This window comes from Dermacentor silvarum, chromosome 3, assembly GCF_013339745.2.
Source record: "Dermacentor silvarum isolate Dsil-2018 chromosome 3, BIME_Dsil_1.4, whole genome shotgun sequence".
NCBI lineage: Eukaryota > Metazoa > Arthropoda > Arachnida > Ixodida > Ixodidae > Dermacentor > Dermacentor silvarum.
Genome location: NC_051156.1, coordinates 193,139,192 through 193,252,654, shown reverse-complemented (window position 1 = coordinate 193,252,654; position 113,463 = coordinate 193,139,192). Strand labels below are relative to the sequence as shown.

The window sequence follows — 113,463 nt, the reverse complement described above, 5'->3', positions numbered from 1 at the left end:
ATATGGACGGATACCACATTCAACAAGTCACCAACGTCCGATTTCTTGGCGTTACCTTGGACCACAGGCTAATCTGGCGCCGCGCTGTTGACCACGTTGTGGCGTCATCGTCACAGAGGCTACATGTGCTCAAGCGAGTCGCTGGCATACGCTGGGGCAACCACCCGACATCGATGCTACGGCTACATACAGCGTTGGTTACCAGTCGGATCCTGTACCAGCTACCCCTGATGTCACCCTCAGATAGCCAATACGAGCGCTTAGAAGCCATCCACAGAAAAGGTATTCGACTTTGCCTTGGAGTCCCTCAGCCAGCGTCGAACAAGAAAGTGCTCTACGAAGCTGAGTCACGCCCTCTGCGACTTCAGGCTTCCCAGAGTCTCATGATCCAGTTACTACGATTGAATGAGTCTACGCCCGGGAAAGCCCTGTTAAGACGTATAAGTAACAGGCCACGGTCACATTTTTATGCAGCACTGAACACACTTCGCGTCTTAGGATTGCACTGCTCGAGACAGAGGGAAAAGATAGAACCGCCCTGGACATTCGAGGACATCACATGCGACTTAAGTATACCACGATTGCAGTCAAAGAGCTGCATTCCATCTGCAGAAGCCAAGTCATTAGTCCTACAACATTTGCACACGACTTACCCGAACCACCTACAAGTATACACAGATGGCTCTGTCAAAGTAGACGAAGATCGCTGTGCAGCTGCATTCTGTATTCCCTCTCTGAGATATACATGGTCTGGCCGTCTAGACTGTATGGCCTCGTCGACAGTTGTAGAAGGCGTAGCAATAGCTTCTGCGCTGCGCAAACTAAAGTCTCTGCCTTCGCAGAAGGTGGTTGTCCTTACGGACTCAAAGGCCGCGTTACAACAGCTATACCGTGGTCTGCCATCCACCAAGTTCCCACGCCAATCACTAGCCCTTGTGAAAGAACTCAAGAACAAAGGCTTCACGGTAAAGTTTCAGTGGATTCCCTCCCACATTGGTATTACTGGCAACGAGAAAGCTGATGCGCTTGCATACGCAGCGCTCTATCATCCTCCCAAAATCAAGGCTCCAAAGAGTAATCAAGTGAAAAAATCGGACATTCGAAATCACTTTGGGTCGCTTTGGGTTCCACCACATATGCCCTGCGTAACCAAGAGATTTCATCGAGAGGAAGCATCACTTTTATATCGAATCAGGACAGGATCTGCTAGTACACCGGCCTGGTTATTTAAGACGGGACGAATCAATTCTCCGAACTGTACGGCATGTGACGAGACAGGAGATATTGAACACTTTCTGTGGTCATGCCAGCAATTCCAAATTGAAAGGGACGCTCTCCTGGAGAATCTACAAAAAAAGGACCTTCCGCATGCGTGCCTGCAACACCTTGTATTTCCCGAGGGATCAGTTATAGCCCGCACAGAAACTTCACGTCTCCTTATGGAATTCTTAAGAGAGACTGGTTTGATGGACATATGGTGAAACCATTCAGCGATATTGTAAGAGACGCTCAGGCGGAGCAATTGCAGGCCTTGATCGCCAGGCTAAACCCGCCTGTTGCTACAATCCACTACCACCACCACCACCACTAACTAGACCCTTTTAAAGACGATAGTCTTTCTTAAGGAATTTAAACGCTGAAAATTTGGCCTGTCTGTCTGTCTGTCTGTCTGTCACCCGATTCAGCCACCCGGCCAAAGTTGGACCACTTGCTTACCGCCCACACTACTTAAACTGGTACGGCTGTTCATACTTGTGAACGTTATCGATCACAAAGTAAATATTACGCATATCTGAGGCACAACATCACTAGGTAAGTATTAGGAGGTGTGTTCCTTTAATAGAAAATACATAGATACGTAACTCTAAAGACCCTAGTTTCTTAAGCTGCGCTGAAATTGCCATGCTATGCGCGCCGACGAACGACGTTCCCCGACTGCGCGCCGACGAGCGCCCTCTGCCATGGAGGAAGGAAACCCTCTGCAAAAGCTCATGTTTCCCGATGTATTGCCAGATGGCGTCCATGTCTCACGCAGCGCCTCCTCAATTTTATCAATGCCAGCCAGATGCGGCCGATTCAACATAAAGGAAGCGCTGTCTCAGGCAGGGCAAAACATAAATGGCCGCTTGACAAAATAATGCGGTAAAATGAAATCTGTTCAAACAAACCTTCATGCCAGGACGGAAATGGTACGAGAACAGCATCACGGGTGGCCGCGGATCAGACCAGCACTCATGTACTACGGCCGGCAGAAGACTATCGTCTTTCGACGACATTTGCAGCGAAGCACGCAGATACGCGGCAAATTTTTTTTAAAGCTTTGCTCACCTTCCTTACTCACTACTTCATTCTTTGGAAAGTACATTTTTGGGTCGAATCAGGCAGCCATAAGGAAATCGGAGACAAATAAAGGGCGCAAAGAATACTATTCCGTCTGTTATTTCATTGCATGCGTGCATGCATGCCAGATCCCGATAGGTGGGCTACACAGATTCTCACAAATGTCTGCTTATTTGCTGCATCCTGTGACCACAGTCTCGACAGACTTTCTGCAGACAGTGCTGCATCCTGCGGCTACACTGACTAAGCAGACTTTCTGCGGAATCGCTGTACCATTTGCCCGCTGGGAGGTGACAGGGGGTGACAGGAAAGTCTGTCACCTGTCTCCACGTATTCTACATCCCAGGTGACTCGTGGTCTGTAAGATTTCTGCAGCAAGACTGCAATTTTTTTTTGTAAGGGTTAGCGGTGAGCGCTGCAGCACGGACACATCTCGGAAGACTGTTCCCCTTACCAATATCTCTCGACGTGGTGCAACGCTACGTTAGTCGTATTTGGCGACTCATCACGTCCGAGTGAAATTATTAGCCTTTATTATTATTTTATAAGTTACGGACCCAGTGTTCTCGCTGGGCGTGCAGAATATCGCAGCGCACATACCTGCCACACCATGCAGCGCTCCGGTGGCTCGCGCTTCGGCGATTCAAGCTCTTTGCGATCCGATAATGAACGACCTTGCGAGATGTGGCGTAATAGAGCTTTCGCTCTAAAACGAAGCAAAATCGCCCAAACAAATCGCGGCTCTGACATGCAGAGAAGCCTTAAAGTAAACGTGTTCCGACTAGACCACTTGTTAAGGCCATTAAAACAAGCAACGGTTTCCGAACACTGGCACTACATCTCGCTTCGCAGCAATCTGCGCTCGATGGTCACGTAGCCTTGGCTCTGCTGCACGGAATTACTGAAATAGAGCATAATTGCGCCTCGGTAAGGCCAAATGAAAACGCGCCAAACGTCTCAGCGCGCTCGCTCGCCCGCGAGGAGTTCATAATTCGAAGGACCGCTCATTAGCGTTCAAGTGGGTAGTAATGCTTTTCAAGCGAAGCTTGTCATAAGGCACAGATTTCGGTGGCGTCCTGTACCAAAAAAAAAAAAAAAATTAGCAGTGGCTTAGCTCGGCTATGCCAGGATTTACGTAACGTGAGCTAAGCTGGCCACGTCGTTCAGAACCGGTAGACCTGGTAGCATGGGCGGGTAACGATACCCATTGGTAACGCTAAAGAGTGGAATCTTCTGCTTAACGAGAAAGTTCTTGCACGTTGTACAAACCCGCGCCACGGTTTCACCCCACTCAGGCGGCGCCGCTAAACTCAACGCTTCACGCATGTCACTACCAACGCCTCCTAAGTCTTTATAGGAGGCGTTGGTCACTACTTACCGGTGTCAAGTCTTTCATGTGCCACAGCCTTTCAGACACATCGCACACATATCCAAATTGATTGTTTACGAAGTCCGTCTCGAAGGTCCGAGTCGCACTGGCGCTTTCGCTAAGTTTCGCCGTATAGTCTGTCAATCGGTGAGCCTTGACGTCATCGACGGAGTCTTGTTGCTGCTGCTGAGATGGTCGGGCAAGTCATTCAGCCTCCTGACGACGCCGCTTTGCTAGACGTTCCTCCTTTGGCTCCGGTGTCTCCGCAGCACGTTTAGCCTTCTTCTGTTCGTTCTTCCTACACTCAACTGCTAATTGCCAGGCAACTACTTCGGGATCCGATGAGTTAAGCTTCTCCGCTCTTCTGCGCCGCTGAGCAGCAATTTCGCTCTCCTCCATGGCTATGCCACGCTGGCAAACGCCCAGCGCAAACGATCAAACGCCCAGCGCAAACGCCCAGCGCAAACACCGGGCAAACGCCCGGCGCGCCAGCTGTGCGCCGTGCGACGTCACTGTTCCTTGCGTATGCGCAGCACAGCTCTCCAGGAGCCACGCGAAACTGCTCAACCTCGGCCAGTGTAGCTCACGCTTCAGCCTTGGATCGAGCGTAGTCGCCTTCTTCCGCAGCTGGCTCGTTGGCGCCTCTCGGTTTGCGCTCGGTCATATTTATCTGAATTGTTGTTGCGCGGCCTGTGGTGAGGCTGCTACTTTGGCTCACATGCTCTGGGAGTGCGAGTCGTTGGGCCCGAAGTTCAGCAAGGAAGAGTGGGATGCGCTCTTGCGAAGTCCCCTCTTTGAAGACCAAATCCTGGCCGTCCAGCGCGCCCGTGATCGGGCTGGCAGGCTAGACCTGTCAGTCCCGTCGTGGGATTAGCCAGGTGCGCGTTTTATCGCATTTTGCTGGACCCAATAAAAGTTTATTCACTCACTCACTCGGTCACGTGCTCGGCACGCGCTCGTGCCACTGCTCCCGCGTTCGTCGTCGTCGTCTTCTTCCACAGCTGGCTGCGTCGCCGCTCATCATTAGGCCTGCATGCAATTTCACTTCTCTTCTGTCGTCGTAATGGGGAGGCCACGTTTACGGGCCTATGAGCCATATTGCTTAAGGGGGTATGAGCCATTCGTTGTCTTCCGTAACGGACAGATTTCATTTTAAAGCAATTTAATTTCGAAGAATCGCAAACGGCAATAGCCGCCGAGCAAACCCGAGACATCGGACACAAGCGACAACGGCGGACTGCGGGCACACCATCAGTGACCTCGTTGTCTCCGTTGGAGCCGAACGTGTGTGTGACATCATAATTAAGAAATACTGTAATGAACCCTGGGGATTAACCCAGTGATAAACAATCTGGCCGTGCGTTTCAGCTTCGCTGGTTAACCCTCTTCACGGAGTGGATGGGCCGACACACACACACACACACACACACACACACACACACACACACACACACACACACACACACACACACACACACACACACACACACACACACACACACACACACACACACACACACACACACACACACACACACACACACACACACACATATATATATATATATATATATATATATATATATATATATATATACTCATTTATTTCTTGCGAAGCATTTTGTCGAGTTCAACCCCGTTTTCCATAACGGGTATGTGGCTGCATCCGCGCGTTGTTGTGGGCAAATCCCGAAGCTCATGCATGCAGTCAAGTAAATGCGGGAGGATCTATGTTCAACAGGGTATGTGTGTTCCACTGGGTATGTATATCGCTGCAGTCACTGGGTGTGTTGTAGTGGGTGTATGTGCCGCTCTTCAGTGAACCTTTTTGACGTCAACTTGGGTCGCTGCTAAGTATCACAACAACCACATCGCATCTAAACGGAGACATTCACGCAATGCCATTTTTCTTGCAAATGAGGGTCTGCGTCGACGCTGTTTTTTCGGCTCTCAAAAAGCGCGTTCTTGCAAAATATGACCTTCAACACATCACGTTTTTGCCTTCTAAGGACTTTGCCTGGGCGATATTGAGCTAAAAGGCTTTCGTTGCTGCCGAAGCGGTTCACGAAGACCTTTCTCATTTTATCGTTAATAAGTTAATGACGAAGTATTTGTCGGAAGCCTACAAAGATTACCGGAGTGACTGCAGTGGTTATGAGTGATAAGACGTAGGCTTGCGCGTGTATTTGTCGGCTCCAGTAGCAGCGCACACAATGGTTCACCAGAATATTCCATAGGGACCAATCCCCTGACGCCGCAAGCGTAGAAGTCCGACGTTCAAACCGTGTACACTGGCTTCTCTCATTCCGACGCCAACTACACTCGAGAACCACTGCAACGAATGCCTCTGGAATGGAATGACCTGTATAACGAAGAAATAACTGTGTCTCGGTTCTTGTGTAAGCTATGCCGTGCCCGACCTTTACAACGAAGCGACCTGTATAACGAAGGAATTCGGAGACAGACAGACAGACAGATGAACTTTATTTGCGTCCTGGGAAGAGGGTTCCTAGGAACCCGCCGGCCCCATGCACTTCTTTCGTAAAGGCGTTCGACTGGCACGTGTACGTCACGTCCCGCATAGCACGACCTAGAGCCCTCGAGTGCGCGCTAGCTTCCATTTGTCCACTGTAGAGTCAATGACCTTCTTCCTTGCGCGTCACAAGCGCGAGCGTGTCAATTTGCCCCATTATCGCCTGGTGGCACCTAACGCTTTGGGACGCTGTGTTAAACTGAAACCCCGCCTTCGGGATCGGCCCTCATTCCCCCGTCCTTTCCTCGTAGCAGAACGCGACGAAAACGCTGCGAGAGAGCTTTAGAATATCGGCCTCAAAAGTGTGGGGCCCCAAAGAGCTTTGCGGGCGTAAGCGTTGGGGCATGCGGGAGTGAAGAGATTTAGAATAGGGCTTAGCATTTGCGAATAGCGTCTTGCGCTTGCAGCGCCACTACGGTGTCAAAGAAAAACTATTATAAATATTCAAATAAACTATACAATTTTGTGATAATTAAGAAGAGTAATTTCGACTTTCGCGTTCTTGCGTTTATTTACACTTTAGGGGTTATTCTATTAGCAGCAAGCGATTTCTGGCGCCTAATTTTGAGTAACCAACTTCACGTGCCTTGCACCAGCCGTGGCCTAGTGGTAGAGCGCCCGCCTCGGCTGCGGGATGTTGTGGGTTCGATTCCCACCACCGTCGGGCACCCACTGGTTCAAATGGGCACAAACGTAGCCCGCCTGGCGTTCGGCTTTCTTTAGTGGTGATGCGCTTGGGAAAGTTGATAACGCGAGCGGACCGTCGCTCTGACCACTAACAAAGCGCGATAAGCGCGAAAAGGCATTATTACTTTAAAGGCATCGCTACAAAATACCGGCCCTGGGGTTCTCTAACGTGCACCTAAATATAAGTACGCGGGTGTTTTCGCATTTCGCTGATTCGGTCCCGCGACCTCGTGCATAGCCGCCAAACACCATAGCCACTAAGCAACCATGCACGGTGGGTGCGCTGCTCGCTGCATAGCGGTCTGCTGAGTCCGACGTTGCCTGGTTGCAGCCTCGTGCGTAGCTCTACGATTCGCTTTTTCAGCAGCGGTTCGTACCTTGCGAGGAGGCGCAATAACGTGTACCGAAGACTAAATAAACACAGGTATCCAGACTATACGGCGCGCATGTCACATTCCTTGACCCGTGGCAGGATACGATGCTGTTGATTGATGATGGCTTATAGGCATTCCCATTGAACATGGGCGGTGACAAACAGTCACCTAGCCTGCTTGAGTTAACCGAGGTTCAGCTACATGCAGCATGCAACCGCTACATTTCGGGACACCTGGTGGATTATAACGCAAATGCAATGCAAAGTCAGCAAGCATCGACGCTACGCGGCGCGCCTGTCACGTCACGTGACAAATGACACGCTACGATTCTAGTGATGATGAGGCTAGATAACACACAGTCACCTAGCCTGCTTGATTTAGTCAGGTACGCCATTCCTGTTTTCTATTAATAAATTTTTATGTGTCTCCATTAAATTATTTTTCTTCCTCAAGCAAGGTCATGATACCGCCATGCATAAGAGAGTCCCTGAGCATCGACAAACTACCGCGCAACATGCATCCCGACTATCATGGGGACGCTGGCTCGCTCGAGTCGACGCCATCCGAAGACGGCACAAGCACAATCCAGATGCTCGCTACGTAGATGCGTCGAAATACCCGCGCAAAACCGCTTACGCCCTGAGTGTGGTTGACTCGAGAGGCAAAGAACTGGCATCCGCCACTGTCAGGGTGCGGAACTCGGAAACCGCGGAAGAAGCGGCGATCGCCCTCGCCACCACCACGAGCACGAATGTGGTCGCAGTCTTCACGGACTCCCAATCCGCAGTACGTAATTACACGAGAGGCCGAATATCGGTGGAAGCAGTCAAAATTCGGAAGAAAAGAAGCACTCCTCTCCCTTACACCTGCGTCACGTGGATACCAGGGCACGAGGGGCTCGAGGGAAACGAAGCGGCACACGCCGCGGCCCGCGATCACGTCAACCGGGCCTCTCTCGCCGCCTCGCGAGACCCCCGACCGCCTGGTGACGCAGCGGAAGCGGAGACAATAGCCCCCACGTATAACGCCATCCTCCAACACTACCGACTGGGACGCAGGGTGTACCCGCCACCTCACCCAAAACTGACCAAAGAGGAAAGCACCGCATTCCGAAGACTGCAGAGCAACACGTACACCCATGGGATCCTCATGCATCGCATCCACCCGACACTACACACCTACAACTGCCCGATCGGCGTCGTGCCAGACACTCTGGCTCATTTACTACTTGAGTGCCCGTGGCGCCCCGAAGACCCCGTTACCAAGCCTAAAACGACCGAAGACGTGAACCTCCTCGCCGAGACGTGGGAGGCCAAGATCTCCACCCCGGCCCTGGACGACCAACGACGTCTTGTCGCCAGAGCCCGGGATGCTATCGCGGCCAGAGGATTCCTGGAATGAGGGACCCTCCCACCTAGAGTGATCCACAGCTCAAACGCTCGGTAACACTGTCTCGAAAATTAAAGTTCATTTCATCATTATCATATCCTCAAGCCTTGTCCATCTACCTTGTACAACTACCTATGCAACTACTACATGGCGTGTTACCTAGTGTAATAATACGTAACTTAAATGGAGGTATGTACGTATCGCTTGTCTCCTCGAGTGCAAGGCCGCGTTATAGGGCATGTTTCCGCTGAAAGCTGTAGCAAGCGCTTGCGTGGCTCAGTATTGGAGTAGCTGTCTTCCGCGCAGCGGGTCCAGGGTCAATGTCGGCGGGAAAATGGTGTTTTCTTTTTAACGGCGGAGCCGTGCCGAGCGTTGGACAGCGCCAGTCACAGGTGGTCGAAGAGTGGGGAGAGAGAGAAAGAAAGAGAGACGGAGAGCGAGAGAAATAAATACATAAATGAAAACAGAATGAACTTTCCTGGCGAGGCGCGATTCGAACCCGGGTACCTACGGTCCGAAGGCGCCAATGCAATGCAACCATATGGTTGCATTGTATTGACGAGTGCGACACAACTTCCTTTGGGAGAGAGAAAGAGAAGATGAGAGTGAAAGCGAGAAAAAGAAATAGAAAGAAGGAGAGAGAGAAAGAAGGAGTGAGAGAGAAAGAAAGAGTGAGAGAGAAAAAACAATATAAACTTTCTTGGCGAGACAGGATTTCAACACGGGTACTCACGGTCCGAAGGCAAGCGTCATACACTGGGTGCGTGGCACTAGGTGTATGTGCCGCTCTTCAGTGAAACCTTTGACGTCATCTTGGGTCACTGCAAGTATCACAACCACTTCGCATCTACACCGAGACATTCACACAATGCCATTTCTCTCGCAAATGAGGGTCGGCGTCGACGCTGTTTTTTTTTTTCGGCCCTCAAAAAACGCGTCCTTGCCAAATATGACCTTCAACATCGCGTTTTTACCTTCTAAGGACTTTGCCTGGGTGATATTGAGCTAAAAGGCTTTCGTTGCTGCCGAAGTGGTTCACGAAGACCATTCGGATTTTCTCGTTAATAAGAAAACGACGAAGTACTTGTCGGAAGCCTACAAAGATTACCAGAGTGACTGCAGTGGTTATGATCGATAAGACGTGGGCTTGCGCGTAGGTTCATCGGCTTCAATGGGCGTATGATCGCAAAAGCGGCAACTATGAAACTACCAAACCAATCTTTGAACTTTAGGAAAAAAATGGAATTATGTGACCCCAACAACATTTCAAGAATACCAATTAGAAATAAAGGGCAGCCTAAACATTGTATAAAAATACAAGGCTGATCCATTGCAAGTGCATTTTCCAATGTATTGTGAGTCAAACTAAACATTGTATAACTGTGCAAGTTTGAACGAAAGTACAATATAATAGCCTAAACATTGTATAACTGTTCGCAACTAATCAAATTTTATGTTACAAATGCCTAGTGTATAATTGTGTGTAATAGTATGTAAACAGATACCAGTATATCAAGAAAATGAATGGTGTTACAGCTGTGAATTGTAAAAAATGTAGAGATGACAATGTTACAGCTGTGAATTGTAAAAAATGTAGAGATGACAATAAACTTCTCATTGTGTACCAAACCAAGGAGGTTAAAAAAAAAAAAAACTTGTGGAGTGGAAATGCGTCTTTGAAAGTGATGCCAGGCCGCCTCCATCTTACTTAAGGCACGAACAAACATCGGGGAATAGTAGAATATAGGAAACGCCTGCTTTTCGCTTCCTTCATGTTTCAGATGACTAATTTCGCTTCAAAAGATCCTATTAAATGTACACATTTGTTTCACAGGCTTTAGGAGCAAACCGGAATGCCGTAGTACATTTTTAAGAGTTTTTGATATCAACACTCAGCCAAATATGCAAGTGCGCTTCACCGCACGCCTAATTTGTCCTAACCACGATAACGGACCTCGGGTTAGAATCGTAATACGGGCTGCTGACACCTTTCCTGCTGTCTGTCCTCCCACGCTCGCACTATCGAAGCTTTGAAAACACGCGTCGATCAGTCGTAAACGTGATCCTAGCTGGAACGGCGGCCACCCTGCGGTTTTGGCAAGTCGACTGTGCGGGAATGCCTGCTCAAGGAATTTCGCGAATCGTCTGTTCCTTCGTTATACCCGACGCGTGTCCCTCCATGTTGCGCCACGTTTGGTGGCGCGTTCCGACGGCCTAGCCGGGCTGCGTTGCCGCCATTCCTCGTGGCACATTTTACTGGTTCCTTTACTGCGCTCCAACTCGATACGCAGCGGTGCCTCCGGGAGCACTCTCGAGAGGGGAGCCCCCAGAAAATCTGCCTCCGCAGAACGTTCCGCCGCTGTTCGCGAGAAGCAATCGAAAGAGTCACGTGATCAGGATTCTGCCGGATGGGTCGTGTGCTCCCAGCTCGAGATCAGCGCGCTGAGCTGGAGCACGGCGCCCCGAGTGCTGCGGGCGTTTGTGTTCCGAGCGCTCGATACCTAACCGCCGAATGTAAACCACAGCGCGTGAGAAACGCTCTGTAGAGCGCTCGAAATTGACCACTCGAATGTGCCATTTGTGATAGCTCGTCTGGCTTTGCGTTCTCCCCGATGCCCTGGTCACAGGACCGCTTCGCGGCTCGCGTTGCTGGCTGCTGTTTGATTGATACATGATACCGACCACGTGGTCGCACAGGTTTACCGCACCGGGGAAGTTGGCGTCAGCGTTGCCGAGACGTGCACCGCTGCTAACGGTTTCCTGGAGGGCTATAGACAGCGCTGACGTTTGTCCTCAACATCGCGCTCCTTCAAATCGGGTCGGTGGCTCTTCGCTAACGTTTTGCCTGGGCATCGGAAGCCCTTTACGCTATAGAATCGGCACGTCGACGACGAGCCCTTTCCAGAGCGCGTTCATTCTGGATGGATTTCCATAAAATTGCTTCAAAATTAAGCCTGTTCGTTACGTGAGACAATGAATCGCTCATACCCCGTAGACGCGGCCTGCTCATTACGACGACCAAGGTGGTTTTTTTCAACCTCCTTGACGACGACAGAAGTGAAATTCTACGCTGGAATGATTAGCGGCAATGCAGCCAGCTGTGAAAGCAGACGACGACAACGACGAACGCGGGGGCAGTGGCACGAGCGCGTGCCGAGCACGAGCCCGTGCAAGAGCGTAGGAAGACGACGATGCTCGAGCCGATGCTGATGATGATAGTTTTTTCGCTTCTAATTGGCTGGCATGGCGCGATCGCGCGTGCCAGCTGCTGGCGCCACGTCTACTTCTCTATGCACATAAAACGCGGCTGTAAAGGGCGCGTATATGATGAACCGACAGTTGCCGATTTGGTTAGATTTTCATTTTTATGTTCGCGCGGCTTGGGTTCTTTCGTACACCAGCATCACTAACACCGACACGAGTGAGGCAACACAAGCTTCGCTTGAAAAACCCAAGCTGCGCGAAAATAAAAATTGCTCGTCAGGCTGCGGATTCGAACTACCGACCTCCGGCTCACGAGACCATCAGGCTAACCGATTCAGTCACTGTCGTTATGTGTTTTTTATTTATATATTACCGGTGACAGTCCAACCAAGGAGGTTGAAAAAAAAAAAAAAAAACCGTCTGGAGTGGCAATGCTGCTTTGAAAGTGAAGCCAGGCCGCCGCCATCTTATTTAGGGCACGAAGAGAAATCAGGGAATAGTGGAATATAGGAAACGCCTGCTTTTCGCGTCCTTCATGTTTGAGATGGCTAATTTAGCTGTAAAGATCCTATTAAATGTGCACCATTGTTTCACAGGCTTTAGAAGCAGCGAAGAAAAACGTGATCTCCGGCTTATTGCAGATGAGATAGCGTGAGCCCCACGGAAAAAAAAAAAAAAAACGATTCCTTTAAAAATGTTATAACAGAAAATGTATTTGTATGTAGTTTAAAGAAAAAGCAAAGATTTTGCTCCTGGGCAAATTTGCATTTTTTCCCACTCGTATTAAAACATCCCTACTGTACGCATTCGTTATCGTTTTTGTCATTTGTAATAGTGTACTGTACGTTCATACCACAGCTGTACTTGTGCCTACCGGCGTTGAAATTTTATCTAGCTCGAACCGACACGCGTCAGTCCCTTTTAAAGTCTTTACAAGAGCGGTTGTGTTTGTATTTTATGCCTTGATGACACCTATGGTGCGATGTGAGGCTGTGTGGGGCCTTCAATTGTTGACGATACAAGGCGTTAGAATCTGGATGTTCAAGGGTATGATTTACCCCTATTAGAAAGAAGGTACTTAGCACAGTCTGTAATTAGCGGCCGCGTGTGGTACGTTTGTCACGTTGTACAGCCACCATTACGGGTTTCTAGGTAATTGCACTTCCTTCTGGTCGGGCAGTACAGAACTGGTCTGTCGCGCGGCGCTTGGGCAACCACGCTTTCGCGAGGTGGGTTCGCGTTCCCATCCGTGTCTGTCCGCTGCCGGCTGTTTGCTCTGCGATTTCTGCTTCGCCTAATACACGGTGGTCAGTGTCCCGCACGTGAACTCGCCTGTGATTTCCTTGGCACAAAAATTCGTTACACGTTACCGGGCGCACACTTACATCGCGGGTCACGAGTATTGAACGCAGCTGCATTTTACTCTACGGCCGTGGCATTTTATCGCCACGTACAACAGGTATGTCCGAATGCAGACGTCCTTGAAAAGCGTGTTGTGGATACAATGTCGGCCTTACTGCTTCATCTGGTTCCTCCAGCGCACGGCGCACGTTCCATTAATGGGGTCGTGGGGTGCGAGCGTCATTTCTGCCTGGCCCTCTACGCGACTTCATGTGGCGTCTAGGGTGGCAAGTGCTCCCAACGCGTGACAGAATAGAGCCGTGGGGCATGGTCCCACCTTCGCTTGGTCCCAATTGCCCCCTTCAAGAATCCAATTCGATTCTACGTTCCACCAACAAAGAGAATGGTTTCACTCTACGTTGTTGCACGCTGTACATTTTTATCAGATGGAGCGGCTGCATATACACGGTGCGCCATGTTATACCGTATATACATATATAACAGTTCGTTGGAGTCTCTTTAGTACGCGCGCTCAGCCCCATGGAATGTCGACCCTTTACAGAAACAAAAGATCCTCGGTACATGACCTCACCCATTCTCAACGCAGAAACCTATAAACGCGCTTCCTTAGATGACTTCAACCAAATGAGATTCTTGAAATCAATGATCCGGACTTGACAAAGCGCGGATAGACACAAGTATACTGTGCGCGTGAGCTGTCTCTCCGCTAGCCTCTTCTTTCTTTCTTTCAATCCATCATCTCCCTTTCGCGCGTGCAGGGTAGCTAACCGTACGTCCGTCTGGTTAACCTCCCTGCCCTTCGTTGTTTACTCTCTCATGGAGATCTTACAGTAGCTTGGATGATGGCTAGCTCGGTACGCTGCTCCATCTGTCGGGAGACTGGGCAAGCATACAACTAGGAATGCGCATTTTACGTTCTCTCTTGTGCCATGAGATTGATCGATCGATCGATTGATTTTATTCAGAATAAGCATTTTTACAAAAGATGCTTTGATGTGTCGATTTATCTGTATCCCTAGCCCGAGGCTAGTTGAGATTCACTCGAGTAGAGAAACTAGCACATTACGTAGTAAGACGACCAGTAGAGCACCCAGGATCTCTGCCAGGGGGCGGGGGGGAGTTGACAGTCTGCCTTAGTTTGTCAATACTATCTAAACGGCACTAATTTCAATTTCTTCATGGGAATTTGTCAAAAAATGCGCTTTTTGCGCAAGTTTGCGAGTGTGCAGACGATTGCGCGTCTTCCATCTTAGTTTCAGTACTCAAAGGCGCAAGGAAAGAAAAGGGGTTAAACAAAAAAAAAAAAAAAAAAGGGGGGGGGGTTACAACCCTCAACCACCCCTCGGTGCGCCACTGAAAACGACAATTATATACACAACGACTCTAATAATTGTATTTTTATTTCTTTTACCGGCGGCATTCTTCTGTTTTGTTTGCTGAATGAGTTAAGTTGCGTTTTGCTTTTTCACGGCTTTAATAAACAGCGTATGAAGGGGAAGGAAAGTGGTGAATGCATTGGGCAGTTAGTGTTAATACTAGCACTGACGAGTAGTGTCGTTATACACTCTAGTTGGTTATATACTGCGGCGCCAGGGATTTAATGTATACTTCGTCAGGCGGTCTGCCTTGCCGCTCGACTGGGGAGCCCCCCCCCCCCCCCCCCCCTTTCTTCTCTTCTTTTTATTCGCCTCACCTCCTCCCCATGTGAGGTGCTGTTGAGGCGTCCTCACAGCGAGAGACTGTTACTGTGCTGCACTTTTTCTCCCATCAATCTTCTTCCTTTAAAAGCCACATATCATACATTAGTGTACGATCACCCCCCGATCGACTCAACGCGATCGTAGCACAAATCACGCCCGCCATACCCGTGGGGCACGCGGCAAAATTCGCTTGCGTCATCGCATTCCGAGCACGCGTCTTAGTGACCGACCAGGGAGAGCTAACTGCGTCTCTCGCGGAGAGCGTAGCTCCGTGATTCATGGTCGTCGGCATGCGAGCGACGTCGTGTGTGGCGTGTGTGTGTGTATTCGACCAGTGGGAGAGGCTATACGTATGCACTACGTCGCGCGGATTCGCGGCGCGCTCTCGCGTGTGTCTGTTGACGGCGTGTGTGTGGGTTTTAGTGAGTCTCACCGGGCGAGAGCTGCTGCGGTGCCTCCCACCACAACTCAACCTTTCACCCTCCTTTCAACAAGAATCTCCTCACAACAATCGGGGCGCCGCGCCCCCCTTCGCTGAACCTCCGTGACCGCGAGTCTGTCTTGTTGGCACGCGCCTAGCTTAGTCAGCCGCGTCGACTCAACGCGTGTGTAACGACTCGCTGCGATGTTTTCTCGCTGTTGTTTGTACCTCGACAACGCAAAAAAAAAAAAAAAAAAATGAACGATTCACTCGCGTTCGTGCGAATCTCTCTCTCCTGGGAGGAAGTTCGAGAATAACGGGCGATATAGGGGTGTTTGTGCAGGAAAGAAAAAGTCGCTACTGCCGACAGCTTTATTCTACAGTAGATGGTGTCTGTCAGCCTCGTGCGACTTTCGAAGCTACACCGTTGTTGACAGAAAGCGAGAATGTTCGTTAAAGGGACTCCAAAAGATCTATACGTATGTACGCTATAAAGCGGTGTAAACAGGCGAAACATTTCGAAACTGCTTTACAATCATTTAGCGGGATAAAGGCTGATTATAACTGGAGAAAGCTAGAGCCAAACTTTCTTTTTCGCGACACGGAACCTCAGTCTTGGTAAGCCAGTGTCTCGACACTAATTCCAGTTCCTTTGCTTTTTTTTTTTTTTTTTTTCGTGTAGGGGTGTATGTGGACCATTATTGCGCAGTGAATGTTCTGTAAACATGCCGGGTTATTCAGTCTTTCGTTGCTTTCAACTGCAATGTGGTGCTTCTTCGACGATAAACAGTTCAACTGTGAACCAGGTCTACCAGCTGCTGTCAAGGTTCATGGCGTCATGGCCAGCTGGTTCACGAACTTCGAGGTGACGTCACGACGTGTCTTTCGTTATTACGCCTTTTCTAGCATATACCAAGCCTCTCACGATAAGAGTGGATGCTTTGCCGCTGCGTAAGCACAATTTCCTAATACAGTTAAATTCAGTTATTATTACTATTTAGAGTCACTTTTTAAAACCGAATCTCGTGAGCTAGGCCTTCAACGCGTGATATAAGTAAACTGATTCGAAAAGAAGCTGTGATTTGTTGCCGCGTTTATCGCACGCATTTTGTAGATATGGTTAGAGGTGAAATACATTATTCACCCCTTTTGTATACGAGGTTATTTAGGGTACATATTATAAGCCAGAAAACCATTAATGTTTCATTTAAACCTGCTTTACCCCACTTGAGGCCTGTCTAATAATAATAATAATAATAATAATAATAATAATAATAATAATAATAATAATAATAATAATAATAATAATAATAATAATAATAATAATGAAAATGTGTAGATTCGACGTACAAGTTGGAATCTACGTTAAGAGAAGCTTTATGGAAGCAGCTAGTTAATGACTAAATGCGATCGACTAAATGCGTACGACAAAATGCGATCGTGTCTCGAATCCTCTATATTTAATAAGAGACAGACAGCGCTGGAACTGACGACATAGCGCTAATATTGGAGTAAGACTTTTTGCAACACCATCGTAAGGCATTGTAACAATTTCACCTGTAAACTGATGTGTCACATTAGTCCGCACGAGTTGTTATAATTGATGCAGTTTGCAGAACTGACATCTCTGTTCTTGGTTGCAGAGTTACGGATTTGTAAACTTCGGGCTTGCATATTTCTTTTTCTTACCAAATTTTCGGCAATTTATGCAACAAAAAAAGTTCAGGTCGTAAATAAAAATTTTGTTTGCCACAGTTGGTAGTACTTGACTTTCTCTCTCCAAGAAAACAAACACTCATTCAAATCAGTCCAGCGGTTGGCACGTGCAAGCATTTATGCGTATTACTATTACTTTAGTAAAATTGGAGTTGGCCAGACCTTTCTGTTTACAGTCCCTTTAAAACAGAACCTGAATGAACATGTTTACCGCGTGCTTTATTTTAACGTTAAAGTATTTTATTCCCCTGTGTCAGGTAGCCCGATTTTAACGCTTGAGTTCGATTACTTCAATAGGGCAATACTACTTGCACGACAAATTTAGATGCACAACTGACAAATTAACAAAATTTCACTAATTAAACTGCATACTTTACGACGCATATTTCGAATTGAAGCCAGCGAGCTAGTTCTCAAGACACGTCCACTGACTCCACTCATAATGAAAATTGAAATCGGTGCTGGTTTTGAGGTAATGCGGCATCATACTTGATGTAAATGTCAATATTGTTGGACCGACTTAAAAAAAAAAAAATATGTCACCTCCTTGAGTATACCGCAGAGCAAATTGGAACACGAAGCACATTTCGTCGCAACATTCACGAACCCATATCTGGAAACTGCTGCCGTCCTCAGAACAAACTCTATGTGGATATGCCTTGCGGACTCGCTGGATCCGATTCGTAAATCGCAATCGGCCTGAAGATAATTAGTTAGAAAGTTATTTAGCGAAAATTTGTTCATCACTAGAATATACATTTTGATATCTCGTGGAACTAATGTCCGCGTCTGCGAGTAATAGCATTGGGATAGCTATTTTTTTTATTTCGTTAAATGAACTTTGAAAAGTGAAACACGCTACACGGGAGTATGTAAGACTTTGCTCCCACGTGAGATAACCCCGAGAGCTTGGCACGGAAGTATGCGACTCGTACGACGGGGGCAATCAGTTGTGGCGGTGACTTCCACTTTATACGCCGTGAAGTCATCGGGGAAGTCCGACGGCCACGCTATTCATTTAGAGGAAGTGAAACAAGCATTTGCCACAGGAAAATGGGAACGAAGTCCGGGAAATGAACTCGATGGCGCGGGGCCAGTGATGACGAAGCTCGTTATAATATGCAACTTGACGTGCTTGAGGGAGGAGAGGAGAGGGTGGGGGGGGGGGGGGGGGGCGAAGGAACGAATGGAGAATGCAGGCAGGCATCGTTGAGTGTTTTGGTATGCATAATCTGCCGCCGATTACCAACGCTAAGAAACAGTTGTTCGGGAGACAGTTTCTAACGCCAGGTGGGGCTTTCCATAAGATCGCCCGTCATTATAGTCTTTGGGACGTCTACGCTTGGCTTTACCTATACAGGGGCGAGTTTGCGTAATTTGCAGCTTTGTCCGAGACACAAAACGACTATCGCGTTAAAACTTCGACAGTGGTTCGTCGTATTTTTAATCGTTGTAGTGTGTGTGTGTGTGTGTGTGTGTGTGTGTATGTGTGCGTACCTACAATTATTTATTCTAAGTTTTCATTTCATTAGGATAAAATTAATTAAATAGAACTATAAAACTGCCGGCTTATTGGCTGATCACCGTAGTGGATAAGCGTCGTTGCTTGGTAACAATTACACGGGACATCCCCAAAGCAATAATGATCAAAAGTGGACTTTGCCACTGCGGCGCATTAGTAGCCACTACCTCCCCCCACGAAAACATAACTACAGCAACTAGTATAGATTAGAGATCAAACGCGAGCAAACGACATTCTGTTTTCAGCCAAAGAGAGAGAGAGAGAGAGAAACGAGGGAAATATAGGGAGGTTAACCAAGGACGTGCCCGGTTGGCTACCCTACGCTTGGGGAGAGGGAAGGGGGATCGAAGAATAGAGAAGGAGCGAGAATATAAATAATCATAAAGAGTCAGTCATTCACAGAGTCAGTCGCAGAGGAGGGTACGCTGTCACAAGCGTTCACACAGTCCAGTGTCCTTCAAGAACTGAAGAAGAGCTTTTGTGGCCTTTCGCATGCAAGAATGCGTAGGCCATGGTCCCAGAATCTTTTCCTTTGACAGCACTCTGCTATCTAACATGCTGAGTTGAGCTTGGAGAATACGTCGTTGGGCGTCAAAAGCTGGGCAATGACACAGAAGGTGCTCTAGTGTCTCATCGCACCCGCACAAATTGCATGCCGCACTGTTAGCCATTCCTATTAGTAATGAATAGGAATTTGTAAACGCGACGCCCAACCACATGCGACACAGTAAAGCCAAATTGTGCTTTCAGTTTGGCTGGTCGCGTAAAGGGTAACCCGTCATTAAAGAATTCAAGACCCGTTCTTCGATTCGATTGTGCTTTGTTCTCAGGCTCTCCAAATTAAAAAAAATGACAAGAATCGTTTGTTGTTGTTGTTTGAGAGGGCTCTGCGTCAATGTCTTGGGGTCCCTTTATGCTTGTTGCCAATCCTGTTCTACATGTCTAAACGAAGATGTTTTATCTATTGCATCAATATTTTATCTGCTAACTTTGAAGACTTCTCCTAGAGCACACGAAGATGTCTCTGAGCCCAGCTTATTCGGTGTTTATCTCCCAACTGGAAATGTTCACAACTACGTGACCTAGATTCAAAGCATCCTCAAGTTAATGTAGTAATAGTTGTAAGTTCCCTTATCCTCCTCCCAGTAATGCTCAAAGCTAACATCCAATCGGACGTTGGACGCACAAAATAATAACATTGGCGTCACTGGAGTGTCTACCGCGTTCAACACGGGCTGCTATACGGTGAGCGACCTTAGCGCCGCACTTCGGACGGGGAGCCTTTTAAGGAAATCAAAGCAGCGCCCGACGCCTCATAGATGACGCTGCCTGTCCCACCTATTGGATGTCCCGGCACATAAATATTCGTCCATTTTTACTTCCCATTAGCTTATCATTGCTACACTTCAATCAAAGCTACAAATAATTTCCCCTCTTTCATTCTCTCTCTCACACGTAACTCGCACACAGTTAATTCTGCGATTTGTAACACGAGCACTATTCGAAGGTCTGAATGATGCTAAGTTACCTATTTATTTACGTTACGCATTAGGTCACCTTTTCGAGGAACTTCTGCTGGCGTCCCGTGCAGTTCCTCTGTTTAGGTCTAAATATAATACCGTGTGAACGGCAGGGCAGGCAGGAATTCAGCCAGATATTACCTGACGAATCGAACCGTCGCTTGCATTAATAACGCGTAGTCTATGTATTCGATGGTATACACACACACACACACACACACACACACACACACACACACACACACACACACACACACACATATATATATATATATATATATATATATATATATATATATATATATATATATATATATGCATTAATTCACATATGTATTTTTATGTGACTGGGCATACTTTCACCCGTGTAATTGTGCTGTGTGCATTACTTCGTTTTGTAATTAGTATTATTTTTTACACTTTGTTTCTGACTAGCTAAACTCTGTTAGGATACTTTTTTTCTGTATTTTGCACTGCTTTTTTTTTCGACTACTACTTTGTAATCACTTTTACGTTTGTACTGCCCCCTCTTATGTTATACTGTGAATGAATAAAACAAATAAAATAGCTATAGCCACTTCGCAAGCTGATGAGAGGAGATCACCTAACGACATTTTTTTTTTTTTCATATTCTCATTGGCCTTATACCGGGAGCGCTTTCTTTGAGCCCCAACAACAATGATGTGATGTGCTTCGTCAGACCACGGCTCAGACCCCAGCAGTGTAACTCTGTGTAATCGAAATCTTGCGCGCAAGGCGTTCGTATGCTACAACGCCGCCCTTTCGTCAAGCGTAGACGTCGAGCGAGTTTTCAGTATCGCTGAAAGTGCCTGCCCATGAAAACAGATCGACAAAGAACTTTATCGTGCCCATGAAAACGAGGCAATTAATTAAGATGACCGACAAGAAATTTTGAATAGCATTTGGTAGTTAACGTAAACAACGTGTGAGGGGCTGGAGAGGACGCACGAAAAGGAGCTGCAGGCCTGCTCGTTCGGTTTGCTTGTATTTGTGCGATGTTAAGGAATGTTGGTTGTAATGTAACGTAAATGTAATCGCTTACTTTTTTTTAGTAATTTCGCGATTACTTACGTGAGGCAGTATAACTGGGCACTGCAATCAATTACATTTGTTTACTGAAGAAATTGTAACTGTAATCAATTACCTTACTTTTTTTTTCTGTAACATGTACGAGTCAGGACCACTTGTATGTCGTTAGTGCATTGCTTCTCCTGTTCAGTTTACAGTTAGTAGCCAGAGGAGAGCTCTTTGCTTTTACGAAACTATAGTTGTCATGTGTTTACCTTTTATCTCATTTTGAGGTGAGCGAATATATCGAAATTTGGCATGCGAGTGGAATATCTTTCGGTATTCGATTCGTATTCGGCTCGAGAATTCACTGTTCGAAATTGTGAAATATTTGTTACTGTTCGAACGGGATATCAACGCTTATCGGAGGCTCTGACGAGATAGGCCGATGCAATTAAGTTAGGACTGTTCCGAACGATTCTATAGCGCTGGATAGTCGCGGCTGTCACGCAGCTAGAGGCACCAGTTCTTGATCGAACGCACGGGACAGATAACAATTATCCTAAATAATTTCCAAATCATTACGAATATTCCTACGTTTAGGAAGATTATATACGAACTTGATGCCTCGAGTCAGGCGAATCAATTTCTTATGAGTTCGGTCTCACCATGCTTGCCTACAATGTGCTGGGCTGTAGTGTCTTGCTTATATAATTAAAGGAACACGATCTACTTGCATCTAGTGACTGCTGTTCGCTTAATTATTTACATTACTCGTCACTGTTGTAGAGTATAGCAAACAACTGTAAGCAGTTACGCATTTCACATTTTTAACACGAAAGTGTTTTATTCCGGGGTCCACCAAGACTTCACTGACGTATTTCCGTCACGGAAATACGTCATAGAACATAATACAAAGAAAGAAACCAGAAGAAAAAGTTCCACAAACATGCAAAATTTGGGAATCGAACCCACGACCTCTCGGTCCGCGACGATAGATCGCCGAGCGTTTAAACCCATTGCGCCACAAACGCATTCGCAGAGAGCTACACAGACGCGCCTTATATATCTAACACTCCTCCGTGTACCCGCGCTCTTGCTCGGGGCGGTGCCGCCGCCTACGAGCAGAAAAGAGAAGTACTGCATTATGACACTAAAGCCCGGGATACATGGAGCGAACTTTCTCGACGAACTTCACGCGTCAAGTAACGACGCGGCGACACGACGCAGGATGTTTGCTGTGTTGCAATACATGCGGCGAACGCCGCCGCGCGTTGGCCGCCGTGTTGGCGGCGGTCCCGGCCGCCCGCTTCGAACTGAATTTGGCGTTGTCCTTGTAGAATTCACTTAGTTGGAAGCAAATGACTGCGTAAACGGCTTTCGCTTAGTCTCAGGCCGCTTCGACGACAGAGTATTATGGATAACCTTGAGTAGTTTTCGAGATCGCTTCTCGTTTCGAACGCGTCTAAGCCTAGCGAAAGAAATATCCGATGCCAACGTCATCTATCGGGGAAGTCGGGAGATAGGCATGACGACAGCATGTGGCCTCTGAGATCAGAAGATTTCTGTTGAAGGTTGTTGTAGAGAGCTTGCACTGCTTGTCTGTTTCCTCGCAGATCAGCGGATATGGGATGTACAAATACAACGCGATTCCTGAGAGATCATACTAGGAACTTACTCAATCGGTGCAGAGACATGCAGACACGGCAACACCAACGCGATTGCAGACGACGCGAAAAGGCGCGCGCGCGCGAAACACCAGCATGCATTGCGACCGGAACTAGTGCCTCCTGATTGGCTGTCGTCCACCGCTGCGCGCTAGACGCTTCCGGCGGCGGCGTTCGCCCGACGAAAATGTTTGGACAGGCAGATCGGCTGCGGACGGCAAATTTCTTGACGCCGGCCGTCGGACGTTCGCCGCCCGACGAAGTTCTTCGCTCGGACGCCGGTTATTCGCTCCATGTATTCCGGCCTTAACGCGCACCGACAGTGAACGCTTCGGTGGTCTCAGCACTACGACGCCTCGATGCCAGCATTCGAAGGGACGCTGGCATCAAGAAGCACTACCAACGCCACCTAGGTGGCGTTCACCGTACTCAGCACAGCGGAGCGTGGCCTCCGCAATTAGCTCTGAAAATGTTTCTGAAGTTGATCGCGGAGGCTGCAATTACGACGCGCTGTACGCGCTGATTTGACTCGGTGACGATTCAGTTACGTGCTTTGTCTTGCGCGTTGTATTAGTGTGTCAGTTACGTGCTTCGTCTTTCGCGTTGTGCTAGCGTGTGCAGCGTAGTGCAGCTTCCATATGCACGACGGTTGCTCATGGTCATCGACGTTGGTAGTCGTGATGGAGGAGACGTGCCACCAGGCGTCAGCGTGGGTGCATCAACGCCTAAGGGCGCTTTAGCCACAAAACACCAATAGACATTATATATCAATGTGCAATAAACATTACACTACTTCTGTGAAGACACGTTTCACTTTCGTGTTCTATACCGATTCCTATATAAGAGGGATCAACCACATTTTTTTTCATATTTAACAGTTATTTCTCACTTCAGGGCCGCTCAGTTGACCGGAAGTTCACATGTTAGCGCCAATAAATGAATTTACCAGACAACTTAAACAGACCAAATTTTTAAAGCGCTTAGCTTTCTTTGGGAACCTTGTTGTTTCACCGTTTTCGTGGGCCGATCTTGAAGATAGTGCAATCTAATACGGCGGCTAAAACCACACGGTGGTACGGTACCACCGCATGTAGCAGCATGATGCCAGCGTGCGGTGGTATACCGGTGGCAATGTTCTCGCAATATTCCTTCGCGGCAGCTCGCGTTTTGAGACGCTGTCGTTGAGACGCTGCACCTCTGGTCGCAGAAGCTAGCCGGGGTTCCGAACTGGTTCTTGGGGAAGTGCCGCGATCGAAGTACCGATTGACTCCCGCGTATACGTACGTGTCACGGTAATATAAGGTCTCTATCCACCCTCACTTCCCACTCCCTTCTCCCCTGACGACGCTTCACCGTGCTCGCACAGGGATCGCAGAATCAATCGTCTTTTCCTTCTTTTTTTTTAGATCACTATCATCATCATTTTTATCATGAGTGGAATGCCTCCCGTAACTCACAGTGCCAACATAGTACCACAGATAACGACCTCCAAAAGCACGCTAAACTCATTCTAGGGTAGCAGAGCGGGGTTGGTTCTACATAGCTTTTTATCAGACAGACTCCACGCAAAGTATTCTTAGGATTTCTGCATCTAGCGTACAACGCAAGATAATGACAGAGTGAAAAACCGACGAAGACATACGCCAGACGCGAGCGCCTGTCTTCGTCGGTTTTTCACTCTGTCTAGCTTGTCTTGTGTTGTGCTCTAGATGCAGAAATGGAACATCAACATGCCCAAACTTACGTTCTTCTTAGGATTAAAAATCTATATATATTCGATATTCAACTGGATATGCAGACGTCGTTTTTCTCAAGCATTCGTATTCTATTTGATTCGGAAATTTCGCTATTCGAACAACCCTACTTTTATTTTTTTTCTCTTAATTTTTTTGACATTGAAAATGCAGCATCACAATTGACATCGCGAGTGAGAAGAATGCCCAGCATGCACATTCGACGAATGGTACGCACGTGGGTGAGTGCATTCAGTTTTTTTTTCCCGCACTGCCAGCTGCTGAAACGCCGGCATAATTTGCAGCCAGCATGCCGAAGACCTTGCTAGCTATAAAATCAACCAAGTGTTGTCGACGTAATCGCAGATGTCCTACGCTTCCTTCTACGTGATGGTCACTTCGAGTCGCTGTGCAGCTGAAGGAGCGTACTGTAAGTGTGCTTGAGAGATGGAGCACGTTCTGGTGTAAACCGTCGTGGCAAGTGCTGTTAGCTTCGGCTACGCTGAACGCTGTTTGGATGGCTTTGGATTAATTTTAAGGAAGGAAGGAAGGAAGGCGGGCGGGCGGGCCCACGTCGCAAAGTAAACACAGGGGCTATATAGAGACACTGCGATGGAGGGCTGTGGATATAAATATTAAAGCAGCTGGGGTTTTTTACGTGCAACTAAATCTAAGTGCGCACGCGCCCTTCGCGCGCCGTTCAATCAGACTGCAACCACCATGGCTGGTATTCGAACTTGCGACCTCGTGCTCAGCAGCAGAGCACCAGCGTCATTGAGTCACCGCTGTCTGTCGTAAGAGATTCGCAAGTACCGTAAGGGTATCCCGGTAACGTACACCAGTGTAAATTTGCAAAGCTTCCGTCACTATCTGAGTGCGGAAACCTCTCAAGAAAAGTCGCCGGGAGTCCTTCTGATATCTTTATCGTTCGCCGCACATGATGATGAAAGCACCCAGAGTGCTCCTAAGACGCACAGTATATAGTCTGAAAATGGGAACTCTAATAAGGACCACTTTGACAGAAGTTGCGGTGCTCTGATCCTGATGTTTTCGGCAATTTCGGTTGTGTCCACAGTTTGCATCGCCCGAATGTAATGGCTAATTTGTTACTGCGCAAGACATGGAAATATATGCACGTTCATGTAAAGGAGATACTACCTTTATGAGTGTGTGCCTGTCGTCAGCACACGACAGCGAGTAATTAATGCTAATAAGGCACTTTGCATGCCGTGGATTTCGAGTAATGGCGATAGTTGTGATGGTGATATTAATCGTTGTGCTTGTTACGCAACTCGAGCTCTTTTGCAAATCGAGAATCTCAGCCTATGGCCCAAACCTGCGCTTTCAGCGTCAGCAGCCTTATCGGTGGCCAACCACTCGCAACGTTCGAGGAGCGCGGACGTCCACCACTGGCTGACCAGCGAAAAGTTCATACGTAAGTCCGTCGTAGAATCCACCCCCGTCGAACCTCCTTCACCATATGGTCTTCCTCTACCGCGCGCTACGGCCATTTGAATTCACCACTCCAATGCGAGGCACACAACGGCCTCGTCTTAAGCCTGATGCGGCGGCATGTGTGATGGATGAGCGTTTTCAATGGCGTTCTGCACTATAAGCATTTGTGGCATATTTGGACACGATTAAAATCTGAATAACATGAAACTTCGGTGTAGTTCGTATAAAGCCTTCTTTGAAATGTGATGAGATGTGGTTTTTCTCAAGGGGAATGTAATCTCACTTTCAAGGTCACATGCAGACGGCAGTGTCCATTCTAAGGATCAATGAATTGTCTCTTCAAGTCAAACGCAGAGACTTGGAACGGTTAAATGCAATATGTTTATTACGCAATGTCATCATCTTATGCAATCGCCGAGTGGACGCTTCGAACTCCGGGGCGATTAGACAGAGAACACTTCTCTTTGAGAAAAATTTCGTATTTACGCCACTTTTCTTCCTTCAAAATAAGCTCTGCGTTGAGCGAGTTTTAGTGTTCGTCATATGTTACAGCTGTTTCCGTCGGAAAGCGACATGTAGCTGCTCGCTGCGTGCCATTGTTTCACTGCGGCGCTGTTCTACGCCGCGACAGAGCCTCCAGTGTATAGAGTATTTCAGCAAACACCGCAATACCATTCTCGCCCGAGTAGAACTCCTGAGCTATTCTACCACCGTGCTCCTGAGTAAGCCTTCCTTTTAAATGATTGCTTAGAATTTTCTTGTGAATTTATTACTAAGCGAACACTTCCTTTATCCGAATTTCCGCGTGTGACTCACTTTTCACGGGCAAATGCGGACGATAGCGGCAAAATCGCGACGTGTTTCGTCCGGGACCTATAAGGTGGCAGAACTGTGAACCAATATGGCGCCGGCGGAGACCATGCCCTAACCTGAAAGCCGCGTGCTTTGAATCGATGCGCTCTGGCACAATGTAGGATGTCTCGATATAGTACCGCTTCTCGCTGTTTAGGGTGACACATTCGCCGCAGTGGTACGTACCCTAGCTACACCCGCCGTATAGCCGTGCAGTTGCAGGTAATTGGAAGCGGCTGGAATTCCCTCTATACTTGACCCTTGAAAGATAACTGCGCTAACTTGGAAGTCGGTAACAGTTGACCTGATTTTGCTTTGTGAAATTAAATTCTAGGCTTATTGAAAAATGAGAACTCGTTGTTCCGGACTAAAATATTTTATCTGGTAGTTTACCGATACCATAATCTCTTAAACTATTTGCCAAGACGTCCAAGTTTCATCCTAAAACTATAGTGACACAAAAAGACACGTCGAGCAGTATCTGAGTCGCCATTGTGGTGCACAGCGGTGCGGGGCTGCGCAAAGGGTGTCACAACCCTGCCATGGCGCTCATGACCGGTGCTTCTAGAGGGGTGTGGTTATATATATATATATATATATATATATAGAGAGAGAGAGAGAGAGAGAGAGAGGTCTTAAGAAGTAGAGAAAAGATGGAGACGTACGCAAAATACTAGAATATGCATGTTTATAATACGTAATTAGCTTAGGCAAGATAGGTATACGTATATACATCACACTCAAAGAGGGTGCGACGTATTGCTAACGCATATCTCTCGCATTTAGCGCTAAATCGCCACTGAATATTTTTGGCAACCGCTTTGTAAGACCACTGCTTTGTCCGGTGTCGTGTGTATGATGGCGTCCCCTAGCGTAAACCCCTTTTCACGCCCAAGGGCGACTCCATCTGCGTGCCTTAACCTACTGAAAAATCCATATGCTCCATAAGTCCCATATCCAATAATCCGATATGAAACATATAGAATCCCATATAAAAATCAGTTTTTCCCATATGTCATATGATGTTATTGGATATAGCAGTTATGGGGAATACGGGGCTTTTTCAGTAGGGATTTCTTAACTTGCTCATGAACCGATCCTATTTTTTTACACTCCTAGAAACCTACCGGCGCTGCAGGGTCGTAAATTGGAGCTACGGGACGCTTCCACTCTGCCTGAAGTTCGACACCACTGGAATGCTCAGTAAGAGTGGTTCGGCTTTATCTTGCTTAAATGTAACAGCTACTATTAATGGGCGTCTTGCGCTGGAGTTTGAAGTATAGTAGCGGCGCCTGGTGGCGGCGAGAAAGGTTATCTGGCTAGTACCAGCTTGGTTAGTATTGAGCCCTGGATGTGGCGAAGCACGTTTCTAGCCCGAGTTTTGCGTCGATTCGCCCTTTTTTCTGCCCTGTTGCGAGTGCGAAAAGGCTCGTCACTTCTCCCAGACCACGCTGCGAGCTGGCCGTAGCCTATAGTTTAATGAAGACGGACTCTCTGTGTGCCGTGGGACGCGTAATGCTGGAAGCAGAAGTAATCGGCGACGCCGATTCGGAGAGACCTATCTCAGCCTCGAGAAAGCGTCACCGCCGTTACTGCTGCGTCGTGAGCTGCCACGAGCAAGAAGGCCTGAATCCCAACATCAGATTCTACCTTCTTCCTTCAAGGCCTCACGCAGCGGAGCACATCGATGTTCGAGCGCTGTCATTAAAAGCTACATCAAGCGAGCAGTGCACGAGCTCGCGCGATTCGCACGTAGTACGTTACTGCGAGCTCATATGCATTGCATCAGCTATTTATCAGTTGCTAAAGGGACAGATGGCCGCTACAGTCCAGGCATAACTACTTGTCTAGCGGCATGCAGTCAACAAATATTGCAGGAGGCCCGCCATTTCGCGGCATGCTGAAAGACCGCTGCCGGCGCGGCGCGTACCGTCGTGCGCGCGAGCAGTTCCGTACACATGATGTCTGCTTATCGCTGCTGTGAATTCATTTATCGCAAGCATTTCCTCGCGTTTGTGCGCCTGAATCTAGCAGCGTGCAAACCTTACCTCAAGTTCGACTTCGTACGCGACTCGCTTCACTTGCGATTGACACCGCGCTTAAATTTCGCCGCTTATTTCTTGAACGGCGTACCCGTACTTGGCGTTGCATAATTTTTTGCCTTGACGCAGCGTGACACCACTGAAAAAATATTCGGCGCCCGATATTCACTGCAGGCCCTAGTACAACACAACCGAAAATGGCGGGTCCATATTGTAAACGTGCTTTCCGAAGCAGAAGACCGAGCTTGATGCTACCCAGTTCAGGAGAGAGGTCGCTCTTTAGCACCATTTTCGCAGCGCCCCCTGGGCAAAGCAGGAGCCCCATAGAAAAAACAAAAACAATCCACCTAAACTTTAGTGAACTTATTTATTCCAAAGACAAAACTAGCTTGTAGGTTTTGGTGGGTCCAACTGTCTAGTTCAGACAGACAGACAGACACGACAGGACACGACAGGACACGGCAGGGCAGATAGATAGATAGATAGATAGATAGATAGATAGATAGATAGATAGATAGATAGATAGATAGATAGATAGATAGATAGATAGATAGATAGATAGATAGATAGATAGATAGATAGATAGATGTGCGCAGATTCCAGTACCTGGCACCGTCAGTACCCTTCATGCGGCGGCTCCCAGCAGTCGCCCATCATGGTGCTGTTCGCGCAGTCCGAGTACAAGTACTTCGATCCCATCCAGTTCTTCAACTACGACTCGTATCTGCAGCTCGACGTCGAGATGGTCGGCACGACACGTAAGCAAGCACCGTCTCATCACTCCAACGTCCTCGTTCGTGTAAAGGTGGTATAGTGTATAGTACAGCATACTGTTTACCTGAGCTTGTTGGGTGCACATTGTAAGAAAAGGTTACCAAGAGGAGAAAAAGAAAAGAAAAAAAATTATGCAGATCCCACGCAGTGTGGGAATCGATGTAAGTGAAGCTTTCTGTGCTGCTTGCGTTCATTGACGATATTCGGTGGTGATGTTGACGGCCTACTACAGTCGTGATGTAATGTTAAATGTTACCTTGCATGCACCACTTGTGTTTTGTCTCTGTAGTACACATAACACAGAGCGAGACATTGCTACTTCTGAGACATTGATATATACTTAAAGCGGGACGTGTTTTCTACAGGCGTTGTTGTGCGCTTGTTCCTAGCCTGCGAGCAAGTTAGCACTGTCACTCCCTCACACGAGCGCATCGTATCGTGGCCGTCCTGAGGGCATTGTGTCGATAACCAGGTAGTTCCAGAGGGCACTGTGACAATGACCAGAGAACTCCAGAGGGCATCGTGGTGACGCCCAAGAAGTTCTCGCTGGAAAGGGCTCACATAGGACTTTACCACGTCCCTACCATGTAGGTACGTGTAATACACGTTCTCAATCACCCCCCGACGCGGCTTGCAAGACAGCAGCAGCAGCAGAAGAAGTAGAAGAAGAAGAGGAGGAAGAGAAAGAAGAAGAAGAAGAAGAGAAAGAAGAAGAAGAAGAAGAAGAAATGTTGAGGGAAGACGCAAGGGAAGCTTCGCTTTGAAAAACTGACATGGACAAGCATGTCTTCTTCCCTCCCGTCCACGACGGTGTTTTTTTTTTTCTTCTGGAAACGTTTTCTTCTTCTATATCTTTTATCGGATCAAGCGCTGAGTTACAGTCGCGTTTAGCTTAAAGGGGCACTCACTGAAGCCATGTGACATGACAATACATGCCTCATATACCCACAATACTCTCTAAGCGCCCACTTAGATGTACAGCGCGGAAGCTCAAGGCGTGCATCGGGAGAGCAGACATTCACAGCGCTGACAACGGCAAGCGGATTCAATGAACCACCATATTGCGCATTCGACGGGTCGCTTTCAAGCGCTCTCCCATAGAGGTTTAAAAACATTCGGCTGGTCACAATGTTACAATCGAGCGCTCGAAACGCATTCGTCGTGTTCGTCCAGAGCACGGCCCACTAACCCAGAATGCCGTGAAAGGCGCTTTCTCCTTCGAGCAGGGAACGCGACCAAGATATGAGGGATTTCTCGTCACGTTGCTCCTCCGGTTGCTGTGAGAGTAGCTGAACGTTCGGCTCGGGCATGCTTTTATTGCGATAGCAATTATATAGGTACTCCGAGCAGATTTCTGCCGTCGCTGTCGCGTCGCCGTGAGGTTCTGTATAAAGTCCAAGGGCGATGAAATCGTCGCCACGCGCCTTATGCTGTTTGCGCGAATGAAAGCGCGCGAGGTACGAGCGCTTTCACGGAGAGCAAACTCGCAGCGGAGAGCAAACGCGACGTCTCTGTCGCGCAAAAGGTCGTGGGGGGATGGGAGGGAGGGAGGGGGACGCCGTTGTGCTACGGCACCAACTGCGCATTGAGCGACCGGTTGGTGCCGGAGAACTGGCGACTCAATCTCACGCGCGAAAGGAGGAAAGCGGGAAGGCAGCGCGGGAAGGAGCGGGTGCGGCTTCTTCTCTGCCAGAAACTGCGTACGTGTACTTTACGCGGCTGCGGGCGGTCGCGTGCCCCGTATCTCGAACGCGAACTGCAGATGGCTCCTATTTTTGTGCGCGCTGTGCTTTAGCCACTCAGTTTCTGTTGAAGCGATAGACCGCACGAAGGTCACTTCGCTCGCTGCTAAGCCGCGCTTGCTCAGGCCAGCGTTTTGAAAGCGAGTGTCCGCGGCCATCGAGTGTGATGTGTACATGTTTTATTGTGCGCGCTGACACCATGCTTGTTAATTCAGTTAGTAAGCGAATGTGTCCAAGTTCATACTGCCGATAAAACTACTATCCTTACTCCGTATCACCATCATCATCATCAAAATCATCATCAGCCTATATTTATGTCCACTGCAGGACGAAGGCCTCTCCCTGCGATCTCCAATTACCCCTTTCTCGCGCTAGCTGATTCCAACTTGCGCCTGCGAATTTGCTAACTTTATCACCCCACCTAGTTTTCTGCCGTCCGATATCTGACCAACGCAAAACACGATACACATACAGTGTATGCTTGATCAGTTCGCGGCGGTTCACGTATGTCATTTGCGGAACTGCAGTTAACAAAACACGCGCGTGGCAAATTTCCAACCGTTACCGAGCTCCTATACATTTACCTTGTGGGAAAACGAGTGTTTGCGCGAAAGATGTTTTTTAAGCGATGGATTTTGTTTAATCCTTTAAGAACGAGGCATAAAACTACTCCAGAACGAAAAAGATTATTTTCCACCTAAATGTACAAAGCACATCAAGAATGAGCTTATAATCAACGAAAAGAAATAAAATATTTTGTGGCACCGTTTTCAGCAATTGGTGGGATACACCAGGTCGAAAACTGCATGGACATGGGCGCTTCACACCGAGCCACCAGTGGCGTCGTTTGAAATTTGCACAGACAGTTTGCTCGATCCGTGTGCGAACCATAGGGACACATTTCGTTTGCTTCACGTCGCTCGTGTGACACCACTATACAGCCGGAGATATTGCATTGGCCTGTCACCCCCGACCGTGCGCTTTCCAAAGAAAGAGACTTTCGTGCGAAACTTCCTCTTCCTCATCCTGTGTCCCTGCTCCACACAGACAAATAACGCTTGCTGCCTGTCATTTTGCGTTGGCGTAAGACGTTTAGCAAGATATTTCGGGCAGACTACCGAGAAACTCCGCAATAATCTTTTATTATTTTTTTTTTAGAGCGAAGCTGTTAGCCTATAGTTGGGCGAGATTGTTCGGACCGCGTGCTCGCACGAAAAAAATTTGCCATGGTTGAACGCGGTTAAACCAAGTTTGTCGAGCGATAGCACGATTTTGCTTGCTTTGGGACAGGTCAAAGACGCTGCTCGGCGCCGTCAGCAACTATTGCAGCTACAATTCCACCACAAGACAACACACAGACGCTGCTCGGCGCGGCAGCAGCAGCGGGCGTTTTGACCTTCATGTTGCGTCTACGCTTCAACGCGAACTAAGCGTCGAAAGCATAGCCCATACGAAGCTACCAGCACTCGGCGCACTCCCACCAAAGGTCGTGGGTTCGAGTACCTATAATTAACTCTATATTAATTTTCTGTGCTTTAATTAACTTTGCCTTAACGCCAAAGGTGGTGTGTTCGACTCTCACATAAGCTCGAGGGTTCGACTCCCACCTAAGGTCATGGGTTCGAGTGTCTGAATTAACTCTATCTTAACACGATGACGATGGTGACCCGCGCACCATCAAAATTGCTGCGTGAACGCTCCGCCGGTAGTGGCAGGCTGATCAGTCTCAGTTTGACCTTGACTGAGCTTGAAGGTCATATTCACGAAACCAGGCGTTTTCTGGGATTGTACCAGGAGTTGTAGAGCTATCGCTCTAAAATATTGGCCGATCCCGGAGACTGTGCAAAGAAGCGGGACGCGCACAGTGTGCTGCTTCTCCAAGAGGCATCGCGTGGCGCCATCAGATGACGCCATCGCGTGACGTCACGTTTGACGTGGTGACACCATCACTTGATGTCATCAGGCGTTCTGCTTACTTCACCAAGCAGAGGGTAGCCAGCCAACAGCACCTAGATAGCACAAGGCTTGTTCACTCGGATCCATGACGTCATGCAACCTGGCCCGAAATTTCCATTGCCAAGGCTGGCGTGACGAAAGCGGTGACCTCAAAATCACCACGGCTTACTCGGGAGCATCCCTATTAGATGCTTTGGCAGTGCGCTAGGTCGCATTACGTCATGGATCGGAGTGAGCAGGCCTTGTGCTATCTAGGTGGTGTTATTGAGCCAGCGTGTGGGGCTCTGTGCTCCTTGCTGTGGCAGCGCGCTGGCTGACCGCTGCTGGGTGACGTAAGCACAACGTCGCTTCTAGGGGCGCGGCTTTGAGCTCGCTGCGGCCTTCCACTTTCGATTTCGCGCGCTATGATAGCCGAAATTCACCGCGCCACAGTTTCGCGGGGGTAATCGAACTTTACCAGATCCAAAATTTCATATGGCTTGTATAAAGAGCTCGCTTAAATTTCCCAATTACGATAAGCCCGCTTATTACCACACATTACCACTTATCACCCGTCATTTGGTCGGCACCACTGACGACATGTCTCCGAAGGAAACGTCCTTTTACGTCAAAACGGCTATTTTAAATATTACTGAAAGTTTCGTAGAAACACCCGGTATATGAAAACATATGGGTTAACAGGAACCTGTATCATTATATAGGAATATGTAAACAGGGCTAATAGGGCACGTGGGTTTCTTCCAAAGAGAGATCTATCTATCTATCTATCTATCTATCTATCTATCTATCTATCTATCTATCTATCTATCTATCTATCTATCTATCTATCTATCTATCTATCTATATATCTATCTATCTATCTATCTATCTATCTATCTATCTATCTATCTATCTATCTATCTATCTATCTATCTATCTATCTATCTATCTATCTATCTATCTATCTATCCGTGAAGCGGAACTTCAGACAACGTGCTACGCAGTGTTCTTCTACCCGTTCGGCCTGGACCTCGGCGTGTTCGGCGGGCCCCTGCAAGTGCAGTACAGCTTCTTCATGGGCACCATTCACTTCGGCAAGGGGCGAGACTCGGGGTCAGAGCACATCATCGAGAAACAGGGCTATGCCGCCGAGGTGTGTTCTGTACACTGCGCATGAATAGGGGGTTTCCTAATTTCACCACCGTTGTTATGATTAATCGAGAGAGGACGACGCGTCCCTCCTCTGAGCGGCTACGTCTTAACTCTGTACAGTCGAACCCGGATATACCGAACCTACATATAACGAATTATTGTGTATAACGAACGGAGTAAAATTCATTTGAACATTTTTGTATAAAATTTTAGTTTTTTTTTTATAGCGAATTACCTATATATCGAACTTTTTTGTGATCCCCTTCAGATTCGATATATCCGGTTTCGACTGTATGTAGCCTCCTTCCGAGCCCATTAAAACAAGAAAGATGGCGAATTCGAGATGCCATGGCGAAATGTACAAAATGCGCCCTGCGTGCACGAATGAAGACGACGTATGCCTGTGCCGTTGGTCCTGTGTGGTCGGTATCGCCACTCATTTTTGCATGCTCTTCTGAAAGGCCATCCCTCGTTTTCACCCGAGCTGATAACTATAGCGCTATAAAATATTATGTGCACGCATTTCCACTGCCAAGCGTGTTTTCGCCCTGCTTATCATTGAGCTTTCACGCTCAAATCAGAAGCATTTGTAGAGTGTACGTCATTCTGCTACTTTGCAGCACGAAGTTGCGGGTTGAAATTCCTGCTCGTGGTGACCACATTCTGACAAGGACGAATGCAAGAGCGCTCGTGTAACGAGGCATTTTTGGGGGGACATATTAAAACAAAACATGTTAAAACATGACAAAACATATTAAAACAAAACATGGGCGTCTCTTATATAGTCCCTCGGCTGCTCTGGAACTTTTGAAAACCGTTATTTTCCCCTCATTCTATCACTGTTTTCGTCTCTTTGTTTACTTTCCTCCCACGGTGCAGGATAGGAAACCGGACGTCGTTCTAATCAATCTCTCTGACTTTCATACTTTCTTCTTTTGCCTTCGCTTCAGTGGCCGTGCGCAGGGGTCTGGAACTAAAGTTCTAGGATCTTTGGTGCCAGGTCCCTGGTTAAGACGTCACGACGCGTTTAATTAGCGAGCTTCGCACCTACGTGACTTATAATATAAACGGGCACCTCCTTGAACAAGGGCACGAAAAGAAAACAAGCGTGCAGCTTTGTTTTATCTCGGTAGGAATCTAAATATATATATGGGGTTTTACGTGCCAAAACCACGATCTGATTATGAGGCACACCGTGTGGGGGACTCCGGAATAATTTGGACCACCTGGGGTTCTTTAACGAGCGCCTAAATCTAAGTACACGGATTTTTTCGCATTTCGCCCCCATCGCAATGCGGCCGCCGTGGCCGGGTTTGGATCCCGCGACCTCTTGCTTTGCAGCCCAACACCATTGCCACTAAGCAATCACGGCGGGTTTGAAATCCCCCGTTGAGCCGGAGTAAACAGATAGAAGGTGTAGAAAGAGACTGGTCTCTTTATTGCACAGTGGACAGAGAAGGGACTCAGAATTAGCCACGTTTTCTTTTTTATTCTTGCAGGTGCAGTTAATCCACACCACAGAGATAATGAGCGATAACGACTGTCTTAAGGAAGCCAACGGTCTGCTAGTGCTTGTCATACTTTTTGAGGTAAGCCCACAGGTCGTAAATAATCGAAGTGGTAACACAGAGAGAGATATAGGTAGATAAGATAGTAAATGAGTATATAGATGCCGTGATAGGAGGGTAATAAAGCTCAGTAGAGTGTTTTAGCGTAGTACAATGTGTGAAGTACAAGAGTACCGGGAGACACGTGGTGGAGCAGCAGAGATGGTGGCGATTTCGTGGGGCATTGTTGTTCAAACGCACACTGCGAACGTTGAGGTGTTGCATGGCACGTATGTCCGGTGAAAAAAAAACAAAACAATGTATACAGAAGTATAGTAACTTTGATGGTAATAGGTGCTAGCTGCGACGCATTTACGGTAGCAGATGAGTGAAACAGGGCATATTTTATGTTAGAAAAAGGTTGGCGTGCAGATACGGACACAAGCACACAGAAACGGACTACACAAACTTCCTAAAGTTTACGAACGTCGCTGTAAGTTTGACGCAGATCCGTTTTGTGTCTGAGCATACGCAGATCCGTTTTGTGTCTACCTTCTGCTCCGCCACTGCGCGACCTTTCAAGTTAATAGTCGGCCTACCCCTGCCGCCTATACCTCATTGTAACATGAATCCCTGCCAACTAGCTCAAGTTTCTGTCGTTCTAAACATGATATACTAGCTGAGTGCTAAGCGTTCTGCCTTATCGGGTTTAATATATCGATCAGCCTTCGTAGCCTTAAGGGGGATTTCCCAGAACAACAATCTTCATGCCCTTTGTGTGGTGGAGGAGCAAAATCTTTCGTCCTATTTGGGTTATCGCTTTATTTTCATTTTTTTGTCCAGAAAGATAAATAGATGCGATGTGTCGCGAAGTGAATTTTGTTCTGATACTTCTCAGAGGATATTTTCCAAATTGACCTCTTTCTCTAATGTCAAGGTGGGCATTTTTTTGACAAACTTTGACAACCTATAACATCACTTCAAAATGGCCTAAAACAATGACTTATAGCTCACGACATAATATTGTCGTGAGCTATTGCCCCGCACCTCCACCAGATATGTTACGTAGGAAGGCGCAGACGAAAAGCTATATACAAGTATATTTACAAGGAAATGCACCGCACTTGGCCTAGGCCGCACTCGCCCGCACTAGCCTCTAATCTTCGTCGTCGTCTTCACGCTGCTCGCCTCTTCGTCAAGGCAAATATACTGTTCCGTAGCACTATGAACATTCAGTGTTGATTCCGTGTGTTGTACTTTATCGTGCAAGTTGCTGTTAATTAGCTAATTAGGCCGTAAACAAAGCACACACTGTCGTGGATATGATAAAGAATATATATACTAGGGAAAAAATATTGCATTTTTGAAATCAGCTGTTAAAAATGCGTTGCCTGTCCAGATGTCATTCAAATTGTTTTAAAAAGGAATGAAGTTATTGTAAGTACCTTCTCCCCCACAAGGGGAATTCGGGGGGGGGGGGGGGGGGCTTTAGATGGAAAAACTGTCAAAAAACCCGATCTATTCTTTTCTTTATCTTCCAAGTTTTTTTTTATCGCGTGCATCGATATTTCAGCCGTAATCTTAATTTTCAAACATACAGGGTAGGTGATTTTTCACCTGCGTTGAAGTAGGAACGGCACGCACCATTTATAGTACAGCGCTGACATGGTGGTGGTGGTGGTGGTGGATTGTAGCAGCAGGCGGGTTTAGCCTGGCGATCAAGGCCGGCAGTTGCTCCGCCTGAGCGTCTCTTACAGAGACAAACATGGCGACACGCGAAGCCTTGGTTCTAGCCACCATAGCCCAGCGCTTACATTCCAGGGCTATGGTGGCTAGAACCAGGGCTTCGCGTGTCGCCATATGTTTGTCTCTGCTCCTGGAGCCAACTAAAGCTTTTTCTGTTGCGTACATGCACATATTTCTCCGCCTGTTCTTGATTCGATGCGGCATTTGTTTGCTTTCCTCATTTTCTCCAGATACATTTATTTTTCTCGCTCATAAAATCTGTGGCCGTGATATCCAAGCACGTTTTGCAGATTGAAGAATCATTCTTTTTTATAGCATGAATAAGCTATATGTTTGGAGCACGCAATGTCTTCAGCAGATTTACAAAAAATGCCTTGAAGTTTTTAAATTTTGTCTTTTGAATGACCACGGCAAGTTTATGTTCAGGACAGTGGATTTTAGTGCGTCAAAAAACAGGAAATGATGATCCAAATAAAAGTGCTTCCACCATTGTGTGCCTTATGCTTTCTTATATTTATCCACGTGCCATTTGTTTGTTTCTGTGCAGTAGTTATTTGTCCATCGTTTCAAAACAAAAGGGAAATAAAAGTTATCCCATGAAATGATAAATCTGTAAGAAAATAATTACACCTTATAATCAGAAGAAGACACTAAATAAACCTGTCGACTTTTGAATAGAACAGGAAAATTGGGCTAGTCGGTTTGCACTAAGCGTGATGGAATTATCATGCCGAAACGGTACCAACAAACGTTACAAGACGGATCGGTGTAATGCCGTCTCGCTCCACGGCGCTTGCGCGCAGGAGACAAGTGACGACAACGAGGACCTGGCTCCGTTCCTGGACGCCATACAGGAGCTACACGGCGACGAACAGGGCCTGCACACGACGACCGAAATCCTGATGTCGTCGCTTATACCGCGCAGCACGCTCGAGTACTACATCTACCCGGGCTCCCTGTCCTTCCCGCCGTGTACCGAGCGAACCATCAACGTCGTCTTCCAGAGGACCGTTCCCATAGGCCAGAAACAGGCACGCGCCGCTTCGAGAGATCGTCGCACGCGGTCTAAAAACGTCGACAGACTACATATACTACGATTGTTCCCCTTTTCTTTTATTGCGATAGCAATTATGTGGACACTCTAGCCGCATATTCTGCCGTCGCCGTCGCCGTGAGGTTCCGTATAAAGTCCAACGGCAATAAATATAAAATTGTCGCCGCTCCGTATGCTGTGTGCAAGGGAAAGGGTGCGAGAGTGAGTGGGCGATCGCGGCTCAATCTCGCGCACGCAAGGGGAGGAAGCGGGAAGGAAGCGCGCCGTCTTCCGTCATGCGCAACCCTCCGGGAGGAGGGTAGAAAGAGGGGGGGGAGGGGGGCATTCTACTCTGGGCAGCTCCGGCGGCCACACTCGCTGGCCCGTGCGGCTGTATCTTGAAAACCATCTGCGGCGGGGGCACAGTCCGCCACGCGCTGTGTTTTCGCGGTTCGCGTTGATGAGAGACGCCGCACGAAGGTCAATTCACTCGCTGCGGCCTGCCACGCTTGCTCACTCCAGCGTTTTGACAGCGAGTTTCCGTGGTCATCGAGTGAAATACGTTCATGTTTGCTTGTGCGCGCGTGATACGATGCTTGTTCATTTAGTTAGTATGACTATGTTTACAAGTTTATACGGCCGATAAAAATATTATCTTTACTTCGTATAGCTGTCCACTAATTTGCTATCCTTTCGGGCGAAAATGCGGCTTGTTTCTTTTTATAGACGAGCTCGACGCAGGAAAGCCGAGAAAGACATTATTTCGACCTGACAGCGTTTACGCGAACCCAACGAGGTGAACAGCGCAGATGGGACAAGACATAAAACAAACCAATCAATCATACAACGCATCTGTCTTGTTTGCGTATATCTTGTCTCCGTCCACTACATTACGTGTTGGGGGAGGGGATAGATATACAAGTAAACTATATTATCGCGGTACCACAAGAAAGATGTCCCCAGTTATAACTACTTTTGTCGTTACACCAGGAAATTTCCTACCGTCTTTTTGGTCTTGGTAGCCTGTAGGCAGCATAGCAAGCTATACGTTCAATAAAAAAATTAATTATGAAGCTTTACGTGCCAAAACCATGATCTTATTGTGAGGCAATAATTTGGCCATCTGATGTTCTTTAAGGTGCACCAATCGCACGGCACACGACCGTTCTTGCTCGCGAAGCTCGCATCCGAAGCTCGCGAAAAACTGCTTGCCAAAGCTGGCTTCTTCGCAAGAAGACTCTGTGCGGAGAAGCCTGATTTAGAGCAATGATTTGTATAGAGCAAGTATCGATGTGTGTGCGTGTGTGTGCGACAGACACAGATAGTAGACATACATACATACATACATACATACATACATACATACATACATACATACATACATACATACATACATACATACATACATACATACATACATACATACATACATACATACATACATACATACATACATACATACATACAGTGGCACGGACGGACAAACAGCTAGCTATAGCTACATAGACAGATGGATGAACAGACGGATAAAACCCCCAACAGTGGAGGGAACGTCACATCACCCGAGAGCGTGGTCAATACTGGCTGCAACATTCAGTCTTTCGTTATAACAGAGCCTGTATATCGAGGCGCAAGTTGGAATCAGCTAGCGCAAGACAGGGGTAAGTGGAGATCACAGGGACATCGAGGCCTTCGTCCTGCAGTGGACATGAATAGGCTGATGATGATAATGATGATATGGAGATGAATGTTTCTCGGTGCCATCTCTCTCTCTCTCTCCGGATCGCAGCTGGAGGAGATGCGCAAGCTGCGCTGGCGTCTGGGCGGGGACACATCGTGCACCAGCCTGCTGGCGGGCAACTTGCGACCCGTCACCGGCGAAGGTCGCGTCGCCAAGTCGACGCGCACCGTGTTCCGATCGTTCTTCTCGTTCACCTCCTCCTCTCCCTCGACCAACGCCCCGTCGCACACCGTCCCTGCTGTGGCCGCAGTCTTCGCGGCGTCGGCGTGCTTCCCTGCGGCCTGAACGCTGGCAGCTCGTCGTTTGAGCACGCACACTTTACTTCGTTTTAATTATTGTTTTAATTATATTTATTCGTACTGCGGAGGACATCTCTTGTCATATAGGTCCACGCAGAAGTGAGCTTCCGAAACGTGTTATCAGATATATAAAGCCCTTCATTTTTTTTTCGTCGTGTGTGTGTTATTGTATAGGGTATGCTAGTTGGTCAGAAACACCGCGCAGTCGAACTAATAATTATGTATGCTGTTCTCAAACTATGTGAACATATCATATAGCTACTTATCTTGATCACTTCCCTTTTGTGTAAGTCGCGCGTATAGATATAGGGAATCAATTACCCTATTTAAGTCTTAAAAATGCCGGCAAATCCCACGCCCTGTGGGAATCGATGTTATGCGAAGCAGTGGGCGGGAAGCCTACCAAGTTAACGAAACCACCATGAGAGCACCAAGACGTAGGCGGATCTTTTATGACCTACAGGACACGCATGTAATGACATTCACGTCATGAGTCCTCAGGAGTTCCTTTAGCTACACCTAAGAGACCTTAAGTCGAAAGCATTAGTCATGCTCATGACTATGACTTCGACCATCAACCTTTTCCTTCACTTAGTAACACATTCGAACCCATTCCATTGGTTTTTGGGTGTTAATGTTTTATCGCTGAAGCATTCTCACTTTTTGCTAACTCATGGTCATGACTATGACTTCTACTACATCCTTTAGTGTTACCTTCCTTTAAAGGATTGCCCGCACCCCAACCCATTTCACTGGAATTTGAGTCTTAATCTTTTCTCGCAGAGTCATTGTCATTTTTGCTCAGTCGTGGTCATGACTATGACTTCTACCATCATCCTTTAGTGTTTCCTTCACTTAGTACCCACGTCAGAACCCATTCCAGTGGTTTTCGAGTGTTGATTTTTTTGCAGAGTTATTGTTATTTTTGCTGAGTCATGCTCATGACGATGACTTCTACCATCATCCTTTAGTGTTTCCTTCACTTAGTACCCACGTCAGAACGCACTTCAGTGGCTTTTGAGTGTTAATCTTTTTTCACTGAGTAACTGTCAGTTTTGCTGAGTCATGCTCATGACTATGGCTTCTACCATCATCCTTTAGTATTTACTTCACTTAGTGCCCACGTCCGAACCCATTCCAGTGGTTTTTGAGTATTAATCTTTTTCGCTGAGTCATTGTCATTTTTGCTGAGTCATCCTCATGACTTTAGTGTTTCTGTCACTTAGTACCCACATTCGAACCGGTTTCAGTTGTTTTTGAGTGTTAATATTTTCGCTGGGTCATTGTCATGACCTACATGACACGCATGTCATGACACTAATGTCATGACCTACCTCTTATGTTCGTCATACACTCCTATCATACTATGCCAATTTTGGTACCTACCAAGTTAATGAAACGATCATGAGAGCACCAAGACGTAGCCGGCTGTTTCATGACCTACATGACACGCATGCCATGACATTCATGTCATGACATATCTTTTACGTTCGTTATATCCTGTTGTCATAGTATGCCAAATTTGGTTCATACCAAGTAACGAAACGACCATGAGAGCACAAAGACGTAGGCGGCTAGATAGATAGATAGATAGATCGATACTGTCAAAGTAGCAAATGTTCGCCAAGAAATGCTCCGCATTTAATAAAATCATACTTGTTATCCGGTTCCGGCCTGCATGCAATACCATGCTAATGCGCATGCCACTAATGCCTTACAATTTGTCCTGTTATTGTTTTGTCGGTGTACTTGCAACTGCGAGGCGACTGTCTCGCATATTGCCGTGTTCGAAAGTTGCATTGTTTCTTTTGGCTCTGCGAGTGCATATCGGGGCCCCGGCCGCTGCCTCACGACTATGTCTGTAATGCCAGTGCCCAGGACACTTTTGTGAGCATACGAATAAACTACTATTCTGTTCTGTTTATCGCGTGATGGAGATTTTCGTGTCGAAGTTCAACAATGTCGTTGAACATGCTTTTTTTATGTTCATTTTTTTTTCTTGCTGAAAATGTTGATGTATTTGTGAGTGCGCTACGCGTGCCATGTAAGGGACTCCGAAGCTTTCATCTAATTGAGTGACAACTTTCTGTCCAGCTCACTTGGCCCTGGAAAATACAATTTGAATTGAATTGAATTAAAACTTATTTCTTAGCTGAGAACAATATAGCACATGACGCTCATGTACCATAGGAGAAAAAAACCTTAGGAAACACGAGAGCACAGATTCCCATGTAGTTCAATTAATAACGCATATAGTTTGATATCTCGCACATTTTGAAGCATACAATCTTCGCTACTTAATTCATAAAAAAGTGATAACACGATCAGCTAGAATCGAGAATATCATCTGGCATATGCCCGCTACCCTCGTATATGAAGGAAAGAAGAAAAAAAGAGAAAGAAATTATAAATTTTAAAGTATCGTATAGGCGGAAGCAAAGTGGTCGTATAGACATATCATACGCGTGGGCATTTGATCACATCGAAAACATTCTTACACTTTGACCAAGTGCGCTTGAGGCAAGGAAACTTTCAAATAATCATTTCCCCCCGCTTTCAGTTCGTGAATGAAACCATGTCTTGTTTGACTAATTAATACTAATGATTGTGCTACTGGATACTTTCACAGATATGGTGGCGGACTCAATTTCAAAAATGTACTGACTTTTTTTTAACCTTAAACCTTAATTGACGGCACATACAAATGCCCGAAATTCTTTCTTTAATTTCTAACTAAATGTGCAAAATGCATAGAACATAAGTATATTCAATGAAAAAAAAATGATTTTGCGAAAACTTTTTCAGCATTAAGGGAGAAACACCATGCAGAAAGCTGGAAGTGGGCTTCACCCTAACCCACCTACGGCTTCGTTTCGTATTCACACGTGTGACGTCACTGCACCTGGAGACATTGCGTCAGTCTGTCTCCTCTGCACGTGCTTTCGAAATAAATTAAGCGAGTCGCGTACCAAAAGTACTTGCTTGTCCTGCGTTCCTGCTTTAAGCTAACAAATGACGCTTGCTGCCTGGCATTCGGTGTTGGCTCAAGGCATTATGGCCAGGATTTCTAGACATGTGCACGTCGCGCCGTCTTTTGGCGTCGGGAACTCTATGGAACAGAGTTCCACAGGCTATATTGTGAAATATTCAAATGTCTTGAGAACCTACGTTCTCTGCGGCAAGCTACTGTGATTTCATCAGAATATCCTAGTGGGTTTCTAGTAACCGCGAGTTCTTTTTGATAACTAAATTTGCTCGGGAGATATAATTTTCTTCTTTTCCCCATTCAATTACGGTGGGGCGCGCGGCCACCGGCGAGAGATGGCACGACGTGTACTCTTCCCGAAATCGTGGGATTTGAAACATGGTTACTCAATACCAATTCTCAACAAAAACTTTTTTTTTATGTTGCCTGTAGGGAACACTCGTCAATAAAGAGTTAACAATTCAACGGATCTCTCTCAGTGTTATTCGTACTTATGTTATTGTGGACTTATATAATTACATATTACTAATGTATTTGTATATGCTTGTATGCACCAGTGTGCTAGCTGTCTAATTAGTACTAATAGGTGCGTCACTATAGATATATGCCTCCGCCATTGCTTGTCTTTTCTTCTTGAACTGCACTAGAGCAAAACATTATTAGGTGCCCAATTACAAATTTTTTTCTCAGTCTTTGCTAATTGGTTACTCATTGTGCATTCTCTTTGCACTGACCATTTTGTTTTATGCATGCACGAACGTCCTCCTGCCCGGGCGTCGCACGAAACTGGCAGTATTGAAATTAATAATAAATACTTGTGTGCCCACTGTTTCCACGTACATATCCACGTGTGTTTTGCGGGAATTTTCTGAATTCAAGTGAGCCGAAACGCCCTACAACGTAATGTAAACATGCTGCGCGAAATGGACACAGCGAAGACGACTAACACTAAGCGCTCTACATTTTAGAAAGAGATGTCGACTTTAATGAGAGAACATATATATAATACTGTGTAGTACAGCTAGGCTGACGGCCTTGAATGCTCGTAATTTTTTTCGTAGAAAGAAAGAAAGAAAGAAAGAAGAAAGAAAGAAAGAAAGAAAGAAAGAAAGAAAGAAATAATGTGATAACAAGAGCTAATTATTTTTGCAGTAGCCATGTTCGCGTCGAAGCTGCCTTTAATCTCACACCGTCGGTGCCCTTCTCTTGAATAATAGTGGCCGAACTTTGAGTTAAAGCAACGGCTCTTAATTGAGTGAACGGTTGCAACCACCCGAGAAATGTGAGGGGGAACACCTAATTTGCTTTGAAGCAGCCACGGCTAAGCACACAGGCCGTTCATAAATGTTTTCAATGAGATTGCTCATCGTGAAAGCTACTTGATTCTTTTTGTTTCTTAGCTTTTTTACATATTTACACATCGTTTTTAAACCGACACATCACGAGTAACTTGTTTTGCAAAAACTACGTGAAGCTGTAGCGCAGCGCGCCTCGCGTACTGTGTCGTAGAATGCGAAACCGAAATTACTCATCCTGATTTTCTTCGTCCCGTAAAAGCGCAGCTGCGGCAGCGCGCGTATTGAAAAGAAACAGCGTACTAAAATCAACCGGTTCATTTACAAGGTGTTTTCTTAGCCATAACATCCTATATTAGTACGATGAATCAATAATAAATTTCACGCGACCGGAACCGAAGCAAACCGCGGCAGTCCAGATGGCAGTGAGATCGTTTGCGATTATTTTTTTTTTCTGCTGTCACCCAAAGAGAACTTCCGCTATGCGGAGTGTGCAACCCGAAAATGAAGTTCCGAAATTTTCTACTGTGAAGTAATCGCATCTCCGTGACACAACTTGCATCACCATGGACGCCAAGGACATGGATCATCAATCTGAGAACGGAGACACAGAAAGTAAGTTCTCTGTCGCGTACCGAAAGGGTGTTTTATCGACAGCCTTAGGCTTAAAGCGCATTTTGTTGACCGCTCACGACCGTGCAGATGATTCGCCCCCCTCCAAACCTGAGGCGTACCCAAATATCCCGCAGTGTCGGGATGTTCGTGAACCTTTATCCAATCATGTAAACTGCGTGACCGAGGCTGCGCGATCTCTTGTCAACTCCGCCGACGGTGCCAGCAGGGATGCCATGGTCCTCTCGATGCGAGAGTTTATAATGATACATTAGGGTGATGGGAGTCATCAGCAGCTGATTGACATTACACCAACGAAATGCCTTTTCACTGGTGAAGAAAACTGGGGAATGTTGTGGGCGTTGGCACGCTGCGTCTTCAGTTCCTGCCTCTCTCTGTACTGTTAAGCAGCCGTGCAAAAAATAAACGTAACGTCGGAGTGCTCACTGTGGCGGTCGCGCCTGTTGCGGAAATGTCTCGCACCTCAGTGACGTTTCGCTTTGTCGTTCACTTCATTGATTTGTTTTTCTTTCACATTCTTGTACCTTCTTCTGTGTAAACGTTGTTTTGACTATTCGTCATACGGCAGCGCCGCGACAGCAACGAGCATTTGCATTCAAGACGTACTTTCGGTAACCGTGCACCTGCTGTGAGCCAACATTTGTTCGATTTCTGCGTTGCAGTGTTTGTTTTTTTTACGTCGTTGCTTAATTTGGCGACGCGCTCACTAACAGTGCTGAAGACAACCACGTTTTTTTTCTTTCACGAGCCTTCATTCGCAAGCGGCAAATAAATAACGTTCTGACACTACGTCGTCACCTGTGGTTTGTTGTCATTGCTGAAAGGTTCTGCGTACCGTACGCACTGGCACATTTAAGGAGACATGCGATATTTGACCTCGAGTTCATTCTGACGATATTTATGCTTTTGTGCTTGCACTTCCGTTCACGTTGCAATATTAATTGATAGTGCAAGTTGTTTGTAGGATGTGTTAGGAAACACACCTGCATGGGAATTTTCACTGCTTAAATTGGATGCTTCAGGACAATCTTAATAGAAGGCTATAAAAACAAGTCAGAAGATGCCCAAATGCTGCATAGACCTAAACAAATTGTATTAGTGCGGTTGCGACTGAGAATTGTAATTAATAACTCAGCAGCACCTTAATGCAGCCGTAAAAATTGGTAATCTAGTAGGATGTGTCCACCATGTAGAGTAGGCAGCCCTTTTCCTTTGCAGCTAATACGGGTGTCACATGGTGCACTTTGATTGCGATGAAGCCCAATCCGGATCGAATTGCTCGGTTGTGATTGAATTTTGATCCGGACCGGGCCTCATCGCGATCAAGAGTGGTCGTGTGACACCAGTGTAAAAGTCGCAGCAACAAGGGTACCCCTTCCTTACCCAAACCACAAAGGCTGAATACATTTCTAGCACATGTCATAGTGAACAACAGGGGCCTCTTTTTGAGGTCAGGTTAACGAGCGGTCTGTGGAAACATTTTTTTTTTTTTTTCCAGTATTTATGTTGTGTTGTAAATAGCCACGTCCATGTAAATATTTAGTGCTACAAGTTGCTTTAGGTCTACAGCTGTTACTTGATTCTACCTCTTATATGCAAGTTCCACATAATTCCCTACAAACATGGTTCTACTGCTTATTAATATTTGAAAATTCATAGAGCTAAAGCAGATGATACATTGCAACGCCAGCTTTAGCAATGTTGGTTTAATAAGTCATTGGCACGGCAGGCCGTGTTGTGAATAAATAATGTAAACAAGCAACAAGTGCATCTAAATCACAAGCTGGGACAGGGCATGCATGCTCACAATCTTTTTTAATGTGCTCACAGTAGCATTAAATAAGACAGGTAAAAACACCATGTGTGCTTCGATTGTTGTTAGGAAACAAACCTACACACTTGCTTTCGTTGGTACAGAAACCTTCACATTTAGTTATTTGGAAGCCATAAGTTCTAAACGCTAATAGCCTGAACTGTCCAACGCAAGCAATTTTTTCTCCATCATCCTACAAACTTTGCCATGAAAATATGCACAGTTCTCTTTGCTACCATGGATTCTGCATTTGGGGGAGTGCTATTTGGAATGAAAAGTGGTTATTGCTGTAATGCCCTTTCTTTTTTGTCACTGTTATCAAGTTGAAATCTGTAACAGAAGTCATGGAATCTGAATGTTGAGCTGCTTGGCCCATTGTGATGTTGGAAAGGCTAGTTGTCAATTGTTGACTAAAATGAATGCATCCAATAGCCTGTTGGGTCTGTTAAATAGGCTAGCTGAAAGTTTTATGCCAAAGCATTTGGTTCTTGTTTGTGTATAGCATTACGGGTTACTGTAGTAGATTTTGTCACATTGCTTTAGTTTCATTTTAAGCTGGCCATGAATGAAAATGTCATGGTGAAAAGGCCATCACGCAATCCTCTCTAGAGGCAAAACAGTTTTCTGCTTGGCTTTCAAGAGCAGGGAACATAACAATAGCGCTGTGTGTGTTTGCCATCCTGATCTGTCCATGTTTAATAAGTGCCTCAGCATGTGCCATCATGCACAGCCTACCCACCCGACTATTTATGTTGAAGGTAAAGGTAGTATTGTTTTACAGAGTTCATGTCACTGTGCCACAAAAGCATATGAAAAACTTGTAAAGCTTTTAGATGTTATACATTGCCTCATCACTTATACATCACTACTTTGTAGGCCCTTCAGATTTATATTGAAATTTATTCCACCACCTTTCGTACTGCGTGTACATCGTCGACATGTACAAGCAGCGCTGAATAGATAAAACAAATTTGTTACTCATTTGTTTGCTGACAGCGCTGTCAGTATGGGGTCAGAGATAGTTTATCCTTATGCATTATGTAACAGCACCCGTGACAAGCAGGTGTCACACTTCCACAAAAGGGTTAGCTGCGCAGCCTGTTAAAATATTTCTTGCAGCGGCACCTTGCCTTGCATTACGTAGGCTGCATTAATGTTGCTGCATGTTGCCATGTCACTTATGAAGTATCAACGCAGTGAAATGGTGTGTAAGCAAGGACACTTATGCGCATAAATGGTAGGCTACAATAATGATTAGCGTACACCACATTAATCCATCGTGTTTATCTATAGTTATTAAACACCAAACAACACCATCTCATTTTGCAGGATAAATGCAAAATAGACTTGGGAAGGCATTGGGGATAAGCTTCAACAAGATTTGAGGGAAATACGAGGGGGAGTTTATAAGCACATTTTGATGATAGTATGTTTTAGTGGTTTGAAAGAAATGTTTTTGTAGCTGTGTGTGCAAATGTGATGACAGGAGCATCTGTCAATACTGCTTCGTACAAAGATGACTATCTTTAGAAAATTAGAGAAACAAGGGGAATTCACAAATTTCTATGGCATCACTTTTTTTTCTTCTTGTATGTGTCTTTGCTGAAAGACTTGCATGTTTTGCACGGCCAAGAAGCATGTGGCAGCTAAGCTGTTGTGTGGCTTTGCTGGCAAATATCAAGGAATGAGCCCTGTGTCCCGAATTTCGCCATGGTCCACGGAACAAACCAATTTCTTGAGTCCTGAAAGTGACACCTGTCCTTTACTATATTTCCCCATACTTTACATTGGTAATAAATCTTGCAAATAAAAACAAAACGTATTGCAGGGGGTGTATGAAGTAAAGCAATCTTGTCAAAGTTAATGCTTAGGTCTAATACTGTATTTACTCGAAACTAGGGCGAACACAAATATAGGTCGGCCCCTATGTGTACAACTCACCGGGAAATAGAAATAACTTGAATATAAATTGACCGTTATCTATTCAGAAAAACGAAAAACTTTGAATCTGACGCACCTTTACTTTAAGCTGGGCTACTAAGTCTCTATAGTCGATGCTACAAGCTTCATCCTCTTCTGAAGTGTCAGAGATGTCCTCCTCGTCGAATGCTTTGCAGGCGTCCTCGACACCCTAAACGATGACATTCTTGTGCCGTTAAATATGTTGGATATACAAAATTTCTTAAAGGGACCCTGAAACGATTTTGACAATTTTGTACAAACGTACTGAGTCGTTAGAGTAGGTCCTTCTGATCATTAATTGACGCATCTAAGCGCTCCACGTAAAGCGTGTAATTTATTTTAAGGTTTTAAAAAGGTACATCGCTACCTATCGCAGCACGCCAATCGGCTGAGTTTTGTGCCCAAGTGACGTGATTTGCCCAGAATACGTCACTGGGCCAGCTATCCGATTGGCTGCCTAGGGCGCGTCATCAATAATTTTTCCAACATTATGGTGAACAAATGTTGTTCGTAATAGTTTAGATGTTAGTTAATTTGTTTCTATAAAAAGAAAGTAACAGAAAGAGAATGCACAAGGACATGTATCACTACACTAAAAGCACTTCCGGCCCACCGCAAGTGTCGTCTGCTTTGTTAAAATGTGCTCCGTGTTGACGAAAGCTGCACAGTCAGTGTTGGTCTTGTTCTTTCTTTTCGCGAGCACCATGGTTTGCCCTTGTTGCGTTGTGGGCTGCAAACGTAGCGATCGGCGACATGTCAAGCTGCGACATCATGCCCCGCTACAAGGCAGGAGACGAGCGGAGTGGCTGCAGCGCATCGGACTTTCGGTATCCGAATCAATCGAAATGGCGCCAGCATCTACGCGTTTGCGGCCGTCGCTTCACTTCGAAGGTTTGCCACAATAGAGTTTAGCGTGTCCAATATTCAGGTAAACGCAAGTGCAAGTGTACTGGTCGTTTTACCACGTTTTACGTGATGAACGGAGGCGCAAAAGTGAACTGCTTGCACAGTACAGCCCCCCATTTGGCGACCCAAAGCTCAACCAAACACACAGCTAATATAGCCTAAGACTTAGAGATTGACTCCAACCAAATAAGGATTTTCCCAACCAGACAGGTAATTCTGTCGAAATGTTTAGCTTCAAGCTAATATAGCCGTAACCAAGTTTTTTTCTACTTTGCTGCTGGCTCAAATTATTGGCAGGAGCATAATTTTGAGCTCGTTGTCATGTTTAAAATGTTTTACACTTGGTTACAGGAAGATTAGCTCTGTATTTGGCTGGTTAAGCTCTGCGCCACCAGATGGCTGGGCTGCGCATGCCGATCAGGCTGCTCACGTACGTCTACGAAGCTCCTTCATCACAGCGGTATGGAGGGTCTTTAGTTTACGCCTCTGGCTATCCGTCAAAACACCCAGCTCCCCTGTGGTTACTGGAATACTGGACACGCATGGCACTGCGACGGAACGCTCGCAACGCACGCTGCTTGATCGCTCTCGCTGGGGATCAACGGCCGGGTGGCTAGCCGAGAGGTTGGAGAGCCTTCGCGCGCTCTCTCCAAGACAACCAGAAATAGGCGACAACACGTCACAACATGATGTAGAGTCAACAAAGGCGGAGCTTAAACCAAATCACTCGTCGAACGAGTTGAGGAAATGCATGGCTAGGGAGGAGGGTAACTTGTAATCGTCCGTAGCTCTCCTAATATGAGACGTTTCACTTAAATTGTGACGCAAATGTTTTACTGTAGCTGTACCCTACGCGTCTACAAAATTTGGCTGAACCGTTTCAGGGACCCTTTAAGCACAGTCTGGATAATCTCCAGACTGGCCTTACGGTGGGTGGGCACAGTGAAGGAACTCCCTTAGTTTGGTACTTTTGCTAGCTTTGTTCACAAATATAGGTAGAGATTGTCTGGAGTATAGGTCAATAACTCATTTTGGTTAACGTCTAGAAAAATATGGAGGGATACTTGAATAAATATGCTATTATTCTTTTTTCTGCAATTTTCATTGAGGTTTTAACATTGTCTTCTTCTTTTAGTGTTATTTCATTCGGTAGTTATCTGTTCTTATCTGTGTTACTTAAGTATTATTATCTAGTTTGGGAACTTTTTTTTTATTAGTTCTGGAAATTGCTTGTAAGGACGTGCTGTAGAAATGTCACAGCATTGAGATGAAGGATTATGGTGGTTAAAAACTTCGTGCAGTGTGCCAGTCCTTTTGTCGGGAATTACATTCTTTTAGACAACATAAAGCACCTGATCAAAAGTTTTCCAGGCATTCTTCAACCATTCTAACATGCTGATGACACTCCTTTCTTTTTTTTCTAGATGCGGAAGAGGGGACCTTGTTGCTGCAGCTACGCAAGGAGAAGGAAACAATGGAGACAGAGTTTGGGCAAAAAAGGGCAAAGTTCAAGGAACTCTTCATGCAAAAAGAAGGTATGTCTCGTGGAGGCCTCAGTTGGCTGGCATAGGTATGCGTATGTGTGTAGGAAAGGTATAGGTATGCGTGTATGTATTTTGGAATAACAGTCAGTCGTACTTTTATGTTGCAATGCACAATGTAATTATTTCATGGTAGGTGTCGTAGATCTGGACCTATATATCGTCAAACAAGCGGAGTGACATTTCTGCGACCAGTGACTACAGCTCACTGCTGGCACTCGTGACCGAAGCACTGTACATCACTTGCACAAACAATACATGATTTGACGGGACCTTAAGCCCACAAGCTCTAGCTGTAATATATGGGAAGCTGTAATTTCGTAGAAAGCATTGCAAACCAATGAGAACTGCACTGTGAAACACGCGCAGGGAGATTTCTATGCCCTCGCCACTTGCATTGCTCGTGCTGCATTGCCTGTTAAGTATGAAATGGAGTATAGAACTACTCTCTTGTGAAGCCATTTTGGTATAGATGTGAAAAATACAGGAATTCGCAGGAAGATGGAGACATGAAAATATCTATATTGGCTGAACGAGGAAAGCATCAGCCCGGAGGCAGCGTTTCGACGAGAGCACATGTTGAAACCTTGGCTCCATGCTGAGACTTCCCTTGTTTTGCCGTTGTTGATCATTTCCCCTTACTGTTCTAAGGGAAATAGTTTATACAAAACTGCATCCAAAAATATGAGATCCAAAACTGCGTCCAAAAATATGTGATTGCTTTAGATTTAAGCAAATGCGAAATAAATGGCAAGGTAAGGTGTCCCAAAAATAAGAACTGTCAGACTGTCAATTCTCTAATAAAAAAAATAAATGGTGTACAATTGTAAAATGTAGCAGGCAAATGTTTAGAGAAATAAAATATTTGAAGCTCAGTAGATATGGAATACAATGAGGCATGGACTATGTAGAAATTATATTTGAAGAACAAAACAGTTAGGAAAGAAGGAAACCAAGAAAGATGACGCTGTACGAGAGCAATGCAATGCACATTGACTAATGAGATATCTGTTCTAATAAGCATTTTTTGAGCGAGCAAGAAAATAAATACAATGAGTAACATGATTTGATTTCACACGTGAGAGCTATTCCAGTTTGATAAGTCCCCGCAGAATAGGTGGTTTGCTGGAGTAGTTCAGCTTTTGGGCGTAGTAAATGTTTTTTTTTTTCTTTTTTAGTATTTGTAAGATCTTCAACAGCGAAACCATCAACAGATATTTCTGCGTAGTAGACAAAAATGAAGATTGATAACTCATGACGAAACACCATAAAAAGGAACAAACAAAATGCGCGCCATTTTTGTCTGAAGTTTGAATGCTAATGGGTCAGCGGTTTGGCTATGAGAGCCATGTGCTCAGGGGTCCCTTATCGGCGAACTGCCCCGTTCAATTTGCAGAGGAGCTTCAGGCGGAGCGGCAGCAGCGAGAGGCTCTCGCGGAGAAGCTGCACGCACTGCAGAGGGACCTGGATGAGGCTCGGTCGCTCCTGCTGGTGGCCCAGTGCGAGCAGGAGAACGAGCTCGAGGGCGAGCGGCGCCGGCACAGGGAGGAGATGGCCTCGCTGCAGCACATCCTCAAGGAGAACACGGAGGAGGCCCTGCGCAGCTCGGGACGCTACGAGAAGGAGCTGGCGCGCTACAAGAAGCACTCTGAGCGGCTCGAGCAGGAGCTCCACGAGCTCAGGGCCCAGCAGGCCCAAGACAGGTAGGCTCACTGCTGCTGCCGTCTTCTCTCGCGCGATATCTATCACGCGTGGCATTTTCGATGGAACCTTGGCAACCATTGGTGTGTAGCGTAAAGACAAAGGGTGGTTCACTCTTAGGGGAACACCTTATCAATATTCAATATACCATAATGATTCAACTGTACTTTGTAGGCTGACATGATGCCTAATGCGCAAATACTGGATGTCCCACGTAACTCGTGCCAAAATTTAAAAATATGCAATAGCCACGTGGCTGGACAGAAACAATGTAATGTTTGCTGTCACTTGCAGCAAGTCATACTTTTTTATTATTTTGTATAATTACATAAATGGTTATTACAGTTGGCGTCCAATCTTCTTTACTCCCTAGGGGCCGCAAGAACGTCCGAAAAAATTGCTTAAGGCATACTGGTGGGCTAGTTGGTTAATCATAATGCAATATGGCAGCGCACATTGATACTCGTGTTTGCTTATTGTGCTACATCCTTGTATCGAAGTGCGCTGCCATATTTCATCGAAAAATCGGGCAGTTTGAAAAAAAATGAATGCATGCCTTTTACTGCCCCCAAGGGCTCAAATCGCCACTAGCATGTCCGAAATAACTCGAGGCTTGCCATACACTTATTAGGTGTATCGATGCTCGTGCTGTGACAGGACGCGAGCGGGTGCACGCTTGTATAATTAAGGAATACATTCTGTGTCCCGTGACAATGGCCCCTTCCCACTCTTGGTATGCTTCACCATGTAACACTGCTGTATTGAGGCGAAAAAAACTTTCGGGAACCAGCATTATGCAACGCGTCGTGCTTTCCAAGCTCTGAAGCCATTGGCGAGGATTACCAAGGCGGAGTCAGCATCATTGCTGACAGTGGCGAATTCTTTCATTGAAAAACACTGCAACAAAAAAGCAAGAAACTTGGTAGCGAACATCGAAGCAGGTAGGCCTCGCGTTTCCGTAGTGGTGGCTACAGCTGCCAGCGGATCTGTGTGCGAGAGAACCTGTTCGAGGTGGCCAGATAATCAAAATGGTGGTGGTGCTGGCTTCGATATCGCTGTTTCGGACCTGCAGTCATGGCAAAAATCCGTAAAATCGGATGGCAAAGCATTTTTGTATTTGAAATTGCCACTAAGTCGTCTGGAAAATTGGTTGTTGACTGTATTAGATGTGGGCGTATATAAAATGTTTCGAATATGAATTGAATACAAATGACAAGTGTCGAATATCAAATACAATTTCGAACAGTCAAATGCAGACGCATGTATAAGCAGAAACGCTCATGTCGGTAGGCTTAGGTACCATGCTTGTATTGACTAGTGAAAAACTGACAGCTCAGTATCGGAGGGAGTTAGGATCAGTTTTAGACATGAAATTATTGTGATAAAAAAAGAAAAAAACTGGCCGGATAGCTACTGAACATCTTTAGACCCGGACTGCAAGCAAGCCTTCCAAGAATATATATAGCTGCTGAATAAATTGTTGCTGCTAAATAAATTTTTCCGGTAAATAGGTCAGAAGTTGTGGAAAATAAAGAAAAAGCTGCTGAAGGACTTGTGTGCTGTTATCACATGTATAAAGGTTTATTGTAAAGAAAATATGACTGAAAATATACCGTGGAAGAGGAAACTACTACTACATGACTTGACTTCGAAATACACTGAATGATAGATTACAAGCAAAAACATGGGTTGTCATTTACGCAGGCTTCCACCATAACACGAAAAAAGGAAAGCTTAATTATACATTTTGTCTCTGCATTGCTTCAAAAACTTTTGTTGTTGCTTCACTTCTAATAATTTCCAGTACCCTCTTTAGCAGACAGGGAACAGTAACCAGACAGTCAATTGCTGAAAAATATCTGGTCTAAATTTAAAAGTGCCGAATAGTTCATTTTTGGATGCGAGTATAAATTAGTTAGTGCATAATATTCTATTCATATACGAAAATTTGAATATTTGCCCACCCCTAGTTATTATTAACGTCTCAGATGTTATATTCAGAGCATAAGTGTCGATCAGAAAATTGTAGATCATACTGAAAAATTCTTGATCCCGCTTTCCGGTGCTCAATACATGCTACATCAGAATTTATTGCAAGCCTGAAAGAAAGCCAGTAAAATGTGAAAAATGGTTGCACTACTAGTCGCACGGCACTTTTTTGTTCAGGCGAAAATTACATGTGACTTGCACCGATCATTCCAAGAGCTTTCAATTCTTCGGTATTTCAGGCTATCCCTGCCTAGTCTGAATAATCCGCTTACCACTCTATATCGCCTTATATTTTTGTGCATACTGAAGTTATTTTTCTCTGTTCCCCAACAGGCATCCTCACCTGCACATATATTCAATATACATTTGTTAGGAATCGGAGTACAGTCAAACCCACTTATATAACAATACCGGTTTTAACAATATATCGCTTATAACAATGAGAAGCTGCTGCACCGTGAACTTTTCTATGTTTTCTATGGTGAAATGACCCACTTACTACAATGACCCCATGTCGAATTATCGGTTACGACGATGAAGTCTGGCTACTGAGTGTCTGTGCCGAAATGGAATGGAATGCGAACTCCTTGAAAAGACAAAAAAAATCTGTTTTTCATCCTTCGTATTGCCAACCTCGCACGCCTCTGTCCCGTTGCCCTTCCACCCCTCCGAACACGAATGGGCTGTGCCCATAACTCTATGCCACGCTCCGAAGCACGAATGGACCGCGCCAACTGCGCTAGCTGATAGCGCTGAGGTACTGGGGTGCTGGAGCGCCGCAAATGTGCGAAGCAATAGAGCCGAAACGGTGTTAGCATCCACCGAAATGAAGCAACGGAGTTCGCATCGCCATAGTCATCAGTGAAAATCGTACTGGAACATGTACTGGAATGACAGCAACACCGGAACGCTTCGTGCATATATTTGTGCCTTTAAAGTCTTTATTCTTGCATTTACCGCCGCGCATAGCACCGCGATGGCCGCATGCTTTCATGACTGCATAATCACCATCCATGATCATATCGATAGCAGCCGCGATTTCGTCAGCAGCGGTTGCGACAAACAGTAGTTTCATTTTGACACAGTACGCGCGTCGGCTGCGTGCCTTCATAACTGAGTAGTCGCCATCCATGATCGCGTTGATAGCGACCGTGGTTGTGTCAAACAACTGTTTTGTTTTTACTTAGTGAAAAGCTGTCGGGATGAAGAGCACCGTCTACATCGCAATGGGCGGCGACCTGGCAACACGGGTGCAAAAATAATTGGGATATGCACGCGGTAGTGAAAAGCGTGTTTCAGATGAAGACGTGCGCCACGTCCGTGCTGTGACAGAAGTCGCGAGGTCTTTGCCGCTGCGAGCGCTAATCAGTCACGAGATGATGAGAATTGCAGCTTCCGCACTGCTTTTGTGCAAAATAGAAACAGGATTCTGCTGATTCATTCAGTAAATAAAAGCGTGTTGACGTAGAAAGCATTTGTTTATTGTTTTCTTGATACCCTTGATAACTCGACATTCGGTTAATTTGGACATTTTTTTGGACCCGTGAAATATGAATTAACGAGGTTTGACTATAGCAGTGCCATTCTTGAACGCCGACAGCCGTGACTTGTTACACGCGATCAGAGCGAGCATGAAGAAGAGTTAAACAGTTAAACGAGTCAACACAATCGGCAGCCGGATGAAGGAAGGTGGTGGGAAGGGGCTCTGGTCTCCCCGCCATTGTAGTTTTCTCACAACAGCTCTGCCATAGCCCTATTTTTCTTTCATGCAACCCTGTTATAACAATCGTCGGTTGTAACAATGGAATTTTCGTGGCACTTGAATATTGTTATAAGTGGGTTCGATTGTTTAAGTGGAAGTTTCAAATACAACATACGTGAACGATATGCATACCTAATGTGTATGATCTGAATCCTATGCTCGTAACTGGGCATTTCCAGTGCTATCTGCTATGATTGCTTAAAAGAGGTTACTGGAAGAGTACAGCCGCGGCCACGTCTGTGTATAGTGCTCGAGCGGCCGGCTTTGCTCTGCGGGGCGACACCTTGCGGCCGTTGCGGGCTGTGACGCGGCATGCACAGGAGCATGCGCGGCCTAATAGACACGCAAACCTGCTCTGCACAAGCGACAACGTTGAAAGGTGTGCTTGTTTAACCAAAAACGCACGCTCCCTCAAGGCACTTTCGGCATGTCGATTCCAAAAGATGCGTTTCGACAGATAACACGCGTCTGACTGTTTCGCAAGAAACGATGCACGCTTTCTGGCTATTCTAAGGTATGCGATTATACGAAGATATGATAACGCCACCAGCTGCGTAAAATGAGATCCCAGACGTTGATTTTTTCTACCACTTTTTGCCGACTCTCTGTAGTGATTAATAATAGTATCCAGGGTTTCACATCCCTTAATCATGATATGATGATCATAAGGGGCGCCCTAGTGGAAGGCTTATACTAATTCAGACTAAACATGGAAGCACAGAAAGGACATCTTTTATTTTTGCCTAAATCAAAAGTGGAAAATGGCGCCGTTCTATCTCCTAATAAAAAATGGGTCCCCCCCTGTTCCGTTTGACACTTACGATCCTCGTGGGAAGCGAGTCGTACAGCCTATTCACGAGGTCTGGCAGCTGTCGGAGGCGGTCCCACTCCTCTTGAATAGCTATCCAAAGCGCGTCAGAGTTAGCTGCGGCTAGACCCGCCTTTTTGGCTAGGTGTGACTTCATTAGGCCCCATATATTTTCAATTATATTTAAATCGGGGCTTCTCGCGGGCCAGTTCAGCCTTGCCACACCTAAATCATCCAGCATCTGCTGCACCGCCTTTTACGTGTGAATTGGTGCGTTGTCCTGTTGAAGCCAGTATAGTCTGTCCGGGAAGGGTCCATCGAGAACGTGCGGAATGAGCACTGTCTGCAAAACGTCCATGTACGCTTCTGATGTCATTCTTTCTCGAAATCGATGAAGTGGTCCCAAACCTGTGTGGCTTATCGCGCCCCATACGTGGATCGTGGTGCGACCGCTTGAACGAGTGCCCAAGATATAGCGCTCGTTGTACCTGCTGGAAATATGTCATTGACACATGCATTAAACTGACAGCTACTGCGTAGACATATGTAAAAGACATATGTAAAAGACATATTTTGACATATGTAAAAGAGGTTTCATTCCGGTAAAAAATGCAAGGAAGAAGTTAAAAAAGAGAAATGACTGAAGATAAAAGAAGCAGGGTAAGGCAAATCCCGTGACCATGCAGCAAAAAAGGCAGTATTACTGGCTATGGCGAAGTAAAGCTGCATTATAAAGCAGGTCATAACTTCTAATAAGTTTAAGGGTTTGCATAAAATACTTTCATTTTCAGCAGTGCTGTTCCAGGAAGTATATGCAGTGAGCTACACAGCGTTCACAGTCACACAATTATAGGACTGCATGACATACCGGCAGTTCTGAGGACGCCACACCCTTCTCTGCTGGTCCCAGTGGGTGCAGAAAGAGGCCTCATCAGTAAAGACAACCGTGTGCCAGTTGTCTGGGCTCCAGGATTCCACCGCAGATGCAAATTCAAGCCGCTCATTTCTGTGTCGTTCGTCCAACATAACTTTTTGGGCCGATATTTTGCTCACTATACCGGCTTCGTGAAGCCTTCTCTTGATTGTTGTAAGACTGACGTTTTCTAGTCCCACTTCATCCCTTATTTCCTTGGCGCTGAGGTAAGGGTCCACGACCGCTGCTGCCACGATCAAACGGTCCTGATCTTCCGATGTTACCCGCTGTCGATTTCCACGAGGAGCGTCACCAATTCTTCCTTCATTTTTGTTCGCCTGAAGGATCCTATTGACAGTGCGTATAGGGCGCCGGGTAGCTGCACTTATTGCCCTTTGCGACATTGTGCGCCCCATTGTAACAATTGCGTGACGCTCATCCGCTGTTAGCCGGGGAGCCATGGCGAAACCAAATTCGGCAAAAAGGCTTGATATGTCTATCTCAAATACAGACAGGAGGCATGTGATCTCGTCTTAACATTGGCGGATTGTATTATCTGCGATGGGTGCAGAAATACTTTTTTTTTTCATGCGATGTGCCGCGACGGAATCACACGCGTTATCATTCACGTGCGCCTCTCCCTTGCCACCGGGCGAGGTAAGGCACCGCGGCGCCCTCGGGTAATGCGCCCAGCCGGGAAAACAGGGGCGCTTAAAAGCATAATTTCTGGCGTACGCAGGTCTGTGTGTCTATTAGGCCGCGCATGCTCCTGTGCACGCGACATCACAGCCCGCAACGGCCGCAAGGTGTCGCCCCGCCGAGCAAAGCCGGCCGCTCGAGCGCTATACACAGACGTGGCCGCGGCTGTACATGTGATTAGTGTGGGGAGCACATGCGCCCATGTTCTCCTGCATACTCACGTCGCCATGTTCGCACGTTATGGGTGCATCGCGAGCACATCGGATACCTTTTTTCCACTAGCCGGAGGGGAAGGGTATGCGCGTAGCCAGAGGTGAAGGTGAACTGGTAGAGGGCTGAGTGCCCCTCTCCCGTGTCTACCACGGCTCCCGATGCGTCCGCAACATGCAAACGCGACGACGTGAGTGTGCGGGAAAACTTGAGCGTGTGGGCTCTCCACTGTGGGTGAAAATTCCTCTGTGCTTCTCGTTGGCATCTGTGTGCCCTGTTTGTGTCTGTGCTGTGCATAATGTGCTGTGCATAATTTACGGAACAAAGGAGGACGAGCTCGGCTTCTGACAGTTTTTTCCCTTCTCGTCCTCCTTTTCTCACTCGCTGTCCTTTCGGCGTTTCCCCTGCATCACCTGTTCTCTACTCCCCATGTCTCCCTTTTCTCATCTTTTCCTGGTCACATGCTCACCTTTCTCTCTCTCTCTGGTTTGCCCTTCCTCTCACCATCCTCTCATTATCACTTTCCCTACGCTTCCTTTTCTACATGCTCCCCTCTCCTCATCCTGTCATTCTGTCATTCTGCTCCCCATCCACGTGCTCGGTGATTCCTACACTCCTCCATTTTCTCACGATCCTTTCCCCACTCTCTTACAATCATCTATTAACTTTTTTTTCGCTCTCCCCCTCACCTTTTATGTCCTCCTGCTGACAATACTTCTCCCCCTCTTCTTCTCTTTTCGCTCTCCCTCTTCTCCCCACAAAAGGGAAGGCGTGCTGGCGGTGGTGACGAAGTCCCTAAAGCAGAAAGTGGGCAATCTCAGTCCTAACCCCTTTTCCTCTTCCAGCGACAACTCCGTCGAGAACCTCGAGGAGAGCATGCGTAAGGTAAGCGGACACCCGTCTCAGAGAGATCTGCTCTTTTATGCATCTCGCTCGGTGGGGGTGGTGGTAGGGAAGCACTTAGGGGCATCCTATGAAATCTTTTAAAGGGGTCCTGCAGCATGCCTGGTAAAGGTTGCTGGGCGGCACCATTAGCATGCAGCGATTTTGTGCACTTCGTGTTAATTTGTGATGTTGATCAGCACGCTATCATCATTCATTAAAAACGTAATGTGAGATTTGTGTTCTTACAGTATTGCGAGTTCTGTGAAAAAAGGATGACACTACATTTTATAGCCATTTTAATCCTCTTTGATCATCTCATAACTATCACGACAGCCACGGGGAAGATGTAGCCATGGAAATGGCACAGCATCAACATGCCGAGCGCATGGCGTGCAGCTTCTGCCTTGCGGAAGCTGTTGTAACCATAGAAACAATTCCAGAAACAATTTGAGCTGGCTTGGCATCGTGTGCACGCGGACTTCCACTACGTAACATCAATGCGCTCATAGCTGCTGTTTGGTGCCGCAGTTCTAAGTCATGGGAGAGGGAAATGTAGCATCCACAGCCGGAAAAATTCAAGCGAGGGTGACTCTCATTTTGCTTGTATTTTGAAGTTGCTGTGACTGATAGCTTATGTTTGTGTAATTATTATTTCTTTCGTGCTTATCATAGTTTCTGATCCTGAGAATAGACCTAGGACAAAAATGATGACCTTAAAGAAGTGTTCACGGGCCCCTTTGATACAAGCTGCCTGCGTTGCCATTTTAATGGACTCCTAGATCTAGCAGATTTTTCTTCGCTTGTTTAGTGACAGGAGTGTGCTTCTAGTAGAAAGGAGACTTTTTTTTGGCAAATTTCCCATTAGTATTCTTCAACGTACATTTGCACACACAGCGCAGTGAGTTATGCAGCGAAAATGTTAACTATTTTAAAGTATTTTAGCATAACAATACTGTCATGCTGTTACTGATAACCACTCTACAACTGTGCATGCATGATGAATACTGCACAGTTGGTGGCAGCTGGTATTGGTAATTGTTTACGCAGAATAGTAACACTGTGCTGAAGTACTGTAGTGTCAAGTGTCACTTATATCGGTGAGCTTGTGATGGGCAGAGCTTTCATTTCACTCACTCCCATTTGTCAAACTAAGTGTTGACTAGTTATGCTGAAGTCATTGTGCCCTGTGAACATGTTTTCATTCTTTGTTGGCAGCTGTGGCTGGACGTAAGTGTGTCTGATACTCTCACCATTTTCATTTTGATGAACTGGCTCTGTATGTCTTACATTCCGAGTTTCGTGCTTATTCCGTAGCATTTTTTATGATGATTCTTTTGGGTCTAGAATAAAAGGCTTAATTATTTGAGTTGCAGCATTGCTAAGCGGGCATTTTCCTCGGTTAGTGCGGTGCCTACTGTTTATTTGCTTTGTTTATTTTGTGTGGATGAGTCTGTTTCATTTTTTTTGTTCCACTGTGTTCCTGCCATTCTCATTTGGCATTTCTCGTAGCACACATTATTGCTTGGGCTTTGAAGCTCTATGCTTATATTTTTTTATAATCTTCAGGCATACCTTCTATTCGAAGTTATTTGGTTGCAAATTTTTGTCTTATGAGCTGCACGGCTGAATTCAATCACTGATGAAAGCTTACTATGATTACTGTTGCATGCTGAACTGTGTCATTGACAGGCTACAGGTGTACTGTTTTACAGTCGAATCCACTTATAATGATACCGGTTTTAACAATATATCGGTTATAACAATGAGAAGCTGCTGCACCGTCAACTTTTGGATGTTTTCTATGCTAAAATAACCCACTTACTATACAATTCCCCCATGCCGCATTATCGGTTATAACGATGAGTCTGGCTACTGGGTGTCCGTGTCGAAAGGAAATGAAATGCGAACTCCTTGAAAAGAAAAAACAAAATATGTGATGTTGCATGCTGCTACGCGCTGTTTTCCATCATTCCCCATATCGCCAGCCTTGCGCGCCTCTCTCCCATCGCCCTTTCACCCCTCCGAACATGTATGGGCTCCGCCCATAGCTCTACGCCACGCCACCCGCTGAAACAAGAAAGGACCGCGCCAACTGCGCTGATAGCTGACAGTGCTGTCAGCTATCGCGCCGCAAACGTGCGACGCGAAACGAAGCGACGGAGTTCGCATTGCCATTATCATCAGTGAAAAATCGTACGTGAATGACAGCAATGCTGAAACACCTCGTGCCTATTTGTGCCTTTACAGCCTTTATTCTTGCGTTTACCGCCGCGCATAGCACCGTGTTGGCCCCGTGGCTTCATGACTGCGTAGTCGCCATCCATGATCGCATCGATAGCGGTTGCGATTTCGGCCGCAGTAGTTGTGGCATACATATGGTAGTTTCATTTTGACTCGAAACGCGCGTTGGCTGTGTGCTTTCATAACTCGGTAGTCGCCATCCTGTAGTCATCATCCGGTTTCGTCCACAGTTGCAGCAAACGGTAGTTTCGTTTCAACTCGGCACGTGCGTCGGCCGTGAAAGAAGTCAGGTGGCCTTGGCTGCTGTGAGCGCTACTCAGTCACGAGATGACGAGAATCGCAGTTTCCTCACTGCTTTTGTGCAAAATAGAAATAGGATTTCACTGATTTATTCAATAAAAGCGTGTTGACGTAGAGAGCATTTGGTTATTGTTTTCTTGATACCCTCGGTATTTCGATATTCGGGTACTTCGGATATTTTTTCGGTCCCGTGAAATCCGAATTAACAAGGCTTTACTACAGCACTGCCATTCTTGAACGCCGACAGCCACGACTTGTTACACGTGATCAGAGCGCGCAGGAAGCAGAGTTACATTTAAATGAGTCAACACAATCAGCAGCCAGATGGAAGAAGGTGGTGGGGAAGAGCACTGGCCTCCCAGGCCATTATAGTTTTCTCACAACAGTTCTGCCATCCCCCTATTTAGATTTTTTTTTCATGCAGTCCGGCTATAACAATTATCTGTTATAACAATGAAACTTTCGTGGCATTTGAATATTGTTATAAGTAGGTTCGACTGTGTTATTCTTTATACTTATCACCTGAGGCAGCAGGTAGATGTACATTGTGATAACAAGGTTAGGTAAATTGAATTAAATGTTTTGCCCCAGGAAAACCGTTTGTCCTGGAAGGACTTGTTAATTAAGAGCACCGTTTCAGCATTAGGCTTTAATTAAATTTGTACGCTTGTTTTATTGCACCAATATTTGTTAAAAAATCGTGCTTAGCAATGTTGCCATGGAGCAGAAACTGCAAAGTTGTCCTGAATTATTTTCATGGAAGTTCGGGAGAGACAGTTGTGATAGTTTTCAATGCTGTATCTCTAGTATGTTTGATAGTAGTTTTACAAGTATTATTGTAATATTTTCTGCTGCTGTCTTTTCTCTCGGTGAACACCATTGGTTGAGGCAGGAGTATAGTATACGAAGCCCAGCGTGGTTACTTAGGTGAAACTATGAAATGGTTTTGTTCTCAGCATAATTAGTATCATGCTGTGTCTATTAAATGTATGTATACAGGTATTTTAGCAGTGGCTTCATTGCCAATTCTCTTGCCCATCTAAAATATCTTTGAGCCCTTGTGGAAATTGTCTGTCAGAGCAGGTGTAGACGGCCTTTTTTTTTATTGCCATGCAAAGTAGCCATATTACCTCATACATTGTATGTCCCTGTATAACTGCAATGTTCTGAAAAGAGATAAAGAATTTGAGTGCACATAAGTCTTGTAACTGACTGAATACTACATCCAGATCTTTAGAATTGGCCTGGCATTATTGCCTGGCAATTGCCAAAGCAATCTTGTTTTGCATATTGAGCCAGAACTGCATTTGCTTCTTGCTTGTTGAAGTGCGTTGTGGTTGTGCAGCGATGCGGACCATGTCCATGAGCAAATTTGCTTCCAGGTGTGGTTCTGCATTGTCGTGAAGACTCGCATGAAATCGAAATTCATTTATCAAGTCCTAAATGTACACATGTAAGAGCTTCGTATACGATTAGCTGTACAGCATACCAAAACCACATACATAAAATGAATTGCACCAGGTTTAAACTGTCACAGAAGTGATTTTTCAGTGCATTGGCCGATAGATTGGATGGTTGTGTCGCACGCGGGATACCCACTTAATGCACAACACACACTATGATTTCACCTGCTGCCCACTGTACGACTAGTGGTATGAAAAATAAGCTTCTGACAAGTTATAACAGCAAGAGTGGCCAACTTTATGAGGCTCCGCACATTGCATCACCTATCTGCTCCTGAACTTGCTTGAAGTAGCCATGAAGCCACACTTGAAAAATTCATGTATACTAAATTCATGCTCGCTATCCCACTTTATCCGTAAGAGTCATGATTTGACTATTGGAAGTGTGTTGTACAGTCAACCACCAAGTATTACAGACAATGAAATCTTAGAAAAAGCTGAATATCTCCGCAGCCTCACTGCGCAGCCTGGTATTCACATTTCAGGCCTCTGCTAGAATATGTTAACAACATTCTTGTATACACTTTTACTGGCTACTGCTACAGGCTCCTCGGGAATTGAACGTTTTCTGAGATGCTGTGGTCCACAAACTTTTGTGGTTTACTGTACATGCAGAAACAGGGTGTTCTGGCGAATGGCATAATGACTTCCTTAAAGCTGTAGCGTGCAATGCTGTGCTGCGTTACTTATCAGGCACAAGAGGATGCGGAAATGCTTCGGTCTCTGGTGGTGCCCCTGGAAGAGGAGATCAAGGCCCTCAAGGACAAGCTGCGATCGACAGACGAGCAGCTGCACGTGTACGAGGCGGCCTTCACCGGCCTCGTCCATGGTCTCGGCTCTGGCACGCTCGGCGACGCAGTACGGGGTGGCACGCCTGCCGAAATCCTCTCCCATCTTGATGACAAGGTCTGTCGCAATTTTTAATGCCACCTAGGTCACAGTTTTGTAGCGATGCCTTTTCCAGATGCTAATGCCTTTCGGAGCTTTTCGCGTTCTTGAGTGGTCAAGCGACGCGCTCCGCCTTGGGTGGAGCGTTGAACGCAGCCGCTCGGGAATCGAAAAGTCGTTGGTACCGTATAGCTGTCTACTGATATCGCAGTCGATGCTTCGCCTTTCGGGAGAAACTGCGAAATTTTTTCTTTTCGCTTTCTGCCTCGGCAATCATATGCGCCTCCTCATCCTCGAGAGAGAAATTTATGCTTCTTCATTTGCGTAGCCATTTCGACCGGACACACACCACAAAGAAAACGGCAGCAATTGTGGTGATCTTGTGCAGGCGCGTGATGACCACGTGTGGCTTTGGATTGCAGTGGCTCAAATCAGTACTTTGAATTTGATTCCGCTCGCGAAAACCTCGTTCAAGCGGACATACGATCATCACAGCTTTGGAAGGGCCTTCTAATTTGACTAATTGGATGTTTCATTTTTTGTTCAGTCCCAGTTTCGGTCTCGAAAAGTTTGTTGAAGCGGAAATACCGAATTAAACGCCTTCATTATAAAGAGACCTTTTTTTGCATTACTTTCTATACGCAGCTGACGGGGAATTGGAAAATCTTCGTTGTGGCGGAAATTTTGTTGTAGCGGCATTCTTTCTAAGGGGATTCGACTTATATTGTTTGTGCAGCACAAAACTGCTGTGCTGCGTTGAAGTGTGGACAATGTGCCTCCACCCATTTTGTTGGGGGATCTGCGGTCTTGAAGAGTTGTGCTACCTTGATTTGGGGCCTTCTCAGTTGCCAAGTTGCCTGCTGGTACTGTACTAACCCCGAAAGCCTGTTATTTTGACTACACTTAACATCTGCATTCAATGTTCCTTTAGGCACGGTTTCAAATGACTACAGGGGCGCCCTTAGAAATGTTGGCTTTTAGCAGCCTGAAGTCTGCTGAAATTGACTGCCTGGAAAATGGCATCTTGAACGTCTTGAACAGCAGCTCCAGTCTGCCTAAGCCGGTCGCACCAAGTTGTTGTTGGCCGAGTGTATTACAGCTCAAAACTTTGCCTGAATGCAACTTTCTTGCGTTCTCTTACCACCTCGTTTCAGTTGACCAGCTTGTGCAAGGGACTGCAGGCGGAGAAGGCATCCCGCAGTGACCTGGAGATGTACGTGGCGGTCCTCAACACCCAGAAGATGGTCATGCAGGAAGACACGGACCAGCTGCGCAAGCAGTTTCAGGAAGGTGGGCTGGAACAAACAGTTGTCCTGTTTTCATGAATGAAATGATATTCTTTCCAGCTACCAGGTTGATAAGGTCATGTTATGTTCAGAACCACGATTTCGTTACTCTGCAGTATGTTAAACCCTTTGTAGTCATGAGCCTTCGCATACTTTGCAGTCATTCTGGTTAGGAACTATGTCATGTTTTTGGAGGCTGCACAGAAGGCACATTTGTGTGCACACGCGAATAGTAAGTGATGTATGTCAAAATAGTTTATTAATCTCCAGCCAGCATGATGTGTGTAGGTGATGACTACAGGAAACCATCTTCTCTAGGGTCCTCATTGTCGCTTTCTTTTGTCTTTTAATCTTAGGATGTTTCTTCATTGACTGAAGAAGTACTATATATTTCTTGGTGCTGAAATCATCTTCAGATTCATTAAAGTCGCATGCAGAAGACTTTGCCATCCTCCTGGTGCTTTGCATCATGAAAAGCGTGTATGAATTCCTTGAAGTGTTTCGCTGAAAAAGTGCTAGCTGCGAATGCATGCGTTATGAATGCAATGATCAATAGTTAAAAATGTTTCTGAAAGGTGCCACAACAAACACAAAAGACAAAATCACATTCACTGCGGTATCTTAGGGGCTATGACGTTGTGCGACAGAGCTCGAGGTTGTGGCTTGATCCTGGCTGTGCTTTGATCCACTACATTTAGATGGGGGTGAAATGGTAAAACATTCATGTACTTAGATTTAGGTGTAAGTTAGAGAACCAGAGATGGTTAAAAATTAATCCAGAGTCCCCCACTATGGTGTGCCTCGTAATCATATCATACAGTTGAATCTCGTTAATTCGAACACGCTTAATTTGAACTTCTGGTTTATTCGAACTGACGCTGTGGTCCTGTCAAAGTTTTGTGTATTCCTATGGGCGAAAACGCCCAGTAATTTGAACGTGAAAGCATTTACGACGGTTAATTCGAACATACGGTGCACCGACAATGCCCTCAGCAGTGCGCCAAAGCACGCGGTGGCGCCTCCGACTGGTATTGTTCCGACACCGCGATAGAGCAAAAGCTTAGGAGAGACCCCTCAACACCACGTGGAGAAAAAGAAAAAAAAAAAATGCGGTGGAAATTTCACTCTCAATTGGCAAGGTCGCCGTTTCACCGTCGCGCCGGAACACGCGTGTACGAGCCGACGTCTCAGCTAGAGTTTAATAGAATACTCTAGTCTCAGCCAATGCTGCGGCGCAGAGGAAAGCAACAGCGGAGTACTAGTCCAGCAAACTTCCCGATAACGGCAGAAAACGAAACTTCAGGGAGCTGGCGCTGGGCCGGCGAGAGTCGCGGCAGCGGGCGCGCACGGAGACAGTCGAAGGTGGGGGAGCTACGAGGAAGTTGAAATGATGGGCGAGGGGAGTCACTGCAATCGAAGCGACGGCGTTGCCAAGGCCAAATCCGCTTCTCTGCCGCCATGACGCTTGCAAAGCGTTTAAACCGAACTTATAACTACAAAATAGGTCGAGTTGAACCACTAGGTGGCTGAACTTGTGCACGTGTTCAATGTGGACCGCGCGCAGCCTAGGCAACGCCTGCGCCACCGCTGCATTTTTTTTTCTGCTTCCGTTCCTTGTTTGTTTAGTCACTGAGTCTCATCCTTCTGCATAACCCTGGTCACTCCCCTTGACGAGTGCACTTTGTCGAAAAGCGCGTTTGCTGCCTTGCTTGTCTGTGGGATTTTTCGGCAACTGCATTATAACCGGTATTTCGTTTCATGCGGCTGCACTATAAGCGGTATGCACATACAGTCAACGTCCGATTTTTTGGACTCCGTAGGGGCTGTGAAAACGTCCGAAAAATCTGGCAGTCCGAAAAAAACGAATGCATGACTTTTACTGCCCCCAAGGGCTCAAATTGCCACAGGCACATCCGAAATAGCTCTGAAGGCCGGCTAGTACACTTATTAGGCATGTCAGTGCTCGTACTGCGATAGGAGATGGTGGGTGCACACATGTGCACCCGCCGCAATACATACCGTGTCCCGTGACAATTGCCCCTTCCCACTCTTGGTATGCTTCACCGCAATACTTCGCGTATGCTTTATTGCGTAACACTGCTGTATTAAGGCGAAGCGGACTTCTGGGAACTGGCATTATGCAACGCGCCGTGCTTTCTAAGACATTAGAAATTTCTAAGACATGCCGGCGCCGCCCTGGCGCCAGCATAGCCCGCTACCTGAAGTTTAGTTTTCTGTCGTTATCAGGAAGCGAGCGTTTGCCAGACTGAGGCCTCCACCGCTGCATTAAGGGGTCTCTCCAAAGCTTTCACTCTATGGCGGTGTCGGAGCAATGCTGGTCGGAGGCGCCACCGCGTAATTTGGCATGCTGCTGAGAGCATTGTTGGTCCGCGGTATGTTCAAATTAACCGTCGCAAATGCTTTCGCGTTCGAATTACGTAGCGTTTTCGCCCATTGAAATACACATAACGTTGACGAGACCACAGCATCAGTTCAAATAAAGTGGCAGTTCGAATTAAGCGTGTTTGAATTAACGTGATTTGAGTGTACCTACTGTGGTGGCTTTGGTGGGCATAGCGTTGTGCACCTGATACAAGGTCCCGGAGTTTGATACCCCGCTGCGGTGGCAGCATTCCAATGGCAATAGAATGAAAAAATACTTGTGTACCGTGCTTTGGGTGCACATAAAAAACATACAGGTGCTTGAAATCGAGGCGTTAAGCTAAACACCACAATATTTTAAAATTTCTTTTGAGTGTGATGTCCACAAAATTGTATAAGCACAAAGGCTGCTGTGACACGTATTGTTTTTTTTTCTGCTTGTCTTTTTGTTGGTTTGCTGGGATGTCCAGTGTGTTCTGTAGAGACCTCTTCTTCGTTGTTTGCACAACTTTACCTTGCAGTGTGCAACCTGCTGGAACGGGAGAAACGGGAGCACAGCTGCCTGAAGCGCACATGGCAGATGGCCAATGACCGGTTCCTGGAGGCCCAGCAGGCCCACGTGCGGGACCTGGCGCGCCTTCAGGCGGTGCTGACTGCCGACCAGCAGCGGCACCTGGCACACCTGCGCAAGGCCGACGTTCCCCCAACGAGCCCCCGGAAGAAAGAAGGAGACACCACTGGTACGCCCCTGCCGTCAAGGAGATGCAGTGTAAAATATTACGCCATTGAAGCATTCTTTGTATACCAGTGTTACAGAACACACAAAGCGTAGGAAAAGAAACAGTGAGGAACAGAACAGAGTGTTCACTTTGAGCTACTGTATTCCTTCGAGTGTAACGAGAGTTTTTTTTTCATGATTTTCATTGCTTTAACTCGACCCTTGTGTTACATTGTAATAAGGGCAAAATTGACTACTTTAAAGCCAATATTCTAAATCTCGTGATTTTTAGCGTTATGTTGGCAACCTGTCAATTTATGTCTCGATCCAATCCATAGACAAGTCAACCAAACTCAACTTGTTCTTGGTAGGAATCGACGCTGTTTTCGCTGTACTTGACTGGTTACGATGCTGCAATACCTTAGGCTTTTTGCAGTTTGACTCCGTTCATTTGCAATTTTATGGCGACGCAGTGCATTCGGTATGACGGCCACTTTGAGAGAGGAGCAATTTTGATGGCCGAGGCGCTGGGAAAGTCCGCCGCGGCTTGGTGCCTTGACGTCAATGAGTCAACGATTTGCGAATGGCGGGACCAGCGGCAGGCCCTCTTTAATTGTGAGGCCAGTCGGAAAGGCTTCGTGGAACAAAGGGCCTGGTACTGATGCCGAATGAAATGGTTGTGCGGTCTTTTAAGAAGTACTTAAATCTCAAACTAGCTCTATGGCACGGAAGATGACTTGATTCTGGCGCGATCACTTTCACAAGGCTCTGCTCATCCGGGCACCGAACCCCTCGAAGTATACAGCTGACTGCTCTCTTGGTGCCGATAGTGAGCTTAGGACAACACCTGAAACACTTGTCGGGGATGCTTTCAGTGTCGAGTCATGTGAAATTTCGCTAAAGTGAAATTATCTACGAAAGTGATCCCCCGAGAATAATGCCCAAGGAAAGCTCCGTCTCCTGTTCAGACGACGGTGATGACTCAAGAGAACCAGTTTCTGAATTGTGATTCCTTGAATAAAGGTACCATTTCTTTTTTCGTTCATCTCTCGTTACATCCATGGTTTTATTTCTCTTTTTTTTTTTTTTGCATGACTGTAAAGTTGCCTCTCACGTTACAATCGCCGCGAGGTCACGTTACATTCGGGTAAATGCTGTAAATTTTACTGTGGCTACTGCAGGTTGCCCCAACCACATTGTTTTGCCTCCATCTGTAAGCGCATTTTTGAAAAATAGAAATTATCTAGTACTCCCGAACCTTGTGCTATACTGTCACGGTATCCTTATTTTCTTTGTATTTGTATAAAGTGATTTGCTTCTGTAATTATTTATTTTCCTAGTGTACATGTTGTTCTTGCCTTGCTGTTTGTCTAATGGGAGTGTCTTATGTTTTAGACTGTGTTTCTCTGCTCCCTGCGAAAGGCCCTAAAGGGCCTGACAGTATTAATAAATGAATTAATGAATGAAAATGAAATTTTGTTGCAGTTGACCTCAAAGGGACACTAAAGAAAAGAATACTTCCTTCTGTACCAGTAAATTACCCTTCTACAATATTAAGAACACCGCTCTTACCAAGATAAGACACTTGGTAAGACAGAAAAAGTGAATTAACACAAGACTGGTACGGACGCGTCCTTGGAGTTCCCACACCAGCTTGCTGCGACGTCATGGGTTCTGACAGCGGCTTCTAGGGCCTAGTTGATTCTTTAGCCATAAAGATAAGACTGCATTGTGTTCTAGAGAAGGCAGATTGAACATGGCGAGTTTCGGGAACTTTTGCTGAGCTAACGTGGCCTAAATATGAAAAAATACTTCAAAATCTGTGACATCACTGTGACATACCGGCGTTAGGGATTCGACGCGAAATTCAAGAACTGAAACTTTGACCTTTATTTTCTCTTCTAATGATCAACCCATTATTTCGAAATGAATGACAACAGAGTTACCAAAGAATGCCTTATCCGTCTATAAACTGATTTAGGGTTTTGCTTTAGTGTCCATTTAAGCGTTCCTGGTGTGAACAATTCGGCACTGTGAAACACATCTGCACGATATTGCCGTCTCTGCAGGCACAAACTCAGAGTTAGTCCCCTGCCCACTGCAAGAACCTGAGCTGCAGGAGGCCCTGCATTCTGTCTCTCCACTTCCCACAAGCAGCCCCAAGGCTGGTCTCAGGTTTATGGCCTTGGAGCCCCGGCTGTTCTCCAAAGCAAGCACACTCCCAGGAAGGAAGTCTAACGACGTGAGTTGGTACTTTTAAAGAGATGCTTTCAAGGCGAACCCACCTGGACGTCGCTGACTGTGGCTACTGCTGCTGTCTTGTTGAGTAGCTCACACACAGGACAGCACTCGCATAACAAGTCGGTTTGTATGATACGACGTCAAAGTGGTATTTCTGAAACTTGTAGTTTTATATTCAAGTGTACAAATGAAATTACATTCCAATGACCCACGAACAGCGTGTTAAGGGCCGACGAAATTAGCGGAAAAACGCGCGCTACAAAAGCTGCAGCGAAGCAGGTTTTTCGTGCCATGGGAGGAATCTGTCCTGCACCGATTTAAATTGCCGCGCGCCCCTGCGGTGATCGAGCTGCTAGCGAAGCAGCCCAATGAGAGCTGCCCCTTTTGTGATGCAGGCGTGGGCACCGGTCTGGAGGCACATGTTTGCTCCTTAAAGAAGGAAGGGAGTGCGCCCTCCTGACTGGCCGTGGCGCGGGAAACTCATGCGGACCCGCCCGACCGCTATTTTCGCGCTTGTGGTATCGTCTGCTTGCATCAGCTCTCGCACGCGCTTGTTTTGGTTGGCTTTTCAGGCGAGATCTTCATGTGGGTCACGTGCCTGAATTAAGCGCCTGCCCTCGTCTGCCAGTCTTATCGCTCGTTGTGTCACGCTGCTTTACGGTGTTCCTTTGTTTCTATCGTCGGGTATTCTTATCCTCGTGGCGCCGTGACCTCCGTAGCTATGTCACGGAACTTGTTATCTTTCAAAAGAACTTGTTTATGCACTTTGAGAAAAAGCAAGTTCAGCAAAAACTGACGAGCTGCGTTGGCTGCGGTTCGGTTCGTGTGGCGTCGTGATGCTGCACCGCATAACATTCGTGTTATGCGGAGCAGTATCACTCGACTCCGCAGGAAGCTTTCCTAGCGAGTTTGTCACCAAGTAAGCCTGTTTTCTTACGTTTCGGGGCTTGCATGATACGAGTTTTGGATTTTTGTTTTCTGGTTCCCACGAAGATCGTATCAACGAGGTTCCACTGTGCATATTCACATGCACACATCTCTTTTAAACTCGCCCATTCCTCCTCTACCTCTACAATGCGACCGGCTTCCCACACCTCACCCATATACACTTTTTCCCACTTTAGCACTCCTAATGCTATTGCATTAAAATATGCATCCGAGCTGCTGGCATTATAAACAGGAAATCTGGTTTATTGATTGCTATTGACAATAGTCTGGACATTTGGCCGTCCCGACTGGGTCATCTCGGGACTCTGAACATTTGCTGTTCTGCTAAATTCGGTACAGTTGGTAACCCTAGGTGGGGGCCCACTCTGGTGACTCAATGGCTATGACGTTGTGCTACTGGGCAAGATGCTGTGGGCAACCTCGCCCATGGTGGCTGCATTCCGTTGGTGGCAAAATGCAAGGATGATTTTGTGCCGTGCACCGGATGCATACTAACGAACCTCAGGGGCTCAAAATTAATCTGGAGTCCACTGCTACATAATCCTTATCCGTGGCTTTGGCACGTAAAATGTCATAATTAAATTTTTTAGAGGGGTTAGTGGATGGGGAAGGGGGGGGAGAGGCATAGATGTAGTAGAAGCGCTGCTGCACCTCTTTCATGTGGGGAAAACCTTGTTAAGTGATAAAGTGAGGTCTACCGAGGATTTGCGATATTGAAAGCATCGCTCAGTGTCACAATAAACTGGCGTGTGTGACATTAGAAACATCCTAATAAACCAACAAGAGGAAATGCAAAACCTGATATTATTATGGTATGCTTTGTGATGTCAGAATTGTAAAACCAGTGCTTTCCTTCAGTTTTGCTTTTCGTGTGTCAACCTTTTACCGAACGCTTTTTAGGAGAAAAAGTACTTCAGAATTATTTTTATTGTTACAGTAAAACCTTGTTACAAGAGGCACTCAAGTGACCCGGGAAACATGTCTGTTCTAACCAAGGTCTCCTGTAACCAAAAATTCTAAAAACACTGAGGAGTCGGACTAGATGACTTTGTTATACATCAGCATCAAAGTGTGTTTAAACACATCTACAAGAAATTTTTCAAGATGGCTTGAAAGAAGTTGTTCATAGTAGGGTGTATAGTGATTACGAATTCATTCGTGTATAGCAAATACGAATTTGATTGCTAGATCAAAGACTGTTTGCAGAGAAGTGTTTAATGTTCTTTTTCATCCTCATCAAATGAGGAGGAGTTGGTCGTGCACTACAGTAGCCGACGAAAATTCGGTCTTGTTGGATATTCCGGACTTCATAGATGTACCGTTAGGGTTTCCATAAAGCTAATTCATTTTCGCGACTATTTTTCGGACGAATCTAGGTGCCAATGTTCGATTTTCCGGACTAAATCGCTCACTCCGAGCCATGCTACCTGATCCTGGGGGCAGCCATGTTGGATTTTACGGAAACTGCGACATTTTTCTTAAGCCGCTCTAAGCCTCATCATTTTTTTTTCTTTGGGGGGGGGGGGGGGTGCGCGAGTTTTTCGGACAGATTTTTCGGACTATTTTTCAGTCCCCGCAAAGTCTGGAAGATCGGTCGGCTACTGGGTATACCGTCGAACCTCGTTATGTAACGAGTATATATCTGACACATAAATAGCTTCATTATAATCAATATTCGTTATAAGCATATGTCGAGGTTCGACTGTATATCATACACATTTTGCTAATACAACACAATTTGCAGTAAGGGTTTAATTTAGTGTAAGCTCCAGTAACAGGAATGCATCTCCTTTGCCATTCAGCGCATGCGAAGCTCCCCAGCCGAGCTGAATGCCTGCAAGCCGCCTGCAACTCTCTTGGCTGCAAAGCAGAGCCATCGGCGATCCCTCTCAAGCTCGGACCTGCCCTCTGAAATGGACAACTCTCTCTCCGTTCCGGCCATGAAAGGATTGGAGGACACTCGGTCGCTGGGTGACTACGGTGGGGCTGTCATCACTGGTGGGGGCATCGGCTTGACAGGAGACCAGCTTAGTGCACTCTCTGGTGAGACTTTCATTTTGACTCATTTGTGAACAAATATTCTTTTTTTTTTTTCTTTTTCAAATGTGAGTGTCAGGACTTAACTATTGCATTTACTTGTGTAAGGCCCACCAATGTGCAAGGCCTGTACTCACTTTTAGCATACATACTTGTACTATTTACTTCGTTATATCTGTGTTTGTTGTGTCGGGCTTCGACTGTGCAACCAGCCGACACAAGAAACGAAATGCAGAGGACAGCTCTAGCACTGATTTTGCTGCTGTCGCAAACTGCTTCCAAAGAGAGCATGTGCCCAGCTGCAGGCAAACCATTTTTACTTTGCTTTTCAAGGTGCTGCCATGGTTGTGTACCTCGTTAACTCTGCTGTAGGTTGTGCCAAGTGCTGGTTCGGTTCTAATGAAGCGTTGTAGGGGTGAATGCCTTTTGCACCACGGAATGCGTTCGTTGTAAATAGGCTTAATTGTACTTAGGGCAATGTTTTCCCATTCTGGGTAGTATGCCAATTTGAACAGTTCATGCTGTTGTACCTACACTTGTGCATAACCTCTCAGTGAAGGAGATTTAATGCTTTTTTTTTTTTGTGTCCAGAACGTCACACTAGTGACCCATCAAAAGCCTGTAAGTATTTTGACAATTTTCAGTATATACTATGTGGCCTGTGAAGAAACTGCGAAATTTGTATATTAGTGGTTGGCGTGTGTGTTGTGTCAAAAAGTGCATGAATTTTATACAGTGGTACCCCCAAATAGTAGACCTTTCTTGTAGTGCGCAGATACTCTGTCAAATTATTTGGCCGCAGTAAGTGCTACAGAAATTGAGAAGCTTTGCTGTATATTGTCACACTATAGTGATGGTTAAGAACCAGAAACACCGACTGCCAGAAGTGTTTCAAGAACTCTCTGTTGCACGAATTTGTGTCCAGAAAGGCAAGCTAGAATGACTATAGCAGCGAGGGCAGTCGTCAGGTGTCAAATTTATTCTCTTGAATCAAGTGTGTCCAATACTTATACTTGTCTCGTCGTTTACTCCAGAGTAATGGACAGTGTTTGTGTACATTCAAGAATGCGGAGCACTATTGGTGACGTGTGTACAACCCAATCATACACACCTTCCTTTGAATACTGTAGGCACATCTTGCGCCGAGCGATAACAGTGATAATCAAGTAAAATGTACACTGGCCAAAAGTAAAATGATGCTTGGTAATATTTAACAATGCTGTTCAGAGTGTGTCTTGAAGTTCATTTCTTGATGTCTTAAAAACTGCAGATGCGACGCCTGAAATGGAAGCCCGGAAGTCCTTGATGGAAGTGGCCCGCACAGATTATGATGATGGACTTGGTGTTGGCAAGCGGGTTGTCAGTGATAAGGAATGGAGGCTACTTGAAGAAGAGGTATGTGTGCCCTAGACTCTCGGTATATTTTTTTTTTTTTGTACAGTGCCTGGATGGCATAGAACTCCCTATAACAAAGCATGAGATATGTCATTTCTTTTTTAATGTTAAATATTCAAAGTTTGCAAAGAACACATAGAAGTCTGAATATAATTGGGAGTTGAGTGTTTTATTCTCCATGTACACAGGAAAGCTTGCCAATGTGTTGATGCATGCACATATGCTTACAGCAGTCTGTAAGTCTATTTTGACTGGCGCCATACTGTCGCTATAGAACGACAAAGGTACTGTTAATGCGTGCACCAAATATCCATCCCCAGGCAACTTGAAAAAAAGTTTGAGTGTTCCACCAGCCTGAATTATCCCTTTTTGCTTCACAACTTTCAGTGTTGGCACTTGTCTCGCTTCACTGCTACCCTCATCAGCACAGACAGTGAAGATGGAGTTGGCACTATTTGAGGCTGCTGAGAATTCTGAGCAACAAAAGTTCATAACAGCAGACAACAACGTCTCTCTAGATCATGCCACTATTTAACAAGTCAAGGAACAAGTGCTGGATGAGGAGGCTGTAAATGGAAAACATGCACATGCAAGCTTAACAACTTGGCTTGGCTTGACTTGTTCTGTGGTTTGGATGCACTTGGTGACTACTTAACTGACTGGGTCATACATTAGCGTTCTTGGGGGTCATGCAGTAGTGTTGTTTGGCCACTTTCAGTTTCAAGGAGGTGCTGACAATGTATCAAAGCAAAAACATTCCTCCTTATGCTTATCTTGGGTCACGGTGGCTGCATTCCAATGGGGGTGGAATGCAAAAGCGTTCTTATACCGTGCATTGAGTGTGTGTTAACAAAGCTGAGGTGGCCTAAATTAATCCGGAGCCCCCTGCACCACAGTGTGCCTCATAATCAAATCATGATTTTGGCACGGAAAACTGCATAATTTAATTTTTTTTGTTTTGCTTATAGCTGTGCCCGAATCTGCTGAATCAGTGTGTGTTCTTACAGACGGAGTCTAAAATATAGAGTGCTGTAAGGCGCCCAAACCTTTGCGCGTCGTTGTACATTACATCTATGAAGTGAGTGCCAGAGCTGTGAAGCTGTCCGAGAGTTTGGCACGTCCAAATTAATGTTTGGAAAGTTGGTTACTCCATATACTGCCTTCCAACGAAGTCATTGTAAGATTGTACTGCTTACTGTGCAGTTGCATGGAGAGAAGTGCCACTTGACGTGTGTTGCACAACTGGCCTGTAAACCACATTTGCGCATTTTCTATTTAAAAATATATTTAATGGGATGATTGGGAGGCATAACTGAGACAAGCTGTGGTACTGGAAGCTTTCCATAGCCTTGCAGTGGTCACGTCATCTTGCACTGCTGGGGTGGTTCATCCACAGTGGTGACTGACAAATTTTAGCTTTGCTGGTGTGGTTTCTGATTTCCCACTGGTGCAGGCAGCCGCACTGTCACAGCAACACGGTTACCACAACTTCTTTTCACTTGCTCGGGTTTTTTAATGGCCACCTCTGTTAACCATTTGTATCAGTCACCACGCAGCAATGGCAGCTGTTATGACCTTGTGCTCACGGTAGTTGTGAACACATGATTTGGATCAGTCTTTTAAAGCGAGGCATTCTTTGTCTCTTCTGTGAGGTCTAGCGTTCGTTGTCATTTCCTTGAGAGATATATTTGTGGATATATGTAGACATCTTGGGTCACGGGGTATGTGCCATTCTTGGCCGATCCCTCAGAATGGATGTGCCACCTGTGACACATAGGGTATGAAGCCCTAAATGTACTAGATGTGGGTCGTAATTCTATGTGCATACACCTCCCATCAACATCCTTTCCTCATCAAGCATCATACATCGCCTTCATCCTTGGGATGCAGACAGCCAACAGCTACAGACGATGAGGCTGTGCTTGTGTCGTCTGCTACTGCTGTCATGTTGCTAACGCAAACAAGCTTTGCATCATGTAGGTTCTAAGATTGCGTTGCACCCGTACGTGCGTGTTTTTTTCTGACAGCAGCATTCTTTCACCTGCTTTCGCACAGCTGAAGCGGCTGCGAGAGCGCCTGTGCCAGCCGTGCGAGATGTGCAGCAACTACGAGCTGCAGTTGCAGCAGGTGCAGCGGGACCTCGACCGGCACACCAAGGAGCTGGGCACGGCCAGGCAGGACCTGAGCCGAGAGCGCGACCACCGGCAGCAGCTCGAGCAGCGCTTCGCTGACTCGGCTACTGACGTCCAGCACCAGGTCTGTTCTTTTCACATTGCCGGAGTGCTAGAAAGGCTACTTTTGTAGTTTCTGCTGAGTAAGTTGTGATTGTCAAGGCAGGATAGTGATTTCAGTGTTGCTACTTCTGTCATCCGTACTTATTAATCAAGTCATCCATACTGTCATTCGTACTTCTTAATATTAATCCATCCTTGCCTTGGCCTGAAACAGCTAACGTCCTGAAGGGGGGGGGGGGGGGGAGCGCATTGTTGAAAGCACTAAAATGGGACAGGACTTGTGCCCTTCTCAGGTGCCCTAGTGGCAGAATGAAAGCGAGTACTTTCCTTCAGAGTGACTATCTGAAATGACCAGTGGAACATGTAAACCTGCTTCCATTCAACTGGTTGAGTACAAGTTCTTGAGTCCAAGGCAGAAAGAAAAAAAGAAAACTCCCAGGTACCTGAAACTCCCAGGTACCTGTACTGTTTTACCTGAAAAACTGTAATACAGTAGCACTGTGACATCTTATCATTTGATGATTACCGTGTATTGCCAATTATAAGTCGACTCCGATTACAAGTCGACTCCTCAACTTGCAACCCCTTCTAGGCAAAAAAAAAAGTTCACTCCGAACACAGCCTCAAACTGCGGCCCTGGCTCACCAATAAGTTCTTCAGAAAAGCGAGTCATGCAAAGAAACATTTATTTGTTCATGAGACAGCACTTAGGACTCGTCGCTTGAGAGAAGGACACAGTCGTCATTGCCATCATGTGATCCACTGCTGCTGCTCGCCGTCGGAAGTGGTGACCGGCAGTACTGAGATGCCACACGGACCAAGTCGGTTAGCAGTCCATACCAGGCACCGTTGACTCATTGTGCCACTTTGCTCAAAGAAGCGCGCTTCAGCTGCCCTGTTGGTGTCTTTGGGTTTTCTTGTTGGAGCCATTCATTGTAGGATGCGCCGATGCGGTCTTTGAATGGCTTCTTCAGTTCCACGTTCAGCGGCTGAAGAATAGGTGTCAGTCCGCCCGGAATGATGACCAGCTCACATCCAGAGTCCGCTACCACTTTCTTCACTTGATCCATGATGTGGCCGCAGAAGGAGTTCAGGATGAGCGTGCTGCGGGGCTTCAGCAGTGCACCTTGACTCCTGCACCACACGAGACTAAACCATTTGAGGACAGTGTCATCGTTAAAAAACCCCTGTTCGTTACCCCGACAATAACTTTAGTCGGAGATTTTTTATTTGTTGCGAATTTTTTACTTTTTAACAGAAGAAATGGATGTAGCTTGTGCCCGCTGGCCGTACAGCGCAACATGACACTGAAATGGCTGTGTGTGTTGCCCGTTGTCAGTAGGCGAACCTGGCGTTCCCCTTTTCCGGACACGGTCCTCTTGCTAGGCATGTCGAACCAGACAGGAGTCTGGTCGGCGTTGCCGATTTGACCCAACAGGAATGAATGTTTTGCCCTCGGGTCACTCATGTAGTATAGAAACGCGCACTGTTTTTCTTTGTACACTTCGGGCAACCTTTGGCATACAGTCGTGCGTTGTCTTAGGCTCAGGCCGTTTGGTTTCCGGAAGTTTGTGACCCATTTCTTGGATACCTTGAACTCTGTTTGCAGGATGCACATATCGTCCGCAACCGTATGTGATTTTGCTTCAATATCAGCGTAGCAAACACTCAGGCTCTTGCTGCTCTGGTCGTGAACCCAATCTTGAACTGCCTCCTCAAAGGCAGGGTATCGTCCTGACTTAGGTCTGCGAAAGGAACGCCGTGTAGCAGCGTACGCAAAGATCTTGCTTCTTTGTTTTCTTCATTCCCTCACGCACTTTTCCGACACACATTGAACTTGTGCTCTGCTGCAAGGTTATTATCCGACTGTGTAGAGGATCACTTGCTGTTTGAAAGCAGCACTGTACTGTTGCAGGGCAAATCGCACACACCACTGTTTGCAAGTGAAGCGAAATGCAGAAATGGCGAACAGGCATGCAAAGAGTACAAAAATGCATGAAGACAATTGTGGACGTATGTGACTGGTCACGTAGTTTAGTTCCCCGTGAACTGTTGCCAGCCCACGCCGGCGCTGCTAGCTTTTCCGTGGAATGCCCACGGTTTGTCAACAAAGGGTTTCTATCGTAGGAAAACAAAACTATAGGGCGTATCATAAGATAAGTTCCTCTTTATTAAGCAGCCCACTTTCGTACTGTGTCTGATAGCTATTGTGGAATTATGCGTGCACGGCTTGTTACCCTGCCTGCAGCTCGATCGAAACTACTTTCAACCCCACAGATAAGCCGACTTTACAATTCCGCGTATAAGTCGACTTATAATCGGCAATATACGGTATCTGTTAACATCAACATGACTTATCTTACCTCAAAGGCGTTTAATTTTGTGACTTAAGATGCATTGCTTTTATCGACCCGCTGCTGCATCACCTACGGTGAACTGAAACAGAACAGCACAACTGCTTTTAAACACGATGGATATGCACCATTGATGTCATTATACAGTGGAACCCCGCTGTTACGTTCCCGGGTGCTGCGTTTTCCTGGCTGTTAAGTTGTTTTTGGCCGGTCCCGGCATAGCTCCCATAGGACCCAATGCATTGATATGCAATGCAATGCATTTTTGTACATTCACACTGCTGTGCTGTCGTTTACTTTGTTACCAAGAGCACTTCAGACCCCACACCCTACATAACCAAAAGCCAAGTTCTCGGAATTTTAATGCTCTTGCACTAAAGAGTCGCTTCACGTGGAACTCAGCCCCCTTGTCCGGCCTTTGCCACAGGTGTCCGAGCTGCAGGCCCGCCTGGGGGCATCTGAGGCTGCCCTGGCAGAGACCCAGCAGGCGCATGCAGAGTGTTCACAGCAGACGCATGAGGAGCTGTCGCGACTGCATGCGCAGCTGGTGAGCCTGCGGGACCAGGCCGAGCGGCTGAGCCAGGAGAACCAGCAGCTACTGGGACGATACGTGGCCAAGGCCAGGCAGCTGCAGGACCAGCCCATCAACCTGCCAGACTCCCTAGAGGTGAGCACGACGCAACAGAGGCTGCTTTGTGCATGAAAGATTACATTAAAATGGAATCTCTAGTACTTTAGTAGAAGCTTGAAATCTTGGCGACTAAAAAGGGACCCGATGTTCAAGTGTTTGCGAAAAGTGAACCATGTCGGGTGGTCGCATTGTGGTGTTGGGGCAGCCACATGGACGCAACGTCACAAAGATAAGTTGTGGGGAAAGGGAGGGGGGGTCTGTAGCAGAAGTGGGAGAGTACAAAAATATGGCAATTCAAAAGGCATTAGAACAAACTATACAAAAGGGTACAAAAAAACAAATATTAAGTAGCTAATGTAACTATACATGCAGGAAAAGGATAAAACAGAAAGCAGTTAGCAATGGAAGAAAATGCACTGATAAATAAAACCTGGAAAAAAGACAAAATAATATCGAGACCAAGAAGGCACAAAAATTAAAACAGGAGTGATGCCAGTGAGGCACTAATAACATAGGTGCAAGGTGTCTACAAACTACACACACGAAATCAAAGGTTAATGATTTGTTAGAACATCAAGAAACATTTCAACCGGTAATAAACAGATAGCATGAGGAGGACAGAAGTGTGGGATGTAGAACGTGGCACTGTGAAAGCTTTCACTGAGCTACCATGCAACATTCGGGCTTTGTAATTTGTGCATTGATTCTGTGTGCCACGAAGGCTCTGAGTGGTGGCATTCATGCATGCATTTCGGAAACCGCCGCAGGCAGTAAAGATGGCATTGCACACATCGCAACAAAAGAATGGTTGCTGAGAAGTTGGAGGCATCCGCTGTGAGAATCTGTTGCTGTCACAAATGAATCGCTGAAGTCTGTAGCTTCTTTTTTCCGTCTTTCTTTTGTGCAGGAGCTTCGTTTCCAGTGCCTGCAGCTGCAGGAAGACCTGATCAAGGTGCAGCTAGACAAGGAGACCCTAGAGGAAAACCTCCGGGGCCAGATTCTGTTCCTGCGCGACCAGGCCAGCTCGGAGATGAACTGCAAGCAGCAGATTGAGCGTACCCTCACCCATGAGGCCGACCAGCTCCGCCGGCAGCTAGGTGCGAGAGAGACCTGCCCTCCTCAGCTCGTGCATTTCTCATTGGCTTTCTTGATATCAGCAAACGTTTACTTAAATTTTTTCGTCTTTTTTTCTTTTTTTCAGTTTCTTTGCTTATAGTAGGGCTATTTGATGATATTTCGTGTGATAGATGATAGCTCGTTTTAGAAACAAGGCTTAGAAACACAGCGCAATGGCAGTGCGTTTGTGCTTCAAGTCACGAGGTCATGGGTCAATTTCGACTTGAGCGAGAGATGGTAGGAGCGAGAGGCAAGTCTGGGAGGTTAACTAACGTTTCAACTTTAGCTGAGTGAGAAAAACTTCAATTTACTTAGGCTTAGAGGTACCCTATTGGTTAAAACCAAACTAGAGCTCTTCGATGGGGCATTATATGTCAAGCCTACTGCACGGCTTTAAAAATGACAGTCTTGCATGACAGACTATGATTAAGGCATACTGGCTTAATTTGCCTCTGTAATTTAGCAAAGGAAGGTTAGTTCTCGGGCTAATCTCTACCTTTCCATTTTTCTCTTTTGTTCAGGACATAAAGCCCCATTGCTTAATTAACCTAATTGCTTTAACAAAGGCATGTCCATTGTCCTTCAGCAAGTAGAGAAAATGAATTGCCTCTGTTTCTATCTCTCTCCCAGAAGTTCCTGGAGACTGCTACCTGTCTTCCCTGTAGTGCCTTCGTGCTGTGCGGGCAGCCTTCCCTCCAGTCTTCCTTGCCACTTCCTGCACCTGCCTGCTGCCTTCCTGTGTGTCCTCCCCTATGCATATTGCATCTGTGCATGACCTGTTAATTGACCGGGAAGTGACTGCCAAGCGTGTCACCTTCCTCCTGTGCTCCTCTTCTCTATTGGACTCATTTTTAACAAAGCTACTAGCACATGCTCATTATAGACGGAACATGCATGGCCTCATTCATTTTGTGTTCATTTTGTGCTTGATCTTCTTACTGTTTATTTTCTCTTTCCATCTGGCTTTTCTCCTTGTTTCTTTTTTTCCGGTCTGCTTTCTAGTGACTTGTATGCCTGTGCTTTTTGCTTTCTGCACCTAATACTTGTGTTGCAATGTTTTGTGTTCACTGTTCTATGTGATCCTCCATGATATCGTGGTACGCTTGTGGAGTGTTGTCTTTAATATACCTATGTAGAGTGTGGTTGCTGGTGGCAGTGATTGCTCCCGGTAGGATGATTCTTGCGGAAAGAGTAGTGCCACTATGGAAGTCTACCTCAGACAGCAGGTTCATGTGTAGGTGCATTTAAAGTGACACTAAAGATACACTCTAGTCAGGTACAACTTTAGAAGGCAGCAGCATTTGCCCCTAAAAGGCGGATGCACACGAGCCTCCACCAAAGACTGATGTCATGAGCCGGACCGCTGGTGACCCCGCCGACGGAGAACATGGCTGCCCATGCTTCGAACTGAGCGGCACTTTTGAGCAGGACTACTTCTTTAGTCACAGAGGCAATCGGGGCTGCCTGCACTTCAGTCATCTGGGTGGGGCCTCTCCTGCCTTCTTAAAGGGGTCCTGAACTGCTCCTCGCACTTAGTGAAAGAACGTAGTCCGTGGATAGCATACGCTGGTGTGGACATCTCAACCAAGTTTTGCAGTCGTGCGCGGCACTTTGAACTCATAAGCAGAGTGCAAAGTCACCTTTCTCTCAAACACACTCTCTTCAGCAGAAGCCATATTCCTCACTCTTTCCTGGACGCTTTATTTCGTCATAAAGCGGCTGGAAAATGTGGCTGCTATTGGCCAATAGCTAACATCAATCAAGAGGGGTGTTTGGATCTGTTTGGATCAGTGCACTTCTTCCTACTGTTACTGTGTATATTTATTGACAAAGTTTAATAAACAGACTGAAGTAAGTGAAAATATGCTTTCGAATTTTGATAATAATTACAGTAGAACCCCGTTGATACGTTTTTCAAGGAACCGAGAAAAAAGTATCACCTGCATGGACATTGTCCTGTTTCTGCAAAAATGAAAAGTTTCATCTAGGGAAATAGTGTATTTTCAGAGCAGTCTATTTAGATTTTTCTGTGCAAGAACGCAAGTTCATTTTTTACAGTGCTTGCAGTATGGCCAACTACAGAAAATTCATTATTATACTTTTGTTCAGCGTTGTGGCCCAGTATACAGTAAAATCCCGGTGATACGATCACAGCTGGTACGAATTTCGTTGTGATACGAATTCATAACATTCCTCGGTCGAAATACATTGCTCACAATACGAAAAAGATCGGCTGTTCCGAACGTGTTGTCGCGACGCTGCGGATCATGCGAACGCGTGAGCAACAAGTGGCGGCGGCCGAGCCAGCAGAGCGACCGGCACAGACAAGCTGGCATGGCGGGATCCTTAGTCGCCAAGCAACCGGCTACGTCATCACGCGGCTGCGCAATCTTCATTGGTCCCCATGTCGAGTGGACCGGACCACATCACAGCCTAGCTGAAGCTTTGACTAGCGAGACAGTAAATGAGGACCGCTGCAGCAGCGACGACGGCCAAAAGCGCTTCCTGCACTTGACGTGCTGAGGCGTTCAGGTGGCATGCGAAAACATTAGTGAAATCACGTGCGTGCACTTTTACGCCTTTTAGAAGGCGACCGTTGATGATTTTGGCAAGAAAACGCATATGGTTATTAGAACACCGTTGATACGTTTTTCAAGGGACCACGAAAAAAAAGTTGCAGTTTCGCCCGAGTGAGCAAATTAGGGTGAATTAGCAAATTAGTAGACAGCTGTACGAAGTAAGGATAGTAGTTTTGCCGGCCGTATAAACTTGTAAACATTCGCTGAGTAACTCGCGCGCTCAGGTAAACATGAACATATCTCGCTCAGTGACCGCGGAAACTCACAGTCAAAACGCTGTAAGGAAGCGTGGCAGCAGTAGCAGCGAGCGAATTGACCTTCGCACTGTCTCTCGTTACAACACGAACTTGAAACGTCGAAAGCACAGTGCATACGAAGCTACCGGCTAGGCACGCCCTTGCACACATCGCAGATCGCTTTCAAGATACGGTGCCCCCGCGGCTGCGCCATATCTGCAACGTGCTGGTCACTTGTTGCAACATACAAGCTGGCTGCACCGCTAAATTTACGTGACCGCCACATTCAAACGCAGCGTAAGATGCAGGTACATTACAGATTGGCGACGTATCAAGAGGACTTAATGCATGGAAGTCAATGGGATTTAGGTCGGGACCACGAAAACACGACGTAGCAGCCGGGAAAATGCAGCAGCGAGGAACGTATCAACGGGGTTCCACTATTAGGATTTTTTTCTTCAAAAAATTAATTCATTTTTCCTTGATTTTGTGCATGTTTTGATGATACAAATTTCGGGTGATACGAATATTTCACGCGACCCTGCGAGATTCCTATCACCGAGATTTTGCTGTACTTGAATTTTGTGATAGTTGAGGCCACGAGGCGTTTCGCTTTTACCTGTCACATGGCCTCATGTGTGTCGTGTATCATTGAGATTCTGGAAAGTGCAGATGTTGCATGCAACCTTGACTGCGGGACACTGGCAGTTTGGGCTGTGTTGTGGAAATTCGGCTTTGTGCTTTCTACCTACACACGAGCATAGCCCATTCTGTTCAGTAAACACACAAATGAACTTGGTAGGCATGCTCGCTGTAATTTTTGGCTGGTCGCCCACAAACCCAGGCACTACTTCCGTGGCTGTCATTCTAACTTCTGTCTGTAAATCTTGCGCCAGATCACTGGTGAGCCACTCGATAGTTGTAAAACTTCTTAAGATGGTCACGGCCACACTGCCTTGGCTGTTAGGCCTAACCAGCACTGCTTCACTGGGTATCGGTGACCAAAGTTAAGGTTTGGTGACGAGTCCACGCAAATCTATTTGCAGCAGCCATACAGGCTGTATGGCTCTCAGAATGTCGAAAGTCGAGAAACCACCTTGCCAATGAAAGAGAAAATACTGGGGACAGCCTGAATCACATTCCAACAATGTATGCGTGAATAATGTCTGAAAAATCGAGCAAGATATTGTACAGCATCCAAACCATTGATCCAATAAAGCAAGTGGTCGGGTCACAGAAATGTTTGAACTTGAAAAAAAATGTGTTGAAAGCTGTAAACAAATTCTTCATCTTTGGCTTGACTTTGCTGCGAGCCGTGTAATGGCGATGTGATTAGCTCACCTAAATCGAAACTGTCGATTGTACACATTTGAAGCACTTATAGTTACCGTATTTTTCTGCATATAACTCGTCACCGCATATAACCCGCACCCCCAATAGCAACAGCCGGGAAAGAAAAAATATATATCTTCGCGTATAACCCGCAGTAATAACTGTATGCAACAACGCTCAAATCTTTCCAAAAACAGTCCTTTCACGGATACACGACTCGTCCACATCATCGTACCATCGGCCAGCGGTTCTGACCCCCCCCCCTTCGGAGATGCTGATAAAGCTGGATTCACACGACGGACGCCATCGCGGACAAATCAGTCACGTGACACCTGACGCAAATAGGATCACTTCGCAGGCGCAGCTAGCATTCACGCGACTGAGGATAACAGTGCGGTTGGAGCAGCACTCGCATCGGCAACGGCAATTTGGCTATCAGCCGTATCGCGAAGCGCTTCGCATGAACAGAGGGAGTGCCGCGGGAACAGGTGACGTACGAGTTCGCCGGTGCCGCGTGCATTATTCGCTATACCCAAAATGTCGACCTGTAAAAAGGAGGGGAATGGACAACCATGATGGATGGGAGAAGGGATCTTCAACACGCCATGGTGGGGAGAGGGTAGGATTTCCTAGGAGATAACGAAACTAAATGGCGGAGAACTTTGCCTCGAGGTGTGGCTACACGGCAGTGCGCGCCGCGCTGCCGTGTAGCCACCTGGCCGTGAAGCCACACCTCCAAGTAAAATTCGCGTATAACTCGCACCCCAGCTTTACTGCCAACTTTATTGAATTTTTGGTGCGCGTTATGCGCACGAAAATATGGTATTCATTTTGAATACTTTTAATATTTCAAATACTAAAACTTCAATCCAAACCAATTACTGAATGGGACATTATATGATTGAATATTTGAAAATATTGAATAATGCGCCCGAGCCTACAAAAACACTTGTGTACCTTGCTTTGGGTACATGTTAACACTTTCCTGTCCGTGCCTAATCCCATCGATAGCCCGCTGTCTATGGGTGCAAATTTCGTATTTTGACGCTTTACAAATGCTCCCAGGCAGCTAGCTCCATTTATTCAGTTATTTAGAAACTATTTAGGCAGCTTCGGTTTTCTTTTTCTGCCGCGCGTGGATTTTAAAGCGCCTCTGGAGAAGGGGCGTGGTCGGCGGGATGAGCGCTCGTAGTTTCCAAGATGGCGTCAACGTGGTGTGCCGCTCGTGCATGGGAACATCGCATTAGTACCCATTCTAATGCATCTGCACGAGTTTGTGGACTTTGGTTCGTCAGATTTCAGAACGCAGTTTCGCTTTCTTCACTGAACCATTTAAAATCTGCTGTGCGTTGATAAAATGATATCCTGAGTGTTCTAAAGGTCAAAGTTATTATCTAGAGGGGGTTAACATCTTTTGGTCGGGATCGTTTACCGGTGGCTGCACAGGAAATCAAGTTTTGCGTGGAAAGATGGCCGGGAGTTGACCTTGACATCGTGCTAGGGCTAGGCACTAGAGTTAGTTTTCTTTTGTGTCTGAAGAAATATTTTATATAGAAAGACAATATTTGCTGGAACATTGCACAGGTTCCTTGCATTGAAAATGTATATTGTGAAAAATTTTTACGGTCTTTCTGTGCGAAGCAACAATGACATTTTAACAGCAGAGCTGTTTAAGCCGGCTGTAATTTGTGCCGCGAGCCACAATACCTTGCTAAGCTATGACGTCACTGCGTTGCCTAGCAACCCCATACTAGCTGTGCAATAGCTTCGCAAGTTCAGACACTGCGCGCAGCGCGTCTGCTCCGCTTGCCATAAACGTTCCGTGTAGCATTGTATTCCGGCGATTGAATAATGTCGATTGTATTCTTGTTTTGCCAAGCGGGAGCCGCTTGGCCAAACAAGAATACAATCGCCGGCGTCGTGCTGATCCTGCACAGAGAGCCGAGGAAGCCTTAGCCAAGTGCCAAAACAATATAAGCCATGAAAATAGAGGAGTGTTGCAAAAAAATGTGGGGCAACCGACCGGAACAGGAGATGGTCGAGCCTAAGCCCAGTGAAACTTAACCTAAGCCTAGTGAAACTTGGCATAACCTACCAAAACTTAAGCAAAATCTTGCAAAACTTAGCAAAACTTAGCAAAACCTACCAAAAACCTAGCAAAACCTAGCAATAACTTAGTAAAACTACAGGAACTACATGATCGTCGCACCGCTGTTCTTAAGCCTTGCGCGTCTTAGCGCAAGCTTTTTCAATTTTTTTTTATTTAACTTTCTTTTTTTTCTACAAATTTCTTCGTTTGATTTTTTGGAAATTCTTTTTTAATATACATTTTGTTTGGGACTAGTACCGTCAGAATAAAAATTTCTTCTTCAATTTGAAACTATACACTTAAGTATGAAGCATGCTCTGTGATAGGGTAAAAAAAAGTATTTAATAGACTACCCAAAAACTGCTGCTTTTCCCTCGGGCGGGAAAGTGTTAAAGGGCCCCTCACCAGGCACCATTGCAAACTTTGGTTACATACTGGAAGTTGTAAGGCGTTCTGCCGAAATAATGTTTCAACTTGGTTCATTATTGGAGGTTATAGACAAAGTTGAACAGTCCTGTTACCATGCCGCCAGGAGCAAGCATCAGATCAAGTTTCGCGTGGAAAGATGGCCGGGAGTTGACCTCAACATTGTGCTTTAAATCCCCCTTTGCCTCGAATAGCGCCCGCAAGTGGCTTTCCTTCCCTGTCGTCCCCCATACCGTTTCCCAGGTACCGTGTCACGTTCCTATGATGAACCCCGCCTCCTTTTTTTTTTTTTCTCTTCCTCTTTTTGCTACGCTACGCAATGCACATCCAGTGGTGGCATTCCGCATTCCGCATTGAATTCTTAACCAAAGTCACATGCCATGGCCAGTGACATTGCAAGTAGTATACCTTGTGTAGAGGCAGAGCATCTTGCGTAATGGCAGTGAGTCTTACGTAATAAAGCCCATATACTTTCGGAAAAGTACTGCAATCCTTTGAACAATGCCACTTCTCTCTCTCGTGTATCTCCGATTGGACGATGATAGCGCGCACTTTCACTTCTTTATATATATATTTTTTTTTTCGCCTCAACCATCAACTTGCTTTCGCAAGCAAAAAAGTAAAGACAAAAACAAGCGGTTTAGGGGAGGAGACGGCGGAGGAGAGAGTAGATGGCAGTATTTTTCCCATATAGGGACTTTATTACATAAAGACGCTGGCATGCCAGTGTGACCTCATGGATTTTAATGCGTTTTCACGCATTTCTCCCATTTTGGTGCCGCAAAAGTTCTCAAAACTTGCAGGGTTGAATATATTGCGCCTTTGGAATACTACATAGTCCATCCTTGCTGCCAATCAGCGAACCAGATCCAAGTAGACTTGCAAAATCGGCAATGTCGCAGCAAGCTGGTGGGCGAACTCGTGTAGGCGTCGCTTTCTAGCTATCTTTTTTGCCTGTTTTTCTTGCTTACCTGGCCTCCTCTCGTGGTAATAGTGGCAGTTTCGTGGTTGCAGGAGCGCAGTGTTACTTTACTAATACAGCTTAACTCAACATTCCTCATTATTTCTCATTAGTGCTCTATTAATGCCAGCTCATTGGCTTTGGATTTAACTACTCTCCCATGCCTTGGAGAAGAGGCTGACTACTTACTGGACAGAATACAGTGAAACCTTGATATAACGAACCTTGATTTAACAAAATCTGCAACGTAACAAACTATTTTTATTTCCACATCTTAGTTCTGTTGAATTAATGAAACCTCAATATAACGAAATTCTCGATATAACAAAGTTTTTTGCTGCAAGTACAACTACGTTATATCTAGGTTTGACTGTAGCACTGTCCTCCTTTGTGGAGCAACTGATTGGCTATGGATTTGGACCAGGTGCTCGAACGGTGTCCTCTCTTTCAGACCTGCTAACGGGCATTCGTGAGCAGCTGGAGAAGGAGCGGCAGCTCCGAGAGCAGAAGGAGAAGTGCCTGCAGGCGTGCGAGGCACAGCTGGCCCTATTGAAGAGCCAGCTGGACGAGCGGGTGGTCTCACTGCAGAGGGGCCATGACCAGCTCACCACCACAAAGGCAGGCCTCTTTCTTGTCTCACACACACACAAAAAAAAAAAAACGTTTTTTTTACTTCTGTAGGGGGTATTTCTGATTAGGGCACTTTTTTTTTTTTGTTGTAACTTGTGATTTCTCAACATGCGTTTAATGTCTAAAGCATCAAGTATTGAATTCCTATCACGGATACTGTTTGGCAAAACACTGTCACCTACTCTGCTAATCTGGGCTCCAGTAATTAGCAGGCACTGAGAGAAAGGGTAGCAAAAATTGTCAGATACTTTCAGACATGGCGTGCGCTCCTCAGTAGTGTTCAGAAACAAAGTGCACGTTTTTTGAATGACAGTCAGTTAATGGGAGCGCTGGAACATTTTGTTGGGGAGGGGGGGGGGGGGGGGTATATCGGCATTCAGTCCGTCCAAACTCTGCAAGCAATAGTGAGAAACTTTGGAGCACCCTGACATATACATAACCCGTGTCTCTATGGAAGAAGACAGTGATAAAGTGCTGTCTGAGAGTAATTACAGTGGACATTAAGTAAATAAACGTATTGTTCTGTGAAGGTAAACATTGCTAGTTTTGTCATTCTTTTTTTTTTTCTTTTTGCCAGAATCGGAGGCATGCTATGTTTCTCTCGCTCAAAAATAGAGTGTGCATTCAATTTCTACATTGTTTAGAAGTTCTAATATCGCTTTTATGTTAGTTTACTACTTAGAACTCATGAAGAGTTGTGTGCACTTTTTAGGGGACATATTTAGGGACATATTAGAATTGGGGCGAATACTTCCAAATAATGAGCAGTGTGTTTTGGTGTTATTGTTGCCTCTTGTTTAATTCGACCTCACTGGATAATTCAACCAATTGCATCGGTTTCATCAAGGCTAAAAAAAATGGAAAGCAACTGTATTAAATTGCAGTACAAAAGCCCCACATCCGCAAATGCACAAACCTGGGTTGCGAAGTAGTCAGCTCTTAAAGACTGCACCAACTATCTAAAATAATTGTTTACTTGGCAAGTCAGAAAAGGTTCGCTTTGGGAAAAGCTCAATGAAAACAGGGCACTAAAACAGAAATGGACTAGTGAGGCCATACTAAAATCAGTATTCTTCGCTCGTCAGAGGCGCTGTGTCCTTGGCTTCGCTTGCCAGTGCGCTTATTGTACTCCGCTTTTTCTGAAGTTAGCACTAAGTGTAAACTGCAGGCACTCGGATAGGTGCGTGCCATGCACAAAACTAAGAGAGCTATTGGTCTGGACCAAAAGACTTTTGGTGTCAATGTCACCTTCATGCTGATGGCTATTTCCATGCAGGAGAAACTGGAAGAAGAGGTTACGCGGCTGAGAGGTCGAGTGCAGACCTTGCAGATGGAACTGGACAACAGTGAGGCAGTCCAGCGGGACTTTGTCAAGCTGTCACAGTCCCTCCAGGTATGCTAGCACCAGTTCAGGACCGTTGGCGTCTGTGTGTCATCTGTTAGCACTGCTGTGTGTTTCATCTCTCTTGTTGATGAACACAATAAACACAGTGCTTAAAAAAATAAGCGAGTGGTCGCAGCACTACGAGGCGACACTGATCTGCGTGCTAGTTCAAGTGTGCACATTTTCATTTGAACGTTGATGAACACAAGGTCACGTGTTCAATCCCCAATCATAGTGGCTGTGTTTCTGAGGGGGGATAAATGACAAGAACATATTCTTTAACCTTAGCTTTCTTTGATGAGTGGGACAAGTTTTGATGCTGTGATCGTTTGACTGTGAAGAGGAGGGAGGGGGTGTAACAGAGAGAAGGAGGGTGTGTTTAGGGTGTTTTGTCGATTGATCAGCTGCGTCAGTGATGACATCATCTTGCTGTAGCGGTGCACACCAGTGCTTTCTCGCGGCAGAAAGGACGTGTTCCTGTGGCCTGTGCTCCGAGTTGAGGAGTTTCTTAACACTGTCTAGATGGCTGGAAATGTAGCGTCCCGTTGATCAATGAAAGGTGAAGCAGCATGTATAAGAAGCAGCTCTACGGCACTAAAAACGAGAAGCTTGACGGCGGCGAGAGCGGGCCATGACAGTTGAACATTGTGAAGCTTCACTTGCTTTGACAGTCATCTTTGATGGTTCCTGCTTAATTTTTGTTCTTCTTGGCTTGCTAAGAAGCACTGCAGCATTGACTTACTATATATGTTTTGAGACATGCCTATGTCACTGTAGCATAGGTCATTTTGTGTTGATTGTCACTGTGATGCCTCCGTTTGGAAAGGCTGTTGAGACTCCACCCAGCTCCCAACTGTGCACTGCCCAGGTGGAGCTGGAGAAGATCCGGCAGTCTGACAGTGAAGTCCGATGGCAGCACGAAGATGACGTGAATGAATGCAATGGCTGTAAAAAAGCCCTGCACTCTCGCAAGGAAAAGGTGAGCGTTGTTGGTCTAGTGCCTCTCTGTTATCCTATGTTGCTACGTTACTTACATTGCTTATGTTGCTATGTTCTTATTGACAGCGGTCGAATGAGAAATGTCGCTGGTGCCTATGTTCTCACAAGGGGTCTTGTCCTATGCCCTGATGAAGACACGTCACCTTGTATAGACGTTGGTACCAGCGACATTCCTTGTTTTACTACTGCTCAACTCTTCAAGCCTCCACCTTCCTGTACACCTGCCGTGGTTTCTTAGTGGCTGTGGTGTTGGGCTGCTAAGCACGAGGTCGGTGGATCAAATACTGGCCATGACTGCCACATTTCGATGGGGGTAAAATGTGAAAACACCCGTGTACTTATAGGTTTAGGTGCACGTCAAAGAACCCCAGGTGGTCCAAATTATTCTGGAGTCCCCCACTACGGCGTGCCTCATAATCAGATTGTGGATTTGGCACGTTAACCTCCCCCCCCCCCCCCTTTTTTTTCCACCTTCCTGTGAACTTTGGTCTTAGCTGTTGAGAGAGCGTCTTGCGATAGTCCTACTTAACTGATGCTTAGAACGCTTTTTATTTTAATCTAAACGCTAGTATGCTGCAATTCCATTGTTATTGTTTTTCGTTTTGACCACCAGCCTCAATGACCGTTACTTTGGGTTAAATTTGCGTAAATAAGGGCAAACAAAGGTGTTAAGCGAAGTTGATGAGGTTCCTCTACCATTGAAAGCCAGGGTTGCTGTCACACTTTCTGTGTGTCGTTTTCACTCAGTGACCCGCACATATCAAATTTTTTTTCTCTTTTTATTGTTATTATTTTTTGTGTGTCCTGATAAAAGGGTGGGCATATGCTTGGTGTTGAGCTTGGCTGCCATTTTACAGTGCAGCATTCTGCCTCAGTAGTTGGAGAATCGATGCCACCAGGGTTCTTTTGACAGTGGGTGGCAAAGGAAATGCCGCCCACTGCTCTGGTTGACAGCCCACCACTTTGAGGGGTGAGAATGGTTGATTTGGCCAAATTTTCGTTGTTTTTTCTGATTTGCTGTTGTTTTTTTATCACTGTGAAGAAATATTTCAAAGAAGTCTGAAATAAAGTTGAGAAAATTGCACTTTCTTTGTGTGTGCTGTCTACATTGGGTAGAAAATCTGGCTTTGGATGTTACCATTCCACTGCGGATTGTTAATGCATCCAAAATGCTAAATTGTTGAATGTTGAATCGGAAAAAAAAGATAATTTGTTTGTAACCCCCCACACTCCCCTCCGGTTGCAAGACGTCCACCTCTAAAAAATTTGTGGGTAGAATCCTGGAGTGGATGTCATGCTTTTAGGTTGACATTTCCATCACGCTCGTCACAGTTGTCAAAACAGAAATCTGATGCACATCTCCACAGGCAGTCTTTTTTAGATCACACGGACTCTCTGCCTTTCTGATTGCACTGCTCTTGCAACTAAATAAAGCCTTGTCTCGTTAATTGGTATTGGGCAGTGCCACTGAATTATCTTCCAGAGAAAGAAATGGTGATAAGAGTTATTTCTATTCAGGGATGCAAGGCCTGGTTACTTTTCACCAAACTGGCTACTTTGCTGATTGGCAACTTCTTGTCTACTTCAAGTGTCACTATCAAGCACCACAGCCTTGTCAGTAATACTGGGTCTTGAAAAACAGTAATCTTTTGCATTCTATTCCTTGCGCTAAATTTAAGTCTTCAAGGCTACGTTAATGCAAGTATACATCCACACTAGTCATCTCTTATAGCTGTGTTGACTGGCATGAAGGGGGGGAAGATACTGTGGAGATCGTTTGATGGCAGCTTGGCTACTTTGTTGGCTATTTTTTCTTTTAAATAATATATAGGCTGCACACTTTTTGCCTAGTACTTACTGGGATTTCTGCGGCTGCTTTTCAAATTCAGAGCCTGGCGACCCTGATGCAGTTTTCTAAAGGTTTTGGCCACCCGATGTCTAACTCATGCAGCCTTCCTGACACATTTCCTCCGATTCGTCCTCTTTCAGCCGCACTGCAACCATTGCGGAAAGATTTTCTGCACCGAGTGTCTCGGCCGGGTGGTGCGGTCGGGTCCAAAGCTGCGCCCCTTCGCCGTGTGCAACGTCTGCCACACCCTGCTCGACCGAGACACTGCACCCTACTTCAGCAGCGAGCCGCCTCAGACTCCCAGCTAGGCGTTTATTTTTTTTTTCTGCGCCTCTCTCTCTCATCGCACCTATTCCACCTCAATCAGCGGTGAAGAGCCGAGTGCTCTGCTGAGAGGAAAAGCTGGTCAACCGTTGCATCGCCTCCGCCTCCAACAGCCTGCAATGCAAGGTTTCAGTACACTTTTGTCGCGAGGTTGCAGCAGCTGTATGTGATGTTGGGGAGTGTCTGTCGGGTCGGGTAGGTGGTTTCTCGGGCCACGCAAGTTCTTCCATCATTGTTGCCAGACTCTGCCACGGAGTTTGGGTGCTATACTACCGCTGGGCGTGTTCCAGCCTTTGATGCCACTCGTGCACACGAGGTTTTAAAGATGCTAAGAGGGCGGTTTGAAGGAAATGCGGGCGAGTTGCCTTCTGCGTTTAATTCATGGGAAAAAAAAATCATTTTAGCAGCTACATGTCTTTGGCAGTGATCTGCTGCCAGTATTGCATAACTTCTGCCATGTCATTGCTCGTTTGTGATGGCCTCGTACGCCATAATATCGCTTGACAAAGGGTGAAACCTGTACCCTGATTCTTTTTTTGCCTTCTGTAAAAAAAAAAGCAAGGGCCATGCAAGGTGCGGCGGGTGCAAGGGTTTTCTGTAGTCAAACAAAGTGTACGGGATTGGTGTCGTGTGTGAAATAACGTATGTTCGCCGTAATATACGGCCATTGATAAAACTTAAGACGTAGCCGCCCTTTAGTATTTGGGCAAGCATTCCATCAACTCGTTAAATCTTTTCTTTTTTTTTCTCTCCCACGGTAAAAAAAAAAAGACTCTACCTTACCTATGCAGTTGGGTTTGTGTTTCGCTTGAACCGCCCTTATAGCTGTAGCCTATTACATAAGTGTCTGGCTTTACGCCGAGCAATCGTCTTCGGCGGCACCTCATCAAATATGACCCCAGCGTGCATTTTGCGAGACGTGAGCAAAATGTCATCGAACTTGCGTGAACCGCTTCTTGTGATGAGCAAACTTGTTTATAGGAGCACCACACTTTCAGTCTTGTAAGAAAATGCACGAAAACAGCGGTGGTTTGTGCATACAGATGAAAGCTGAAGGTTAGATGTACAGAATTACTGTTAGCGAGCTGTTTTAGGGCAGCTGAAGCTCGGACAGTTTTCGTGAGGCATTTGTGCCCGCAAATTTGTGCACCTGTTACTAATCTACTGTTAGGATAAACACATTTAACAGCGACACGGTGAAACACTATTCGTTGAAGTGCATTTCTGAGCTGTTATTTATTCTTTAGTATAGAAACGGTTATTTCTAGTGAAGCTCACTATTTATGTTTACAATTTAGGTGCTGGTTCCGCAACATGGTGTGTAATTTAGGTCCCGTATGTGCTTGCGTTAGAAACTGGCTCGGGCATTGCATTGCCTGCCTTGCTGTTCTTTATTTTGAATGTTTGGCATTGTTGAAGGACTCAAATGTAATGCAGAGTGTAGGATTCTTTGATCTTGCTGACGAAAGATGGTGTGGAAGAGTGCGAGATGGTTTTGTTTGGCAGCTCCAAAGATATCATGTTTTGTCTTAAAAGAAGGCGATAAGAGTGGAACTGGTCAGAAAAAAAAAAGGAAGTTTGCTCCTGTTTATAGGTATTCAGATATGTAAATAAGCACTGCGTGCACGGTGTGTTAATATCGGTGTGGCGGTTGTAATCGCTGAGTGTCGTGGGCCCACGCTTGCTCCGTCTTGAGTTCCTCATGTTTTGCAGGCACCTTCGCTGCCAAAAGTTGTGCAACCAGTCATGTACGCTGGTGCAGCTCTTTCCTGGTGAAAAAAAAAAAATTTTTTTTAGGCGTACATCCCTTTTTAAAAGTATTCAGGACGATGATTGCATGTCGCTATGGGGGACCATGTGTTGTACACTGGGGTATTTGCATTGTATTCTCAGAACTCAATGCTCTCTGGAGTGTTTGATTGGCTTCAACGTGTGCGTCAGGGCATGACTCGGGGACGGTGCTGGTTGCAGGTGACCAAGCCTGCATACTCTAGACAAAGGGCACAGATGCCCTGCCCGGCCTATCTGCTAACTTCTGTACACTCAATCATGACATCCCCAGCAAAAAATGACATTCTAGCTTATCATTTTTAGATTTATACAGTGATTTTAATCAGTGAGTGGCGTAGTACATGTAATGCTGACTTCATGCAAATGTGCGTAATGGCAAGCTGCCCTGTGTTTTGGTGGTCATGTACTGTCACAAATAAAAGTAAGGCTGAAAATTTTTTTAAACTTTAAATGGGGAACCAGTACTGTTCGTTGAAGTGATGAAGGCGTCCTTACTAGTCGATGCAAAAATGGAGGTGTCAAAAAAAAAAATGATTGGCGGTGGGGATATTGGAAATAATACCATGACCCTCTCGTCGACATGGCACGCTGCCCTGTGCAGCTCCCAACTCGATGACCAACTCTGGGCTACCCAGCAAGCCTGCGAGGCGGCGAAGAGGCAAGACCTCGATGTCCCCACGTGGGAGGCCTAGGCCCAGCCAACTAAACTGCTGGTTTAAATAAAAGTTTGTTCCTCCTCCTCCTCCTTGGCGGTGGGGGGAAGATTCGTCGTTTTTGCACATGTAATTTCATGGCACCGTCATGTTTTAACTATGTGAACACACTGGCACAACATCGGGAAAACCTGGCTTATAACAGCCGTCTTCATATTTTGTAGTTTTTTCTTCCCTAGTGACCCTGGTGACTGCAATATCTCATTGCTTGACTGGACCAGCTTTGCCAGTGCATTTGTCTTGTCATTTCGCAGGATTTGCACTGTGTGTTTGTATGCCCTTGGTTCTTATTGTGACATTATTTTGGGAAAGTTCGCTTATAACATCCTCTGCAGTAAATGACCCAGGTAGACTCCAGCGATTGGTGATGGTCGTGGTGATGTTGGCCTTTGACTTGTGCATGCTGAAGTTACGAAACTGTATTGTCCTTTCAAAGCAGAGTAAAGTGTGAGAGAGTCATTGTCAGTAAGGTAATCAACTGCTTTGTTTCTGTTTCCTGTTTGTGATTGCTTTCCTTTTATTGAGTTTTCCTGGTAGTTAAATGTTAATTGAAAAATCTGCTGTGGTGCTTATCTGAGGGCTGTCACTTCATTTGTGGCATAACTGGTACTAAATATATATGTGTGTGTGTGTATGTGTGTGTGTGTGTAAATGTAATGTTATATAGTAGAGGGAAATAATCGGCACAAGTATGAAAAAGTAAATGTAAGTGAAGACACTTTTTCGTACGTGTGCCAATTATTTCCCTCCAGTATACTAAAACCAGATCCTGAGGAGTCTTTTGTCATTATTATTACTTGTATATGTATGTCTCAGTTATGCCACAAAAGAAATGTTGCAGAACACAATCTGTAGGAGTATGCGCTGATGTCATCACCAGCACTGTAGGCTTGAACAAATAACACAGCAGAAATCGGTGCATTGTCGCTTCCATTCACTTATCTTCAGAAGGGTTGTGGAAGGTGTGTAATTAGGATGACAATAATGGTGTTTGTGATGTCACATGAACACTACCTAGAGCGAGATCCTTGCTTAAAAGATTGCATAAAAATATTATGGCCCCATAATTAAGCTTATCTTTAACAGAAAGAAAAAAGAAAGTGACTGGTTTATGAATGTTTCAATATAACTTATGCAGCTCTGCAAATTGTGTTCCTGGTTCAGCAGTTTGTGTCACATGAAGAATGTTGCTTGGAGCTTTTTTCGGACATCAAATGACAAGGAGTAGTCGAAGGAATAGATATTCACTTGATTGTAGTCTGAGTGGGAGTGCTTATGCATGGAAGGTCAAAAGATTAAGCATAACAAAACAAAACAAAAAAGCTGGCCTGCAAGGCAGTGTCTTTAAGGGCCTGTGAGGACAGCTTGGTGTGCTTTTCTCGTCACTTGTAAGGTCATGCCAGTCCATTGTCTACTTTGCATCTTAAAAAAAAAAAATCTTTTTAGCATCTTCAACTTTTTTCTTATCTTTTCTGTGTTTGCATGGTTCTTACCAGTTCTTAAAAACTTTGTGATAGTATGAGCACTGGTGTAAACTGTGTGCGTGGGCAGTGAATGCTTTTAGCTTTTGTCTTTGTTGAGCGCTTTTGGATGAGACTGCTCCTTTCTCTCTCTTTTTTCTTTATATTTGGGCTGAAGGAGCTCCATATCCTCTAAAGGCGCATGTACACCATCAACATGAATTTGAAATGCGAACAAGTTGAAATCAACAATAATGCAAGATAGGTGCGATACAGGACCAGACGTAACGGTTTTTAGACTGCACTACATTTACAGACCGCAGGCACTTTGCAGGGATTGTACAGAGCTCAAAAATTGAAACGCAAGAAATTTACATGTAAAAAAGTTTCTTGCTGTTCGCGTTTTAATTTTTGAGCGCTGTACATCACGCAACCGCTTGTGTAGAACGTGTCCTAATCTGCTTTTGTTTCCCGCAGCTGGTTGCATAAAGTATTTTGCTTGCAGCTAAATTTAACTTCAGATAAGGGCCTTCCACATAGTTAGAAGTTGACGCTTGTGATGTACCATTGGCGTAAGATGAAACTCGAACAACTAAGAAGTAATCTGAACAGCTGCTACACGCAATTACATAATAGTCCAATGGGCAACCTTCCAATTGGCGGTTTCAAAGCATTGTTTAGCCTCAGATCTTTTTGCTGTCACAAAACAGTCAAACATGAAAATACAGCAGAAGGTGCTAATCACTTCAAAGCTCACGTTTTCAGTTTATGCCGATAGTAGTACATTCTTGTCTCTGTAGCCTTATTTATTTAGTACATACAATTTAAGATTAGCATAGAAAGTTGTAGAATGGCAAAGGTTTGACACTTGTAAATCTTCTTGCATTGGTCACTCGGGAATTCACTGTGGGTCAAGTCACAGTGATTTGGATGCAAGTAAAAATGCTTTGTACGGGCAATCCCATTAGCATTTCAGTTTGTTTTTTGGCAAATACATTATACATGAGCGTACAAACTTAGCGTCTGGTTTCCTTCGTACGTTTTTTTTCCCCCCATTTTGGGTAGCAGTTTTTCTCATTTGTCTTGCACGGGACATTCTGGGCATCTATATTTTGCTTAGCATGTGGTATAAAACTCTGCACTTAAGTACTCTCGTTTGTTTCGCTGTAGAAACTTGCATAAAGCATTGTAGCAGAAAAAGGTGCGCTGGCGTCGCACTGTAACAGTGTAGTCTGGTTAACAGACCCAACGTGAAGCAACAAGTTTTGAAGGTCCATTTCCAGTATGTATTGGCCTGCAGATGGCCACGGAAAAGCCTCTTGTTTTGAAAGGAGGCACTAAACTGGAGTGTTGTCTTCAAAAAGTTTAGCCTAGTTATTTTGCACACTTTTGTTATTAATCAGCACATTGTTGTTTAATAGTTCTATGCCGTCTGTATTGCTGGCATTACGTCTATACCGAGGATTTGTTGCAAGCTCATTGGCTGTAATTGTTGAGCAGCCTCAATCTTGTCACAAAGCTTTGGCTAGTCGTTATAGCTGCATTACTCTGCAGTTAATGGACTCATGAGGCATTTGCTGTTATAATCAGAGTTTTAAAAAGCTTAAGAATGTTGGCAGGAGAAGACATGAACATGAAACGGCAGCGATGTTGTGTTCTCAAATGGTGTCACGTTTTTCTCGTCTTGTGCAACTTTAGCATGCAATATTTTACTTTACGAGTGCTTTTTTTGTTATTATTGTACACAGAGCAGAGGAGCTGCATTCTTATTTGTGTATACAACATTTAGACAAGAACTTTGATTCATTGACCTTTAATCATGACTCGACTCTGTCAGCAGACAGTGCAGGTTTTTTTTTTTTTCTTTCTTTTAACAGTGGAAATTGATGACAGCGGTCAGGAATTTTGGCATTTTTCTGCGCGTTTAGCTGCTTGAAAAACCAATTTTTTATAGTATTTTTTGAGAACACGAGTCTTGGCAGGTGCTCGGCACCTTGTGTACCGGGCCTTTGCAATGGCGAGACCAAAATTTTCGCGGACGAAGGAGGAGACTTTAGAAAAAAGGGAGAGTGGATACGGTGCTGTGTTTATGGAGACATACACTTCAACACACCTTCACTGTAAGCACTTTTGTGACTGTGTGCAAGTGTGGGTCAACAATCGAATCTTGTCTTGCCGTTATTTCTGAAATGTGCATTTATGGTGGCCATTCTTTTTGGCTATTGTGCTTGCTCTTTTAAATAGTATGACATTTACCGAATGGAAAACTGTACCTCAGGCAGTTCCGCCTTTGCCGACCTTGCCCACGGCTCTTTGAGGGTTCCAATCTGAAGTGTTATCTATGCTAAAGGAAGATGCTGGTTCAGTACTTGGCGCTTGCCTGAATTGCAGTGTCCCCAGCACACAGTGACCTCATTTTGTTGCATTCCGCGTCCGCCGAGCAAAGGCCATCGCTTGCGCCACCAAGCGGCAGACGACGGAGAGAGGACTTGCGCGCAACGTTGCATGCAGATTGCATGCATATTCCCAATATAAGAGGCCAAGAGTACAACAGAAATTAACTCGTAGTAGATAAACTGCGCAAAAAAATTCGACGTAGATTCGAAAAGGAACAGGTGGTGTCTAAAGCATGGCATTTAAGACATGTTTCCCGTTTTCGAATCAATTCCGGCGCAGGCAGCCAGTAAAAGCGTAGCCTTTGAGAGATCTGTTTCTGTTACTCACAGGCAATGGTCACTAAGGCATGGATTTGGATGCCACCTACTGAACAATAAAGGCACTGAACATAGTGCTTGTGTTGTTCAGTCCCTTCTTGTGTCTGTATCTAAATTTTCCGCGCTGTTTTTCTATAATGATTTTAGAGCAACCTGCTCGGTTTTTAGATTGAGAGAGTTGATATTGTTGAAAGATTGAACGACCGGTCGGAGCCATTCTCGGAGGTCACGCTACATGTAACCACTCTGCGTCGTCTGCTTCTGCGTGGCAGCGTGCGCAATGGAGTATGCCTGCCGGGCACGGAAGACAACGAAAAAGAGCCATCTTTCTGTGTCACTTTAAGGCAGAGTTTGAAAATTGACAGAGTAATCCAGTAACATTGAGACTGGATTTCGTGGACTTTTCATGTCGTGTTGACTTATTGTGCGAGGCAGTGGACTGTACATATACAATGCGATAGCAGAATCTTTATTTTGAGGAGCTATACATGAGGTTGGTGCGCACGCATTTTTTCGCTCTGTCGTTTTGATCTATTGCTCATTTGCTTAAGCATATGCTATATATTAATTGCTCAACTGTTATGCCAGGTTGATCGTTCAATACAGTGGTCTTTCACTTGTTTCTCTTTTTAAATGAAAAATGCCGACACAACATTTATTTCTCGTCACAAACAGCTGAGCTGCTCTAAATTGCTGCATGTTTGTATTCCGTTAGTTATTGTTAATTTTGTTTGTAAATAGAGCATTGCAGAAGTTTTGTGACGAGAATTTTTTTTGTGTGTGCACTGGAGCATGGAAGTGGGGCTGAACTCGGAAGTTTGAAAATGGTGATTTTGTCGAGAGATGAGTTCTGAACCACTGGCGCTGTACAGGCGAGACAATACAATCTAGGAAATGTATATCATTTCAAAGATGCACATCTGGCTTGTGTGTGGAACTGCAAAATTCTGTCAGCTTTGTGCCGTGTTGTAGCAAAGATGTGCAATTTGGGTATGTTTTCTATTTTGTTTGTGGTTTATTGCGACTGTAAATATGTACAGAATGAAAATCAAGAAAAACAAAATGTTCTCTGTGCATTATTTTGTTGGTGATTTTGTGATCTGCAGATGTTGACTCTAGGTAGAGTCTGCAGAAAAGCATGTGGGCAATGAAAAAGCACTGAACTTCAAGGAGTGCTAACATATTTTTTACTATTTATTAACAGAAGGTCCTGATCCTCTAAACCTTAATAAGAGACTGGCAAGCCTCATCAAAGCGTCCTAAATAATTTCACAAGGTAGCTTTCCGACAGCTAATTTCGGACTCTTTTTTCAGGAGGTTACAGTGTTGTGAGGTCATGATGCAGAATGTGGTCTCGTGGGAGTAGGATGTTGCAACTTTTTGGCATTCGCTCTGGCTCGCCGGAGCAGGATGGGTAACAAGGGATCTGCAAGTCCTGATTTACATGGCAATGAAGTGTCCAGTCACCATCATGTCACCGGTGTCCATCATGACATAGCACTTACTCGTCAGTGTCGCCTCAAAAATGGGATAACGTTGACATTTAGAGCATCGGCCTACGTCACCGGCATCCCACTTTTGCGGAGAAACCAGCGAAAAAATGGCTGTCTCATGATGGATGTTGGTGACATGATGGTGACGAGATGTGGCATTTCACCACTGTGTAAATCTGGCTTAGGGCTAGAGAAATGCTTCGACAAGAATACGTGTCTTTGTAAAGACATCAATAGACTTTGGCTCTAGCCGGAGACATCCTTTGTTTGACCACCGTTTATTACTACAATCTTAATTTTTACTTTACCACATTAAACTTGGTGTCCTTTAGAGAGGGCTCCTCTGACCGAGCCGGTAATTTTAGTTATATATTGGGAGTTGTAAAGCTTAGGGAGTGTTGTCTCCCCATTGTCGAAGCCGACAGCCCGCATCACGCTTACATCACGAAGCCCGCCTAAATTATGTAGTTACTTAAGCAAAGCTTTTTTTCTACTCTTTTTCCCTACTTTGCATGGATGCCTGTCTGGCCAAATAAACTGGGCTGATCTCGGAAACAGTGTAATCAAAGCTGGTGACCTGGTGGGTTGCTCTGTCATACCAGTGAGCAATAAGTCACCTCGCAAGGGTTTTATTGTTTATAATAGCGGGCGATCTTGAAGGCAGGGCAGAGTTAAGCACTTACATGCCTCATAGCATTAACCAAAAGAGCTCGACCAATAATTAAGTATCGCAAGCAACATATATCGGCAGATCTACTGGGAAAGCTGTCGTTTGATGGTCATCCTCCTATCGGTTTCTGCTTTCTTTTGTCACATGGTTGTGGCGAGCTTATGTCCGGACAAGTCAGGGAAATCCCTCTCCTAATCTTGTTCCACAATTCCCTCACCAGTTTATCCAAACTGCTTGTGAGGCGCATATCCATGGTGGGCTGCTTAACAGTCAAATGCCTTTGTAATGAAGCACTTGGGACTTCCAAAATAATTTGTTATGCAGATCACTTCGTTGTAAAGATTGTGCACCATACCACTTGCTACAGTGTTTTTTGTTTAGTTGCGCCAGATTTAAAGAAGATTGCCCGTGACATGTGACATATAGAACCCTTCAGCTGAATTGCGTCGAACGTCAGAGCGTTAACAATGATAAACCGATGAAACAGCAACAAAAAGCGCGTCTTGCGTCGAACGTCAGAGCGATAACAATGGTAAACCGGTGAAAAATAATCGCCGTGAAAAAGCAAAACAGTTTGCGCGTGATAATACGTTGCATTGACGTCATCGTAGTGGCCATCTTAGGGTACCAGCGCGGTGAGATGAAAAAGCAAAACAGTTTGCGCGTGATAATACGTTGCATTGACGTCATCGTAGTGGCCATCTTAGGGTACCAGCGCGGTGAGATATGGCTGCGTGACATCACATGAATACTATCAATAGAAAGAAACTGAAAGAGAATGCACAAGGACAATGTATCACTACACTGTTGAAAGCATTTCCGGCACAACAAATGTCGTCTGCTTGTGTTTCAACGTGCTCTGTGTTGACGCAAGCTGCGCAGACTATGTTGGTCTCAATCTGTCCTTTCGATTGCACCATGCATGGTTCCCCCTCGCGTTGTGGGCTGGAAACGTAGCGATAGGCGACATGTCAAGCTGCGACATCGTGTCCCTCTGCAAGGCAAACATGCGAGCGAAGTGGCTGCAGCGCTGGTTGTCGGTATCCGATCGGCACCGGCATCTACGCGTTTGCGGCCGTCACTTCACGCCGAAGGGTTACTACCGCAATAGAGTTTTAGCGTGTCCGGTATTCAGGTAAACGAAAGCGCAAGTGTACTGGGCGTTTTACGTGATGAACGGAGGCGGAAACGTGAACTGCTTGCACGGTGCAGCCACCTGGCGGCACAAAGCTCAACCATACACAGATCTCCAAGTGTGTTCTGCTTGACTGCTGGCGCAAATTTTCGGCAGGAGCGTAATCTTGAACACGTTGTCTTTTTATATGTTTAAAAGTGTTTTACACTTGGTTGCAGCAATATTAGCTCAGTATTTGGCTGGTTAAGCTCTACGCCACCAGATGGCTGGACCGTGTATGCCGATAAGGCCGCCCACGTACGTCTTTAGTTTACGCCTCTGCCTATCCGTCAAAATGCCTAGCTCGACTGTGGTTACCAGAATACCGGACATGCCCGGCGCTGCGACAGAACGCTTGCAACGTACGCTGCATGATTATTCTAGCCACCATAGCATGATCGCTCTCGCTGGGGATCGACGGCCAGGCGGCTAGCCATAGAATAAAGAACCAACTGGCTAGCGGGGAGGTTGGAGAGCCTGCGTGCACTGGCTCCAAGACAACCGGAAGTAGACGATAACACGTCTCATCATGACGTAGAGCCAGCAAAGGCGGAGCTTAGCCCCGATCACTCGGTGAACGAGTTCAGGAGGATATGCATGGCTAGGGCGGAGGGTAACTTGCAAGCGTCCGTAGCTCTCTTAATATAAGACTCTTCACTTAAATTGTGTCGTGAATGTTTTACTCTAGCTGTACCCTACACGTCTACAAAATTTGTCCGGACCGTTTCAGGGATCCTTTAACAAAGAACCCCGAGAACAAGTTAAGGAACGCACAAGGAGCGATGGAACGAACAATGTTAGGCCCAACGTTATGAGACGGGAAAAGAGCGGTGTGGATCAGAGAGCAAATGGGGATAGCAGATGTTCTAATTGACATTCAGAGAGAAAAAAAAATGGAGCTGGGCAGGCCATGTTATGCATAGGATGGATAACCGGTGGATCATTAGAGTTACAGAATGGATACCAAGAGAAAGGAAGCGCAGTCGAGGACGGCAGAAAACTAGGTGGGGTGATCAAGTTTGCAGGCGCAAGTTGGAATCAGCTAGCGCAAGACAGGGATAATTGGAGATCGCAGGGAAAGGCCTTCCTGCAGTAGACATAAATATAGGCTGATGATGATGATGATCCAAGTACTTGGAACGAATTCTCAGGACTGCACCACTTTCGAGATATTAAATTTCAACGTGTCGACGAAATGCATTGGCGTTCCAGTTACTTTCGCGCTTCAATGCATAAAACTGTGTTTTCATAAAAAATCACCAGCCCTTCCCCTGTCGAGAAAATGGGGATAAGCGAAGCTTGTCGAAGCTTGTCACCACCGCCGCCGCCAACACTTGTGAGCCTATAAAGCTTCGTTTAAAATTAAGGGAAATAACAGTGCATTTTTTACCGCAAGTTAGACTGCGCATATCTCGAAACCGGTGGCATCCTCGGAATTCGTTCCAAGTCGAATGTATGCCTTGCAAACTCGCTAGCTATAATTGGTAGAATGAAATATTTTGTAAAGTAAATAAAGTTCATTTCTGTCCTTATGTTTTTCACTTAAGCATTTTGATTTCTCGTAGAAGTAATGGCCACCTCATCAAGTAATTTAGCTCAAGGGTTAGAAAAGTGCTAACTGCCACAGGCATTTTTCATAAATTTGGTGCAGTTAAAAAAAAAACTATAGGGTATTCTAAGCATGTCCTGCAGCATAAAATTATTTAGCACGAATTCAAGAGATAACTAGCAAATTAAGCGGCTAATTTTCTTTTGCACACTACGTTCAATGGAATGTAGTTAGTGTAACCGACGCTATGGCAACGAGATTCGCGGCATGCTCAGCGGTGAAATCCGGGAGCGACGCAAGGTATAGCCGCAAAGCGCCGCATACCTGGCTCGTCAAAAAAATTCCTGGCATTCTGCAAGCGCTGCTGCCTTCGTCGACCTTCGCTACCGCCTCGGCGATGTGTTCGAGCAGATCACCGTGTCAGGCGGAAGTAGGGGGGAGGGAGGGATATACCGTAGCAACTGCGGCCTTCGGGACTCTCGTGCACGGTGGTGCTTCCGGTACGCGGCGCTGCTGCGCGTGGCGTTCCCTGTAAAGCAACAAATCGGCCCTCTGAGACACTTATATTCCTTTGTACAGGCAGGTTCGTTGTATATATAGTGATCTTCGCTGTACAGAGAGAGAGACAGAAGTGGAAAGGCTGGGAGGTTAGCCAGAGGGGAAGATCCGGTTTGCTACCCTACGCTGGGGAGAGGGGGGATGTAAAGCGACAGGAAAGTAGAGAAAGGGAGCACAGACGCGTAATCGCAGTCAGTCACTGTCTCCGCCAAACTATCGCCGCACAGCACAGTAGCACTTATAGAACTGTAAACATCAGTTCAGGCTACAGCCGCTTGTCCAAGTCCGTTGCCCTTAAAAACTGCAACAGTGCCCTCGTCGCCCTCCGCTGCGATGGCTTGTGTTGTCTTCATTCTAAAATGATTTCCTCTGTTAAAGTTATTTGATCAAATCGCGATTGCGAACGATCGCCTCTGTAAACTGTAGCGAGGACAGTCACAGAGAAGGCGTTCACAATACACATGCATCATGCAGAACCGCAAGACATTTGATGTGATGCAGGGCAGCCCTGAAAGATGACACTGGTACCAAAAGTGGCAGATAGGAATTCGGCCGGGACGTAAGAAGTTCTTCGTTATACAGGTCTTTTTCGTTGTTCAGGCGTTCGAATGTAATTTGTTGCTGAACCCACTGGGTGATGGGGTTTACTACAGTGTCCCTTGTATATGCGGGTATACTAGGTGTTACCTCTTCTTCGTGCCAGTGGTATCTGTGAAGGAACTATTTGTCGAAACGCGGAGGAACGAAGAGCAGGCGCATCACGCATTTGTAGGAGGTGCCTCTCCTGCATTCTCTACGTGTTACTGACGCTGTACCACAGCGGCCGGGGCTTTACTAAAGAGATGCTTTCTTTGCCTATCCACCGCGTTATCTCGCCGTATATATAGGATGTCCCAGCTATCGTGCACCATCTTAAAGAACAGAAACGGAAGCTTTTTATGCGGATGAAACCAATTGCATGCTGTTAGCATCAACCTGATGAAGCGTCTCGTATTTTAAGTGCGAGACTCTTTTCTGCGCATTTCTATGCCTACCCAACGAGGAAACCCGTCCGTTCAATATTGGGCCCGCAGCAGCGAGCGAATTGACCTTCGTGCTGCCTCTCGCTTCAGCGCGAACTAAGTGGCGAGAACACAGCCCACATGAAGCTATCAGCACTCGGCGCACTCTGTCCCCATCGCAGGTCGCTTTCGAAATAGCAGCCACCGCCGGAGCACGTTTGATCACGGCTCATAATGTGTCGATGCGGATGGATAAGGCGCTAAAGACACGGCTATGTCAGCTGGTATACCCCACAAGTAAACGGGAATAGCGTCACGAGCGCCTGTTTCTCCCCTGGTGCTTGGTAGGCCATGCTTCTTAGAAAAAAAAAAAAAATTAAAAAGTTCACCAGCCCTTCTCCTGTCGAGAAAATGGGGGCTGTCTTGTGTGTGTGACCTTCTCATGGTGATTTTCTTTCTTCCTTTCTTTCTCTCTCTCTCTTTCTATCTCTCTTTTTGTCCCTCGTATGTGCCATTGAGCTTGGACCCTTTCTACACTATCGCCAGGATCGGCCCCCTTTTCAGCGTGACACCACCACCGCCGACACTTGTGAGCCTATAAAGCTTCGCTTAAAAATTAAGCCTGCTGTTGTGGCGACGGCATTGCTGATGCGTGAGGGGGCGGCGGCGATCCCGCTTGTCTGCAATGCGCTCGACGAATGTTCAATTTTCTCCGCGGAGGCAAGAGGAAACTAGCACGATTTCCGTTTGCTGCTACCGTCTGCATTATTCCAACAGCTGTCATTTTAACGCGACAGCGTTAAGGGCCCCGTGTCGCAGAAAATGCGGTCTCGGCGTTGGCGTCGGCGTAAGCATCGGCGTCTGTCGGAAATGATCATGCCGAACCACATCATCCCGAACTACCTCGACCGGGCAGGCCCTTCGCGTGGCGCCGCATGGCGTTAGTGGAAAAAAAAAATCCCAAATTTAAATCCGTCAGAAAAATCGTAAAGTAAGACTTAACCACAACGTACAGACGTGGTAGCGTCGGGTTGTAATTTGAATATACACGAGAAAAAGTCCTGATAAGCAGCCAGGGATCTTGAATGCTATCGCGTTCCACTCTTAAAGGCGAAGCTGAAGCGTCCTCCAATTCTGATTGTGTTTCGCTGTACTTTGGTTCTAGGCAACATTGAGGGGAATGTTGAAAACCGAGCCTTTCTAAATTTTGGTCGGGCCCCATGTCGCAGAAAATACGGTGTTGGCGTCAACGGCGTCCAATCAGTGTTGCCAGGTCCGACGGGGCGGCGTAGCCCAAAGCTAGAGAAGTTGTAGCCCAAATGTAGCCAAACAGAAAAAAAGTGCAAAATATTTCGTAGCCAAATATAGCCATTATTATTTGCAATTTTATTTGTGCATACATTTTCACACTCGACTACGGCAGTCCTTTTTTGCACAACCCGTCGTAACAAAATGTCCGTGCCGCCGTGACGGTCGGCCCTTTACATCAACAACAGTGACATCATGCTTGCGCACAACACTGTTTGGTTGGCCCCGGAAGCTCTCAAGTTCCAGCGAATCGCTGCAGAGGGGGAATCAGTGCTTTTATTTTATGACAGATAGTACTAAGTTATTATTTTGAGTTATTTACAGTAATATTAACTACGAACTGTGCTTTTTAGCTGTCGTGAACACAAAATAATGTTTAGCGTCATTGATCTCTCACATTATCTCTGCCTACGACGTAGAAGTTCAGCTGTCCAGCGATCTGCACCGGCGACGTGCTCATGGCTTCTTTTTTGATGAGCTAAAACGAGTCTTTCGCGCTATGATATCTCGCGTTATTTGTCTCATCGTCCTATCTTGTTTTCTCGTTTTTTTTTTTTATTAGCTTGGCCCGGATTAGCTGGGTCACACACTACGTAGTGTGTGACCCAGCTAATCCGGGCCAAGCTAAATCGACACTATAAAGGTACCTTTATAGTGTCGATTTACATCAACCTGGCCGCCATCTTAGGTCTCTAGTAGAGCACAGCACGGGCCGATTTTTTCAGCCCGAGCCCGACCCGGGCCCGTTTTTACGTTGGGCAGCCCGCCCGAGCCCGACCAAAAGTTTTATGGCGAGACCCGGGCCCGGCCCTGGCCCGGAAATAATCTACGTTACCCGCCCGGCCCGGCCCGCTACCCCTATACCTTAGGCCCGAGCCCGGCCCGAACCCGGCTAGAAACTGGCCCGAGACCGAAAAAGATCACCCAACGGCATTAAAAAAAAATAATAAAGAAGAGAATGAAAGGAATTTATTCTTAAGGCATAAATACATGTCATATACAATAATGAACACCATTTGAGCTGTCTGAACGCAAATACCAGCGCGCGAAGTAGTACGAAGGACCCTGCCGAGCAGTATCGCCAGCAGTTCCCAACGGCGCGACCTTTATGCGGCCCAATCCACTCCTATCGCTGCGCCGCCATAGTATTTTTCCACGTCGGGCACCTCACTGCAAAGCATGCGTCGCCCCAGCCGCTCGTCCCACTGAACCGTATTCTACTACACGAAGCGCAGCCACGACCGATCGTGAGCGCAGCGCATGGATGGAGTAATTGGAGAAAGAATGCTTCTCGTTCGTCCATGGTGCAGCGTAATGCGCTGCTGCTAGGCGGCCGGTTGAGAACATGCGTGCCATGATGGATGGACGCAGTGCCATATTTCAGCAGCGTGACGAATTATGTTATCTTACCAGTCATCGTTTTACCAATTCGCCTTTGCAAAATCAGCAAGTCGCGAACGCTCTTGCACCGCGCTGAAAGCATTAATTACATTGATTTAGGTAAGGAATACAATGGTATCCTTTGGTTTGAGGCGACTTCGGTCTTTCTGGACTTTTACATTCTGTTCAAACAGCGCAAAATACGACGCAAGAAAATGGAAGTACACAGGAGTAGCACAGCTAGCTTCCAGCTGCGCCGGGGCAACAGGTTTTTCAGGGTCGAGACACGCGAGGATAACTCGCTGCACGTTACATGCGCACCACCAGAAAGTCCGATCCCGGCCCGGGCCCGGGTCAAAAAGCATATGCCGTGCACGAGCCCGGCCCGAGCCCGTGATTAAACTGCCCTACCCGGCCCGGCCCGGGCTTTCGGGTAAGCCCGAGCCCGTGCAGTGCTCTAGTCTCTATCACGCCAAGAACATGCGTTAAGAAAAGGGACAGGCAACAGATGCCACTCACTGTCTGAATGGGTGTAAGCAGAACTTTAAAAGATTACTGCGCAAACCGGCACACTAAGAAGCGCGCAGTCGTTTTCGGCGACGAACACGTCCCGAACTTACTCGAAATGGTAAAAGCCGCGACGGCGCACAAAGAGCAATGGTAAACAACAAATTGATAATAGTGGTAATACTGTGCAAACCGCTTACTGTAAAAAAAAAAAAAAGCATGTTGATGGCTAATAGAGTTTTAGAATAGGGGCCCCTAAAATTTGTGGCCCCCAAAGAGCTTTGCGGGTCTTAGCGTTGGGGCACGCAGGAATGAAGAGTTTTGGAATAGGCGTTTTGCGTTTGCGAATAGCGTGTTGCGTTCGCAGCGTTACTACGGCGTCAAAGAAAAGCTGTTATAAATATTAAAATAAAATATACCATTTTATGATAAGTAATTTAGACATTCGTGTTCTCGCTTTTGATTACAATTTAGAACTCATTCTATTAGCAGCATGCAACTTGTAGCGCTTAGTTTTGAGTAACCAACATTAAGCACCTTCACCCAGCCAAGTCAATCCGTGATAGGCCTACGAGCCATGAAATCGACAATTGAATACGGAATCAGCGGCATATAATGAATCAATCTTCATTACACATGTTAGTTGAGAGAAAGCGATAACCACACTCACTTCTTCTAGCTTACGAACTTCACGCGTTACCACGAATCGAGCCCAGTTTTGCGCTAGGTTAGAGCCGTCGCTTCGATGGGCGCCGCCATGTTTGTTGACGAAAGCTTTTGGGGTAGCTTTTGGGGCTGCCGCTAAATCGATGAAATAGCATGCCCGACGCCCAACCCACTTAAGTACACTTAAGTACACTTAAGGACACTTAAGTACACGGGTGTTTCTGCATTTCGCCTTGATCGAAATGCGGCCGCCGTGGCCGGGAATCAAACCCGCGTCATCGAGCCAGCAGCACGACACCTCACAAGCTAAGCTAACACGGTGGGTGAAGTTCATGTGACGTGGTGCACTGATGTCATCGTGGCAAACATGTTTCGATATTAGCAGAATATGTATCTGCATCCACGACGTTACTGGCAAACAATCTAGAAGTAAAAGCACCAGAACCCAC

The 113,463-nt window shown here is 46.0% G+C and overlaps 2 protein-coding genes across 5 annotated transcripts; both read left to right on the top strand.

Annotated features, from left to right (window-relative positions):
* Positions 1-29,570: 29,570 nt before the first annotated feature.
* LOC119445108 (carbonic anhydrase 1) lies at positions 29,571-40,870 on the top strand. Its single transcript, XM_037709431.2, has 5 exons — positions 29,571-29,673; positions 34,371-34,519; positions 36,018-36,107; positions 38,615-38,884; positions 40,634-40,870. Exons 1-5 carry the CDS (start codon positions 29,571-29,573, stop codon positions 40,868-40,870), a joined length of 849 nt encoding a protein of 282 aa, XP_037565359.1.
* A 4,740-nt stretch (positions 40,871-45,610) lies between these two features.
* LOC119446378 (rab GTPase-binding effector protein 1) lies at positions 45,611-103,787 on the top strand. Of its 4 annotated transcripts, none has more exons than XM_049664102.1 (18): positions 45,611-45,780; positions 51,904-52,014; positions 53,417-53,723; positions 60,948-60,987; positions 65,685-65,897; positions 67,034-67,169; positions 70,069-70,287; positions 72,335-72,507; positions 75,257-75,497; positions 76,083-76,112; positions 76,762-76,886; positions 78,942-79,142; positions 81,902-82,141; positions 83,013-83,202; positions 91,296-91,462; positions 92,751-92,867; positions 93,727-93,837; positions 95,847-103,787. In XM_049664102.1, exons 1-18 carry the CDS (start codon positions 45,732-45,734, stop codon positions 96,012-96,014), a joined length of 2,838 nt encoding a protein of 945 aa, XP_049520059.1. In that variant the 5' UTR covers positions 45,611-45,731; the 3' UTR covers positions 96,015-103,787. The 4 variants fall into 4 exon arrangements, with proteins under 4 accessions (XP_049520059.1, XP_049520057.1, XP_049520058.1 ...); XM_049664100.1 differs by having other exon boundaries at positions 60,867-60,987; XM_049664101.1 differs by lacking the exon at positions 76,083-76,112 and having other exon boundaries at positions 45,612-45,780; positions 60,867-60,987.
* Positions 103,788-113,463: the final 9,676 nt, after the last annotated feature.

What these genes read in the sequence shown, in the direction of transcription:
- LOC119445108 (XM_037709431.2), top strand. Translation starts at nt 29,571, where the DNA reads ATGGTGCTGTTCGCGCAGTCCGAGTACAAGTACTTCGATCCCATCCAG. An exon ending in CGAGATGGTCGGCACGACAC is followed by an intron (nt 29,674 to 34,370) that starts GTAAGCAAGCAC and finishes CGTGCTACGCAG; the next exon opens with TGTTCTTCTACCCGTTCGGC. An exon ending in TGCTTGTCATACTTTTTGAG is followed by an intron (nt 36,108 to 38,614) that starts GTAAGCCCACAG and finishes GCTTGCGCGCAG; the next exon opens with GAGACAAGTGACGACAACGA.
- LOC119446378 (XM_049664100.1), top strand. Translation starts at nt 45,732, where the DNA reads ATGGACGCCAAGGACATGGATCATCAATCTGAGAACGGAGACACAGAA. An exon ending in CTACTGACGTCCAGCACCAG is followed by an intron (nt 79,143 to 81,901) that starts GTCTGTTCTTTT and finishes CCTTTGCCACAG; the next exon opens with GTGTCCGAGCTGCAGGCCCG. An exon ending in AGCTGTCACAGTCCCTCCAG is followed by an intron (nt 92,868 to 93,726) that starts GTATGCTAGCAC and finishes TGCACTGCCCAG; the next exon opens with GTGGAGCTGGAGAAGATCCG.